Source organism: Thamnophis elegans, chromosome 17 (genome assembly GCF_009769535.1).
Source record: "Thamnophis elegans isolate rThaEle1 chromosome 17, rThaEle1.pri, whole genome shotgun sequence".
NCBI lineage: Eukaryota > Metazoa > Chordata > Lepidosauria > Squamata > Colubridae > Thamnophis > Thamnophis elegans.
Window position 1 is genome coordinate 14,550,225 of NC_045557.1, and position 140,602 is coordinate 14,690,826.

The 140,602-nt window shown below is 50.4% G+C and overlaps 3 protein-coding genes across 6 annotated transcripts; all 3 read left to right on the top strand.

Moving 5' to 3' along the window:
* Positions 1 to 31,504: 31,504 nt before the first annotated feature.
* Positions 31,505 to 100,945, top strand: SEMA4A (semaphorin 4A). Of its 2 annotated transcripts, XM_032234203.1 has the most exons (16): positions 31,505 to 31,596; positions 52,294 to 52,380; positions 70,613 to 70,779; positions 78,456 to 78,613; positions 82,007 to 82,069; positions 84,040 to 84,138; positions 85,352 to 85,463; positions 88,465 to 88,581; positions 89,410 to 89,549; positions 89,959 to 90,128; positions 90,274 to 90,424; positions 90,592 to 90,781; positions 91,595 to 91,710; positions 96,710 to 96,867; positions 97,163 to 97,281; positions 98,041 to 100,945. In XM_032234203.1, the coding sequence occupies exons 3-16, from the start codon at positions 70,683 to 70,685 to the stop codon at positions 98,694 to 98,696; spliced, it is 2,346 nt and encodes a 781-aa protein (XP_032090094.1). In that variant the 5' UTR covers positions 31,505 to 31,596; positions 52,294 to 52,380; positions 70,613 to 70,682; the 3' UTR covers positions 98,697 to 100,945. The 2 variants fall into 2 exon arrangements, with proteins under 2 accessions (XP_032090094.1, XP_032090093.1); XM_032234202.1 differs by lacking the exons at positions 31,505 to 31,596; positions 52,294 to 52,380 and adding an exon at positions 53,651 to 54,034.
* A 3,867-nt stretch (positions 100,946 to 104,812) lies between these two features.
* On the top strand, positions 104,813 to 119,197 carry SLC25A44 (solute carrier family 25 member 44). 3 transcript variants are annotated; one of them, XM_032234206.1, is made up of 5 exons: positions 104,813 to 104,979; positions 110,076 to 110,198; positions 113,074 to 113,717; positions 115,105 to 115,232; positions 116,032 to 119,197. In XM_032234206.1, the coding sequence occupies exons 3-5, from the start codon at positions 113,096 to 113,098 to the stop codon at positions 116,221 to 116,223; spliced, it is 942 nt and encodes a 313-aa protein (XP_032090097.1). In that variant the 5' UTR covers positions 104,813 to 104,979; positions 110,076 to 110,198; positions 113,074 to 113,095; the 3' UTR covers positions 116,224 to 119,197. The 3 variants fall into 3 exon arrangements, with proteins under 3 accessions (XP_032090097.1, XP_032090096.1, XP_032090098.1); XM_032234205.1 differs by lacking the exon at positions 110,076 to 110,198; XM_032234207.1 differs by lacking the exon at positions 110,076 to 110,198 and having other exon boundaries at positions 115,110 to 115,232; positions 116,032 to 116,169.
* A 5,278-nt stretch (positions 119,198 to 124,475) lies between these two features.
* Positions 124,476 to 132,721, top strand: PMF1 (polyamine modulated factor 1). The gene is given in 7 exon segments (XM_032234210.1): positions 124,476 to 124,596; positions 124,598 to 124,638; positions 127,452 to 127,557; positions 130,607 to 130,707; positions 130,964 to 130,974; positions 130,977 to 131,158; positions 132,473 to 132,721. Coding segments are annotated over 7 exon segments (585 nt in total). The 5' UTR covers positions 124,476 to 124,506; the 3' UTR covers positions 132,527 to 132,721.
* The last annotated feature ends 7,881 nt before the right edge of the window (positions 132,722 to 140,602 follow it).

The window sequence follows — 140,602 nt, forward strand, 5'->3', positions numbered from 1 at the left end:
AAACTGCAACTAGGAAGGGGGCAGTATTGGAGGGGATTTCCCCCACTGCTGCAGTTTTTGGAAAGGAGGAGAAGGTGGATGTGGAGAGGGAGGGGCTGGTAAGGCAGCTAAAGTGGGGAGGGGGCTGGCTGACTACCGTGCTTACTGTCTCTGGGGTGCATAGGGCACTGCACACCAAGACAACTACACACAAGAACAGCTTTCCCCCACCTGCCATCACTCTGCTCAACAACGAATTCCCACACCTCCTCCTAAGACTGCATTACTATCTTCTTCTTACTCTTCTCGGTAACTGTCTCTCCCCACTTATGACTATGTTGCTTGTATCTTTACAATTTAGGTGGTTCTGTTTGTTTCTTAGTATGATTTGATTGCTTATTAGTAACTTACGACTATCACCAAGTGTTGTATGCTGATGGATGCCTTTTATTTTACTTCAGGTACACTGTGAGAGGTGATGCACCAAAGACAAATTTCTTGTGTGTCCAATCACACTTGGCCAATAAAGAATTCCCTTCTGCTCTGTCCTATTAACGGAGGACATTTCTTGGGTGAGAAGTGAAGGGAAAGAAAATCCAGTTGCCTCCTGAAAAAGCACCTTCGGGATGAGATCTTCTGCTTGAGCAGAGGGTTGGGCTAGAAGACCTCTAAGGTCCCTTGCAGCTGGCTTGTTCTTATTGTGTCAGCTCAGAAGGGAACTTCCTCCATCGGTCTAAGCCTCACTGGGCTCCAGCATCAGATTAGCTCAGGTCTTCAGTGCAAAACGAGGAGAGCATTAAAAGGGCAGAAAACTCTGTGGCCCCTTCAGCTTTTGCTCGCCTGGCTGCACCCCCAGACCTCCCAACCCACCTTGCCTAGGGGAAGACTCTGGAGGGAGGGAACAGCTGCAGTCCCAGGAGGGACCCTCGGCCTCCCCCTGCCTGAATGCTGGGATTGGGCAGAGGTTTTTCTCTTGAATGGATCCTTTGATGTTTATAAAGGTTGCCCCTCCAACTGAAGCTCTTTCCACACTCCAGGCATTTATGAGGTTATTCTCCTGTGTGGATCCTTTGATGTCTATAAAGGTTGCCCCTCTCACTGAACCTCTTTCCACACTCCAGACATTTATGAGGTTTTTCTCTTGTGTGGATCCTTTGATGTCTATAAAGGTTGCCCCTCTCACTGAACCTCTTTCCACACTCCAGGCATTTATGAGGTTTTTCTCCTGTGTGGATCCTTCGATGTGCATAAAGGATGCCCCTCCGACTGAAGCTCTTTCCACACTCCAGACATTTATGAGGTTTTTCTCCTGTGTGGATCTTTTGATGTGTATAAAGGCTGCTCCTCTCAGTGAAGCTCTTTCCACACTCCAGACATTTATGAGGTTTTTCTCCTGTGTGGATCTTTTGATGTTTATAAAGGTGGCTCCTCTGGCTGAAGCTCTTTCCACACTCCAGACATTTATGAGGTTTTTCTCCTGTGTGGATCCTTTGATGTCTATAAAGGCTGCTCCTCACACTGAAGCCCTTTCCACACTCCAGGCATTGATGAGGTTTTTGTCCTGTGTGGATCCTTTGATGTATAAAAAGGCTGCTCCTCTGACTGAAGCTCTTTCCACACTCCGGGCATTTATGAGGTTTTTCTCCTGTGTGGATCCTTTGATGTGCATAAAGGCTGCTCCTCACACTGAAGCTCTTTCCACACTCCAGGCATTGATGAGGTTTTTCTCCTCTGTGGATCCTTTGATGTATAAAAAGACTGCTACTCTGACTGAAGCTCTTTCCACACTGCAGGCATTGATGAGGTTTTTCTCCTGTGTGGATCCTTTGATGTGCATAAAGGATGCCCCTCCGACTGAAGCTCTTTCCACACTCCAGACATTTATGAGGTTTTTCTCCTGTGTGGATCCTTTGATGTGCATAAAGGATGCTCCTCTGACTGAAGCTCTTTCCACACTCCAGACATTTATGAGGTTTTTCTCCTGTGTGGATCCTTTGATGTCTATAAAGGTTGCTCCTCTCAGTGAAGCTCTTTCCACACTCCAAACAATTATGAGGTTTTTCTCCTGTGTGGATCCTTTGATGTGTATAAAGGTTGCTACTCTCACTGAAGCTCTTTCCACACTCCAGACATTTATGAGGTTTTTCTCCTGTGTGGATCCTTTGATGTCTATAAAGGCTGCTACTCTCAGTGAAGCTCTTTCCACACTCCAAACAATTATGAGGTTTTTCTCCTGTGTGGATCCTTTGATGTCTATAAAGGCTGCTCCTCTCACTGAAGCTCTTTCCACACTCCAAACATTTATGAGGTTCTTCTCCTGTGTGGATCCTTTGATGTGCATAAAGGTTGCTCCTCTTACTGAAGCTCTTTCCACACTCCAAACAATTATGAGGTTTTTCTCCTGTGTGGATCTTTTGATGTGTATAAAGGTTGCTCCTCTCAGTGAAGCTCTTTCCACACTCCAAACAATTATGAGGTTTTTCTCCTGTGTGGATCCTTTGATGTCTATAAAGTTTGCTCCTCTCAGGGAAGCTCTTTCCACACTCCAAACAATTATGAGGTTTTTCTCCTGTGTGGATCCTTTGATGTGCATAAAGGTTGCTCCTCTTACTGAAGCTCTTTCCACACTCCAAACAATTATGAGGTTTTTCTCCTGTGTGGATCTTTTGATGTGTATAAAGGTTGCTCCTCTCAGTGAAGCTCTTTCCACACTCCAAACAATTATGAGGTTTTTCTCCTGTGTGGATCCTTTGATGTGTATAAAGGTTGCTCCTCTTACTGAAGCTCTTTCCACACTCCAAACAATTATGAGGTTTTCTCCTGTGTGGATCTTTTGATGTGTATAAAGGTTGCTCCTCTCAGTGAAGCTCTTTCCACACTCCAAACAATTATGAGGTTTTTCTCCTGTGTGGATCCTTTGATGTGCATAAAGGTTGCTCCTCTTACTGAAGCTCTTTCCACACTCCAAACAATTATGAAGTTTTTCTCCTGTGTGGATCTTTTGATGTCTATAAAGGTGGCTCCTCTGACTGAAGCTCTTTCCACACTCCAGACATTTATGAGGTTTTTCTCCTGAATGGATACTTTCCCGGGCTCCCGCTGGGCTCATCCCTCCTGCAGCTCCGGAGCCCCCCGGCCTTTCCCCGCCGTCTCCCAGGGCTGCTCCGCGGGGCCCGCTGTCTTCCTCCTTTTCTCGGGCGGCGCTTCCTTCCTTCCCTCCCCCGCCGGGCTCCTCCGTCCTCCTGCAGGGGAGAAAGAGAGGCGGGTCACGGCGGCGCCCCCCTCACCGCAGGAGAGGCCCAGGCCGAGGCCTCCCGTCCCGAGGACCCGAAGGAGACCCTCCCAGGCTGCCCCTCCGTCTCAGCAGACTCTACTTACTTCCGGTTTCTCCGCCTCCGAAGGGAACCGCTCCTTCCGTCAGCTCTCTGGTTCTGAAAGTGAAGGCGCTCCGTTTCCCAGCCCCTCCTTCCTGCGAAGCCCCGCCTCCTCCTCTCCAGGCACCGCCTCCTTGTCGTTCCCCCGAAGGAGAGAAAGGGACCCGCCAGAACAGTTCGGTTCTCGGCCTTCCTGATGCCGTTCGACACGGTTCCTCCTGCGGCGGTGACCCCCAAGCGCCAAATTGGGCTCCAGCCTTCCCTTCGCCGCCACGTTCCTTTCTTTTACTTCATTTTCCGCGCCTGGTTTTCCGCCTCAGCAACGGGCCCTCTTGGCCTCGGTAGCTCCGCCCACCGATCTCCGTCGCTGGGAGGGAGGTGCTTTCCCAGCGTCCTCTGCGCTGCGTGCGTCTCTCGCCACTCCGGCCCCTCCTTTCGCCCCGCCCACAGCCAAACACACGGACAGGCGGAGGGAGGGCGGGGCTTCGGAAGGCTTCGGTGGGAGGAGCTGCAGTGGCCCCGCCCCTCCCGCCGCCCGCCGCCCCTTCCCTTCCGGCGGCTCCTTTGGGCGCTGGAGGCTCCTGGCGGGGGCGGCGGAGCTTCGCCCGGAGAGCTGAAGGGGAGGCTCCGAAGGGAAGGCCCGCGTCCTCCCTTCCCCGGCTTCTCCTTCCAGGGAGACGCAGCACGCAGGCTCCGAAGACTTCCAGGCTCCCCCCGTGGGTCTCGGGCGACCCCTGGGAAAAGGCCCTTCCACCCCCAGGAGGAGAACCGCCGGGCCAGGAGCCAAGCAGCCGAAGGGATCCCGGGAAGGGATGGAGCTCAGCCCGAGGGGATCCCGGGAGGCCATTGGGAGACGAGGGAGCCGAGGAGGGACGGGGGAATCCACTGGAAAGCCAGGGATCCCAAGGGGGGGGGAAGAAGAGGGTCCCAGGAGGGGATCCCCCCACCCTTTCCTGCAGGAGGAAAAGGACCCCTCCTCCCTTTAGGGCTGAGCAGGGGGGAGACCAGCCGCGGGGGGAGCTCTGGGCCCCATGGAGAAGGAGCTGGAGAGGCTCATGCAGTTGCTCTGCTTCGGTGGGTCCTCTGGACTGGATCCCCTAGACCGGATCCCCTGTCGTTGAGGAGGCCGTGGCCCTCTGGACACAGGGACCCCCAACCCTGCAGCGGAGGAGACCCCAAGGCCCCCCCACTCCGGACAAAGTCTGGCTACGACCAAACAGGGGCCAGAGAAGGCGGGGTGGGAACCGGGGGCACAAATAAACTCTGTACATGCTCAGGGGCTGCAGTGGCCTGTTTTCCACAAATGACAGTTGGGGATCCTTGGAAAGGTCATCCCACGTCAAGCGTGTCCCGTGAATGGCAGCTGCCACCTGGCCTCTAATTGAAATGGGCCCAATTGGCTGTGGAAGGGACAGGAGACCACAAAGAGATCTCCAGTCTGCCTGGAAGAAGCAAAGGCTAACCGCTTCCACATTTGGGCTTCATAAATCAGAAATGCACTTTCTAAGGTGGGAAACGTGGCCCCACGTGGCTCTGTCTAAAACTGCCCCCTTGGCTGGGGACCTATCAGCAAAGCCCTTTAAAATATCCCAATAATGTTCTGGTTGGTCAGGTGACTGACCCTCTTTATGACCGTCCCTAGCTATGACCTTGATGGCCAGCTCCATTACGATATTCATGTATATAGTTGAATACTTGAATAATAATTCTTCTTTAACATGCAATGAACAAATAAAGTGCAAATGTATAATGTTCCCTGGCCATAATTTCTTGGAAAGCGTAAAGGAGAAATCTGAAAAAGGGGCAAAGCTAAAAGAGGATAGAAAAAAATATTTTGTTTGTGACTTTGTTGACTATGGAAAACTCCAGAGTAAAACTAAGAAATTCAATCATTAAATGATACCTAAAGGAGAGTTTTCTGAAATAAAGGCCTCGGAGTCATTAGATCTGCAAATCAGAGTCTCCCCCCCCCCTCATTTTCACCCAGAAACAACCTGTTCACCAACCCACACAGACACACACACAAACACACACAGACGGGTGCATTTCTCGCCCACTGGAGCAATCTTCAAGGGCAGCCCCAAGGAAAGGGAAGGGCAGACCTCCAGCTTCAACCTGACAGGCTACTGAAACTATTTGGCAGAGATTGTCAGTGGGGTCTCTTGAAAAAAACCACCACAGAATTTTGCATTAAAATAAGCACAGGTTGACAAAAAAATAGTAAAGAAGGGAAGGAAGGAAGAAAGAAGGAAAGAATTCAAAAAGCACATATTGGTTAGTGCTGCCATAACACTGAACAGTTAGTTACGTAAATGGTCGTAAGTTGAGGACTCTGAAAGGTTCTGCTTCGTCCTCAGGGTTTCACACCTGAAGCAGAAGCTCAATCAGAAGAAACTCTTAAACCAGTGAGTTGGAATCAGAATTGTAGGGCTGGAAGGGACCTGGGAGGTCTTCTAGTCCATCCCCCTGCTCAAGCTCCTAGAATCATAGAATTGTAGGGCTAGTCCACTCCCCACCCCGCATCCTGCCCAGGTTCATAGAATTGTAGAGATGGACGGTTCCTCAGGGCTCCTCTAGTCCACCCCATTGACCAAGGCAGGAGTCTTCACCCCCAAAGTTGCTTCTCCAGCTGTGAAAACCTCCAACCTTCTGCTCCTTCCTTGCTTACCAACCTGCCCCGTGTGACGTGTGGGTGGGTGTTGTGCCCCACCCGTGGGCCTCTTTCCTGACCCATTCCACCAACATCATGAATCAACTTTGTCTGGGATGATGGGAGCTGAAATCCAAATATTGGCAGGCAGCTCCACGCCAAATGCCCTATTTATTCACTTCTACAACTCTACACAAGGCTTCCTTTGATCCAGGGAAAGCTACTTCGGGCACCTGAGTTCTCCTTCCTCTGCCCCCAAGGCTAAAAATAGCCAGAGTTACCCTGTGGTAAGATGGGTGGCCTCTACATCTGATGAATAAAAATAAAATAATTCCCGGAGGTTTGTGGTGACAGGACGATTGTCTTCCTTTCTGGAGGAAGCGTCCGATGCTCCGAAGAGATCCGGCCAACGCAGGAGATGGGCACAAACAGGGAACGGAAAAGAGAAGTGAAGCATCAGGAAGTTCCTTAATTCCTTTATTCTGGCATTTCTCAAAACGTTCAGAGGGAATCCTGGGAGTTTTAAACTTTCTGCCCCTTCCTGGAGTTTGGCAGCAGCTCAACAGGTAGCGGCACCTGGATGGAACTGGAGTGGAAGGTTGCCGGTAGCTCAGCCTGGTAGCCGGTGCCCCTTGCGGAGTTGTGGCTAAGGTCCCAATATTCCAGGTTGTTGTGTCCTAACCGAGTGTTTCTCAAGCTTGGCCATGAAGATGGGAGGACTTTAACTCCCAGAATTCCCCCACCCGTTTGAAGGCATACTGACTGGGGAATTCTGGGAGTTGGTCGGACCATCTTCAAGTAGCCCAGCTTGAGGGATAATGGCCTAAAGTGACTAGGACACTATGATTCTTTGAGATGACAAAGAATCCACACTCAATGGCCCCCAACCGTTGGGCTCCCAGCACCTACTTAGCCAAGTCAGGGAAAGACATAGCCACACATACAACAGACACAACTAAATAGCTTTTCCTTTAACCTTCTTCATTTAGATGTCTTTACATTATCCTTTTAAAAAACTTTTTATTCCATGGTAATCCACCTATCATCAATGAGATGGATGCCATTAAAATGTAATTAATATATGAATAAAACAGGTTTAAGGTAAGCTGGGGTGGGGTGAGCTTGTTTGAGGACTTCTAATGTGGTGGAAACACATTTTTGTGGCAGTTTGGGGTTCCTTCAGGAACAGAAGCAAGCCTGATGGACATATGATAGTTGAGGACATGTGATTAAGAAATTACGAGTCGTCAATTAATGAAGATCCTATGACTGATCATTAATTAAAGAAGAAACTACAACTGGCCATTAAGATATTATGAGTGATTATTAGTGAAGTAAATACAACCGGCCATGGATTAATTAATGAAGTAATTATGACTGGTCATAAATTAATGTAGAAACTACGATTGGCTTGGTCATTAATTAATCTATGAAGAAACTACAATTGGTCATTAATTAATAAAAATGACATATTCATTGACCAAGAAAATTCAGGTGTCATTAATTAATGAAGCAATTATGGCTTATTAATTAATGAGTGGTCACTAATTAATGAAGAAACTCTGTGTGCCCATTGAAAAATTACTAGCACTTCACGTGATCTGGATTCTATCGCTCTACTAATGCAGCCTAGAATTGCATCGACTTCTTTGGCTGCTGCCACACCTTTAAGTGATTGCCTACTAGTAATTAATTGCAAGTAGTTGTTATTTAATTATGTTGTTGATGTTGATGTTGATTTTATTTATATGCCGCCCTTTTCCCCCGAAGGGGACTCAGGGCGGCTCACAACTCAACCAGGGAAGGGGGATACAAACAAGAATTTAAAACGACATAAACAACAATACATAATTAAAAACACAACAGTCATACCAATTCGAGACGGGGGCTACAGTTCTTTAACCCCAGGCCTGTTGGAACAGCCAGGTTTTAAGGGCTTTGCGGAAGGCCTGGAGAGTGGTGAGGGTTCGAATCTCCATGGGGAGTTCGTTCCAGAGGGTCGGAGCAGCCACAGAGAAGGCTCTCCTCCGAGTAGTCGCCAGTCGACACTGGCCGGCGGATGGGATTCGGAGGAGGCCTAATCTGTGGGATCTAATCGGTCTAGTGGAGGTAATTGGCAGCAGGCGGTCTCTCAAGTACCCAGGTCCAATACCATGAAGGGCTTTAGGAAAGGTCTCTCCTCATTTTCCTTCACTGGTGCAGGAGGTCCTCTCCAGAAGAAGATAGGGACCAATTGCCCAAGGACCTCATCCCGGCCCAACCCCAGTTCAGATCCCTAAGGGCAACAACTCCACCCTCCAGGCGTACCCCCGCCAGCTGGCCTGCATGGAGCACAGACTGGAGCATTTCCTGAGCGAGGTGAGCAAACGGCAGGGCACCCTGGGGGCCAAGGCAGGGAAGGAGAGGGACTCCCCGAATCTGAGGAAGTGGGGCTCGGACAAGCTGCGCATCACCGTCTATGAAATTGCCGACAGTGAGCAGCGAGATGTGGCGTGAGGCAGAGGATGCAAGAGGAAGCTCAAATAGAGAAGGGGGCACCGGGAAACTTTGAGGTGTGCCCAGTGGGCGGATGGCATCCGGAATGAAGGAATGACTCAGGAGAAGCTGAGTATCATGATTTCTCTTGGCACATTTATTAGGAATAAATTAAGAATCCCATCGAGACGAGTCCAGGTAGACTTCTTCTGTGAAGCGGTCAGGTCATTGGGAAAAGGGGTGCAGTGCCAGGAGTCGGATTAGGGTGGCCTCATGGGTAGCGGTATGTTCAGACATTCTCCTGGATGCCCCTGATCTGTTCCTTCCTTATTTATTTTGATTATTCCGTTGGGGAAAGTCAGCTCCCTGCAGACACCTGGAGCCTCAAATCTCCAACTTGGTGACTTTGAGATGCATGGACTTCAACTCCCAGAATTCCCAGCCAGCATGCCCAGATTAGTTCCATTTGGATTCATGGGTTGTGGGGACTCTACGCTTGTCGGACGATACGGGGCAGCATCAAGTGGGTTTAGCTCCTTCTGCAATCGCCTGGTGAAATGGGTCCCACTTTAGTCACTGACTGGATCACCCAATGGGGGTCGTTGGCACTGTTCTCTCTAAGGTGCGCGCCTGCGTGGCCGCTCACATGGCTGCAATACCACACGCAATAGTTTCTAATTGCCGCGCAGAGACAGGTGGGGCAGGTATCTGGACACGAACTACAGAGCGATCGCAATCAAAACCTCCTCCAGCTAAACCTTTTCTACTGCAGTACATTGCCGCCCGACTTCAGGATTCTCTAATCAGTGTAGGTTGGAAAGAAAAAAGGGAAAGGGATCTTAAAGATTTAAAACACTGGAGCAAATGCTTCAGAGGCAACAACAGTTTTCATGGGGAATTAGAACAGTCAGAGAACCCTGCCTGGAGTTTTGCTCCCACTCCCCCCCAACTTCAGACCTGCTGCGAGGTCGGCTAATTTGCTATTGCCTGTTGCATTTAGCAACAGGGTGTTCCATCACCATCATCGCCTTTAGGTAAAGACTGGATGGCTATTTGTCTGAAATGGTATAGAGTGTCCTGCTGGAGCAGGGGGTTGAGCTAGATGACCACTGAGATCCCTTCCCAACTCTGTATTGCACAGGTACAGTATAGGTGGTACCTCGCTCAATAGTAGTAACTGTGAGAGAGATCTTGGAGTCCTAGTGGAAACCATTTAAATAGGAGCCAGCTGTGTGCAGCAGCTGCCAAAAAAGTCAAGGAGGTTTTGATTGCGATCGCTCTGTAGTTCGTGTCCAGATACCTGCCCCACGTGCCTCTGCGCGGCAATTAGAAACTACTGCGTGCGGTATTGCAGCCATGTGAGCGGCAGCGCAGGCGCGCACCTTAGAGGGAACAGTGGGGGCAACTGATGCTAGTTTGAGTGGCCGTAGCCAGCGCAAACTACCGTCAGTCGCTCCGTGCTCATCAAAACAAGTCTGCGGAGGTCCTTTGCAGGCGGCCAGTTCTAGCCGCTTTAAAGGACTTCCCCACGTTTGCTTTGCTGAACACAGGGCGACTGATGGTAATGAGCGGTGCAGCCGGTGCCTAGGAGGTCCTAGGAGATCGTCTGTGCTATGTAAGCTCCTGCCGCCATCCCCGCGCCTATGCTAACCCTAGATTATCTGGGCCCCCTCAGCTTCCGGACCCTGTGACAGAAATTACTGCGCGACAGTTAGAAACTGCTGCGTGGTGTTTTCTTGCCATGTGCGCGGCTGCGCAGCCGCGCACCTTAGAGGGAACAGTGTTTGGGGGTGTTGGTGGTCCTGGACTTACAACCATTTGTTAGTGACCGTTCAATGCAACCGGAATGGATTTACGATGGTTGCAGCTTCCTGGCATCACCTGATCACCATTTGGGTCCTTCCTGGCTGGCTTCCAACAAGCAGTCAATGGGGGATGCCGAATTCACTTAATGACTTCATGATTCACTTAATGACCATGGCGATTTGCTTAACAAAACTTGCAAAATCAGGCAATGGACCGTAGGGCCGTATGCGGAGGACTGCCTCTGGGGAGCAACCTTACAGGCCCCCTTCCCTCTGGGAGGCCTCCCCTCTTCCCTCCCTGGGGTTGGACATCACAGCCTTGCAAACTAGCAAGCAGGAGGGGGCACTGCCCCCAGATCCCCCTTGCAATCTTTGGGGTCAAGGACGGGGTGTATCTCCAAGGTGGCGCAGTGGTTAAAGAGCCAAGGTGGCGCAGTGGTTAAATGCAGCACTGCAGGCTACTGCTAGATCAGCAGATCAGCGGTTCAAATCTCACCCGCTCAGGGTTGACTCAGCCTTCCATCCTTCCGAGGTGGGTAAAATGAGGACCCAGATTGTTGGGGGCAATATGCTGACTCTCTGTAAACCGCTTAGAGAGGCCTGAAAGGCCTATGAAGCGGTAGATAAGTCTACTGCTAAAAAATAAAAAATAAAAAAAATCTCTGGGGCAGCCCTGCCACAGGAGGAGACCCTGCTTGCCCTCCACCCTTTTGGGTTGGGATGGAAAGGGATTGGGGATCTGGGGCAGGGGTCTGCTCGCCTGCCCCCTCCCCTGTCCAGGCCCCCACCCCTCTCTTGCCTTCCTCCCCCCCAGCTGCCAGCCAAGGAGGCGAAGCTGCGGGACCTGGAGGATTCCCTGGCCTGGGAGCGGGATACCAGCCGCCGTCTCCTGGCGGAGAAGGAGCGGGAGGTGGCCAAGATGGAGGCCCGCATGAAGCAGCAGCTAGATTAGTACCAGGAGCTGCTGGACATCAATGTGGCCCTGGACAGCTGGCTGGGGGATTCTGGGAGTTGAAGTCCACAGGACTTAAAGTCGCCAAGGTTGAGAAACACTGCTCTAAGGGGTTAGGCATAAGTCTTGGATTAGCAAGTCAGTGAAGCATGGAAGGACGAGACTCAAGGCTCAAAACTGAAATCCATACGGGTGGTTCTCAACTTATGACGACCATATGAGCCCCACATTTCTGTTGCTAAGGGAAACATTTTCTTGCCACACTCGTCAAGTGAATCATTGCAATTTTAAGTGAGTAGCGTGGTTGTTAAGTGAGCCTGGCTTCTCCATTGAATTTGCTTGTCGGAAGGTCGCAAAAAGGGATCTCGTGACCCCGGGACGATGCGACGGTCGTAAATATGAACCAGTTACCCAGCATCTGGAGTTTGATCGTGTGACCGTGGGATGCTGCAGTGGTCAGAAGCGGACAAACAGAAATGTCACTAAATGGTCGCTAAATGAACCGTTGTAAGTCCAGGACTCATCCGAGGTTCCAATGGGAGGGGAGAGTCACTGAGCGTTGTGTAAAAGCAATTCGGTTCTTGGCTCTTTTCAACAACTTTGATGACTTCTGACTTTCTTTGGTGCAGTAGATCAGCTTTGCTGGCTGAGGAACTCTGGGAGTTGAAGTCCAGAGGTCTTAAAGTTGCCAAGGTTGGAGGCCACTGCAGAAAGTGACACAAAAAATCCTCCCGAAGGGAAGGAAGGAGAGAAGAAAGGAGGGAAGGAAGGAGGGAAGGAAGGAGGGAAAGAAGGAGGGAAGGAGAGAAGAAAGGAGGGAAGGAAGGAGGGAAGGAAGGAGAGAAGATAGGAGGGAAGGAAGGAGGAAAGGAAGGAGAGAAGGAGAGAAGAAAGGAGGGAAGGAAGGTGAGAAGGAGAGAAGAAAGGAGGGAAGGAAGGAGGAAAGGAAGGAGAGAAGGAGAGAAGGAAGGAGGGAAGGAAGGAGGGAGGGAGAGAAGAAAGGAGGGAAGGAAGGGGGAAGGAAGGAGGGAAAGAAGGAGGGAAGGAAGGAGAGGAGAGAAGAAAGGAGGGAAGGAAGGGGGAAGGAAGGAGGGAAAGAAGGAGGGAAGGAAGGAGGAAAGGAAGGAGAGAAGGAGAGAAGGAAGGAGGGAAAGAGGGAAGGAAGAAGAAGTAGGATTGTTGTAAAATAAGATGGGTGTATGGGATGGTAAGAAAGCAATCTCAATTATATTGTCAATTGTAGGGGAGAAAAATTGTTATAAATACATATTATTAACAACAGTTATGAGATTATATAATTGTGAATGTATATATGAGAAATAAAATTTATTATAAAAAAAAAAACCTCCCGACCTTTTTGCTTTCCATTTGACAACATTTCAAGCTCTTTCTATACTTACAAAATCATCCTAATCATCCAAAATAAAAAAAATATCAGATTCATATTTTCTTCCAGCTTCGAGCAAAAAGCCCAGCAGAGATTTCCAACTCGAAACCAAATTAGAGACATTCTTTAGTCAATTTTGCCATTTTCCACACCACCCACTGGACACACAACTACACAAACGCCCAAGATTGTTTAAAGAGATTGTTTGGACAAACGGGGTAGGATACAAAACGCCACGTGCCAATACAGAAAGCGCAGCATGCACAACGCCCCCCCCCCGCCCCCCCGCCCGTGGGGAGGGAAAGTGGGCGGGGCAAAGGGGGGCTCCATGGAGGGCAAGGAGCGCTGCTGCCCCCCCTCCCCTCCCGCCCGCCTTGCCCCCCATTTCAAGCAGCCTGAATGTTGAGAGGGTCTCCCGGGCATTTCCCACAAGCGGCCACTAGAGGGCAGGCGCTGCCCGTGCTGCCTTCGGAGGGGCGCCGCAAAAGCTGCCTTCAAAGACGGAGGGAAAAGGGGGGGGGGAGTCCGGGAGGCCCCCAAATCTGGAAGCGGCTGCCGGGGGGATCCTGGGAGTTGAAGTCCACCCATCGGGAAGGCTGCCCGCCAGAGCCTCGTCCCACCGGCGCTTCTCTCCCCTCCGGGCACAGGAGCCTCGCAGCCCCCCGGGCTCCGGCCAGGGCGGGGGGCGGCAGTCGGACGCGCCCCTTTGCGAGACCACCAGGCTTCCCCAGCGCTGCCCGAGCCCATCCTTCGCCGGACGCGCCGGGGGCGCAGCGGCGCGCGGGACTGGTGGCCGGACCCTCCAGCCTTTGGGGTGGGGGGGCGGCAGCTGCAGGGCCGGACCAGAGGGTTGTCGCGGGGCGTCCAGCGCTGCTCTCCGCAGGTTGTACAGCGGAGCCCCGAGAAGCCCCTCTGCCCCCACCGGAGCCCCCAGAAGCCCCTCTGCCCCCACCGGAGCCCCGGGAAGCCCCCCTGCCCCCACCGGAGCCCCTGGAAGCCCCTCTGCCCCCACCGGAGCCCCTGGAAGCCCCTCTGCCCCCACCGGAGCCCCCAGAAGCCCCTCTGCCCCCACCGGAGACCCGGGAAGTCCCTCTGCCCCCACCGGAGCCCCGGGGAGCCCCTCTGCCCCCACAGCAGCGCCCCCGGGGACCCAGCGCGGCTTCGCAGGCTGCAAGGGAAGCGGCGCCCCCCGCCCGCCAGGCGTCTTCTCGCCACCCCCTCCCCCCGGCCTGGCCGGAGCTGCTAACCGACCCAACGCCACCCGGAGGCGGCCAGAGCAGCAGGGCTGTCCCGGAGTGTCCCCTGGCCGGAAAGGGGCGGCAGGAGAAAGCGTTGCCGCCGAAGGGCCACTGCAGCCGGCGACGGGGCGCCAAGGAGCGGCCGCCCAGCGGAGCGTCCCCAGGTCAGTGGGGCGGCGGGGAGGCTGGCGGGGGTCGAGGCCCCCGACGGGACGCCGCAGTTGCTCGGGGTGGGAGGTGGGAGGCCCCCCGCCCGCCCCCTGCCCACTTCGGGCCCCGCGTGGAGGAAGGGGCGCCGGGGCTCCTCCTGCCGCCAAGCCCGCCCTAAGCGCCCCACCTGGGCTTCCGCGGCGTCCCTTCCTCACTTCCGAAGGGAGCCGGGCGAGGCGAGGCAGAGGCGCGATGCTCCCGAAAAGGCTGCCCAGCGGGCGAGGTCCGCGCCTAAAAGCCCCGGCAGACCCGGGCTGAGCCTCTCGGGGCAGCGGCGGCTCGGCTTTCCCAGCGGAGAAGCCTCAGTGTAGCTCCGGGACTGCCCAGCAAAGCCCCCCCCCCCCTCCTTGCCCAGAAGGGCAGTTTTGGAGCAGGTTTTCCCAGGAAAACCTCTCAGCCCAGCCTTCCTCGAGTTTGGCGCCTTTCAGATGGGGGGAGCCCCCCTCCCAGAATCTGGGCTGTGAAAAACGCTCCCGAGTCTCCGAACTGAACTTCAAACCGTCACTAAGCGAATGGCTGATAACCCTTATCACTTGATGCATAACTCAAAGTGGGGAAGAGACCCGCTGCTCCTTCCTCCTCCTCCTCCTCCTCTTTTTCCCATCGCAACAGAGGGAGGGAGGGGTCCAAGGTCACCCAGCTGCCTTTCAGGGCTCCCGCAGGACTAGAACTCACCACCTAGGCCTGCCCCTTAACCAGCGCCCGCAGCATCCCTTGGGCTGGGGAGTTCTTGGGGGGGGGGACTTTGTGGATGGTTCTCGGGAGGTTTTCTGACAAGAAGAGGCTGGGATACCCCCCTTCACCCTTCTGGCGGTTGGCATCCTGGCAACGGGCCGCTTGGCCAAGGGTCCTTAATGCATAGGATGCATAGCTATTTACAGTGTTTCTGTATGCTGGTTTGTGTGTTCTCCAACACAACTCTCACAACACTTCTCTGAACGTACTTGCTCTCCCAACGGGGAGCTTACCTAACACTGGCCTTGTACCAAAAGCGCAAGACACCTCGCTGGGGTGATGAATTTCCTTTCCCGTTATCTGCAGGACTAGATCACCCAGGGCATCCGTTTCAGCCTGCAGACTGGACGCTTGTAAAGACGCGGGGACCAACAACCTCCTTGGATCAGCAGTGGAAGGCACCCTTTCAAGGGCTTCAGACCACCCATACAGCCCTAAAAGTGGAAGGCCTGGCGTCTTGGATTGATCACTTCCAGAGTGAAGAATTACCCACAATCTGCCCGTCTGGATTCCTGGACTGCGCAGCCTTTGACTTTCGCAGTAGCAGAACTGGGATGAAGTTATTGTTCTGGAACCAAAAGCCTCCGGAACCATAGTTGTGTGAGAGGAGAACTGCCATCTCCCGTAGGTGTTTTCCCAATTAGAACATTTCCCCAAAAGGTGTTTGTAGCTACCCACGCTAGGAGTTACCCAATTATTACCATTAGCTGATTGGTGTGTCTGTGTGTATGAAGGCTAAGATATTAAGATAAATAAACTTAACAACCTTTGGGATGAGACCACATGATTTTGTTAAGTATCTGTGCTCTTCCCATATAGGTGGGTACCTATGTTATGCCCACTTTACCTGAAAGGAAGACTGGAAACCACAGGAATCTTGAACAACTCAGAAAGTACCTGAACCCCTTTCTTTGCTCCGTGGGCTCTGGTCCCTCAATAATGCTTTGTATCACATACAAGCGGTGGAGGAAATCCTAGCCAAGGCGACTGGGGAGTTTTTTATTGCTGCAGAAAAAGAACAAGAGGCCATTTGGACAATGACAGTTCAGAATAGAATAGCTCTAGATATGATATTGGCATCCTAAGGAGATGGGTGTGCACTACTTGGACAACAATGCTGTTTGCAGATTCTGGAGAAATCCTGGAATTCCACAGCTGAACTACACACATCACAAAGAGAGCTGCCACCCCCCCCTCCTGCAACGTGCTCTACATGGGACAGCCCTTGAAGAGTATTCGGCGACTTCAGCTTGTCCAGAATGCAGCCGCGTGAGCGATTGTGGGTGCACCTCGGTTCACCCACGTAACACCTATCCTCCGCGAGCTGCACTGGCTGCCTATTGGTCTCCGGATACGCTTCAAGGCGCTAGTCGTCACTTATAAAGCCCTTCATGGTATTTGACCTGGGTACTTGAGAGACCGCCTGCTGCCAATTACCTCCACCAGACCGATTAGATCCCACAGACTAGGCCTCCTCCGAATCCCATCCGCCGGCCAGTGTCGACTGGCGACTACACAGAGGAGAGCCTTCTCTGTGGCTGCTCCGACCCTCTGGAACGAGCTCCCCGTGGAGATTCGTACCTTCACCACCCTCCAGGCCTTCCGCATAGCCCTTAAAACCTGGCTGTTCCGACAAGCCTGGGGCTAAAGAATCGCTGCCCCTATCCCGAATGGTATGATTGTTGTACTTTTTAATTATGTGTTGTTTTGTGTTGTCGTCAAACTGTCTGTATCCCCCTTTCCCTTGTTTGAGTTGTGAGCCGCCCTGAGTCCCCTTAGGGAAAAGGGCGGCATACAAATGAAATAAAACTCTATAAACTCTATAAACTCCCCCATGGACGAATGGAAAGAGAAGTGGCATTGACTGACAGGAGGGTTGCCTGATTTCACTGGTTAAGGACCTAATAATGACCCTGGCAGGCAAAGTCATTGTTCTCTTAATCACCTGTTGTGCATTACAATGCCTTCTGCTTTGCCTCCCCACCTGTAAGTAAACTACCAGGTCTCCCAGTACAGGGATATTGCTGTTGGGTGAACCTTGGAAAATGAGATCATTTTCAGATTCAAAGGGGGGGGGGGATATCTCAATGTTGGGGAAAAAAAGAAACAGGAAATCATGCAATGTTGATATTCTCCAAGTTGGATTCTTTCTGGGTCTTCAGCTGCTGGAGCCCTCAACATTTGGAAGATGGGCAAAAGAGGGTCATGTCCTTGGGGATTCAGCATCATGAAGCCACGCAGGATTTTCATATCTTACTCTCCAAACTCAGGCACTAAGTTTGGTGTGGAGCCGAAAAGAACTTGATTGCCTGAATTGGGGAGAGTTTGAGAGAAGCAAAGGGGAGCCCAACTGCCAATGACTCTGGGTGGCTTACAAAAGAGGACAATAAAACGGGGAAGATGGGCAAAACACTGTATGAAAATCCAAGCTCCCAATGGCTCAACGAAGAGCCAACCCAGGGGTGGAGGGCTATGTCGCAGGGCACAGTGGCACAGGCAGCAGCCGCAACAGGAGTCCCCTCCAAAGAGGGAGAGGGTGTAGGAGGAAAAACACACAGAGAGAGACACGGTTTCCAACGGCTCCAAAAGGTTGAAAACTGCAACTAGGAAGGGGGCAGTATTGGAGGGGATTTCCCCCCACTGCTGCAGTTTTTGGAAAGGAGGAGAAGGTGGATGTGGAGAGGGAGGGGCTGGTAAGGCAGCTAAAGTGGGGAGGGGCTGGCTGACTACCGTGCTTACTGTCTCTGGGGTGCATAGGGCACTGCACACCAAGACAACTACACACAAGAACAGCTTTCCCCCACCTGCCATCACTCTGCTCAACAACGAATTCCCACACCTCCTCCTAAGACTGCATTACTATCTTCTTCTTACTCTTCTCGGTAACTGTCTCTCCCCACTGATGACTATGTTGCTTGTATCTTTACAATTTAGGTGGTTCTGTTTGTTTCTTAGTATGATTTGATTGCTTATTAGTAACTTACGACTATCACCAAGTGTTGTATGCTGATGGATGCCTTTTATTTTACTTCAGGTACACTGTGAGAGGTGATGCACCAAAGACAAATTTCTTGTGTGTCCAATCACACTTGGCCAATAAAGAATTCCCTTCTGCTCTGTCCTATTAACGGAGGACATTTCTTGGGTGAGAAGTGAAGGGAAAGAAAATCCAGTTCACTCCTGAAAAAGCACCTTCGGGATGAGATCTTCTGCTTGAGCAGAGGGTTGGGCTAGAAGACCTCTAAGGTCCCTTGCAGCTGGCTTGTTCTTATTGTGTCAGCTCAGAAGGGAACTTCCTCCATCGGTCTAAGCCTCACTGGGCTCCAGCATCAGATTAGCTCAGGTCTTCAGTGCAAAACGAGGAGAGCATTAAAAGGGCAGAAAACTCTGTGGCCCCTTCAGCTTTTGCTCGCCTGGCTGCACCCCCAGACCTCCCAACCCACCTTGACTAGGGGAAGACTCTGGAGGGAGGGAACAGCTGCAGTCCCAGGAGGGACCCTCGGCCTCCCCCTGCCTGAATGCTGGGATTGGGCAGAGGTTTTTCTCTTGAATGGATCCTTTGATGTTTATAAAGGTTGCCCCTCCAACTGAAGCTCTTTCCACACTCCAGGCATTTATGAGGTTATTCTCCTGTGTGGATCCTTTGATGTCTATAAAGGTTGCCCCTCTCACTGAACCTCTTTCCACACTCCAGACATTTATGAGGTTTTTCTCTTGTGTGGATCCTTTGATGTCTATAAAGGTTGCCCCTCTCACTGAACCTCTTTCCACACTCCAGGCATTTATGAGGTTTTTCTCCTGTGTGGATCTTTTGATGTGTATAAAGGCTGCTCCTCTCAGTGAAGCTCTTTCCACACTCCAGACATTTATGAGGTTTTTCTCCTGTGTGGATCTTTTGATGTTTATAAAGGTGGCTCCTCTGGCTGAAGCTCTTTCCACACTCCAGACATTTATGAGGTTTTTCTCCTGTGTGGATCCTTTGATGTCTATAAAGGCTGCTCCTCTGGCTGAAGCCCTTTCCACACTCCAGGCATTGATGAGGTTTTTGTCCTGTGTGGATCCTTTGATGTATAAAAAGGCTGCTCCTCTGACTGAAGCTCTTTCCACACTCCGGGCATTTATGAGGTTTTTCTCCTGTGTGGATCCTTTGATGTGCATAAAGGCTGCTCCTCTGACTGAAGCTCTTTCCACACTCCAGGCATTGATGAGGTTTTTCTCCTCTGTGGATCCTTTGATGTATAAAAAGACTGCTACTCTGACTGAAGCTCTTTCCACACTGCAGGCATTGATGAGGTTTTTCTCCTGTGTGGATCCTTTGATGTGCATAAAGGATGCCCCTCCGACTGAAGCTCTTTCCACACTCCAGACATTTATGAGGTTTTTCTCCTGTGTGGATCCTTTGATGTGCATAAAGGATGCTCCTCTGACTGAAGCTCTTTCCACACTCCAGACATTTATGAGGTTTTTCTCCTGTGTGGATCCTTTGATGTCTATAAAGGTTGCTCCTCTCAGTGAAGCTCTTTCCACACTCCAGACATTTATGAGGTTTTTCTCCTGTGTGGATCCTTTGATGTGTATAAAGGTTGCTACTCTCACTGAAGCTCTTTCCACACTCCAAACATTTATGAGGTTCTTCTCCTGTGTGGATCCTTTGATGTGCATAAAGGTTGCTCCTCTTACTGAAGCTCTTTCCACACTCCAAACAATTATGAGGTTTTTCTCCTGTGTGGATCTTTTGATGTCTATAAAGGTGGCTCCTCTGACTGAAGCTCTTTCCACACTCCAAACATTTATGAGGTTTTTCTCCTGAATGGATACTTTCCCGGGCTCCCGCTGGGCTCATCCCTCCTGCAGCTCCGGAGCCCCCCGGCCTTTCCCCGCCGTCTCTCGGGGCTGCTCCGCGGGGCCCGCTGTCTTCCTCCTTTTCTCGGGCGGCGCTTCCTTCCTTCCCTCCCCCGCCGGGCTCCTCCGTCCTCCTGCAGGGGAGAAAGAGAGGCGGGTCACGGCGGCGTCCCCCTCACCGCAGGAGAGGCCCAGGCCGAGGCCTCCCCTCACGAGGACCCGAAGGAGACCCTCCCAGGCTGCCCCTCCGTCCCAGCAGCCTCTACTTACTTCCGGTTTCTCCGCCTCCGAAGCGAACCGCTCCTTCCGTCAGCTCTCTGGTTCTGAAAGTGAAGGGGCTCCATTTCCCAGCCCCTCCTTCCTGCGAAGCCCCGCCTCCTCCTCCTCTTCAGGCACCGCCTCCTTGTCCTTCCCCCGAAGGAGAGAAAGGGACCCGCTAGAACAGTTCAGTTCTCAGCCTTCCTGACGCCGTTCGACACGGTTCCTCCTGCGGCGGTGACCCCCAAGCGCCAAATTGGGCTGCAGCCTTCCCTTCGCCGCCACGTTCCTTTTTTTCATTTCATTTTCCGCGCATGGTTTTCCGCCTCAGCAACGGTCCCTCTTGGCCTCCGTAGCTCCGCCCACCGATCTCCATCGCTGGGAGGGAGGTGCTTTCCCAGCGTCCTCTGCGCTGCGTGCGTCTCTCGCCACTCCGGCCCCTCCTTTCGCCCCGCCCACAGCCAGCCACACGGACAGGCGGAGGGAGGGCGGGGCTTCGGACGGCTTCGGTGGGAGGAGCCGCAGTGGCCCCGCCCCTCCCGCCGTCCGCGGAGCTCCTTTGGGCCCGGGGAGCTGAAGGGGAGGCTCCGAAGGGAAGGCCCGCGTCCTCCCTTCCCCGGCTTCTCCTGCCAGGGAGACGCAGCACGCAGGCTCCGAAGACTTCCAGGCTCCCCCCGGGGGTCTCGGGCGACCCCTGGGAAAAGGCCCTTCCACCCCCAGGAGGAGAACCGCCGGGCCAGGAGCCAAGCAGCCGAAGGGATCCCGGGAAGGGACGGAGCTCAGCCCGAGGGGATCCTGGGAGGCTATTGGGAGACGAGGGAGCCGAGGTGGGACGGGGGAATCCACTGGAAAGCCAGGGATCCCAAGGGGGGGGGGAAGAAGAGGGTCCCAGGAGGGGATCACCCCCCACCCTTTCCTGCAGGAGGAAAAGGACCCCTCCTCCCTTTGGGGCTGAGCAGGGGGGAGACCAGCCGCGGGGGGAGCTCTGGGCCCCCTGGAGAAGGAGCTGGAGAGGCTCATGCAGTTGCTCTGCTTCGGTGGGTCCTCTGGACTGGATCCCCTAGACCGGATCCCCTGTCGTTGAGGAGGCCGTGGCCCTCTGGACACAGGGACCCCCAACCCTGCAGCGGAGGAGACCCCAAGGCCCCCCCACTCCGGACAAAGTCTGGCTACGACCAAACAGGGGCCAGAGAAGGCGGGGTGGGAACCGGGGGCACAAATAAACTCTGTACATGCTCAGGGGCTGCAGTGGCCTGTTTTCCACAAATGACAGTTGGGGATCCTTGGAAAGGTCATCCCACGTCAAGCGTGTCCCGTGAATGGCAGCTGCCACCTGGCCTCTAATTGAAATGGGCCCAATTGGCTGTGGAAGGGACAGGAGACCACAAAGAGATCTCCAGTCTGCCTGGAAGAAGCAAAGGCGAACCGCTTCTACATTGGGGCTTCATAAATCAGAAATACACTTCCTAAGGTGGGAAACGTGGCCCCACGTGGCTCTGTCTAAAACTGCCCCCTTGGCTGGGGACCTATCAGCAAAGCCCTTTAAAATATCCCAATAATGTTCTGGTTGGTCAGGTGACTGACCCTCTTTATGACCGTCCCTAGCTATGACCTTGATGGCCAGCTCCATTACGATATTCATGTATATAGTTGAATACTTGAATAATAATTCTTCTTTAACATGCAATGAACAAATAAAGTGCAAATGTATAATGTTCCCTGGCCATAATTTCTTGGAAAGCGTAAAGGAGAAATCTGAAAAAGGGGCAAAGCTAAAAGAGGATAGAAAAAAATATTTTGTTTGTGACTTTGTTGACTATGGAAAACTCCAGAGTAAAACTAAGAAATTCAATCATTAAATGATACCTAAAGGAGAGTTTTCTGAAATAAAGGCCTCGGAGTCATTAGATCTGCAAATCAGAGTCTCCCCCCCCCCCTCATTTTCACCCAGAAACAACCTGTTCACCAACCCACACAGACACACACACAAACACACACAGACGGGTGCATTTCTCGCCCACTGGAGCAATCTTCAAGGGCAGCCCCAAGGAAAGGGAAGGGCAGACCTCCAGCTTCAACCTGACAGGCTACTGAAACTATTTGGCAGAGATTGTCAGTGGGGTCTCTTGAAAAAACCACCACAGAATTTTGCATTAAAATAAGCACAGGTTGACAAAAAATAGTAAAGAAGGGAAGGAAGGAAGAAAGAAGGAAAGAATTCAAAAAAGCACAATATTGGTTAGTGCTGCCATAACACTGAACAGTTAGTTACGTAAATGGTCGTAAGTTGAGGACTCTGAAAGGTTCTGCTTCGTCCTCAGGGTTTCACACCTGAAGCAGAAGCTCAATCAGAAGAAACTCTTAAACCAGTGAGTTGGAATCAGAATTGTAGGGCTGGAAGGGACCTGGGAGGTCTTCTAGTGACTAGTCCATCCCCCTGTTCAACCTCCTAGAATCATAGAATTGTAGGGCTAGTCCACTCCCCACCCCGCATCCTGCCCAGGTTCATAGAATTGGAGAGATGGACGGTTCCTCAGAGCTCCTCTAGTCCACCCCATTGACCAAGGCAGGAGTCTTCACCCCCAAAGTTGCTTCTCCAGCTGTGAAAACCTCCAACCTTCTGCTCCTTCCTTGCTTACCAACCTGCCCCGTGTGACGTGTGGGTGGGTGCTGTGCCCCACCCGTGGGCCTCCTTCCTGCCCCATTCCACCAACATCATGAATCAACTTTGTCTGGGATGATGGGAGCTGAAATCCAAATATTGGCAGGCAGCTCCACGCCAAATGTCCCATTTATTCACTTCTACAACTCTACACAAGGCTTCCTTTGATCCAGGGAAAGCTACTTCGGGCACCTGAGTTCTCCTTCCTCTGCCCCCAAGGCTAAAAATAGCCAGAGTTACCCTGTGGAAAGATGGGTGGCCTCTACATCTGATGAATAAAAATAAAATAATTCCCGGAGGTTTGTGGTGACAGGACGATTGTCTTCCTTTTTGGAGGAAGCGTCCGATGCTCCGAAGAGATCCGGCCAACGCAGGAGATGGGCACAAACAGGGAACGGAAAAGAGAAGTGAAGCATCAGGAAGTTCCTTAATTCCTTTATTCTGGCATTTCTCAAAACGTTCAGAGGGAATCCTGGGAGTTTTAAACTTTCTGCCCCTTCCTGGAGTTTGGCAGCAGCTCAACAGGTAGCGGCACCTGGATGGAACTGGAGTGGAAGGTTGCCGGTAGCTCAGCCTGGTAGCTGGTGCCCCTTGCGGAGTTGTGGCTAAGGTCCCAATATTCCAGGTTGTTGTGTCCTAACCGAGTGTTTCTCAAGCTTGGCCATGAAGATGGGAGGACTTTAACTCCCAGAATTCCCCCACCCGTTTGAAGGCATACTGACTGGGGAATTCTGGGAGTTGGTCGGACCATCTTCAAGTAGCCCAGCTTGAGGGATAATGGCCTAAAGTGACTAGGACACTATGATTCTTTGAGATGACAAAGAATCCACACTCAATGGCCCCCAACCGTTGGGCTCCCAGCACCTACTTAGCCAAGTCAGGGAAAGACATAGCCACACATACAACAGACACAACTAAATAGCTTTTCCTTTAACCTTCTTCATTTAGATGTCTTTACATTATCCTTTTAAAAAACTTTTTATTCCGTGGTAATCCACCTATCATCAATGAGATGGATGCCATTAAAATGTAATTAATATATGAATAAAACAGGTTTAAGGTAAGCTGGGGTGGGGTGAGCTTGTTTGAGGACTTCTAATGTGGTGGAAACACATTTTTGTGGCAGTTTGGGGTTCCTTCAGGAACAGAAGCAAGCCTGATGGACATATGATAGTTGAGGACATGTGATTAAGAAATTACGAGTCAATTAATGAAGATCCTATGTCTGATCATTAATTAAAGAAGAAACTACAACTGGCCATTAAGATATTATGAGTGATTATTAGTGAAGTAAATACAACCGGCCATGGATTAATTAATGAAGTAATTATGACTGGTCATAAATTAATGTAGAAACTACGATTGGCTTGGTCATTAATTAATCTATGAAGAAACTACAATTGGTCATTAATTAATAAAAATGACATATTCATTGACCAAGAAAATTCAGGTGTCATTAATTAATGAAGCAATTATGGCTTATTAATTAATGAGTGGTCACTAATTAATGAAGAAACTCTGTGTGCTCATTGAAAGATTACTAGCACTTCACGTGATCTGGATTCTATCGCTCTACTAATGCAGCCTAGAACTGCATTGGCTTCTTTGGCTGCTGCCACACCTTTAAGTGATTGCCTACTAGTAATTAATTGCAAGTAGTTGTTATTTAATTATGTTGTTGATGTTGATGTTGATTTTATTTATATGCCGCCCTTTTCCCCCGAAGGGGACTCAGGGCGGCTCACAACTCAACCAGGGAAGGGGGATACAAACAAGAATTTAAAACGACATAAACAACAATACATAATTAAAAACACAACAGTCATACCAATTCGAGACAGGGGCTACAGTTCTTTAACCCCAGGCCTGTTGGAACAGCCAGGTTTTAAGGGCTTTGCGGAAGGCCTGGAGAGTGGTGAGGGTTCGAATCTCCACGGGGAGTTCGTTCCAGAGGGTCGGAGCAGCCACAGAGAAGGCTCTCTTCCGAGTAGTCGCCAGTCGACACTGGCCGGCGGATGGGATTCGGAGGAGGCCTAATCTGTGGGATCTAATCGGTCTAGTGGAGGTAATTGGCAGCAGGCGGTCTCTCAAGTACCCAGGTCCAATACCATGAAGGGCTTTAGGAAAGGTCTCTCCTCATTTTCCTTCACTGGTGCAGGAGGTCCTCTCCAGAAGAAGATAGGGACCAATTGCCCAAGGACCTCATCCCGGCCCAACCCCAGTTCAGATCCCTAAGGGCAACAACTCCACCCTCCAGGCGTACCCCCGCCAGCTGGCCTGCATGGAGCACGGACTGGAGCATTTCCTGAGCGAGGTGAGCAAACGGCAGGGCACCCTGGGGGCCAAGGCAGGGAAGGAGAGGGACTCCCCGAATCTGAGGAAGTGGGGCTCGGACAAGCTGCGCATCACCGTCTATGAAATTGCCGACAGTGAGCAGCGAGATGTGGCGTGAGGCAGAGGATGCAAGAGGAAGCTCAAATAGAGAAGGGGGCACCGGGAAACTTTGAGGTGTGCCCAGTGGGCGGATGGCATCCGGAATGAAGGAATGACTCAGGAGAAGCTGAGTATCATGATTTCTCTTGGCACATTTATTAGGAATAAATTAAGAATCCCATCGAGACGAGTCCAGGTAGACTTCTTCTGTGAAGCGGTCAGGTCATTGGGAAAAGGGGTGCAGTGCCAGGAGTCGGATTAGGGTGGCCTCATGGGTAGCGGTATGTTCAGACATTCTCCTGGATGCCCCTGATCTGTTCCTTCCTTATTTATTTTGATTATTCCGTTGGGGAAAGTCAGCTCCCTGCAGACACCTGGAGCCTCAAATCTCCAACTTGGTGACTTTGAGATGCATGGACTTCAACTCCCAGAATTCCCAGCCAGCATGCCCAGATTAGTTCCATTTGGATTCATGGGTTGTGGGGACTCTACGCTTGTCGGACGATACGGGGCAGCATCAAGTGGGTTTAGCTCCTTCTGCAATCGCCTGGTGAAATGGGTCCCACTTTAGTCACTGACTGGATCACCCAATGGGGGTCGTTGGCACTGTTCTCTCTAAGGTGCGCGCCTGCGTGGCCGCTCACATGGCTGCAATACCACACGCAATAGTTTCTAATTGCCGCGCAGAGACAGGTGGGGCAGGTATCTGGACACGAACTACAGAGCGATCGCAATCAAAACCTCCTCCAGCTAAACCTTTTCTACTGCAGTACATTGCCGCCCGACTTCAGGATTCTCTAATCAGTGTAGGTTGGAAAGAAAAAAGGGAAAGGGATCTTAAAGATTTAAAACTCTGGAGCAAATGCTTCAGAGGCAACAACAGTTTTCATGGGGAATTAGAACAGTCAGAGAACCCTGCCTGGAGTTTTGCTCCCACTCCCCCCCAACTTCAGACCTGCTGCGAGGTCGGCTAATTTGCTATTGCCTGTTGCATTTAGCAACAGGGTGTTCCATCACCATCATCGCCTTTAGGTAAAGACTGGATGGCTATTTGTCTGAAATGGTATAGAGTGTCCTGCTGGAGCAGGGGGTTGAGCTAGATGACCACTGAGATCCCTTCCCAACTCTGTATTGCACAGGTACAGTATAGGTGGTACCTCGCTCAATAGTAGTAACTGTGAGAGAGATCTTGGAGTCCTAGTGGAAACCATTTAAATAGGAGCCAGCTGTGTGCAGCAGCTGCCAAAAAAGTCAAGGAGGTTTTGATTGCGATCGCTCTGTAGTTCGTGTCCAGATACCTGCCCCATGTGCCTCTGCGCGGCAATTAGAAACTATTGCGCGCGGTATTGCAGCCATGTGAGCGGCAGCGCAGGCGCGCACCTTAGAGGGAACAGTGGGGGCAACTGATGCTAGTTTGAGTGGCCGTAGCCAGCGCAAACTACCGTCAGTCGCTCCGTGCTCATCAAAACAAGTCTGCGGAGGTCCTTTGCAGGCGGCCAGTTCTAGCCGCTTTAAAGGACTTCCCCACGTTTGCTTTGCTGAACACAGGGCGACTGATGGTAATGAGCGGTGCAGCCGGTGCCTAGGAGGTCCTAGGAGATTGTCTGTGCTATGTAAGCTCCTGCCGCCATCCCCGCGCCTATGCTAACCCTAGATTATCTGGGCCCCCTCAGCTTCCGGACCCTGTGACAGAAATTACTGCGCGAGTTAGAAACTGCTGCGTGGTGTTTTCTTGCCATGTGCGCGGCTGCGCAGCCGCGCACCTTAGAGGGAACAGTGTTTGGGGGTGTTGGTGGTCCTGGACTTACAACCATTTGTTAGTGACCGTTCAATGCAACCGGAATGGATTTACGATGGTTGCAGCTTCCTGGCATCACCTGATCACCATTTGGGTCCTTCCTGGCTGGCTTCCAACAAGCAGTCAATGGGGGATGCCGAATTCACTTAATGACTTCATGATTCACTTAATGACCATGGCGATTTGCTTAACAAAACTTGCAAAATCAGGCAATGGACCGTAGGGCCGTATGCGGAGGACTGCCTCTGGGGAGCAACCTTACAGGCCCCCCTCCCTCTGGGAGGCCTCCCCTCTTCCCTCCCTGGGGTTGGACATCACAGCCTTGCAAACTAGCAAGCAGGAGGGGGCACTGCCCCCAGATCCCCCTTGCAATCTTTGGGGTCAAGGACGGGGTGTATCTCCAAGGTGGCGCAGTGGTTAAAGAGCCAAGGTGGCGCAGTGGTTAAATGCAGCACTGCAGGCTACTGCTAGATCAGCAGATCAGCGGTTCAAATCTCACCGGCTCAGGGTTGACTCAGCCTTCCATCCTTCCGAGGTGGGTAAAATGAGGACCCAGATTGTTGGGGGCAATATGCTGACTCTCTGTAAACCGCTTAGAGAGGCCTGAAAGGCCTATGAAGCGGTAGATAAGTCTACTGCTAAAAAATAAAAAATAAAAAAAATCTCTGGGGCAGCCCTGCCACAGGAGGAGACCCTGCTTGCCCTCCACCCTTTTGGGTTGGGATGGAAAGGGATTGGGGATCTGGGGCAGGGGTCTGCTTGCCTGCCCCCTCCCCTGTCCAGGCCCCCACCCCTCTCTTGCCTTCCTCCCCCCCAGCTGCCAGCCAAGGAGGCGAAGCTGCGGGACCTGGAGGATTCCCTGGCCTGGGAGCGGGATACCAGCCACCGTCTCCTGGCGGAGAAGGAGCGGGAGGTGGCCAAGATGGAGGCCCGCATGAAGCAGCAGCTAGATTAGTACCAGGAGCTGCTGGACATCAATGTGGCCCTGGACAGCTGGCTGGGGGATTCTGGGAGTTGAAGTCCACAGGACTTAAAGTCGCCAAGGTTGAGAAACACTGCTCTAAGGGGTTAGGCATAAGTCTTGGATTAGCAAGTCAGTGAAGCATGGAAGGACGAGACTCAAGGCTCAAAACTGAAATCCATACGGGTGGTTCTCAACTTATGACGACCATATGAGCCCCACATTTCTGTTGCTAAGGGAAACATTTTCTTGCCACACTTGTCAAGTGAATCATTGCAATTTTAAGTGAGTAGCGTGGTTGTTAAGTGAGCCTGGCTTCTCCATTGAATTTGCTTGTCGGAAGGTCGCAAAAAGGGATCTCGTGACCCCGGGACGATGCGACGGTCGTAAATATGAACCAGTTACCCAGCATCTGGAGTTTGATCGTGTGACCGTGGGATGCTGCAGTGGTCAGAAGCGGACAAACAGAAATGTCACTAAATGGTCGCTAAATGAACCGTTGTAAGTCCAGGACTCATCCGAGGTTCCAATGGGAGGGGAGAGTCACTGAGCGTTGTGTAAAAGCAATTCGGTTCTTGGCTCTTTTCAACAACTTTGATGACTTCTGACTTTCTTTGGTGCAGTAGATCAGCTTTGCTGGCTGAGGAACTCTGGGAGTTGAAGTCCAGAGGTCTTAAAGTTGCCAAGGTTGGAGACCACTGCAGAAAGTGACACAAAAAATCCTCCCGAAGGGAAGGAAGGAGAGAAGAAAGGAGGGAAGGAAGGAGGGAAGGAAGGAGGGAAAGAAGGAGGGAAGGAGAGAAGAAAGGAGGGAAGGAAGGAGAGAAGATAGGAGGGAAGGAAGGAGGAAAGGAAGGAGAGAAGGAGAGAAGAAAGGAGGGAAGGAAGGTGAGAAGGAGAGAAGAAAGGAGGGAAGGAAGGAGGAAAGGAAGGAGAGAAGGAGAGAAGGAAGGAGGGAAGGAAGGAGGGAGGGAGAGAAGAAAGGAGGGAAGGAAGGGGGAAGGAAGGAGGGAAAGAAGGAGGGAAGGAAGGAGAGGAGAGAAGAAAGGAGGGAAGGAAGGGGGAAGGAAGGAGGGAAGGAGAGAAGGAAGGAGGGAAAGAGGGAAGGAAGAAGAAGTAGGATTGTTGTAAAATAAGATGGGTGTATGGGATGGTAAGAAAGCAATCTCAATTATATTGTCAATTGTAGGGGAGAAAAATTGTTATAAATACATATTATTAACAACAGTTATGAGATTATATAATTGTGAATGTATATATGAGAAATAAAATTTATTATAAAAAAAAAACCTCCCGACCTTTTTGCTTTCCATTTGACAACATTTCAAGCTCTTTCTATACTTACAAAATCATCCTAATCATCCAAAATAAAAAAAATATCAGATTCATATTTTCTTCCAGCTTCGAGCAAAAAGCCCAGCAGAGATTTCCAACTCGAAACCAAATTAGAGACATTCTTTAAGTCAGTTTTGCCATTTTCCACACCACCCACTGGACACACAACTACACAAACGCCCAAGATTGTTAAAGATGATTGTTTGGACAAACGGGGTAGGATACAGAAAGCGCAGCATGAAGAAAGCCCCCCCCCCGCCCCCCGCACGTGGGGAGGGAAAGTGGGCGGGGCAAAGGGTGGGGGGGCTCCATGGAGGGCAAGGAGCGCTGCTGCCCCCCCTCCCCTCCCGCCCGCCTTGCCCCCCATTTCAAGCAGCCTGAATGTTGGGAGGGTCTCCCGGGCATTTCCCACAGGCGGCCACTAGAGGGCAGGCGCTGCCCGGGCTGCCTTCGGAGGGGCGCCGCAAAAGCTGCCTCCAAAGACGGAGGGAAAAGGGGGGGGGAGTCCGGGAGGCCCCCAAATCTGGAAGCGGCTGCCGGGGGAATCCTGGGAGTTGAAGTCCACCCATCGGGAAGGGGGCGAGTGGCTGCCCGCCAGAGCCTCGTCCCACCGGCGCTTCTCTCCCCTCCGGGCACAGGAGCCTCGCAGCCCCCCGGGCTCCGGCCAGGGCGGGGGGCGGCAGTCGGACGCGCCCCTTTGCGAGACCACCAGGCTTCCCCAGCGCTGCCCGAGCCCATCCTTCGCCGGACGCGCCGGGGGCGCAGCGGCGCGCGGGACTGGTGGCCGGACCCTCCAGCCTTTGGGGTGGGGGGGCGGCAGCTGCAGGGCCGGACCAGAGGGTTGTCGCGGGGCGTCCAGCGCTGCTCTCCGCAGGTTGTACAGCGGAGCCCCGAGAAGCCCCTCTGCCCCCACCGGAGCCCCCAGAAGCCCCTCTGCCCCCACCGGAGCCCCCAGAAGCCCCTCTGCCCCCACCGGAGCCCCCAGAAGCCCCTCTGCCCCCACCGGAGCCCCGGGAAGCCCCCCTGCCCCCACCGGAGCCCCCGGAAGCCCCTCTGCCCCCACCGGAGCCCCCAGAAGCCCCTCTGCCCCCACCGGAGCCCCCAGAAGCCCCTCTGCCCCCACCGGAGCCCCGGGAAGCCCCCCTGCCCCCACCGGAGCCCCGGGAAGCCCCTCTGCCCCCACCGGAGCCCCGGGAAGCCCCTCTGCCCCCACCGGAGCCCCGGGAAGCCCCTCTGCCCCCACCGGAGCCCCGGGAAGCCCCTCTGCCCCCACCGGAGCCCCTGGAAGCCCCCCTGCCCCCACCGGAGCCCCGGGAAGCCCCCCTGCCCCCACCGGAGCCCCGGGAAGCCCCCCTGCCCCCACCGGAGCCCCGGGAAGCCCCTCTGCCCCCACCGGAGCCCCGGGAAGCCCCCCTGCCCCCACCGGAGCCCCGGGAAGCCCCCTGCCCCCACCGGAGCCCCGGGAAGCCCCCCTGCCCCCACCGGAGACCCGGGAAGCCCCTCTGCCCCCACCGGAGCCCCGGGAAGCCCCCCTGCCCCCACCGGAGCCCCGGGAAGCCCCCCTGCCCCCACCGGAGCCCCGGGAAGCCCCCCTGCCCCCACCGGAGCCCCCAGAAGCCCCTCTGCCCCCACCGGAGCCCCGGGAAGCCCCTCTGCCCCCACCGGAGCCCCGGGAAGCCCCCCTGCCCCCACCGGAGCCCCTGGAAGCCCCCCTGCCCCCACCGGAGCCCCGGGAAGCCCCCCTGCCCCCACCGGAGCCCCGGGAAGCCCCTCTGCCCCCACCGGAGCCCCGGGAAGCCCCCCTGCCCCCACCGGAGCCCCGGGAAGCCCCCCTGCCCCCACCGGAGCCCCGGGAAGCCCCCCTGCCCCCACCGGAGCCCCGGGAAGCCCCCCTGCCCCCACCGGAGCCCCGGGGAGCCCCTCTGCCCCCACCGGAGCCCCGGGAAGCCCCTCTGTCCCCACCGGAGCCCCGGGAAGTCCCTCTGCCCCCACCGGAGCCCCGGGGAGCCCCTCTGCCCCCACCGGAGCCCCGGGGAGCCCCCCTGCCCCCACCGGAGCCCCGGGAAGCCCCCCTGCCCCCACCGGAGCCCCGGGGAGCCCCTCTGCCCCCACCGGAGCCCCGGGGAGCCCCTCTGCCCCCACCGGAGCCCCGGGGAGCCCCTCTGCCCCCACCGGAGCCCCGGGAAGCCCCCCTGCCCCCACCGGAGCCCCGGGGAGCCCCTCTGCCCCCACAGCAGCGCCCCCGGGGACCCAGCGCGGCTTCGCAGGCTGCAAGGGAAGCGGCGCCCCCCGCCCGCCAGGCGTCTTCTCGCCACCCCCTCCCCCCGGCCTGGCCGGAGCTGCTAACCGACCCAACGCCGCCCGGAGGCGGCCAGAGCAGCAGGGCTGTCCCGGAGTGTCCCCTGGCCGGAAAGGGGCGGCAGGAGAAAGCGTTGCCGCCGAAGGGCAACTGCAGCCGGCCACGGGGCGCCAAGGAGCGGCCGCCCAGCGGAGCGTCCCCAGGTCAGTGGGGCGGCGGGGAGGCTGGCGGGGGTCGAGGCTGCCCTGGGCGCCCCCGACGGGACGCCGCAGTTGCTCGGGGTGGGAGGTGGGAGGCCCCCCGCCCGCCCCCTGCCCACTTCGGGCCCCGCTTGGAGGAAGGGGCGCCGGGGCTCCTCCTGCCGCCAAGCCCGCCCTAAGCGCCCCACCTGGGCTTCCGCGGCGTCCCTTCCTCACTTCCGAAGGGAGCCGGGCGAGGCGAGGCAGAGGCGCGATGCTCCCGAAAAGGCTGCCCAGCGGGCGAGGTCCGCGCCTAAAAGCCCCGGCAGACCCGGCTGAGCCTCTCGGGGCAGCGGCGGCTCGGCTTTCCCAGCGGAGAAGCCTCAGTGTAGCTCCGGGACTGCCCAGCAAACCCCCCCCCCCCCTCCTTGCCCAGAAGGGCAGTTTTGGAGCAGGTTTTCCCAGGAAAACCTCTCAGCCCAGCCTTCCTCGAGTTTGGTGCCTTTCAGATGGGGGGAGCCCCCCTCCCAGAATCTGGGCTGTGAAAAACGCTCCCGAGTCTCCGAACTTCAAACCGTCACTAAGCGGATGGCTGGTGATAAGTCAAGTGATAACCCTTCTTACTTGATGCATAACTTAAAGTGGGGAAGAGACCCTCTGATCCTTCCTCCTCCTCCTCCTCCTCCTCTTTCCCCCATCGCAACAGAGGGAGGGAGGGGTCCAAGGTCACCCAGCTGCCTTTCAGGGCTCCCGCAGGACTAGAACTCACCACCTCAGGGTTTCTAGGCCTGCCCCTTAACCAGCGCCCACAGCATCCCTTGGGCTGGGGAGTTCTTGTGAGGGGGGGGCTTTGTGGATGGTTCTCGGGAGGTTTTCTGACAAGAAGAGGCTGGGATCCCCCCCCCTTCACCCTTCTGGCGGTTGGCACCCTGGCAACCGGCCGCTTGGCCAAGGGTCCTTAATGCATAGGATGTATCCCTACTGGCTGAATCTGCACCCAGGCCCCGGTTCTGAATTCCCAGGTCTTGCTGCCACCAAAGCCGCAGGGGGAGAGTTGCCAAACCCTCCTCTTGCAATACAGAAAGTCTGGACTTACGACCAGTTGCTTAGCAACCACTCAAAGTTTTGACGGACCTCCCCCAGGTGTTTATGACCCGGTTCTGCGGTTCTGACAGCCACCCCGGGGGTCACGTGTCTCAGAGGAGTTGAGCCCCCCCTTTGCCCAGATGCTGACCTGCCCATCGTCTTCGACTGGGGGGGCATTTAATGGTTTGCAGAAATTCTGGGGCCAAAGAGGAATCCACTTGTGAGAAGGAGGAGCGTGTGGGGGAAGTTGTAAAACACGGAGCAGAGACATCTGGCCTGTGGTTCTCGCCTGGCCTGGGTTCTTGGCTGCAGAAGCCGGGTTTTCCCTCCTCCCGTTGCTTCCCCCACAAAGCCCCATCACCACATCTGCCCCCCTCTGCCTCCTCCCTCCTCCTCAACCCCTTTTCCTCAACTAGAGCCTCAGAGCCTGCAGTCCTCCAGAGAAGGAAGGCAGAGAACATGCCCCCCCCCCAGGATTCCTGCACCCCAGGGGGGCCCTGAAGGATTTGGGGAGGGTCACAAGCCTCCCCTTCTTGGGCTTCCCAGGAAATGGCCCTTGGCAAGAAGTGATAGATTTTGCAAGGTTCCCCCCTAAGCTTTGCCTATTAAATTTCAGGGATGAGTAGGAAGCAGCCGCTAAAATGGAAGAAGAAACCTCTAAATAGTTCAGAACTGGGGGGGGGGGGAGGAGAATTCCTGGCATTGCATGTTATCTGCTGATTTCTTTGCTATAATATGCACAATGAATAATCAGAAATGCTGGACTAGAAGAAGTAGAAATTGGAATTAAAGTTGCTGGGAAATGCATCAGCCATCTCGGATGTGAGAACGGTCCTGGAAATGACGGAATCATAGAGTTGGAAGGGACCGTGGAGGTCCTCTAGTCCAGTGTTTTTCAACCTTTTTTGTGCAAAGGCACCCTTTTTTCATGAAAAAAATCACAAGGCACACCACCATTAGAAAATGTTAAAAAAATTTAACTCTGTGCCTATATTGACTATATATAAAGTGTTTTTCCCACGGCACACCTTACACTATGTCACGGCACACTAGTGTGCCACGGCACAGTGGTTGAAAAACACTGCTCTAGTCCAACCCCCTCCTCAAGTAGGAGACTGTTTATCATATATATCAGTCCAGCCTCTTCTTGAAAACCTCCAGTGTTGGAGCACTCACAACCTCTGGAGGCAATTTCTGTTCCTCTGCTTTTCATGGTTCTGTCCGGAAATTTCTCTTTAGTTTTAAGTTGCTTCTCTTTGATTAGCTCCCATCAGTTACTGTTATCCCTCAGATGCATTTAAGGAAACTGGTTGAAGGTGAAAGAAGATGGATGGATGGATGGATGGATGGATGGATGGATGGATGGATGGATGGATGGATGGATAGATAGATAGATAGATAGCTTGATAGATAGATAGATGATAGATAGATGATAGCTAGCTAGATAGATGATAGATAGATAGATAGATAGATAGATAGATAGATAGATGATAGATAGATGATAGCTAGATAGATAGATGATAGATAGATAGATAGATAGATAGATAGATAGATAGATAGACAGATAGACAGATAGAATAGAATAAAATAGAATAGAATTTTATTATTTATATGCCGCCCTTCTCTGGGAGGACTCAGGGCGGCAAACAATTCAAGAGGGGAAAAAGGGGAACATAAAAACGAAATACAAATAATAAAAATAAACAACAGTCGCACAACCATACATGTCGATAGACAGACAGATAGCTAGCTAGCTAGATAGACAGACAGACAGACAGAGGCAGAGCAAGAGGCAATGCCAACTCAGTGCAAATAGAGGGAGAAGTTGAAGGAGTTTCAGCCTAGAGATGGGACCGAAGGGTGGAGGGGCAGAAGCTCTAAACTGACTGGCAGAGCAGAGGCCTCACTCTTCCCTGGAGGTCTTTCTCCTCTAGACCATGTAAGGTCTTCCACTTGCAATCTCTGGCTTGGAAGGTGGGCTGCATGAAAGGCTGAAGGAATTGTGATGCTGAAAGAGAGAGAGAGAGAGAGAATATTTTTGCAGCCTTTTCTTTCCTTGCTCAAGAAGGGGGTGAGAAGGACGCTCCCCTTGTTCTCCTGCCCTCGGGGGTCTGTCCCCAGGAAGGAGAAGCATGAAATAAACAGACCCCGTGGGATTCTTACTTAACCCAAGCAGTTGGTGTGGCTACATTCTCTGTGTGCAGCTCCTTAAAAGCAGAAAGATGTGGCTGGTGGGACAGGTTGCCCAGTGAATGTTTTTGGCCTCACTTGCAGGTGCTCTGCAGGTTGAAGGGATGGCCTCCTTCCAGGGCCTCTTCCTGAGATTGGGGGGAATTGACCTATCATGATTGCATTGAAAGGATTTGGCTGTACTCTTGCCCCCCCCCCCTTGTGCTTGTGGGTATTTTCCTATCTGCCTTGTGAATTCAGGCCCCCCAGTTTACTAATTTGGCTTTCCCCTGGCTACAGCCACGCCCACATTTACATAGATAATTGGGTTAATTCTCCTTGCCCTGAAGGCCTCTGCTTTTCTCTGTTGTTCAGAGTTTTCTAATGAGTCTGCCTTGTGCTGCGGTTGAGGAAGCTTTTTCCTTGTGGAAATTGGGAAACTTTGCAAGATTTCCTTTTCTGTTCTTGATCTGGGCTTTCTTTGCGGTTCTGTTTCTGTGCTCTGTGCAAGGTAGCTTTGCAGAAGGAAAGGGAAGAACATAGTGAAGATGTAAGGATGCGAAAACAGCCGCCAGGAGTTGGGGTGTCTGGAGGAGCCCCCAGGACTGAAGGGGAGGCTGGTTGTGCACAGTGGAGACCCCCCTCACTAGAGGCTTCCACCCATGGAAACATCTCTGAAATTCTCTTCTCCTTGGAAAGCCTCTTGGAAAGTTTCCAAAATTAATTTGGAAAATTGGTTTCAAAAATAGACTGGGCACCTGACGGGTAGGCCTCCTGCCTTGAGCAGAGGGCTGGACTAGAAGACCTCCGAGGTCCCTTCCAGCCTTATTGTGTTCTCAACCAAAGCGTTCACTTTCACCAGACTGAATGAAGGTGGCTAGGAACCAAAAATAGGGATATATTTTTTCTCGTAACAACATAATTCTGTGAAGTAATCGCCAGATAGAGCCAGCCAGCACCCCATCCTGCACTGCCAAGGATCACAGATTGTGATGCCAAAGGGCAGTATTTCTCCAACTTGGCTCCCTTAAGATGGACTTCAACTCCCACAATTCACTAGTCAGCGCTCTCCCCCATTCTCCATGCTTGCTGGGGAATTCTGGGAGTTGAAGTCCATACGACATGAGATTGAGAAACACCGTATGAGGGTTTGTCTAACCATGGTTAATTAAATCGTCATTAGTTGAGAGGAGAGGCTTCCTGACCTCCCTGCTCTGTTTCCTCTCTGATTGGCCAGTCAGGCCACAATAAGTGGGCTACGTCAACCAATCAGAGGCTGTCCTCCGTGGCTGCCTTCATTCTGCACAGGAGGGCCTCTCTTCCTCTTCCTCTCTTTTTCTTGGAGGACTGCAGAGGCAAACAAACGAAAACAAAATGTGGGGTTGCATTTAAAGCCCTCCCCCTTCTCATGACATAGGAACGTCTTGGTTGCCCCGAGTTTCTTGGGGAGGTAATCTTGCTTGGACTCTGAGCCAGCAGAGAGCTTCCTGATGCTCCAGTGGATACTGGGTATTGTAGTCCAAGGGGTCAGTTTGGAGGAAGAGCCTGTCCAGATTCTCACTGCAGTAATCAAAACAGGCAGTTGATCTTCAACGTAAATCCATTCATTTAGCCACTGTTGGTAGTTATGCCGCTGAAATGCGTGGCTTACAACCAGTCCTCGCACTTATGACGGTTTCTGTATTCCCCCCGTGGTCAAAATCTGGGCACTTGGGCAACCAGCAAGATTACTTGTTTATTTGATACGGGAAGCACTTAGGATGGCCGTTTAGGACCTTCCCACTAGCCACGTCAAAGGGGGGGGGAGCTGGATTTGCTCAACGACCATGTGATTCACTTAACAACAGCAGTCATTTGCATCAACTCACTGTGCAACCACCTTGCTCAGCCACAGAGATTTGGGCCCTGATTGTGGTCCTCATCTGAGGGTTTGCGTTCCGCTCTTCTATGAAGAATCAGGGAGCCGTTTTCGCCACAAACATGGCAGGACATGAGCCCCTGGGAGGGAAGCCGAGACCACCTCGAGACAGTTTCCTTTGCCTCCGAAGACCTGAGCTGGTTTTTTCCTGCCCTGCTCATCTCCCTCGCACAGCCCGGACTCTCGGATGGAGGGAGGAGGGTGGCGGCGTCCTCGAGGGGCCTGGAATTCAAGGAACGTTGGTCTGCTTAGCCAGGAAACTAACATGCTTTTATCCGGGATTGAGAGAAGAAACCTGGCCGGATCGTGGCCTGTTTGGTTCTGCAGTGTAGCTGGATGGCTGGTCGGTCCCTGATTTCAGCTACGCTCCTTTTATCCCTACTTGGACGTTACTGATTTTTAAAAGGCCCAAAAAGTGTATTCCTAAGAGACGAAATGGGTAATTGAAAGGATGGTTGTGCACACAGGATTTGGGGGTCCCAGGATGTCTCCTCCAGATGCAAACGGTCTGTTTTGGGGTGGGGTCCCCTCCTTTCTGCCCTGAGCTGCAAATCTTGTCCTTGATTGGTCTTTATTTGATTTGGGGACCCAAAGTGGGCACATTTCCTCCCATATCAAACACAGAAAATCCACCCCCCCCTCACCTGTTCCCGGGGAGCAGGGAAGGAGGTCCTTCCATCATGCCCATCCCAGCACGGTGGGGGCTGGAGTTTCCTCCAAGAGACACTGCCTGGAAGAACATCTGGCAGCCAGCCCATGTGGCCTGAGGCGGGTGAAGAATTAGCGAGGCGTCTGCCGTGTCGGGGACGAGCCCCTCGTACGGAGGAGGAGGAGGAGGAGGAGGAGAGCCCCTCTCTGTCCTTCTGCTGGGTGCCACATCTGGACAGGAGGCAGGTGATGCCCAGCCGCCCGAGGGATGCCTGGGATGATCTGGGAGGCAGAGGCTGGACCACTGCTGGAGGTAAAGCGTCGCCATGGCAACCCCGGGATGTTCCCTCGGCGTAACTAGCAGGCGGTGGGGACAGGGATGGGCTCCTCGGACAACGGAGGGAGTTTCCTTTGCAGGGCTGGCGAGAGCCGGCTGGCTTCCCTCTCGCCGGCTTCCCTCTCGCCCCGGGGAGACAGTTGCCACCCCCGCTGTCTCGTGCCCCCACCCCCCCTACCAGCCTGGATCTGCATCCCTGCCGGCTGCCAGGTACGGCTTCCGTCTCTGCTTTTTTAAATAGTTGCAATGAAGGATGAAAGGAATTCGGCTGGTTGCGTTTCAGCAGCTGCTCTGGAGGCAGAGAGAAATTTATTTTGCTGCTCTTGTTGTTGTTGGAGCTTCAGAAAGGGGTTACAATCGCCCGGTGAGCAGGAATTTAAACGCATGTGTTTCTCTCCCGCATCCGGGAGTTTCCCCAGCCGTTAGTTTGGCTTTTAATTAAGACCCTCGTGTCTTTTTTTGGGGGGGGGGGGAATCCTCCGTGGGGTACCCAGAGCTGAAGCTGGAGCTGAGGGATAAAGGAAGGAGTGAGGAGCCACTGAATTTGGTATAAAAACCCACGGGGTGGGGTGATTGTGTTTGTTTGTTTGTGTGTGTGTGTGTTTGTGAGTGTGTTGCAGGACAGAGACGGTTAATGAAATGCAGTGATGCAACAGGGCGCCTCTCCCTAAATTTGGGGACAGGTAGTTGGTCTTCTGTCTCATCTCAGCAGCCCCCTCCGCTCTGAGAGCTGGGGAGGGGGCGTTGTGGGGAGGGGTATGTTCTGCTCAGCCAGAAGCTTTGTCCAGTTGGGAATGGAGGAGTGGGGGGTGGGGAAGGCAGGCAGGGAAGGGCTACCTTGATGCATTGAGAAGCCACTGTGCTTTAGGTGGGTGAGGGGGTCAAGGAGGCAGGGGAGGGGCTGGCCTAGAGGAGTGGGCAGGGGCCAATGGGATGGGGCCTGGGTCAAGTGGTCAAGATCTTGAGCCCAAGCAGTCAGATGATTAAGGGAGTGAGGAAGGAAAGGGAAATGGAAGGAAGGAAGGAGAAAGAAGAGGAAGAAGGAGAAAGGAAGGAAGGAAGAATGGAAAGGGATGGAGGGAAAAAAGGAAGGAAGGAAGGAGAAAAAAGAGAAAGAAGGAGAAAGGAAGGAAGGAATAATGGAAAGGGATGGAGGGAAAAAAGGAAGGAAGGAAGGAGAAAGAAGAGAAAGAAGGAGAAAGGAAGGAAGGAATAATGGAAAGGGATGGAGGGAAAAAAGGAAGGAAGGAAGGAGAAAGAGAAGGAAGAGACGGAGGAATGAGGAGGAAAGTAGGGAAGGAAGGAAGGAAGGAGGAGAGAGGGAGGAAGAATGGAAAGGAGGGAGGGACAAAGGAAGGAAGGAGGAAGAGAAGGAAGAGACGGAGGAACGAGGAGGAAAGTAGGGAAGGAAGGAAGGAGGAGAGAGGGAGGAAGAATGGAAAGGAGGGAGGGACAAAGGAAGGAAGGAGAAAGAGAAGGAAGAGATGAGGGAATAAGGAGGAAAGGAGGGAGGGAGGGAGAAAAGTGTTGCATCCATCCTTGAGGGAGTTACTGCTGGTCCCCCTTTGGACACCTCGGATTTAGGGGCTGCTCCAGGCATTGAGATGGGAGGGCTGGAGAAATGAGGTCGGTCAGCAGATCCTCCCCCCTCCCCTCCCCTGAGTCCCCTCGCCAAAGGCTTCCTCTGCTGTTGTGTGTGCCAGAAGGGGCAACAGCCTTTGCTCCCCCAATTTCATTGTGCATCTCTGGCTGATTTCTTCTCGATCTCTTGTGCCGCTGGGATCCCCTCCTCCCTTTACTCTCTCTCTACACCAGCGTTTCTCAACCTTGGCGACTTTCAGTCCTGTGGACCTTTCAGTCCTGTGGACCTTTCAGTCCCCAGCCAGGGGAATTCTGGGAGCTGAAGTCCAAAGGACTGAAAGTCGCCAAGGTTGAGAAACACTGCTTCTACACGCTATTGTGTGTCATTTACGTGTGTTACAAACAGCTCGTAAAGTGTGAGAAGGTGTCAAAGACACATGGCTCCCTGGGATTGTAGCTTTTCCCAGCCAGCCATGTCCCAGAGGGGCTGGACTACAGATCCCATCACAGAACGTCAGCAGTGGGGACTCTGCAAAATCTCAACCAGCACTTTGGTGCTTTCACTGCAATGCTCAGATTTTTCAAACCACCTTCTGCAGGTTTGGCTTAAATGCCAGACCTGTTTATTCTTCTTTTATGCAGTTTTTGTCCTTTACTGAATCAGTTTTTCTAGATCGGTCCCTGCTAGTTAAAACTCTGCTGTTCAGTTGCAAACTGGTAAAAGTGGCTTATGACCAGTCCTCAGGGTTACAACCGTTGGCAGCGTCCCCAGTCACGTGATTCAAAATTCACAATATTTATGAGGGTGGCGGCGTCCTCGGGATCACCGCCATCCGTGACCTGCCCACCTGGGAAAGTTGCAATCCGGTATTGCTTAACATCCACACGCTTCGCTTACCAACGGTGGCGGTAACTTGTAAAATCAGGCCTCGACTCACTTAACAACCACCTTTACTTACGAATGGGAATTCTGGCCCCAACTTCATCACCTCTTCAGGATGGCTTCAGCCTGTCTCCTTCAGGGGCCGAGATGGGAGGCGTCAGTGGCCTTGAGGGGAACGGGGGGAGTCTGGTGGGGATGGGTGGGAGACGTATTTGTAGCTGCAGCTGGGAAGAAACGGGGTGGGGGTGGGGGCTCGATAGCAGCAATAGCAGTTAGACTTATATACCGCTTCATAGGGCTTTCAGCCCTCTCTAAGCGGTTTACAGAGTCAGCATATTGCCACCAACAACAATCCGGGTCCTCATTTCACCCACCTCGGAAGGATGAAAGGCTGAGTCAACCTTGAGCCGGTGAGATTTGAACAGCCGAACTGCAATAGCAATAGCAATAGCAGTTAGACTTATATACTGCTTCATAGGGCTTTCAGCCCTCTCTAAGCGGTTTACAGAGTCAGCATATTACCCCCAACAACAATCCGGGTCCTCATTTCACCCACCTCGGAAGGATGGAAGGCTGAGTCAACCTTGAGCCGGTGAGATTTGAACCGCCGAACTGCAGAACTGCAGTCAGCTGAAGTAGCCTGCAGTGCTGCATTTAACCACTGCGCCACCTGGGCTCTGGAGGAAGAGCTCCCAAAAGGCCCAGCTGGATTACCTTTTTTGCGGACCCTGCTATTTTATTTGATGAATGCTTCTTTGAAAGAAATAAAAGTTATTTGGGGGTTGAAACAATAATTAGCAGCCCTAAGAAGAAGGAGTTTTTTTTGGGGGGGGGCTGTATTTTCCAGCCTCCTGGCTGGGGGAATTCTGGGAGTTGAAGTCCCCGGGGCTTAGAGAGGCCAAGGCTGGGGACCTAATTTCTCTGCTCAAAGGGGTTTGGGTTATTTGAGGTCTTACATGACCCGTTAAGACCCTCACTCGGGAAAGGTGTGATGTCTTGGCAGGCGGAGAGGAATGTGAAGGCAACCTTTGTGTTTCACTAACCCTAACAGGCTTGGGGGGGTCTTCATGCCAAGACAATGACTTCCATTAAACCAGGTTTGGGCTCTTAATGGGAAGGTAGGTCCCAGTTGCTAAGCGGGACAGGCGTTAAGTGAGTTTGGCCCCATTTTACAACCTTCCCTGCCACACTTGTTAGGCGAGTCACCACTGCAGTAGTTACGGCAGTAAATACGGTTGGGTTAAGGAAATGTGGGGCCCCCGTTGTCTTTCCTTGTTTGGGAGGTCGCAAAAGGAGATCCCAGGACCTTTGCCACCGTCATAAATACGAGTCCCTTGCAAACATCGGACTCTTGATCACGTGGGGATGCTACGACGGTTGTAAGTGTGGGAGAATCGCTAAATGACCCGCTGTAAACTGAGGCCTGCCTGTTTCGGTAAACCCAGGTTTTGGAGACCAGCATGTTGTGTGAACCCAGGTCCTGTCAGCTAGGTTGCCTGGAGGGCTGGTGTTTGCCAAACCTCTCCCGGATCCTGGATAGTCAGAAGGCCGAAGCTTTGAAGAAGGGATGGTCTCGGTTAGCCAGAGAGGTAACGGGGACTTTAATTCCCTGCGTGGTGGCAGCGTTCCAAGAGGAAACAATGGCTGCCTTTGTTCCGACAGCGTTTCTCAGCCAACGGCAAACAGCGGACTGTGAAATCTGCCTGGGATAACCTAGTTTCCCCGCACCGTTACAAGGAACTTTCTGTCTCTGTTCTGGGGCTCCTCAAAGCTCCCCCCAGCAGGGCATGGTGTTCCCTCTTGGAACAATGCGCTCAGGCAGCCACATCCTTGTCGGACGAAAGGCGGATGGATGCAGGCCAGAGCGGAATTCCTGCTTTCCCTTTCCCCCTTTCCCCTTCTTCCTTTCCCCGCTTGCTTAACCAGTCCTCTAACTTTAATTAGAATCTCTCCTATAACTTTAATTATACATATATATGCAACAAAGGGGAAAAAAAACCACAGAGAAATAGTTTCTGATCTTCCTCACCGCAGCTTTAATTATAGTTATATATTTACCACTTACTCTATGGTTATAACATGCCTCTTTTCCAATTCAGCCTGTCTAGTCATCAGAAACATAAATCATAATTTCATCCCCCCCCCCCCCGTCTCTCGCTAAAAGTCTATAAGGGGTTGCTAGTCAGCAATAAACAAAGATATCAATCTTTCTTTTCTCTGATCAAAGAAGTCAATTTAGCCATCTCGGAGAGTCCCGTACTCTTCATCAGCCATCCCTCCATTGTGGGTGCATCTTTCCATTTTTGTGCAAACAGTAATCTTCCTTACTGTGTACAGCAGTGGTTCCCAAACTTGGCAACTTTAAGACTTGTGGACTTCAACTCCCAGAATTCTCCAGCCAGCTCTGCAGAGTCCACAAGTCCACAAGTCTTAAAGTTGCCAAGTTTGGGAACCACTGGTGTACAGAAACAATCTTCCACATATCTTTTCTAGCTCACTATCCCTAACTCCCAAGAACAACAAGAATCCAGGGATTGTAAGTTTGAATAGAAGACTCTCTCAACTTACGACTATTCTTTAACAGTGGAGTTTACGGTGGTGACCGATCCTCAGAGTTATGACTGTCGCATCCCTTTCTTGCTCACACAGTCTGGGTGCTCGATAGTTAATTTGCCTAAGACTTTGATATTGGAATGCATGCCCCAAATAAGAACAAAATATTGTTTTATAAATGTCTTATGTTTAATGGGTTTTGCACATGAAAATCGGCGTTTGATGGAGAGGAGTGATCTCCCCACAACCGAACAGAACTTCTGAGGAAAATATTAAAATCACCCAAGGCAACTTTTAAAAAAAAGTCTTTGATTTGGTGGGCAATTTAGAACCGTTTGATACATGGAGGCAAAAAAATGGCAATTCAAAGATTCAAAACCTCCTTTTCTGAAAGACACAGAGATCCCTTTCAAAAAGAGACCTGATGTGAATTCAGTAATACAATATTACAATACAATAATAATAATACAATAATAATACAATAATACAATATCAGAGTCGGAAGGGATCTTGGAGGTCTTCTAGTCCAACCCCCTGCCTAGGCAGGAAGCCCATTTCAGACAGATGGCTATCCAGCATCTATTTAAAGACTTCCAGTGTTGGGGCATTCACAACTTCTGGAGGCAACTTCTGTTCCACTGATTCATTGTTCTCACTGTCAGGAAATTCCTCCTCAGTTCTAAGTTGCAGAATTAGTTTCCACCCATTGCTTCTTGTTCTACTCACAGGTGCTTTGAAGAAGAGTTTGACTCCCTCTTCTTTGGGGCAATCCCTAAGATATTGGAAGACTGCTATCATGTCTCCCCTAGTCCTTCTTTTCATTAAACTAGACATACCCAGTTCCTGCAACCGTTCATCATATTTTTAGCCTCCAGCCCCCTAATCAACACAATACAATACAATATAATAGCAGAATTGGAAGGGACCTTGGAGGTCTTCTAGTCCAACCCCCTGCCTAGGCAGAAAACCCTACACCAAATGGCTATCCAACATCTTCTTAAAGACTTCCAGTGTTGGGGCATTCACAACTTCTGGAGGCAACTTCTGTTCCACTGATTAATTGTTCTAGCTGTCAGGAAATTTCTCCTTAGTTGTAAGTTGTTTTTCTCCTTGATTAGTTTCCACCCATTGCTTCTTGTTCTACCCTCAGGTGCCTTGGAGAATAGCTTGACTCCCTCTTCTTTAGGGCAACCCCTGAGATATTGGAAGACTGCTATCATATCTCCCCTTGTCCTTCTTTTCATTAAACTAGACATATCCAGTTCCTGCAACCGTTCTTCATATATTTTAGTCTCCAGTCCCCTAATCATCTTTGTTGCTCTTCTCTGCACTCTTTCTAGAGTCTCCACATCTTTTCTACATCGTGGTGACCAAAACTGAATGCCGTATTCCACGTGTGGCCTTCCCAAGGCCTTATAAAGTGGTATTAACCCTTCACGTGATCTTGATGTTATCCCTCTGTTGATCAGCCTAGAATTGTGTTGGCTTTTTTGGCAGCTGCTGTACACGGCTGGCTCCTATTTAAGTGGTTGTCCACTAGGACTCCAAGATCCCTCTCACGGTTACTGCTATTGAGCAAGGTACCACCTATACTGTACCTGTGCATTCCAAAGACCTTGGCTACTCAGCTCTCTAAGGCAGATACGTTATCCAAGGTGGTTTTGGATCATAGTTCTGTAACTTTGCTTCATAAAGGGAAATATAATTCATTTAGAAAAGTTGCTAGGAAAAGAAGCAAGAGTGGATTGTAAAAGGAAAATAATTTTTTGAAGATAAATAAGGTAAAGGCATTGATTTAAGAATGGTTTGCGATGCAGGTAAAGGTTTTATTAGACATTATTATACAACATAATAGTGAACTTAAAAGGAAGAGTCGAGAAAAGGCACAAGCAATTTTAAGAGAAAAGAATAAAAATTAAAGGGTGTCTCCAGGGAAGATAATGGAAAGAATTAATTATGTAAAGGGAAAAATGTTTGATTTTGTAAATAAACCAGGGAAGTGGCTAGCCTAGAAATTACAAAGAAAGAAAAGAATATTGAAGTTAGGAGAAGGAGATACTATACTAATGGATGATTGTCAGGGGCGAACAATCATTTCCATACGTGCAGAGTTCAAACTAGCTACTTTATTGTTTTATGCCTATTTCACAGGAATCTTCCAGATTGGTGGTTTGCATCTGGGCCAGACTAGATAAGATACTCAGGGTGGAAACTTCTTTCTCTCTTGTGTCTTCGTAAGGATTCCAGGCTAATTCTCCACTTGACTCTTTCCCCTGGCTTAGCCAGTCTCCAACAAAATACAGCCCTAGAAAGAACATTTCATTGATATTCCAATTTGTATACAGGAAATGACCCCCATCTAGTGAAAAACAGATGAATATCTAACAAAACAAAAATTGCTGAGAATTACAGAGACATTGAGACAGTTTGTGTGGAGTAAATTTATAATAAGTTAAGGACTTTTGCAGACGACACTGCTGGGTTTGGAAAATCCTGTGCTGGCTGGGGAATTCTGGGAATTGAAGTTCACACATCTTCAAGTTGCCAAGGCTGGGATATTCTGCTTTAAAGGGACTTGAAAGATTAATGGGCCAAACAGAAGAATAGCAGGTTTCAAGATTAATAATCAGCAGACAAAGGTGTTAACAAAAAATACAAAATTAGAAGACCCAGCAGCATTGATGAAGAACACTGGACTTAATGCTCTGCTTGGTACTTGCTCCTGGAATTATTGTCCTCGGATTTCCCCTGGAATTCTAGCAGCTTTCCCTCTTCCTGCTACAGTTTTCTCTTCCATGCAAAGGAGTGGAAAGCGGCAGCAAAGCACTCTTGCCTTTAAATCTGGAATTCATTTGAGAAACCTTCCAAGCCAGATCAAGACCCTGGAATGTGAAGGGGGAGGGAACAGTTGGGAAATCTGGCTGACCCCCAAGCCACCATCATGTTCATTCCTCCCTCTCTCCCGTCCTCCCTCTAATGTGCACAGCGTGGCTAAGAATTGCAAGTAAACAATACCATAATCTATTAAAAGTGTGTGCACACACCCAGATGGTGTGTATGGCAGGAGAAGGTCCAAGTTGTGCATGGATGGATGTTTCTGAGGATCATGTCTTGTGCCAGCAGGTTGGCAAGAAATGACCTCCTTGCTTCCTGGAACTCTCTGTATTGACCTCCCGACCTTCATTTGCGGTTAATTTCCTATTAGGTCTTTTAATTAGCACTTTGGAGCCTTTTTATGGGAAACAGAAATAGAAGGTGCGGTTAAATTAATGGGTTGCACCTTCCCAGGAATCTCAGGTCTGTAGTTCTTGGGTAGGCAAGAAACTATGATTTACTGCAGAAGCTCCATAGCTGAATCTCTTTCCGCATTCCATGCCAGAATAAAAGAAAGGAAGGGATATAAGTTTTCAGACTGCTCTGGCCCAAACAGGCTGGATGTAATATGGGTGCTCAGTCACTGAAGGTTTTCAAGAAGAGATTGGACGGCCATTTATCTGGGATGGCAAGCCTCCTGCTTGGGCAGAGGGTTGCACTAGAAAAGGGGTCGGCAAGCCATGGCTCTGGAGCCACGTGCGGCTCTTTCAACCCTCTGCTGTGGCTCCCTGTCGCCAGCTGCCTCCACAATTGATAGGGCTTTCAGTTAGGACAGGTAGAAGAAAAAGGACGCCGTGCTAGGAGGAGACTCCGTGGTGGGGGAACCGGATTTCCGGTTGGCTCCAGAATTGAATGGGGTTTCCGGTTAGGACTTTTGTGGCTCTTTGAGTGTTTAAGGTTGCCGACCCCTGGACTAGAAGACCCCCAAGGCCCTTTTTGAACTCTGTTGTTCTGCAATTTCAGAATTGGTGGTGGGGTCCCTGTTGCTCTCTGAGCTTGGTGGCTTTCTTCCAGAAGTTCCATTACCCAAACTGGGTAACATCATCAGGGGCTGGTTCATCATCAGCACTGATGATGTTACCTTGTCAGGCCATAAAACGCCTGCAAGAAAGCCACCAAGCTCGGAGAGCACCAAGGACGCCTCGTTTCAACCCTGAGCTCCAAATTGTCTCCTTTGGGTGTTGCTGAGTTTCCCCTGGTGGATGGAGGAGGCGTGTGGAGTTGCAGGCCCCACATTCCCAAAGAGACCATGCTGCTCCTCTGGGTCTGGGGTGGGTGGGTGGGAGCAGCAAACTCTTTCTGGGCGGGACAAAGCAGTGAAAGGGGCCTCCTAGGCTCCTTGAGGCCAGCGGCTGCTACAGGTTGGGGCAAGGGAGAAAAGGAGGGCCTGGGAGCTCTCGGAGTGGAGAGCCGCCTTCTTCCTCCCTCCCTCCTTTTCTTCCTTTCCAGCCGTTTTTTATTTAATTTACTTATCCGCTGGGCACTAACAAAGGAGTGGCTCGCAGCGCCAGCGGGCTCAGGAATTCCCCATTGTTTGCAAAGGGAGGGGAGCTTAAGGAGCAGGAGAGGCAGAAGGGAGCAGTCGCGGGACAACAAGGATCCCAACTTTGAGAAATCCCAAGACTTCTGCAAGGGGGGCCAAAGCGGAATTGCCACAGTGGGTGGAGGGCGTGAAGTGCCCTGGCTGAGTTTCAGGTTTTTGTTTTTTTAAAAAAATGCTTCTTTTATTTCCCAAAAAATGCCCTGGGTCGTGTTCCCCCCTCCCTCCGGTCTCAGCTTAGTCTGGAAAAGTTGTTTTGTGCCCCCTCCCCCAAAAGACGCGAAGGAGCTGGAAGGGTCAGCAGCCTCACAAGGAAGCCGTCTTACCTTTGGGCCTCCCGGATGGATCATATCCCCGCCAGGGGCAGCATCTCTGGAGATGTGAAGGCTGCCTGCTGTGCGTGATGGGCAAAGGAGTGAGATGTTTGGTGCCATGTAAATTTGGCAGGGAGGTAGCTAGATGAATAAAACAGCCAGGCAGTCAGACAGAAAAGCAGAGAGAGGAGAATATTTGTAGCTCCGGCTTGAAATAAGGGTCCTCCGTGCTCTCTGAGCTTGCAGATGTTTTTTCACGACCCAACTAGGTAACATCATCAGGGCTAGTTGAGGTGCTAGCATGGATGATGTTGCCTAGTTTGGATCATGAAAAGTCTGCAGGAAAACAACCAAGCTCAGAGACCACCAAGGACACAAGGAGAGAGAGAGAGAGAGAGAGAGAGATTCGAGAGAGGAGAGAGAGAGGGGAGGAGAGAGAGAATGCTTGAAGAGAGAGAGAATGATTGACCGAGAGGAGAGCGAGAGAGAGAGGGAGAGATTGAGAGAGAGGAGAGATGAGGAAAGAGGAGATTGGGAGAGAGAGATTGAGCGAGAGAGGAGATTTTTGAGAGAGATGAGAGAGGAGAGGATTCGAGCGAGGAGAGGAAGAGAGAGGATTGGGTGAGAGAGAGCGATTGATGAGAGAGAGAGAGAGATTGAGAGTGAGAGAGAGAGGGAGAGAGATTGAGGAGAGAGGAGGAGAGGAGGAAGAGAGAGGAGATTGAGAGAGAGGCGAGATTTGAGAGAGAGAGAGAGATTTTGAGAGAGAGATATTGAGAGAGAGGAGAGAGATTGAGGGAGAGAGATGAGAGAGAGAGAGAGAAATTGAGAGCGAGATTGCGATGAGAGAAGAGGAGAGAGATTGAGAGAGAGAAAAGAGAGAGAGATTGAGAGAGAGAGAGATTGAGAGAGAGAGATTGAGAGAGAGAGAGAGAGAGATTGAGAGAGAGAGAGAGAGATTGAGAGAGAGAGATTGAGAGAGAGAGAGAGAGAGAGAGATTGAGAGAGAGAGAGAGATTGAGAGAGAGAGAGAGATTGAGAGTGAGAATGAGAGAGAGAGAGAGAGAGAATGAGAGAGAGAGAGAGATTGAGAGAGAGAAAGAGAGAGAGAGAGAGAATGAGAGAGAGAGAGAGGATGGATAAGTAAACACAGCTGGAAGGTGGCTGGATGAGTAAAATGATGGATGGATGGATGGATGGACATGAAAGATGGACAGACAGACAGCCAGATGAGCATGGAAAGGAAAAGAGAAGATGGATGGATAGAAGATGGATGGACAGACAGATGCGGGAAGATCCAGGGGGCGAAATCTGTTTGGAGACTTCAGCCTAGGCTGCCTGGTTCTCAAGCACCAGCCGCTTAGGAACAAAGCCAATTTAAGAATTTTCACCCCTTTTGTGACCGGCCACCTTTTCCGTGGCCCTGGTCAGTGGTTCCCCTGCTTCTTTACCTTCCCTCGAGGGACGCTGAGCCGGTTCCCCAAGAAAGAAGCCATCCTTCCCCCTCGCAGGTCCTCTCCCCGTCGTCGGCTGCAGGAGTCCAGCTGGGTCTCTCATTGAAAGCCGAGCTCCAGGGGAACAATACTGGCTGCCTGGATGGTGTGACTGCTGGAGGCTGGGCTGCTGTTTTGGAACATCTGGAGGAGGTCTGCAGCAGACTCGGGGGGGGGGGAGGAGAGGGGGCTCTGGCCCAGCCGTGTTTCAGGTCTCCTTTCTGCAAGCTCTGCTGGGAAACCGGGGTGCACACGATGATGCACCCTGCTTCTCATACCAGACACCATTGGTGCTCGTGACCTGGCGTGGCATGCTGTGGCCTGTGGGCCATGCTCTGCATGCTCCATGTTTGAAAAGCCACACGTGGGGTGATCTTTACAGTCAAGAAGTACAAGGAAAAGTGGAAGACTCTGTCAATAGGAACCAAACACGTGGCAGGGGTTTGAATGTGTGAAATGCCAAGTTTTAGTCACGGATGGCGTTTCCCTGCATTGGTACTTGAGGACTGGAGACTGATTCCTCCCCTGCGGTAAAGGCATTGCCCTCCAATCCAATTTACGGAAACAGAGAAACAGAATTCTAGGACTGGAAGGGGTCCTAGAGGTCTTCTAGATCAGTGTTTCTCAACCTTGGCAACTTGAAGATGTCCGGACTTCAACTCCCAGAATTCCCCAGCCAGCGAATGCTGGCTGGGGAATTCTGGGAGTTGAAGTCCGGACATCTTCAAGTTGCCAAGGTTGAGAAACACTGTTCTAGATCAACCCCCCCGCCCGAAGCAAAAGATGCTGGACAAATGGCTGTCCATTCTCTCTCCATTGATGGAGCACTCACAACGATGGGAGGCAACCTATTCTATTAATTAACTCTTCTCACTGTTGGGAAATTCCTCCTGAAATTTGAAATTGCTTTGAACTTCAAAATTCTCCTGGAATCTGAGCGCAGTAAAACACATCCTTGTGGGAAGCTCCTTGTTGGCAGAACCAGGAAAACCGGTAATTCGTCCAGGGTTTACTGGCCGGTGGGCCAAGCGAGCCTGTTGACCTCTCCTATTGGAGTTGATCTTCTGGGTAGCAGAGGATGGAGGGCACCCCTAGATCGTGGGGCCCCTGAGGCTTGAGCCAGGGAGAGGGACCATGAAGCGGCCACTTGAAGGACTGGTGAGGTTGGGCTGGGCCCCTCCTGTCCTGGCCAAATCCTGGGTCACCTCTCCCATGAAGGAGGCTGTGTGGGAGAGGAACAGGCTGAACCGGAGGGAAGGAGGAGTCAAGCTAGTCACCAGTCTCGAGTCCCTTCACGCCCACCAGAGATCCAAGTCCGGCCCCCCTTGAGTTCCATTAACTCTTACCTGCCGCCAGTTTGCTTCGACCGTTGGTTGGCTAGGTTCTTGTCGAGAGCTTGAGCTAGGAATCAATATTTATACTCATTTGAACCGCCTGGATCTTCTCATTTCCTGCCCCGGAGAGGCTGCTTTCAATCCCGGGCAGCGCCAGGAGGGTCTTCTCTGAAAACTGGGGCCCCCTCCTTTGCTGCTGCTGATGTCACAGATGAGGGGGCTTGGTCACCTGGGCAGGGCTGGGGGGGCATCCAGGGCGTGGTTCTTGATTGAGGGCAGGGAGAGGAAGGAGGAAGAGAAGGAGGCGGCTGAGTCCTTGGTCCTACCAAGAGTTACTTAGGAGGGGTTCCTTCAGGACAGAAGGAGGGTAGTTTCTGCCTTTGGGGCTGGCCTGACCCCCAACACAGCTCCCTCCAACTGTGGGGGGACAACAACGACACTGCATGTCTGCAGCCTACTTTGGGAAGACCCTCCGGCTCTTTGGGGCCTGGGGCTTTGGAGAGAGTGACCTCTGCATCTGCCTGGTTGGTGGGCTTGAAAGAACTTAAGGTCGATTGTGGGATCTGGGTAGCCCCTACCTCTGAGGACCAGGGGAAAGAGGAAACGGACTGGTGGCCTGGGGAGGGGTCTCCCTGCAGGGGGAAGGGGCTCCTGTCTCCCTGCCACTTTCTCTCACACCGTCCCATGGGTCCCAGGGTCTTCCCCACCAGGCGAGGGACAAGGGAAATGGTTCTACCACAAATGCGCGAACGCCAAAAGCGCACCTGACTAAACCACGGTAACAAAACCACGCCGACAAAACCGCGCCGACGAATGAGCACTGAAGCGCGCCGACAACAGCGCGCCGACAACAGCGCGCCGACAGAAGCGCGCTGTAACCCTAACCCTAAACCTAACCCTAAACCTTACCTTAACTTAAATCGCGCTTCTATCGGCGCGCTTTTGTCAGCGCGCTGTTGTCGGTGCGCTTTTGACATCGTGGTTTTAGCGCCACGGTTTTGTCGAAGCACTTTTGTCGTTCGCGCATTTGTCGGGTCACGAAGGGAAACCTCTGGGCGCAAAGGGCCTCTCAAGGAGCAGGCAGTTATTCCTTTTATTTCTCTCGTTTTTATTGAATTTATTTGCCGTCCATCCCATTTCAAAGCGTTACTTCCTGTTAGAGTTGGTCCTTGATTTATGACCACGAGGGGGTCCAGAATTTTCGTTGCTGAGCAAAGCAGAGTGAATTTCACGACCTTTTTTTGCAAAGCCCTTCCCCACCCTTGGCGTTACTTCTGGGGAGCCCCCTGGGAGGTTGGAGGGCGGGGATCACGTGACCCCAGGAGACCCCAGGAGACTACAACTGTCCTAAACACCTGCCCAGATTCTGATCACGTGACCACGGGGGTGGGGGGCGCAGATGCTACAATGGTTGTAACCGGGGGGGACCTATCATAAACTTGAGAGACCGCCTGCTGCCAATGACCTCCCACAGACCCATTAGATCTCACAGGGTTGGCCTCCTCCGGGTGCCATCTACCAGCCAATGCCACCTGGCTTTTACCCGGGGGAGGGCCTTCTCTGTGGCAGCTCCGGCCCTCTGGAACGAACTCCCCGCAGGGATTCGGACCCTCACCTCTCTCCAGGCCTTCCGAAAAGCCGTCAAAACCTGGCTGTGCCGGCAGGCCTGGGGGTGATGAGTTCCCTCCCCTCTCGACATGTATGGTTGTGTGACTGTTGTCTACTTTTATTATTTGTATTTTGTCTTTTTATGTTCCCCTTTTTTCCCCCCTTGAATTGTTCGCTGCCCTGAGTCCTCCCGGAGAAGGGCGGCATACAAATAATAAAATAACAATAACAATAACAATAAAACCACTTTTCCCAGTGCAGTGGTAACTCAATGAACGGTTGAAAATCGGGGACTGTAATTCTCTTTTCCTGAACCTGAGGGACTGAGACCGAAGCGAAACCATGAAAGCGGAGACTAAAAGAAGCCTCTTTCTCTCGCGCAGATCCCACGGAGGCGTCTTGAGAGCTCCCTTGCCTGGCCTTGTCCTGGTCCCACTGGGTCTTTAACCTGGATGAACTGGCCTTAAGAGGTAAATAAAATGTGGGGGGGAGGAGAAGAGGGGCTGATGTGGCTTTGTGGGGTGGGGTGGGGGGTCCTCGTCTTCACATTTGGCTGCAAAAGAACCTTGAGCGACTTTAAGCCTGGCGGACTTCAACTCCCAGAATGGGAGCTTGGCTGGCTGGGGAATTCTGGGAGTTGAAGTCAACCAGGCTTAAAGTCGCCAAGGTTTGGAGACGCCTGAACTAAAGGATAAAGCCCACTTTCATTTTCTTTTCTGGGGTGGTGGTGGAGAGGCAACGACATAGCAAGTCATTCTCGACTCGCGACCACAATCGAGCCCAACATTTCTGTTGCTAAGCGAGACAGTCGTTGAGCGAGTTTCCCCACGTTTCGCAACCTTCCTTGCCAAGAGTTGCCGAGGGGGAATCGCCGCAGTTGTGACGTTAGCAGCCTGGTTGTTAAGTGAATCCGGCTTCCCCGTCGACTTGGCTCATGAGAACGTCCCAAAATGGGATTCCCATGAACCCCGGGACGCTGCGACCGTCATAATTATGAATTAGTTTGCCGAAGGTCTGAATTTTGATCCCGCGACCACTGGAAGGTTGCAACCGTTGTAAGTGTGAAAATGGTCACAAGTCCCGTTTTTCAGTGCTGTTGTAACTTCGGTCACCTGGGTACTTGAGAGACCACCTGCTGCCAATCACCTCCACCAGACCGATTAGATCCCACAGACTAGGCCTCATCTGAATTCCATCCGCCGGCCAGTGTCGACTGGTGACTACCCGGAGGAGAGCCTTCTCTGTGGCTGCTCCGACCCTCTGGAACGAACTCCCCGTGGAGATTCGAACTCTCACCACCATACAGGCCTTCCGCAAAGCCCTTAAAACCTGGCTGTTCCAACAGGCCTGGGGCTAAAGAGCTGTTGCCCCCGTCTCGAATGGTATGACTGTTGTGTGTTTTTAAATTATGTATTGTTATGTTTCGTTTTTTAATTTTTTGTCTGTACCCCTCTTCCCTGATTTGAATTGTGAGCCGCCCTGAGTCCCCTTCGGGGGAAAAGGGCAGCATATAAATATAATCAAATCAAATCAAATTAAATAAATGACTTTAAATTGGAGTCCACCTATATATAATAATAGATCCATGCATGTATGTAAAAAAAAAAAGAGCATTGTATAGTTCTTAAAGTTTTCCCTGACGAAGCGGATGTGAAACACGATGCCTGTATGAGCCAGGATTACTCAGCCCTGCTAGGATGAGCTTCCTGGGCTGGATCTCTTATCGTCCCTCTTGCTCCGTCCACCCAGACCTTAAGCAGGGAGCTCCGGTCTCCCTGGCAGAGCCCAGGGCATCCCGAGGGGACCCAGGAGGCCCAGGTGGGCTCCTTCTCCCCAGAGGCTCTAGGGGAGGGGCTGCCTGGCCCTCCCTCCCCACTCAAGACAGCCTGGATGTGTCTCTACTCGCTGCCTGCCTCACTTCACCCGGGCAAGAGCGGCAGGGAGGCTGGGTGGAATTTCAGGTTTGCTACGCAGCAAGTGGCAGCCTGCTCTCTCTGGCAGGGGCCCGGAGCCCAAGGAGCTGCTCTGCGGTGGGCTACAGGGCTGGGGGGGGGACTCAGCTCCCACCCTCCCCACCAGGAGCCCCCCCTGCTCACTCAGAAAGATGCCCCCATTGCCAGAAAGGTAAGGCTTCCGCCTGCGGGCAGCTGGGGGAGGATTGGTGGGTGTTGATCTTTTGAAGGGGGGCTTCAAGCAAGGAAAGGAAAAGAGACCCCTGGGATCTGATCCCCGGCTCGGGGGGGGGGAGTCTGTGTCCTTCCTCCCCCTCTCTCGCTTTTCTGAGTCTTTCAACCTCACTGGATCATTCTTTCGCACGGGAGTTGTGTGTATTTTTGTACCCACCACTTTACGTAACTTTGTCTTAACCTGCGTAGGTTTTGCAGAGCGCGTCTCCCGGCGGAGAGCCCTTTGACGTGTTTTTGAGTCCAATGTCTCTCTTGACATTTATTATTTATTATGGCGAAATGCACGAGGACAACTAGAGAACTTCCCTGGCGGTGAGGGAGGTTGAGGGGGGTGGCCGGAGGGCCCCCTTTAATTAGAGGCAGGACTGGTTGGCTGATGGTTTGATGGAGCCCCTCCTTGCGGGCAATGGAGAAAAGGGTCTTATGTGACTGGAAGAAAATAATAGATTATTGGGAAAATGAAAATAATGTTGTAACCGTGGAGTGTTTATTTTATATTTACACTTATAAGTGCCATAAAAGTTGCTTCTTTTTCTATTCTTTTTTCTTTGATTTCTGCACAATTTTCTTTCTTTCCTTCCTTCCTTCCTTCCTTCCTTCCTTCCTTCCTTCCTCCCTCCCTCCCTCCCTCCCTTCTTTTTTCTTTCCTTTCTTTTCTTTTGTCTTTTGTCTTTTTCCTTTTTCTCCTCCTTTTTCTCTTCTTTTCTTTCTCAGTTCTAAACGGTAGAATTTCGATATAGTACAGTCTCTATTGTCATTGTACAAAATAAATACAACGCAATGGATCATGTCGTCACAGAGAGGCTGTGATGATGGTAAGGGCAAGGACAGATCATCAGCCACTTCTTTCAGCGCTTTGAAAGTAACTTTGAACCGTGAGTAAATGAATAGTCATAAGCCTAATTCCTTTGTTTCGCCCCTCCCTCCAACCTACTGAGATTGTTTTCAATTTTACTTTTGTCTTCCAGTTGACTAACTCCCTCCTTTTAGTCACCTGCAAACTTGGCAAAGCACTTCCTTACCTCTTCGCCCAATCCCTTGATAAAAATATTGCTGCGTTAGGGGGGGTCTGACTCAGTGCCTGATGTGGCACCATTGATTGTCTCCCTCTGAGCACAATTTTTAAGGCAGCTGTGGATTTACCTGATGATTGATTCAGCCCACACTTAAATAGCTTATTACTCAGAATGTCATGGGATATTTTTTTGATATCATTTCCCTAGCAAAACAGAAAGCTCTGCTATCAGTAAAGGAAATTGCCCAACGAAAAGCGAAATCAGGTTAAGTTGGCAAGACTTCTTCAAAACTTCACGCTGACCTCTGATCATGACTGCGTTGCTATCAAGTTATGAATGTTCTAAAATTTTATCAGGCATCCGGGAAAGACCCGAGAGGTTTGCAAATATTTGTCTGAAACGGCCTAGGGTTTCCTGCTTGAGCAGGGGGTTGGACTAGAAGACCTCTGAGGTCCCTTGAAACTCTCTTATTCTATTCTGCTCTTCAGGGATCTGAGGAGGTCTGGGAGCCCCACTCAGAGGGCTCCTCCACCCAACCCCACTGAAGTGGATCTTGACATGGCTGCCCATGCGAGATTCTTGTACCGTATCTTGGTGAGGGATTGATTGAGAGAATGCGGGAAGACTGGAGAAACGGCTGAATGGGACCAGGGCAATTGAAGAAGAAGGGGAAAGCACGAAACCCACTCCTCCCCCACGTAGGCATCCACCGGACCTCCGCCTCCCTGGGTGGGATGGGAGTCCCCACCTCAGCTAATTGAAGGCGAAAGCAGGTAGACCATCCCATCTCCATTTCGGAGGCTAAAAAAAGTCAACATCAAGCCACTCCCCAAACTATAAATAATCGCCCACCCCCTGAAGACAGTCAGTCTCTGGGTGTGAAGTCTTCTTGAGTGGGGAGGGTACAACAGAAAGAGGGGGGGGGGCGTCTGCTTTCTCCTCTGGGAATATAGGAGTGGACCAGGGTGATCTTCGGGTCCACACGATGGAGTCTTCTTGACCTCGAGATTTAAATTCATTTCTTGGCCGTGTTGCTCTTGGTCTAAACTTCTGTTGGGTCCTTCTTCTTCTTCTGACTTTCCACCATCTCCCGGTGGAATTACGTTTGTTGGAGAGGCTGAAGAGTGGAGCACCTCTGTCTCCGCTCTTAGTTCTCTTTCTTTGTTCCCCATCAGCATTCCGCCTTCTTCTCTGACCAGCCAGAAATGCCGATCCTCTTCCCTTTGAGCAGAGATTGAGAGGAGCTCCTCCTGGTAGTATCCCTGGGTGGCCTCTTCCCTTCTGCAGCTCCATCCGACCTTGGCCCGTCTCCCGGCCTCTGTTTTTCCTCACTTGTCTGCTGTTCCCTTTTTAGCAAGTCCTTCTTTGTCAACTCCCCTTGCTCTTGGATTCCTTTCCCTTCCCCTGCCGCCTCATTGTTGCTTCTCCGGGTTGATTAAACCTGTTTGTTGAAAGTCCACGCTAGGCAAGGAACTCCAGTTTCTCTTAAAATCAAGACCTGCTGCATGCCAACACCTTCTTACTCCTCTCACCTCTTCCTGTTCATGAGCCTCAGGAATCTGAGTAATTAAAGTCACTGTGGCTTCAAGCTTCATTGGAAGGTTTGCAAGAAGACCGTAGGAAGGCATCAACCAGGTCTTCTCCACGGCCGGGCGGGTGAGGAGAGACACTGTGATGTCCCTCCATTTATTTTAATCCAGAATGCTGTCCATCACACGGCCAAATGCCTTCATTTTGGATTTGATGCCAGATATTTGAACTCCTGCCTTTCTGGTGGCCTCCAAGATTCTTTCTAGCTCCCTTAATCCTCTTGCATCTGCTCCATTTGAGCAACCGGGTCCCTCAGTTGTTATATTCCCATCCTGGGAGACCTCCTTTTTGCCTTTGAAGCCCTCCCTGCCTTTTTCTGCTAAGGGTGGAGCTCCCCTGGTTTATTTCCACAGAGTGAGCATGGCTTCGTAGACAATGATGTCAGTAACACGATTTAAATGTCCAGCTCTGAGTGTAACATTTTATTCTGTCTCTCACATCCCAAAATGATTGATAATTCAGATTTTTGTGACTATTCCCAAAACTTTTAGGGGTGTTACTTCTCCTCCTTGGAGGCCAAAGCACCCAGATCCCATTGGGTCTCCTTCGCCAGATCCCCGTGGCTGAGAACAGCAGAATTTCAAGCGAATTAATCAGAGCAGCTGACTTAATTCATATTGTATAAACCTGGCTGGCTCCTTTCACCCTTAACATGAGGTCTGTGGTGGGCTACATAGTGGTCAAAGGCAGCCCTCTGCCCCCCCCCCCACAGCTAACCTTAGAACATCACCTGTCGGCTGTGACCAGGGGGGCATTTGCCCAGGTTCGCCTGGTGCACCAGTTGCGCCCCTACCTGAACCAGGAGGCACTCGCGACAGTCACTCCCGCCCTCGTGACCTCAAGACTGGACTACTGCAATGCGCTCTACATGGGGCAGCCTTTGAAGAGTATTCGGAGACTACAACTCGTCCAGAATGCAGCCGCGCGAGCGATTGTGGGTGCACCTCGGTACACCCACGTTACACCTATCCTCCGCGAGCTGCACTGGCTACCGATCGGTCTCCGGATACGCTTCAAAGTGCTAGTTGTAAGTTATAAAGCCCTTCATGGTATTGGACCTGGGTGCTTGAGAGACCGCCTGCTGCCAATTACCTCCCATAGACCCGTTAGATCGCACAGGGTCGGCCTCCTCCGGGTTCCGTCCACCAGCCAATGCCACCTGGCTACCACCCGGGGGAGGGCCTTCTCTGTAGCAGCTTCGGTCCTTTGGAATGAACTCCCCGCGGAGATTCGGACCCTCACCTCTCTCCAGGCCTTCCGGAAAGCCATCAAAACCTGGCTGTGCCGGCAGGCCTGGGGTTGATGAGTTCCCCTCCCGTCTCGACTGGTATGGCTGTGTGACTCTTGTGTATTTTAATTGCGTGTATTGTGTTTGTATCCCCTTTTCCCCTTTTGAGTTGTTCGCCACCCTGAGTCCCTCCCGGAGAAGGGCGGCATACAAATAAACTAAATCTTAAATCTTAAATCTTAAAGTATTGGGGCCAGCGAGGTGCCCGTTAAGTGAGCTGCTCTCAATTTCATGACTTTTTTGCAACCGTCATGAAGCAAATCACTATGGTTGCTAAGTGAATCACAGAGTTGCTAAGCAAATCCAGCTTCCCCCATTAACTTGGCTTACCAGGAGCTGCCCCTGGTGTGTGTGTGTGTGTGTGTGTGTGTATGTATGTCACAATGGTCAGCTATATGATCCAGGACGCTGCGACTGTCATAAACGCACGCTATCGTTCCCCAGCGCACGGATCACGAAGGATGTGGCGATGGTCCTGCCCCTGAGGAGCCATAAGTCTCCTTTTTTTCAGCATCATTACAACTTCAAAGAGTTGCCGAAAGAATGGTCGCAAGTCGAGGACTGCTTGCGTCGATAATAGATCATTCAAGGGAGATCTCTTGGTGATGGAGATTCAATCGTTAAAGCTTTGTGCTCAGTTTCCTTGGCTTCTGGCCTTTCCTTGTTCGGTTCCACCACAAAACCGCGGTAGACTAAAGCACGTGTGACTAAAGCGCGGTGACAAAACCGCACCGTCAAAACCGCGCAACAACAGTGCGCTGACAACAGCACGCCGACAGAAGCGCGCTGTAACATAACCCTAAAAATAACCCTAAACCTAACCCTAACCCTAACGCTAAACCTACCCTAAACCTAACCCTAAACCTAACCCTAAACCTAACCCTAAACCTTACCTTAAGTTAAATCGCGCTTCTGTCGGCGCGCTGTTGTCGGCGCGCTGTTATCAGCGCGCTTTTGACATCGCGGTTTTAGTGCCGCGGTGTTGTCGGCGCGCTTTTGACGTTCGCGACATGACGTTCATGTCGTGCCATGCCTTGTTCCTTCCTGCACAGAGCAATGGGCCACTTGGGGCCCCGAGATAAGCCGAGAAGTTGCTCAGAGAGATGGGCTTTGTTGTGATTCCTGCAAAAACAGTTGCAGTCAGGCTGATTCCCCCCCCCCCAATTTTCTGAAGAATGCAATTAAAGAACCTGGAACTTTTAACAGATCCCAGAGGAATCCAGGTGCGATCTTCTGCATCGGGGATCTGTTTCTTCCACTTCTCTTCCTAACCATCTACAAGCCACAAACCAGGTTTGCAGCCTCCCCCCCACCCCCCCACCGGCCTTCCTACGCGCGTTTTCTCAGAATCTGCCATTGCGGTCCATCTGTGTGTGGTTTGCTGAACAGATGGTGGGAAAATATGGGGAAATTGGCTTCCACCCGTCTCCATGCTTAGCTCTCACCGTGTGGATGCCCAGAGATGCCAAATCAGACGCAAACATTTGCCTGCGGTGCTGTCTGTTCTAGGAAAGGATTTCGTGCCTGGGGTTTCCCCCCACTTTAAATGAAGATTTGGGGTACCTTAAAAAAAAAACCTCAGTTTTGTCCCTGTTCAATGTCTTTAAACAGACATCCCAATGCCTTTAAAGCAATGTTTCTCAATTTCAGCCATTTGCAGATGGGTGGACTTCAACTCCCAGAATTCCCCCCTGGGGAATTCTGGGAGTTGAAGTCCACCCATCTGCAAATGGCTGAAATTGAGAAACAATGCTCTAAAGATCACAGGTGCCAACTGCCATAAGCCCCAGCCATCATGGAAGTCTGGCTCAGGCGTCGCGGGAGTTGCAGTACCAAACTCCAGAAAACACCTGGTTTTTCCCAACCAGAAATGGCTTCGAGAAGCTTTTCACTTCTGCTTCCTCCTCTTCTGTCTTCTGCCTTGGCCTCTTCTGGATCTGCTGCTGGGGTGAACTTTGAGCTGCAATAAAGTGGAGATCACAAGATGAATTTCTGAGCGGGCGGAAGCAGCCTGACTTCCATGCTCTCTCTGCCAAAAACTCTCTTTTCTTTCCTAATGAGGAGGATTCGGAGCAGGGTTGCAGGCCCAGGAAACAAGCTTGAGGAAGGAATCAGCCAGGGAGGGGCTGGGGAGAGTCCTTCTGGCTCATGGATAGGTACGCGCGTCCCTGCGACGGAGGCCAAAACGATTTCTTTCTCAGTCAACCCATCCCCGATTCGGTTCCACCACAAAACCGCGCTCAACTAAACCGCGCCCGACTAAACCGTGTCGCTGACGTCATCAACAGGGTGACAACAGCGCAGAGACAGAAGCACGCTGTAAACCCTAAACCTAAAATTAACCCCTAAACCTAACCCCCCTAAACATAATCCTAACCCTAACCCTAACCCTAACCCTAACCCCTAACCCTAACCCTAACCCTAACCCTAACCCTAACCCTTAACCTAACCCTAAACCTAACCCTAAACCTAACCCTTAACCTAACCCTTAACCTAACCCTTAACCTAACCCTAAACCTAACCCTAAACCTAACCCTAAACCTAACCCTTAACCTAACCCTAAACCTAACCCTTAACCTAACCCTAAACCTAACCCTAAACCTAACCCTTAACCTAACCCTAAACCTAACCCTAAACCTAACCCTTAACCTAACCCTAAACCTAACCCTAACCCTAACCCTAACCCTAACCCTTAACCTAACCCTAAACCTAACCCTAAACCTAACCCTAAACCTAACCCTTAACCTAACCCTAAACCTAACCCTAAACCTAACCCTTAACCTAACCCTAAACCTAACCCTTAACCTAACCCTTAACCTAACCCTAAACCTAACCCTTAACCTAACCCTAAACCTAACCCTAACCCTAACCCTAAACCTAACCCTTAACCTAACCCTAAACCTAACCCTTAACCTAACCCTAAACCTAACCCTAACCCTAACCCTAACCCTTAACCTAACCCTAAACCTAACCCTAAACCTAACCCTTAACCTAACCCTAAACCTAACCCTTAACCTAACCCTAAACCTAACCCTAAACCTAACCCTTAACCTAACCCTTAACCTAACCCTAAACCTAACCCTTAACCTAACCCTAACCCTAACCCTTACCTTAAGTTGAATCGGCTTGCTTTCAAAGCGCTATTTAAAGCGCCCTTCTTTCTCCGCGCTGGCTGTTGTCGCCTGTTGATGACGTCAGCGATGCAGTTTAATCGGGCGCGGTTTAGTCGAGCGCGGTTTTGATGGGTCACACCCCAATTCGCTGGGTTGGAAGTCAGCAGTGCAGCCCAAAGCAAGGTCTCTAGGCAAGACAGTCTTTGTGCCGGTGGAGGGGAGAGAAGGACCCCCCCCCAGGAATCAGCAGACGGGCCCCAGATGGGTCATGGGTATCAATGCAGGGCTAGGAAGTGGGCGTTTGAATAGAGAATGTGGAATAGCGGAGTTGGAAGGGGCCTCGGAGGTCTTCTAGTCCAGCCCCCTGCTCAAGCAGGAGACTCTGTACCGGGGGGGGGGGGAATCAAACCCGATTTCATTGAGGGCCGCACCAGGGTTATGTTTGACCTCAGCGCTCTGGGGTGGGCATGGCCATGTGGGCGTGGCCAGCTCGATGTCACTCATGGGGGGCGCCTATGGTGGCTCGAGCGCTCGGCCAGCCAAAAGGGGCTCTTCAGCTCTGTTTTAGGCTGTGATGGCCTCCTGGAAGCCTCTGCCAGCAAAAACAGAGCTGCGGAGAGCCGTGTGTGGCCTCTGTTTTCTCTGGCAGAAGCACTGCAGGCCAGTCCTTCGCTGTTTCCAGGCTGTCCCCGCAGGGCCTTGAGTTTGACACCTCTGCTCCATCCCATTCCAGAGAAGTGGCTGTCCACTCTCCCTTTGAAAGGCTCCAATGATGGAACACCCACAGCTTCGAGAGCAGTGTTTCTCAAACCTTGGCGGCTTTAAGTCCTGTGGACTTCAACTCCCAGAATTCCGTGCTGATGCCTGTGAGCACTTGAGTGCCAGTCCAGGGTGCCAGCCTAGCCGTGGCTCCTCCTGCTTTCTTGCTTCTCTTCCAAAACAGTGTTTCTCAACCTTGGCGACTTTAAGTCCTGTGGACTTCAACTCCCAGAATCCCGTGCTGATGCCTGTGAGCACTTGAGTGCCAGTCCAGGGTGCCAGCCTAGCCGTGGCTCCTCCTGCTTTCTTGCTTCTCTTCCAAAACAGTGTTTCTCAACCTTGGCGACTTTAAGTCCTGTGGACTTCAACTCCCAGAATCCCCCAGCCAGCTGCGCTGGCTGGGGGATTCTGGGAGTTGAAGTCCACAGGACTTAAAGCCGCCAAGGTTGAGAAACAGTGTTCTAGGGGGAAGCTGTTTCTGTTAATAAGTGGTTCTCACTACCAGTCTCCTTAATTCCAGTTTGCTTCTCTCCTTGATAAGTTTCCATTCCGTCCTCCTCTTCCTGCTTTCTGGTGCTTTGGAGAATAGGTTGACGGTCCCCTCTTCCTTGTGGCAGCCTCTTAGACATTGGAAGACCGATATCACGTCACCCCTGGTCCTTCTCCTTGCTAGGCTAGATATATCCAGTTCCCACCACCGTTCATTGTATGCTTTAGCCACCCGGCCCTTTTTGTTTGAAATGGATTTGGCACCTGAAGCTCTCCGAGGATCAGTCGAGACCGGTGCTCCTCAACTTTGGCTGATTTAAAACGCAGGAACTTCAACTCCCAGATTTCCCCAGCCATTTTGAACGGTCATCATACAAAAGAGGAAGGGGAAGGAGAGAAGGGAAAGGAGAGGAGGAAGGAAGGAGAGAAGAAAGGAGGGAAGGAAGGAGGGGAGGAAGGAGAGAAGGAGAGAAGAAAGGAGGGAAAGGAAGGAGGAAGGAGGGAGGGAAGCAAGGAGGGAAGGAAGGAGAGAAGAAAGGAGGGAAGGAAGGAGGGAATGAAGGAGAGAAGAAAGGAGGGAAGGAAGGAGGGAATGAAGGAGAGAAGAAAGGGGGGAAGGAAGGAGGGAAGGAAGGAGAGAAGGAGAGAAGAAAGGAGGGAGGGAAGGGGGAAGGAGGGAGGGAAGGAAGGAGGGAAGGAAGGAGAGACGAAAGGAGGGAAGGAAGGAGGGAAGGAAGGAGAGAAGAAAGGGGGGAATGAAGGAGAGAAGAAAGGGGGGAAGGAAGGAGGGAAGGAAGGAGGGAAGGAGAGAAGGAGAGAAGAAAGGAGGGAGGGAAGGGGGAAGGAGGGAGGGAAGGAAGGAGGGAAGGAAGGAGAGAAGAAAGGAGGGAAGGAAGGAGGGAAGGAAGGAAGAAGAAATAGGATTGTTGTAAAATAAGATGGGTGTATGGGATGGTAAGAAAGCAATTTCAATTATATTGTCAATTGTAGGGGAGAAAAATTGTTATAAATACATATTATTAACAACAGTTATGAGATTATATAATTGTGAATGTATATATGAGAAATAAAAATTTATAACAAAATCAAGGCCCACCTGTCACTAAATTCACTAAATACAGAATAGCAATAGCACTTAGACTTATATACCACTTTAACGTGCTTTATGGGCCTCTCTGAGCGGTTTACAGAGTCAGCACGTTGACCCCAAAAAATCCGGGTCCTCGGAAAGCTGAGTCAACCTTGAACCGGTCAGGATCGAACTGCCAAAATGCTGTCAGTCGGCAGTCAGCAGAAGTAGCCTGCAGTTCTGCATTCCAACCACCGGGCCACCTTGAATATTTGCTTGATTGGAGAGCCCCGTCTGCAGATTCAGAAGCCATGGGATTTTCTGCTCTGGGACTTTCGAATTGTCTTCCAACTTGACAGTTGATAACAGTGGCGGCTGGACGCTCGTTGTGAATCGCTTGGCACGTGTGGGCAAACTTTGGCAAGAGAAAGCAACGCCGTGAGGGTCCTTGCAAACATTTGTGCCTCTTTGGAAATCAGCCCGAGCAATTAGAGCCCGCCTCGGTGGTCTGTAGGGGGTTCGCTGCCAGCTGCCAGCTTTTCAGCGGGGTTTCTGGGGTCGTTTCCACGCCTGCTGACGTGTCAGCCAGGCCAGGAAGTGGAGATGACCACCTAATCGCCCGTCATGGGCTCCGTGGTGTCAGCAGCAACGAAGCAGGGAGGGAACGGACGCCTGGCTTGGCCTGTGGTACAGCAAAGTGCTAGAAAAGAGGGCGATGTGTGATGCTTAGCGAAACCTGTCAGTTTTTGGAGTTTGCGATGTGGTGTGTCTTTCTTGTTCTGCGGTAGAGGAAAAAAGGGGGCCGTTGCAAGAATGAAAGCAAGCGGGGAACAAAGCGGAAACAAGAGAGTGCCAACCGAAGTACTTGTGAGGCTCAAAATGAGGGTGTTTTTATGCCCATAAATTTCAGATCGGCAGCCAGATGGAAATCAAGCTGTGTGGACCGACTGATGACACGCAGTTGGCTTTATAAAAGAGCAATCAATAGCAATTGTGGCAGTGTTGGTCCATGCGGGGAGGAGATCCAAAATTAAATCATTCCTTCAGAGCAGTGGTTCCCAAACTTGGCAACTTTAAGACTTGTGGACTTCAACTCCCAGAATTCTCCAGCCAGCTCTGCAGAGCTGGCTGGAGAATTCTGGGAGTTGAAGTCCACAAGTCTTAAAGTTGCCAAGTTTGAGAACCACTGCTTTAGAGCAAGGTGGAGAACTATGACAAGTTTACCAACTTGACACAATCCTTTCTATAACAGCAATCCATATTAATCAGCAAAACCCAAAGTCAAGAGTTTTCTTGGTTTTTTTTCTCTCTCAAGCACAAAGTCCAGAAATGGTTTCCAAGGAAAAACAGAAGGGAGTCTATTCCTTTCTCTAACTGAAACAGTCAATGTGGCCCTTTTTGCTGCCTCCATCCCTTTTCCCATCCGTTCTTCCGTCCTGGGGATTGACGTGTCTTTCCATTCCTGCCCATGCTGAGAGAGATCTATGGCATACGTCATATACTGGATATGAGCCAGTATGAGCCAAGGTGGCGCAGTGGTTAAAGTGCAGCACTGCAGGCCACTTCAGCTGACTGCTATCTGCATTTCGGCGGTTCAAATCTCAGGGTTGACTCAGCCTTCCATCCTTCCGAGGTGGGTGAAATGAGGACCCAGACTGTGGGGGCGATATACTGACTCTGTAAACCGCTTAGAGAGGGCTGAAAGCCCTAGGAAGTGGTATATAGGTCTAACTGCTATTGCTATTGCTATATCTACTCTTCAACCCACCGTGTATCGCTGGTGGCACCATCCACCCATCTCGCTCCATCTTAGCAAGGAGGAGGCTCAGTCGACCTTATTGAATGCCTTTCTGAAGTCCAAGCTGACAATCTTCACCCCATCTTGCAAATCTAATCATTGTCAAAGGAAGCAACGAGATTAATGTGGCACGTGTTATTTTTAACAACCCCATGCCGGCTCTTCGAAGTGCTTCCAGGCCGACCGATTGAGCATCTCCCCCCCCCCCCCGGATTTCCCCTGGCACTTGTGCCAGTCTGGAGTTTCCTGGGTTCCCTTTAGAAAGATAGGAAGGAAGCTGTTTGTCTTGTCTTCTGTGGCTTCTGTTTGTCTTGTCTTCTGTGGCTTCCATTGAACTGAACTGAGTCCCCAAAATTACAGCTGGTGGCTCCCAGGACTCTTTAGCTCTGTGTGTGATGTGATCTTTTTTGGCCAGGCTTTGAATGAAGGCAGTGCAGCCAGCCAGATGCCACCATTTTGCCCTCTTCTGCCGCTAGTAGGCTGGTGTTTCCTTGACTTTCCTTTTGCTCAGCACATACTGTCCCCAGGAAAGCTTCTCTGTTGTGTTTGTTGCGAGCCACAACTCAAGTTAAGCCTTGGCTTTCCTGGCCCCATCCTGGAGCATTTCCAGATATCTGTTAGTGCTCCCCCCATTTAAGCAACTTCTGCTTTCTGTTTCTCAGTTTATCAGGAAGCTCTTTATACAACCGACTCCTAGTTTCATGTTAGCTTCTCATTGCCAAACTGGTTTCTTTCCCGAATTGTTGCAGAAAATGACAGGCTTTAGACTTCTCAGGATACAGGAAAAGTTTATTCGGCAGCCAAGTTCAGAAAGCTAGCGAAATGGCTAACATTGCATATTCTGAACAACCTTCATTATCGAAGCACGCGTTCTTACACATTCTCAAAGGCAACGTAACATGGAAACACTTAACTCATTTCTTAGTGGCTACCTTGAGGAGAAAGCCTTATAAGTAGATGGGGGTCTTGCCAAGGTGGCACAGTGGTTAAATGCAGCACTGCAGGCTACTTCAGCTGACTGCAGTTCTGCAGTTCGGCGGTTCAAATCTCACCGGCTCAGGGTTGACTCAGCCTTCCATCCTTCCGAGGTGGGTAAAATGAGGACCCGGATTGTTGTTGGGGGCGATATGCTGACTCTCTAAACCGCTTAGAGAGGGCTGAAAGCCCTATGAAGCGGTATATAAGTCTAACTGCTACTGCTATTGCTATTGCTTCTCCTTTTGTTACAGGTATGGACGACGTGTCATTAACGAACTTTATCTGAACCTTGTGTTTTTGGACTTTTGACATAGGGATGTTGGCTGGAACATCTTGTGGTTACAGGCTGATGTCATTTCCCTGTCCCTTTAAGCAGGCTTCTAACTGTCCCTTTTATGCCACGTCTTCATTCTGATATTTTAATTCATATTTTATTCTACTTTAGAACAGTTGTGACGGTTTCATTCAGAGCTTCCGCTTGGTCAGGTGATCTGTGGTGGACATTCAAAACAGTGTCGTTATTGGGTTTCCCCCGTCTTAATTTCCACAGTTTTGATGTTCGTGAACCATTTTCCACATAGAATCCTAGGGGTTGGACCGGACCTTGGAGGTCTTCTAGTCCAACCCCCTCTGCTCAAGGCAAAGGATCTTGTTATGCAGTGACAGACTGCATCCTTCGAGTATTTTACTCCAGTGGTGAGTTCCATCTGATCAGGCTTCAGTAATGCCAACCACGTCGGGTTTGCTGGGCTATAGCGAGATTTCAAGATAGCGGATCCTCATCTGTGGTTTCGTTTTGTCTTTTTAGGTCTGGTGGGGCTCCTGCTGTGTTCTTGAACACCTCTTCCTCTCCACAACTTCCTTGTTAGGTGTGGGGCTTTGTTTCTTTCTAAGCATTTGCAAACTGTGGTCAATCAATTAGCAGGCGGACATGCAGAATCTCGCAGACTGCAAGACTTTCCGTGTTCTGTAAATCCATTTGTGAAATTACTCCTAAGTTGGGTGTAGTGTGTTTATTTATGTTTATGTTGAATGTTTATTTTATTTATATGCCACCCTTTTCCCCCGAAGGGGACTCAGGGCGGCTCACAACTCAACCAAGGGAGAGGGATACAGACAAAAATTAAAACGACACGCAACAATACATAATTAAAAACACACAAGAGTCATACCATTCGAGAAGGGGGTACAAGCTTTTTAGCCCCAGGCCTGTCGGAATAGCCAGGTTTTAAGGGCTTTGCGGAAGGTCTGGAGGGTGGTGAGGGTTCGAATCTCCACGGGGAGCTCATTCCAGAGGGTCGGAGCGGCCACAGAGAAGGCTCTCCTCCGGGTAGTCGCCAGTCGACACTGGCCGGCGGATGGAATTCGGAGGAGACCTAATCTGTGGGATCTAATCGGTCTAGAGGAGGTAATTGGTGTGGTAATTGGTGTGGTGTGTGTGTCGGTGGCAGATGTCAAAGGAGGACCATGGGTCAGACTCTCCCAAGGGATACTGACGTGAGGGCTGCACTGGGGGGGGGGACACGACACTTTGGAGTGCGTGTAAAGAGGAGATGGCTCAAGTCAACTCAACCAGCATTTCTCAACCATGGCAATTTTAAGATATGAGGACTTCAACTCCCAGAATTCCCCAGCCAGCATGAATCTAGATGTGTAATGGGGAATTCTGGGAGTTGAAGTCCTCATCTCTTAAAATCTCTGAGTTTGAGAAACATTGGACTAGACCCAAAGATCCCTGGAGTTTCTTGGAAAACGTTTTGCTTCTCATCCAAAAAGCTTCTTACTTTCTGGATATGAAGCGAAAAGTCGTCCAAGAAAAACCAGGAACTCCAGCTGCCTCTTGGGAAAGCATTTTTGAGACCTGGATGATGACTGAGAACCTGCATAGACATTGGACTAGGCCAGGGGGTCCCAACCTTTTCTCCGCCGCGGAGGCCCCCTTTCAATACCATTTATGGCCGCAGAGATCAAGGCCACGGACCCGCCGGACGTAACGCAACCTTTCAATCTTAACATTTTTTTCAAGACTTCGCGGATCCCCTGTGACATCGCAGCCCCCCTCCCCCTCCCCAGGGCTCCATGGGCCACAGGTTGAGAACCGCTGGGCTAGACAACGGGGCAGGTGGTTGAAAACCAGTTGCAACGACCTAGGATCGTAGGAAGCTCTTCTGAATGAAGGCAGACCCCCCATTTACTCCCCCTCAATTGGCAGCTCTCCATAGATCCAGCCAGGATCCCTTGAAGAGTCAGAAGGGAGTAGAGAGGTCATCTAGCCCAAGGAACTATACCAGGGGTGTCAAACGTGCACCCCACAGGCCGGAGGCCTCACACGCTGACCACGGCCACTCCTGGTTTAGTGAAGGGGGGGGTGAAAGTTGTGATAGGTCACGTGACTGTTGCACATCATTGTGCATTTGACACCCTTGTGGGCAACTGTGGCCCCTTCACGACCTGTGGACTTCAGAGTTGAATTCCACAGGTGGTAAAGGGGGCGTGGTACCCTCCCCCCTGCCCTATGCAGGTCAAGGTCTTAAGAGCCAAGGTGGCGCAGTGGTTAAGTTGTAGTATCCCCACGGTCACGTGATCAAGAATCAGATGTTTGCAAGTGACTCATATTTACGACAGTCGCAAAGGTCCTGGGATCTCCTTTTGCGACCTCCTGAACAAGGAAAGACAACGGGGGCCCCACATTTCCTTAACCCAACCGTATTTACTGCCTTAACTACTGCAGTGGTGACTCGCCTAACAAGTGTGGCAGGAAAGGTTGCAAAACGGGGCCAAACTCACTTAACGCCTGTCCCGCTTAGCAACTGGGACCTACCTTCCCATTAAGAGCCCAAACCTGGTTTAAAGGAAGTCATTGTCTTGGCATGAAGACCCCCCCAAGCCTGTTAGGGTTAGTGAAACACAAAGGTTGCCTTCACATTCCTCTCCACCTGCCAAGACATCACACTTTTCGCCAGTGAGGGTCTTAACGGGTCATGTAAGACCTCAAATAACCCAAACCCCTTTGAGCAGAGCAATGGGTTCCTCAACCTTGGCCTCTTTAAGCCCCGGGGACTTCAACTCCCAGAATTCCCCCAGCCAGCATGCTGGGAAATACACCCCCCCCTTAAACCTCCCTTCTACTTACGGCTGCTAATTATTGTTTCAACTCCCAAATAACTTTTATTTCTTTCAAAGAAGCATTCATCAAATAAAATAGCAGGGTCTGCAAAAAAGGTAATCCAGCTGGGCCTTTTGGGAGCTCTTCCTCCAGAGCTGAAGTGGTGCAGTGGTTAAATGCAGCACTGCAGGCTACTTCAGCTGACTGCAGTTCTGCAGTTCGGCGGTTCAAATCTCACCGGCTCAGGGTTGACTCAGCCTTCCATCCTTCCGAGGTGGGTAAAATGAGGATCCAGACTGTGGGGGCAATATGCTGACTCTGTAAACCGCTTAGAGAGGGCTGAAAGCCCTATGAAGCGGGATATAAGTCTAACTATTGCTATTGTTGCAGGGAGCAACAACAACTTTCCAACATGCGCACACTGTGAATTTCCCCACTCATCTTCTGCATTCTCCCTCCTTCCAACCTGACACAAAGCAGGCATAACGTGGAATTGTTGGAATTGGCGATTGCAATTCGCTTTTACTTCCCATCTCCTAATTTCCTCCCCGCCTTCTACCCCACAGAGGCGTCCAAGGGTTGGTGGGCAGGAAGAACCGAGCTCCTTTTTATTTTATTTAATTATTCCCCCCCCCCCCCAAAAAAAAAGCACTTTGCAATCTTCACCTCGTTTCGCGCTGTTGCTTCAACAAGACCTCGCCTCTTTTTTCTTTTTCTGGTGTAAAACACACACAAAAAAACCCAGTCGGTGGCGATAAGCTTTGTTGCAAGGCTGTTCTGAGGCTTTGAGAAGGAGAGACAGGTGTCACCAGCAACTTGGCCCCCCCAAAAAACGGTGGAGCTGAATATCGTTGAAATAACAACGCAGTGGTTCTTGTACAGATGTTTTCCATCTGGCGAGGCAGAGAAGGGTTTGCAAAGCCCCGTGGACTCTGCAGGGGTAGCCCCCTCCCTGAATGCCCCCGAGGAAGAGCTCGCAAGCCCCTGGGCCCGTCTCAGAGCCCTCCCACCGCCGAGAAAGGGGCCCTCACCACTTACGGGCTGGTTTCAGAGGGTGGAGACGCCTTCCGGCGGGTGTTGTCCCGTGCCATCTTCTCCCGCTCAAGCCTCTGCCCTCAACTTGAACCCACATCTTCCCCTTCCTCATTTCTCCAAAGAATCTCACAAGAAGGACCAGCCCAACAGCTCAAGCGGATTGTCTCAGCCACTTCTGCTCCAGGCAGGAGGGAGGGGAGGTCCTGGATTGCCAAAGTGGGCAACTTCTAACATCCGTTCCCTCCTCCTCTTCCTCCTTCTCTGTTTCTTAACAGTTGCCGAGTCAGGACTGGCCCCTTTCCGTCTCCTTCAGCCTTCTTGGTGACCGCCATCTGCTAACCAACCATGAAACCTGGCCGGCTGCCCTGCCTCCTGGGATGCTTTCTGATGGCTGCAGCCGCCGTGGGCAGCAAGGTGGTGCCCAGAATGACCTTTCAGAGAGGTAAGGAGCTGCAGCGCAGGATGGTGCCCGGGGAAGTCATCCTTTGGAGGGCCAGGAAGGGGGATGGGGAGGGGGCAGGCAGGCAGAAACGGGTGTTGAGGACGGCTCTTCCCACCCTTCGGTTGCACCTTCGCAATTCAAAGTACGTTATGCCGCAACTCATTAAAGGCGACAAAGCCGTTTGCCCAACAAGTGCGGGGCAGTGGTGACACGGTTAGTTTATTTGTTATTGATTTAATTTATAACCTATTTCACTATCAAGGGACTCTGGGTGATTTTCACGAAAGCAAAAAAAGGAAAGCATTTTAAACATTTATTAAAACGAACAGAGATTGCACAAGATATACTTAATTGTAACAATTAAAGAAGGACCAGAATTGGGACCCGGGATTGCCGTTGCTGAGGAAGGCAGTTGCAGAGAGTTTGCCATGGCTATTAGGCAAACCACTGCAGTTATTAAGTGAATCACGGGGCCATTAAATGAATCCAGATTCCCCCAGTGACTTTGCTTCTTGGAATTCGAGAGGGATGGTCTCAAATGAAGATCACACGACCCCGGGTATGCTGTTTGTCAAGTGCCCAACTTTTGATCATGTTACTGTAGGACAGGGGCCCCCAACCCGGAGCCATAGCCCTCACACGGGCCTTCAGCCTTTCGCAACTGGGCCACGGAAGAGGCGGGCAAGCGTCTGTATGGGGGCACGCATCCCCACTCGCACAAGTAGCATGCAGGCATGTGTGTGTGTGTGTGCGCTCCATTTGTGCAAAGCCTCTCCCCCTCTACCACCCCAACCCTCCCCCCCAATCTGCAAAACTTTGCTGTAGAATAGGCTGCAATGGTCATAAATGCGAGGATTGGTCCTAAATCTCTTTTTCCCTAGTTATCATAACTTTTGAAGAGCCACTAAATGAATGGTTATAAGTCAAGGATGTAAATTCTACTCAGCTAGGGAAAAGGAGGGGAAGAGAGGCCGGGGGCTTCTGTGTCTCAGACCCTCTCCAGCCCCCCCTGGGATGGGCTCTGCGAGGAGGGAGCTCTTCCCAAGAGCCTGTGGCTGGGCAGGGTCTCCCCTTCTTAAATCATTTCCCTTTGAATTGGCTTCCGCTGTTTTATTCACTTTTCATTGCCACTGTCATATTTTATCCCTGTAGTGTTAGCTAAGGCAGTGTTTCTCAACCGTGGCAACTTGAAGATGTCCGGACTTCAACTCCCAGAATTCCCCAGCCAGCATTCGCTGGCTGGGGAATTCTGGGAGTTGAAGTCCGGACATCTTCAAGTTACTAAGGTTGAGAAACACTGAGCTAAGGGTTTTTTTTAAATTGATGTTTATCCACCTCTTTATTGGTGTGGATGTTTGTTGTTGTTGTTTTTTAATGAGAATTTTGAAAAAAAACTTTTACAAATATTTACTTCCCTCCCCCCCCAACCTCCCCCCCCCTGACTTCCCAGAACCAATACAGGGTATAAATCTTTAACAAAAACATTCTAAAATAAGCTTTAAAAAAAGTTAATATCATCTTTCATTTGAGCTTTAACTCCTCCTTGCTAGGCTAGCTCTAAACAAATTATATCATTCCTTGTTTCTTTACTCATAAGCTATCTGGAATTTCTTAGTCCCGTATTTATTTTGAGTATAGTCAATCCATCTTCTCCACTCCAGTTTATATTTCTCGTTTGAGTGGTCCTTGAGATATGCAGATATTTTAGCCATCTCTGCTAAGTTTGTGACTTTTAATGTCCATTCTTGAATAGTAGGCAAATCTTCCTTCTTCCAGTATTGCACCACCAAGAGTAGAAGCGAAATGTTTTCGGGGGGGGGGGGGGACCAAGGAAGTCCAGACACCCCCCTTCCCTGTTGCACCCAGCCCTCTGCCCTGTTTTCCCACTGAACGGCCTCCTGCAGCACTTCACCAGTCAAAACAGCCCCCCACCTCTCACCCCACACCTTGTTTCCGCCCTCCATGGCCTCCTGCATCACTGCCGGCCGAAAACGGGTCAGAAACAGGTCCTCGCAGGTTGTCCGTGGGGATGGTTTTGGGGGCAGCTGAGTGGTGCTGGGGGCCAGGGAGGCCAAAAATGGGGGCCAGGGGGCGCACGCAGCTCGTCTTAGCTGGTAAAGGCACCAAGGGCTGGTCCTTTGATATTTCCAGGCCAGCCCCACGGTCTCGATTTAAGCGCCCCGTGGGCCTGCGAGCCTTGAGTTTGACACCCCTGCTCTAAAGCAGTGGTTCCCAAACTTGGCAACTTTAAGACTTGTGGACTTCAACTCCCAGAATTCTCCAGCCAGCAGAGCTGGCTGGAGAATTCTGGGAGTTGAAGTCCACAAGTCTTAAAGTTGCCAAGTTTGGGAACCACTGCTCTAAAGGATGTCTACCTCCCCTAGGGCCCGTAATGGTGGGCAGAGGTGGCGTAGAAGCCCTCATCCCTTTGCCCTCCTCCAGCCCATGAGGGAGGACCTTTCCTTCGTGCCCGAAGAGAAGTGCCCTCCGTCGGCTGAAAACTTTCTTGGCACGCATCCCTCTCCTGGCCCCCTCCTCCCCAGTCCATGCAGCCCCTCCAAGAGAATGCAGAAAGGCCCGTGCAGGGGGAGGCCCTGAGTCGCCCCTCTTTGCCACCCACTGACTGGCATCACCGCTGCTGATACTCAAAATCCGGGCAATGTTGGCAGAAATGATCCCTCGTGAGACGTTTTACACCGCCTCGCCCGCTGATGGTCGGCCGCCCAGCCCTGCTTTGCCCCCCCCAGATGGATTCCTTCTGTCAAAATGGAAGTGAATTAATCCAGAGCTTTCGAACGCAGCTCCTGTGGGGGCCAGCCCCAAGATTGGCCCTGCTATCTTTGGCACCTCCCCGGGCAGGTGGGGGTTAAGAGAGAAGGGGCACCCTGAGGGTAGAACAAAAAGCAATGGGTGGAAACTAATCAAGGAGAGAAGCAACTTAAAACTAAGGAGGAATTTCCTGACAGTGAGAACAATTAATCAGTGGAACAGAAGTTGCCTCCAGAAGTTGTGAATGCCCCAACACTGGAAGTCTTTAAGTAGATGCTGGATAGCCATCTGTCTGAAACGGGTTTCCTGCCTAGGCAGGGGGTTGGACTAGAAGACCTCCAAGGTCCCTAATTCCTGGCATCTTCCCTGGAGCTTGCCAAGGGCGGGCAGGCGATCGAAAAGGCTGGCATCGAGGCTGGCCTGGGAGGCTTAATCGGGCTTCACTTCCTTCCTGGGCTGGAGCAGTGCCGGGGGGGGGGGGCTATTCCCCTCCTTTGCCTCTCCTTGGCTTCCTGCCCTTCAAGGCTTGATGGAGGCAGGGCTCCTTCTGCCCTCCTCCCTCCGAGCAAGCTCTCCTTCGCTCCTCTCCTCCGTTCTGCTGCCCAGGGAATAAAAGAGCAATGCTAATCCATGGGGAAAAAAATTCTCTGCCTCCCTTCTGAAGCGCAGGCAGCCCTCCTCAAGATGCGGAAGGGAAGTCCAACATTTGTCTTTAAAAAATAGCATTTATTGAATTTTCCAACATTGAAAAGGCAAAACACCAATGTACACTTATAACAGCTTTTCCATACCAGTATCCATATCTTTCGTAACAATCTTTATTTACAAAAAATTCTATCTCTATATCACTATCCTAAGCTATGTGCTTATTTAAATACACTCTACATCACTCTAAATACACTCTACGTTCACTTTTCATTGCCACTGTCATATTTTATCCCTGTAGTGTTGTGACTTTGATTAGCTAAGGCAGTGTTTCTCAACCTTGGCAACTTGAAGATGTCCAGACTTCAACTCCCAGAAATCCCCAGCCAGCGAATGCTGGCTGGGGAATTCTGGGAGTTAAAGTCCGGACATCTTCAAGTTCCCAAGGTTGAGAAACATTCCTCTCCATATTATACTTTTACTGTCTGTACCTTTAAGTTTTACGCTTACTCTCAAGCCAGGAATACCATCCATTCCAAATTTGATAGCACTCGGTTTCTGCCCTCTCCTTCATTCCCATAGACAGCCTATCCAAAATTTGCCCAAAATTTGCATTGCTATAAGTGAGACGTTCGTAAAAGTGAGTGTTGCCCCATTTTACAACCTTTCTTGCCACAGTTGTTAAGTGAATCACCGCAGTTGTTGTGAGGAACACGGCTCTTCAGTGAATCTGGCTTCCCCATTGACGTTGCTTGTCAGAAGGTGGAAAATGTGCCCCCCCCCGGGACGTCATAAAGACGAGTCAGACGCTAAGCGCCTGAATTCTGACCACGTGACCATGGGGTGTGAAAAGCGGCCATAAGTCACTCTTTTCAGGGCTGTTATAACTTTGAACGGTCACTAAATGAACTGTTGTATGTCGGGCACTGCAGCCTTTCTTGTGGCAGTCATTAAGTGAATGTGACATTCAAAGTAATAATGAAGTGGTCCGTTCAGCTGAGTCTGGCTCTGCGCGATTCTCTGGGCCAGGCCTCCCCAGTCCTTCTCTGCTCTGGCCAGGGTTAGCTTTGAGGGCGTCCAGCCACCATGTTCATCGGCCGCCTGGCTTCCTTTCACCGCTAACCATAGTCATAATTTCTTTCTCCAGTGAATAGACCTTTAATACCATCAAACACCAACATTTATAATACAATAGCAGAGTTGGAAGGGACCTTGGAGGTCTTCTAGTCCAACCCCCTGCCTAGGCAGGAAACCCGTTTCAGACAGATGGCTATCCAGCATCTTCTTAAAGACTTCCAGTGTTGGAGCATTCACAACTTCTGGAGGCAACTTCTGTTCCACTGATTGATTGTTCTAACAGTCAGGAAATTTATCCTCAGTTCTAAGTTGCTTCTCTCCTTGATTAGTTTCCACCCTTCTTCCACCCTTCCACCCATTGCTTCTTGTTCTACCCTCAGGTGCCTTGGAGAATAGCTTGACTCCCCCTTCTTTGTGGCAACCCCTGAGATATTGGAAGACTGCTATCATGTCTCCCCTGGTCCTTCTTTCTATTAAACTAGACATACCCAGTTCCTGCAACCGTTCTTCATACCTTTTAGCCTCCAGTCCCCTAACCATTTGTCTAGAAGAGTATAGGGTCTCTTGCTTGAGCAGGGGGTCAGGCTAGAAGACCTCCAAGATGCCTTCCAACTCTATATTTGATATTCTATATCTATCTATCCCAGGTCCTTGGGAAAGACTGGATGGTGGGTAAAAATACCAACTCCAGTTGGAACATCTGGCTGATGCTATGATGAATCATAATCCTGGGGGTCTTCGCTGACCCCGGAGCCTGATTTATTTTGTTTCCTGGTGGAACAAAAAATGGGTTTTTGAGCCACATAGGGGTTTTTGCAAGATTTGTTTATTGAGTTGATCAATCGCGTTTAATTGTTAGATTTATTTGCCACCCATCTTGCCGGTGGCAGAGCCGGCTGGGCAATTCTGAGAGTTGAAGTCCTAAAGTTCCCAAGATTGGACCTCGCTGGTCAAGAGACTCCTTCACACAGCAGGTTGAAGTGTCTGGGACGAAGTCCGTCTCCTGGTCATCAGCGCCGGCTGGGGAATTCTGGGAATTTTAGCCATCTCAAAGAGGCTGGGCTTGACCTTACGAGAGGAACTCAGGAAATATCCCTCTTGGTCATTCTGGTTGGGGGGCTTCTTTGGAGCAAGTGCTTGGTTGTGTCTTACACCCCCACCCACCCACCCCCACACATGCACACCCTGTTTTAGCCTTTCCTTGGGGGGGGGGGTTTCCTTCATTCCTCTCTTTTGGCGGCTGGCAGCTTTCTAAGCCTGGGATTCCACTTTTGCACCTCCCGTCTGCCACCCACTCATGACCGGATGAGATTCCTGATGCTTTTCTCCGAAAGCTGCTGGAAAACTTGGCAGCTGCCAATTACCTCCACCAGACCGATTAGATCCCACAGACTAGGCCTCCTCCGAATTCCATCCGCCGGCCAGTGTCGACTGGTGACTACCCGGAGGAGAGCCTTCTCTGTGGCTGCTCCGACCCTCTGGAATGAACTCCCCGTGGAGATTCGCACCCTCACCACCCTCCAGGCCTTCCGCATAGCCTTTAAAACCTGGCTGTTCCGACAGGCCTGGGGCTAAAGAACCGTGCCCCTATCTCGAATGGTATGATTGTTGCGCTTTTAAATTATGTATTGTTTTGTGTTGTTTGTCAAATTGTTTGTATCCCCCCTTCCCTTGTTTTGAGCTGTGAGCCGCCCTGAGTCCCCCTCGGGGGAAAAGGGCGGCATACAAATGAAATAAACAGTTAAACAATTAAACAGCTGTTTCACATCTGGCTGAGCAAGACACCCGGGCCGTACGAAGGGGGGACACCCCAAAATGGGGGAACCAGGAGCCCCAGATTTCGCAAGAGAAGAAATAGGCGCACAGCTCTTGTTCAGGTTGAGCAAAGCAGGCTGCCTCCTGGGGGGGGGAGGGTTGATGGCCCCCGCATTTGCAATGCCTCTGCTCCAAGGATGCCTTCCACCACACTGTAAAAAAGAGGTTGAGACTCTGGAAAGAGTGCAGAGAAGAGCAAGAAAGAGGATCGGGGGACTGGAGACTAAAACATAGGAAGAACGGTTGCAGGAACTGGGTGTGTCCAGTTGAATGAAAAGAAGGACCAGAGGAGAAATGACCTCTTCTAATATTTGAAGGGCTGCCCCAGAGAGGAGGAAGGGGGTCAAGCTATTTTCCAAAGCCCCTGAAGGCCAGATGAGGAAGGATGGATGGAAACTGACCAAGGAGAGATTCAACCTGGAAATAAGGAGGAATTTCCTAACAGTGAGAACAATGGACCCAATAGAACAGAAGTTGCCTTCAGAAGTTGTGGGAGCTTCATCCCTGGAGGCTTCCAAGAAGAGACTGGGCTGCCCTCTTTCAGAAATGGTGAAGGATCTCCTGCTCAGAAATGGGGTTGGACTAGATGACCTCCAAGGTCCCTTCCAACTGTGGTGTACTATATTCGATGGAGCAGAAGTTGCCTTCAGAGGTTGTGGGAGCTTCATACCTAGAGGCTTTCAAGAAGAGACTGGATTGCCATTTGTCAGAAATGGTGTCGGATCTCCTGCTTGGGTGGGGGGTTGGACTAGATCAGTGGTCCCCAACCTTTTTATCGCCGCGGACCAGTCAGCCTTTGATAATTTTACGGTGGCCCGCTGAGCGCGCGCAGGGGTGAGGGGGCGTTGTTCGCGACGACACATTGATTGTTTATATATCAGATTGTTTTGATTAAACAACTTTTATTTTATTGTATTTAAACATGCCTTACAAAATAAAATACAATTACATAAATATAAAGTGCAAGGCTACGCTACTAGCACTGTCTACGCTAGCCCTACGTAGCTGCGCAGGCGCTCTTAGGTTTTTTTCAGGAATCAGCCAGCGCTGAAGCGCTGAAAAGGAATGAGAAGGGCGGCGCTGGACACAGGGGGGCGGTGGGCCGCTGGTGACGTCAGAGTGCCACCAGCGGTCCAGTAACATCCCTTGTGCCAGTTAGCCCTAATTTGCATACAGAAAGAAACTATGGCCCCCGGCCGCTGCAGCGATCATGGCCCCCGCCCGCTGCGCGGCCCGGTGCCAGGTACTCCACGGCCCGGCACCGGTCCGCGGACCGGGGGTTGGGGATCACTGGACTAGATGACCTCCAAGGTCCCTTCTGTCCCTACAAACTCTGGTAATCTGTGTGTATGTATTCCTTCCTCCTCCAGGAGACCCCGGCCGAGAGATCAGCGCCTTCAGCCAGGAGGGAATCCTCAACTATGACACTTTCCTCTTGAGTGCCGACGGCGAGACTCTCTACGTCGGAGGGAGGGATGCCATCCTCGCCCTCAATATCACCAGCTCCCCCATCAGTCTGAAGGGGAAGGTGAGTGGAGGCAAGGGAGAGGGGGGATTTGGGGAGGGGGAGACCAGGAGGGCATGCAAAGTGTGGGGGGAGACTCCCTCTTCTGCTCGGAGTCCGTTTCCTCTTTGCAAGAGGGGAGAGAGGAGAGGAGATTCTGACCTAGTGGTTAAGTCACCAGACTTGATGCCGGGAGATTGGGAGTTCTAGTCCCATCTTAGTCCTGCTGGGTGACCCCACTGGGCCAGTCACTAGGAGATGGTGAGTTCTAGTCCTGCCTTACGGATGAGAGACGGTTGGATGACCTTGAGTTAGCCCCCCCCCTCAGCCCAGCCCACCTCACAGGGAGAAAATTGGAGGGAAGAGTATTAGATATGTTTGCCACTGTGACTGGTTTATAAAAACAGTAAAGGCGGGGTCCAAATAAACAATAAACATTCCTTTTTTCCTCCTTAATTACACCCCGGGAAGGCCACGGGTTCGAAGGCCAAATGGAAGCCTTCCAGGAGCTGCTGTTCTCACATCTGGATGGAGGAAGACAGTCCTCAACAGTCCTATTCATTATTCATTAATGCAGTGGTTCCCAAACTTGGCAACTTTAAGACTTGTGGACTTCAACTCCCAGAATTCTCCAGCCAGCAGCTGGCTGGAGAATTCTGGGAGTTGAAGTCCACAAGTCTTAAAGTTGCCAAGTTTGGGAACCACTGCATTAATTAAATGTATTGGCCACCACCCCTCTTGCCATGGGATGACTCCGGGCAGTGTTAAAATGCTTCGCCAAGTGGCAGATCCAGTGAGCCAGGAAAGGCCGGGGTTTCCCTGAGTCTCCCTCCTCCTCCAGGAGCCTTCACCCCAACGCTTCTGGGCTGGAAAAACCCACCTCTGGCTTTTCTCTCATTCTTTCAGAAACGGAAATGTGTCTTCTGCTTCCTTGGGGTTTTTCTCTGCCTCAAAGAGGAGCGGCTGAGGCTGGCTGACATCCTGTTGTGGAAAGTGGCTAAAAGGGCTGCCAAATATAACTTGGTAGAGAAAATTTACGTGCCCAGGAGATGCTTCAAAACGCGTGGCCTTCAACTCCCAGAATAGCTGGCTGGGGAATTCTGGGAAGTGAAGTCCAGCTGCCTTAGTGTTGCAGAGGCTGAGAAACAGGGGTGAATCAACGGGCTTCCTTTCTAAAAAAACAAAACAAGAAAGCTTTTAACAGAATAAAAGAATAACAGAGTTGGAAGGGACCTTGGAGGTCATCTAGTCCAACCCCCTGCTCAAGCAGGAGACTCTATACCCGTGATGGCGAACCTGTGACATGCCTGCCACAGGTGGCACACAGAGCCATATCTGAGATGTTTCAGCTCCAGGGCGCATCTGCGGGCCGGCCAGCTGATTTTCGCCCTCGATTTTCACCCTTGATTTTCTGCTGTTTTTCGCCCTCCCGAAGCTTCCCCTAAGCCTCCGGAGGGAGGAAAACTGCCCGAAAAACCATTCCCGAACTTCCGGTTTGCATGTTGGAATGTTTTTCGCCCTCCCCAGACTCCTAGAAAGACCCTGGAACCTGGGGAGGGTGAAAAACGGACCTATCAAGCCAGTGATGGGTTTCAGAAATTTTTGGAACCTACTCTGTGGGTGTGGCCTTCTTTGTGGGAGTGGCTTGCCGGCCATGTGTTTTCTTTCTCCCCCCCCCGTCTCTCTTTCCTTCCTTTTGTCTCTCTGTCCCTTTTTTCTTTTTTCTTTCATCTCTCACTCTTTTTCTTTCCTCTTCCTTCCTTCCTTCCTTCCTTCCTTCCTTCCTTTCTCTTTCTCTCTCTCTCTGTGTCAGTCTGCCTGCCTGCCTGCCTGCCTGCGTGTGTGTGTGTGTGTGTGTGTGTGTGTGGCAGTGGTGGGTTTCAAAAAAAATTTTGGAACCTCTTCTGTAGGTGTGGCCTGCTTTTCGGGTCCACCGGTGGAACCTCTTCGAACCGGTTCGGTAGATTTGACGAACTGGTTCTACCGAATAGGTGCAAACGGGTAGGAACCCACCTCTGTATCAGGCCCACCGGAAGTCAGAAAATGGTCCGTTTCCAGCCTCTGGAGGGTCTCCGGGGGGGGGGGGGGCAGGGGAGGCGGTTTTCTCCCTCCCCAGGCTCCAAGAAAGCCATGCGTGCATGTGCTGGGCAGTGGGGGGGGGCATGGAATGGAGGTGGGCATTAAATTATGGAGGTGGGCCCGTGAGTGCGCACCACCCCCGTGTTTTTGGCACTGAAAAAGATTCGCCATCACTGGTCTCCACCATTCCGGACAATTGGATGTCCAATCTCTTCTTGAAAACCTCCGAATCTTTTGGGGAGATCGGGTATGAGGGAGCTGGGCGGACTCCCCATTCTGCATTTCTTTTCCGGACAGTTTTTCTCTGGAAAACCGCCCCATTTTTCCTGCAGCAGGTTGAAGGGAAAGGAAGATCTCTGCTGTCTTCCACGTCGTGTCCCCAAAGCATCCTCCCTGAAGAAAAGGGGGCATGGGATGCATTCCGGACCCTCCCTACACTTCCCGGAGACTTAAAAGGACTAGAAGAAGACTTTTCCCTTCTTTTCAAGCAGCGGGTTAGACTGGAAGACCTCCAAGGTCCCTTCCCGCTCTGCTGCCCCATTAAAGGCTTTCAAGCCTTGCAAGATTCTGCCAGTGTCACCTGAAATGAAGCTGGAGCTATTGTCCATTATTGTTCCCCCAAGCTCCCCAAGTCTGCCCTTCACCCCCTCTTATCCAGCACCCTCCGAGACCAAGCTCTTGTCTTTATTTATTTAGCGCACGGGGCAGATCAGACGCGGGGTTGCAAGATAGATTCCCATTTCGGCTGGATCGGGGCTGTGAAACTGAGTTTCTTCAAGGGCTGGATCAGAATCGGCGTTCTCCTCTGCGGTCTGGTGTCGGGGTTGGAGACAGGATGGACTCCTCCTGCACCCCTCTGCCGGCCAAACACGGGTCACATGGAAGCCCCCTCCCCCCGGCCCATTTTCAGCCTCCAACAGCACTCTGCGGGCCTTGAGTTGGAGACCCCTGGCCGAGATTAAAACAAAACACGTAATAAAATACGAATGTTAAAAGCTACGTTCCGATACCAAACGCCTGGGCCATCTAACCATGGAAGTGCAGCCTTCTTTATACAGCTACTGTCAAAGGCAGTGTTTCTCAGCCTTGGTGACTTTAAGTCCTGTGGACTTCAACTCCCAGAATCCCCCAGCCAGCTGTGCTGGCTGGGGGATTCTGGGAGTTTAAGTCCACAGGACTTAAAGTCTCCAAGGTTGAGAAACACTGGACTCTAAGCCCTCAACTCTCTCATAATGATGTTGCTTGCTGATGAGGAAGTCGAAGGCTGCCAGATTTTACATTCTGCTTCCTTCCCCTTTTCTCACGTTCTGCTTCTTCACCTCTTCCTCCCTTCCCCAGATCCCCTGGAGCCCCAGCCCGAGCAAAAGGAGGGAGTGCGTCTTCAAGAAGAAAAGCAACGAGGTGAGGAGAGGCGCGCCTCCACCTGGCTCCTGAAATAAAAACCCATGTCAACTCTCTGTGTTGACCCTCCATGCCGAGCATTCGGAGGAGCCATATCTCAGGTTACAGCAGCTGGGTTGAGATGAATGAGACTATTGGGTAATGTGATTTATGGCACAGACTGAAGGGAGGAGAGGAAAGTTCAGAAGCAGATAAAGAAAGCAAAAACAGATGGCTCTCTGTAAAGTACCCTAATTATGCCTGCTTCATCGGAGGAGCCGAGGTGGCGCAGTGGTTAGGGTGCAGTACTGCAGGCCACTTCAGCTGACTGTTATCTGCAGTTCGGCTGTTCAAATCTCACTGGCTCAGTTGACTCAGCCTTCCATCCTTCCGAGGTGGGTGAAATGAGGACCCAGACTGTGGGGGCGATATGCTGACTCTGTAAACCGCTTAGAGAGGGCTGAAAGCCCTATGAAGCGGTATATAAGTCTAACTGCTATTACTATTGCTATTCATAATAAGCGACCCAACGTTGTAATACAAAAAGCAGTGATTTATTAACAGCTTCATGAGGCATTTTTTTATTAGGCAGTTCTTATTCAGAGCCATCTTTTTTTGCTTTCTTTATCCGCTTCTGAACTTTGCCCATGTTCCTTTCCTCCCTTCAGTCTGTGTCATAAATCACATTACCCAATAGTCTCATTCATCTCAACCCAGCTACTCTGACAGCCCGTTTATTTGGGTTCCTCTGGGAGATTGACTTGTACACTTTTAAGCACCGGTAGACCTCAAGTTACGACCCTGCCCATGTATACCCCTCCCTCCCTCCCCCCTCCCCCCCAACCCCCCTCCTCCTCCCCCCCCCGACTTCCCAGAATCCGTACACGGTATGGATTTTTAACAAACATAGTCTAAAATCTATTGAGAAAAAAGAAATAAAGAAATTAATGACATCTCTACATTGATCTTAGCTTCTTCTTGCTGAGCTAACTTTAAACAATTTAAATCATTTCTGATCTTAAGCATAGGCTAACTGGAATTTCTTGGTCCCGTATTTATTTTGTATATAATCAATCCATTTCTGCGGTTCTTAAGTAACATGGTTGTTAAGTGAATCTCCCTGGTCTTTGCCTGTCAGAAAGTCTCAAAAAGTGACCCCGGGACACTGCAACCGTCATAACTATGAGTCAATAGCCAAGTGTCCGAATTTTGATCCCATGACCAAGGGGATGCGAAAATGGTTTTATTGTCACAAACGGTCCTGTCTCTTTTAAGTGTTGTTGCAATTTCAAACAGTCCCTAAAAGAATGGTTGTAACTTGGGGATTACCTTTATTTTACGACCTTTTTACAGCAGTCGTTAAGCGAATGTGACATCTGTAGGTTCAAAATATGGTTGTGTAAATGAACTTGTTGCTTTCGATTGTTGGCTGTGCCTGCAAGTGCCAATCTGCAGCTAAAGGGTGATAAAACGGGGCCATAAGATGGATGGAGGGATTGGGGGGGCGGGCGGCCATCAGAATTTGAGATCTGGGTAGTAAATCCCCTTTTTAAGGTGGGTTGTAACTTTGAACAATGGCTGAGCAACCAGCTGCAAATTGAGGACTGGTTGTTGACTGGTTTGCAAACCTCCCCCCTCCTCAATGAAGCCCTTAACGTAGCACCCCACCCCTCCCCTGAATTGCTGTCTTAGGAAATTGGGGGGGGGGTTTCAGGGCCACCCAGAGATGCTTAGAAAGAGGCTTTGCGGCTGCAGACAGCCAAGAAAACGGTTCAACCAATAAAGGGAAGATAAATTCAGGAAATGGTCAAACTGAGAAGTAAAATGCCAGATCTGATTCCCCCCCCAAATTTCCACCCTCCGGAGCTCAGTTCTGCTTCTTAAGCAACGTTTCTTGTCTCTGTGTGTGTGTGTGTGTGGGTGGGTGGGTGCTGAGCAAAATTGAACTGGGAAGTGACACCCACCCACCCCTCCCTCTTCTCCTTCCCCAGACGGAATGCTTCAACTTCATCCGGATCCTGGTTCAGCTGAACGAGACCCACCTCTACACCTGTGGCACCTGTGCCTTCAGCCCCACCTGTGCCTTCATCGTGAGTCTCCGGGGAGCAGCCGAATGGCTCTTGCAGAGGGGGGGGGTCCCCTTATACTCACAAAGCCCTTTACTACTCTCATTATCCTCCCCTCCTATAAATACATAGCGGCTCCTGAGTGGAAGGCCGGGGGGGGGCTGTTTCCGAGGAGCAGGCTCCTCTCTCTTACCCCCAATGGGAGACCCCTGAAGTGCAAAACAAAGGGGGGGGGGAATCAGGTGATGGTTCTGTTGCTTGGCCTCGCATTCCTTCCGGTATTACTAATTATGAGCAGAAATTCGTTGCATTCCTTGGCAGAGAGCGAGCCTTGAACACAGGGTTAGATCCGTGCCAGGAATGCGCACTTCTGCAGCATGCTTCTGGCCTTTTATTTATTTCCCTTTATTAGATTTTGATCCTGCCTTTATTATTTTGTAAATTACTCGAGGCAGCAAGCATAGCTCATATTCCTTCCTCCTCCTCCTGTTTCCCCCCACCACAAACACCCTGCGAGGTGGATAGGACTGTGCGAGAGACTAGCCCCAAATCACCCAGCTTTCATGTCTAAAGCGGGACTAGAACTCGCCGGTGCCTGGTTTCTGGGCCAGCGTCTTCGCCTCTAGAGTCAAGTGGCATGCCAAGGGGTTTCGTGGCAGGATGGAGGCGTGGGAGAGCCCAGTTCAATTGACGCCCATGGATTCCACAGCTTCCTTTGTCTCCCCCTCGGGGTGGCAATGGGGTAGCAGCCTCTGGAGGCCCAGTGGAAGGAGTTTGGGGTTGTTGGGGAGCTCCGGTTTTGCACCCGGGGCCGAGCAATTCTCCGCAGAGACTTCCCTGCTCTTCCCTCCCTCTCAGCCTCGGTCCCCGGATTCATCATTTCAGTCAATTGGGGGGGGGATGTCCTTAGAGCAGATCGCCATCAGATCCAGGGGCTTGAAGGGATCCCTGAAGCAATCAGGAGATCCGAGTTTCAAGAGGGTCCCAGGGTGTGATTTCGAGGGCCTCCCCTCCTTCGCCCCCCCCTCCCCTCATCTTTAGGCTGTCTTGCAAGTTAATTCTGAAAAAAGAAAATATAACAAATTAAAATACAGGCACTCCTGTATTATAACTTGGAACGGTCGCTCAATGGGGGCTCTCTCTGTAAGCGTGGGGTGAGGAGGGGGCCTGTGGGAGGCAGGGAGGGTCCTTTGGGGGAGATCTCCCTTCATCTCCTCCTCCTTTCTTTTCTTGCCAGGACGTGGAGAATTTCACTCTGGTGACCGATGCCAAGGGGGAACCCCTCCTGCAGGAAGGCAAGGGGCTCTGCCCCTTCGACCCCCGGCACCAGAACACGGCCCTCATTGTGGGTGAGCAGAGCTGGGCACCGGGGGGGGGGGAAGGGAGGGTGGGCGTGCCCTGGGGGGGATCGTCACTTTACAGAAAAGAGGTTGAGACTTTGGAAAAAGTTCAGAGAAGAGCAACTAAGAGGATCAAAGGCCTGGAGATTAAACCATAAACCGGCTGCAGGATTTTGGTCTGGCTGGTTTAAAGAAAAGAAGGATTAGGGGGGACACGATAGCAGCCTTCCAGTATTTGAGGGGCTGCCACCAAGAAGAAGGGGTCAAATTATTCTCCAAAGCCCCAGAGGGCAGTTCGAGAAACAATGGATGGAAACTCATCAAGGAGGGAAGCGACCGGGAATTAAGGAGAAACTTCCTAACAGTGAGGACAATTAACCAGTGGAACAGCTTGCCACCAGAAATGATACCATCAAGATCACGTGAGGTCCTAATACCACTCTATAAAGCCTTAGTAAGGCCACACCTGGAATCCTGCACCAGTTTCAGTCACCGCGCGACAAAAAAGAGGTTGAGACTTTGGAAAAAGTTCAGAGAAGAGCAACTAAGACATTTTAAGTGTATAAACATTTTAAGTGTATAAACAATTCAGTGTCTAGGACAGTGTTTCTCAACCTTGTCAACTTGAAGATGTCTGGACTACATTTTAAGTGTATAAACAATTCAGTGTCTAGGACAGTGTTTCTCAACCTTGTCAACTTGAAGATGTCTGGACTACATTTTAAGTGTATAAACAATTCAGTGTCTAGGACAGTGTTTCTCAACCTTGTCAACTTGAAGATGTCCGGACTACAACTCCCAGAATTCCCCAGCCAGCATTCGCTGGCTGGGGAATTCTGGAAGTTGAAGTCCGGACATCTTCAAGTTGCCAAGGTTGAGAAACACTGAACTAAGAGGATCAAAGGCCTGGAGATTAAACCATATGAAGAACGGAGGCAGGATTTCAATTTGGGCCAGTTTAGAGAAAAGAAGGACTAAGGGGGGGACATGATAGCAGTCTCCCAGTACTTGAGGGGCGGCCACGAAGAAGAAGGGGTCAACTTATTCTCCAAAGCACCAGAAGGCAGGACAAGGAACAATGGATGGAAACTAATCAAGGAGAGAAGCAGGAGAAGGAATTAAGGAGAAACTTCCTAACAGTGAGGAGAAGTAACCAGAAGTGGTGGGTGCTCCATCACTGGAGGTTTTTAAGAAGAGCCCAGCCCTAGACAGCCACTTGTCTGAAATGGTAGAGGGTCTCCTGCTTGAGCAGGGGGCTGGACTAGAAGGCCTCCAAGGTCCCTTCCAGCTCTGTTCTGATTCCCACTACTTACACCTAGAAAAGAGATCAGATTAGGCTGGTTTTTAAGAAGGGTGCATCCTTTCAAACAGCATCCCTTGCCACCCCCCCTTGCCCCGCATCGGTCCTTCACGCCTCAGATCCCAGGGCTGCAGTGCTGGGGAATCTGGGTTGTGTAGTCCAGCCCAGTAGAATGGGGAGGCTCTCATTTCATTTTTTTTAAAAAAAAAATTTCTATTTTTACATTTTTCTTTTAACATATGTAAACATTTAATAAACAGTGTAGCCTCTGTGTCATTTTACATATACATAATAATAGTGATGGTAATATCTTTTGCTTGTGTATAATTGTATTCTTCCAATTTCCAATTTCTATTTTTATTACCCAGCCTTTGGTAAATTACCTTTAATTTAAATTGCCTATACATTTCCGCACAGTCTCAATATTTTTTCGATTATATTTTCGTCTGAGTTTCCTCATTTTTCCAATATTGAGCAAATACAGTTCTCGCTGGCCGTCAAAACATGCATTATTAAAATGTATGTGTTAAATTCCCTTTATTACATTTTTTTCTGGCAAAATACTTTGCAAAAAATATTTCTGGCTTTAAATCTATATGTTTCTTTATCATTTTCTCTAGCGGCAGTGTTTCTCAACCTTGGCAACTTGAAGATGTCCGGACTTCAACTCCCAGAATTGAGAAACACTGCTCTAGCCATATATGTATTTTTGTCCAATTTTGGGGGACTTTGGCCAAATCAACCACATGATAGTATGAGCCAGGTATCTGGCTGTCATTCCAGCCTTGTCTTCGCCTGGCCTCTTCTGTGGTTGAGCATTGCCTTGCAAGGTTCTCTTTTGGGGGAGGGGGGAGCCCCAATCTCAGGTTTCTGGACCAGACAGAACCCCTATTATAAGCCTCAGCAGTTATTATTTTGACTTCATTTCTTACGACAATACAATAATACAATACAATACAATAGCAGAGTTGGAAGGGACCTTGGAGGTCTTCTAGTCCAACCCCCTGCCTGGGCAGGAAACCTCATACCGTTTCAGACAAATGGCTATCCAGCATCTTCTTAAAGACTTCCAGTGTTGGGGCGTTTACAACTTCTGGAGGCAACTTCTGTTCCACTGATTAATTGTTCTCACTGTCAGGAAATTCGTCCTTAGTTTTAAGTTGCTTCTCTCCTTGATTAGTTTCCATCCATTGCTTCTTGTCCTGCCCTTGGAGAATAGCTTGACTTCCTCTTCTTTGGGGCAGCCCCTGAGATATTGGAAGACTGCTATCCTGTCTCCCCTAGTCCTTCTTTTCATTAAACTAGACATATCCAGTTCCTGCAACTGTTCATCATATGTTTTAGCTTAATCCCTTGTTGGAAGAGTTTCTTCTATCAGTTCCTTTTGTTTTTTCTTACAGTTATTTATAATTCTTTATTGTCCGTTTAATAGGCTTCTACGTACTCTTTCGCTCAGTCACCTAGCAATGGGTTTCATTTGCAAGTTTTTGCCATTATTTTATTTATTCATTTACTAAATTTATATGCCCCGCCGCCTCTGAGCGGCCCTGGGGAGTTTATCCTTTGCAAAACAGGCTTCTGTTCTCGAAAGACTTTTGCCCTGCTTCCATTCAGAGGGACGTTTTGCAGTGATGAAAAGCAGGCGAGAGGTTTGCAGGGACCCCCAACTCATGTTCTGCTTCCCCCCACCCCTTCCCTCCCTCCCCCCAGGTGGAGAGCTGTATACAGGCACCATGAATAACTTCCAGGGGAACGAGCCGGTCATCTCTCGAACTTTGGGCAGCCGGACCATTTTGAAGACGGACAGCTTTCTTTCCTGGCTGCATGGTGAGGGCAGCGGGGGGGGGGGGGAGGGATGGGGGGATGGGCAGAGGGGGAAGGGTCTTAGCCCCTCCCATGCTTGCCTCCATCCTTTGGAGACTGGCTGTTGTCTTGGCAACCAAGGCCTGGTGGGTACAAGGAGAAATCCATCTCCTAAGCAACGGATGCTCCTGTTGGGGGCCCAAGGACCCCTCTTTGTGTGTGTGTGTGTGTGTGTAGATTCTCAATCATCCAAGTCATGGTTGTCCCAAAGCTGCTTTTTCCAAAAGGCAACTGGACTTTCTTGGTTTTTCATTTTCCTTGGAAAGATTTCACCTCTTATCTGAGAAGCTTCTTCAGTTTTGAAGAATTGGAAAAAAAATTAAAAAAGGAAAACCAAGAAAATCCAGTTGCCTTTTGGAAAAAGCACCTTTGTGTGTGTGTGTGTGAGAGAGAGAGAGAGAGAGAGGGAGGGAGGGAGGGAGGGAGAGAGAAACCTGGGGAGGGGGATTAAACCCCACCCAGGGAGAGGAGAGAGAGGTGCACTTTATTCTCCAGGGTTTCTCCCATGTGAGCGTAGACAAAATAATAATCAGGTCCCTGTTGTGTCCATCTCATCCGTACCCTCTGCACACAGAGAAGTGGGGTGGTTGTTTATTGGGGGGGGGGGCTTCAGTTGAAAGGCAAGGCTGGAGAAAAATGAGGATAATGCTATTTTTGATCTTTGTGGAAGTGGGACAGTTTGAATCACTGAATGAATATTTCATTAACGGGGAGGACGGGGTAGGGAAGGAAGGGAGGGAGGGAGGGAGAGAGAGAGGATGGAGGATACTTGACTCCCTGTTTCTGGCATAGACGATGCTGCCTTCGTGGCCTCCTTCAACGTCCCGGGGCCTCCGGGTGAGGAGAAGATCTATTTCTTCTTTGAAGAGACGGCAAAGGAGTTTGATTTCATGGAGAAGCTGACCGTCTCCCGGGTCGCCCGAGTCTGCAAGGTGAGGGGCTCGCCCTGTCCCCCGTTGGAGCCCAGGCTCAGCTGGATGTCTCTGCCGAGGAGGCTGAGGCTGAAGGTTTGAGAGGCACCATCTGGGGAAGCAAAAGCACCTTTAGGTCAAACACGGCAGCCGGGGGGAGTTCTGGTAGTTGAAGTCTTCCCGTTTTTCACCTGGCCAAGGCTGAGGAAGAGCGTCCATCCTGCGGACTTCGCCCCGGCCTTAAAACCATCGTCTCTTCGGCTCAAACGCCTCTTCCGTTGGCCGAAGATGGCGGCCTCTGGAAAGGGCTAAGAGGAGACCAGGGCTCCCACCAGACCTGGAGCCCCAAACCGCCCATTTTCTTATTCCTGCCGTGGAGCATGGGCCCCATTCCTGAGTGGGTCTTTCCCGCCCGCCTCTCTCTCCGCAGAACGACGTCGGGGGCGACAAGGTCCTGCAGAAGAAATGGACCACCTTCCTCAAAGCTCAGCTCTCTTGCAGCCAGGCGGGGTTCTTTCCACACACCGTCCTCAAGCACGTCTTCGCTCTCCCGCAGCCGAGGGGCGGCTTCCTCTTTTATGGGATCTTCGCTTCTCAGTGGTAAAAGGGGGGGGGCGCTTTTCACAGAGTGCGGGGGAGGATAAAGCAGGGGCCGGTGGGGTCTTCAACCGGGGCAACTTTATGAGGAGTTCCAGGAGCCGTCAATTGCTTGGAGAAGTGCATCTGACGTGTCCATTCCCCGCAGGCAGAACGGGAACTCCGGCAGCTCAGCTGTCTGTGCCTTCAGCCTGGACGCCATCCAGAAGGCCTTCGACGGGAAGTACAAGGAGCTGAACAAGGACTGCTCCCGGTGGACGACCTACAGTGGCCCCGCCATGGACCCCCGGCCTGGCAGCGTGAGTGCCCCCCCTCCCCCCTCGGCAACGCTGCTGGCAAAGGCAGGCGCAGCAAAGGTTGGGAGCAACATTTTGGACCGTCCCTGCCGGGGAGGAACGGGGCGGATGGGATGACCCGGTCCAAAATGGAGGTCTGGGTCTCAGCTCCTGATGATCTTTCCCTTCAGTGCTTGGTGGGCCCCTCTTCCGACAAGGCCCTGACCTTCATGAAGGACCATTTCCTGATGGACGAGAAGGTGGCTCCCGTCCACGACCAGCCTCTGCTGGTGAAGGAGGACGTGAAGTACACCCGCATCGCAGTGCACCAAGCGCAGAAGCCCTGCGGGGCTGCCTGCACCGTCCTGTTCCTGGGCACAGGTAGGGCTCCCTCCCTCCACCCAGAATAACCGAGTTGGAGGGGACCTTGGAGGTCTTCTAGTCCGTCCCCCTGCTCAAGCAGGAGACCCTACTCAATCTGAGACAAAATGGCCGCCCAGTGATGGAGCAGAGAGAGCCATTCCCCCGCTTCATTCTTCTCACCGCTAGGAAGTTTTCTCCTCAGTTGCTAAGTTGCTTCTCTCCTTCACCAATTCCCACCCTGCCCTTCTGATGCTTCGGGGAGTAGGTTGATTTCCCCCGGCCTTCTTTGTGGCGGCCCCTCCAAATATTGGAAGACTGCTGTCAGGTCCAACCCTGGTCCAATGCTGAAGTGCGGTTTGAGTCTTGCCCCCGGGGGGGACAAGAGCTCAGAGTTGGGGTTTCTTGCACCTTTAAAAAAAATCAGCTGAAAATTAAAAAGAAGAAAAAGAAGAAGCAGAATTGTAAAAGCAGGGCGGGGCAGGGAGCTAAAGTGAGAAACAGATATCTCTGCCGTGGGTAGGGGGGGGGGTTGGACTAGGTTGTCAAGTGGGCCAAAACTCGCGCAACAGCACTTATTTATCAACGGAAATTTTGGGCTCAATTGGGGTCGTAAGTCGAGGACCAGCTGAATTATTCTCCAACTATTGCTTGGCAAACTGTCGTTGGGAAATACTATTTAGTCAACCGTGGGTTGTTTTGGGAAGTTCATCTCTCCCTCCGGTGCTGCCTTTCCTTTCAAAACCTGACCCCCAATCATTGGGTTGGGGGGAGGCTGAGTAGGAGCCCCCCTCCTCTGACGGGCGGCCCCCAACCTCTGCTTGTCCCCTGCAGACAGAGGCTCCCTGCACAAGGCGGTGGTGGTCGGCCACAGAGCCCACATCATTGAGGAGATCCAGCTGTTCGAGAAGCCAGAAGCTGTCCAGAACCTGCTGCTGGTTCCCGAGAAGGTGAGCCTCGGGTGGGCGCTCATCATCAGCTGGGGAGGGTGCTGTGTTAATTGGGGGGGAGGGAGCTCTGCTGGGACCCCCTTTTCTGCCCCAACTCTCCCTCCAAAGCAGAGGAGGTTTTTTTTTTTAGAACCTATTCTGTAGGTGTGGCCTGTTTTGTGGGAGTGGCTTGGTGGTCATGTGACTGGGTGGGAGTGGCTTGGCAGTCATGTGACTGAGTTGGAGTGGCTTGGCAGTCGTGTGACCGGGTGGGAGTGGCTTGGTGATCATGTGACTGGGTGGGAGTGGCTTGGTGATCATGTGACTGGGTGGGAGTGGCTTGGCAGTGATGTGACCGGGTGGGAGTGGCTTGGTGATCATGTGACCGGGTGGGAGTAGCTTGGCAGTCATGTGACTGAGTGGGAGTGGCTTGGCAGTCATGTGACCGGGTAGGAGTGGCTTGGCAGTTATGTGACCAGGTGGGAGTGGCTTGGTGATCATGTGACCGGGTGGGAGTAGCTTGGCAGTCATGTGACTGAGTGGGAGTGGCTTGGCAGTCATGTGACTGAGTGGGAGTGGCTTGGCAGTCATGTGACTGGGTGGGAGTGGCCAAGTCGATGTCACTGAATTCTTTGCCCCAAATAATGACCTACAAAAAGAAGATATAAAAAAATGAAATTTATTATTTTGTGCACTTACTACTTAAATAAGAATAAAATAAGTACACAAAACAATAAAACAGCCACTTACACAGGAAATATGGCTGTCCTTGTTGGTCTTCAACATTACTGGCCACCTTACATACACACTTCCAGCCCCTCTGCCTCTTCCCCAACATCCCCCCCCCCCCCGGCCACCCCCCAGTTCTTTCTTCTTCTGGTTCTTCTTCTGAGAACTTTTCGGCAGCGTGGTGCGGATGGGCGGGGCGAGTGAAAGACTGAACATTGGGAGGGAAAGTTCCGGTACGGGGCCTCCTGACCAACGGGTACGGGAAGACACGCTAAATTTCACTATCCGGTACAGCCGTACCGGTCCGTACCAGTCGAAACCCACCCCTGCTCCAAGGGCTTTTGGTCAGAAAAAATGGGAGAAGAGCAGCTGGCTGGTGTGCAACCTTAAACCAGCATCGGAGATAAATGGCGGCTGACTGTGGTTGTGGGAACGTCCTGCAAACCCAACATCATACTGCGACAGAATTCAAAAGGTTTCCTGGATCCCTGCATGAAGTGCATCATCGGGAGGGCCGTGCGGTCCAGTGGCCACATGATCTGGGCATCTGGCCCCAGGTTCAGTCCCTTCAGTAGCTGCTCCGGTGGAACTCAAGTCTATCCATGCTTTTATTCATTTTACTCGCGCTGTGGGTTTTTAAAACAATTCACTGCTCAGATGTTTTATATTTGGATAGACGTTTGATGTGCTGTTTTTGTGAAATCTTTATGGAGGAAATCTGTATTCTGTTATGCTGTATGAAATATATATATATAGAGAGAGATCATGTGAGATGGGCACACACACACACACACACTTATTACATGATCGAATTTGGGGCTTGTAATCACAGCTGTTTGCAGCATCCTGCAATCATGGGAACTGGATTGTTTTTGGGGTTTTTTTGCTGGAAACCAGATTTAATTTTTGATTTCTGGCAAAACAGCCAACGCCCATTATGAACAAGGAGTTCTCTTAATAACCCTGCAGTGTTTGCAAACCCATCGCAGAAAAAGGTTATAAAATCTGGAGCTGCCACATGATGGTCGAGGGGTATTTCCTCTCGAATGCCACATCTGGAATAGCGTAACCTGCCTTCGGAGAATTTAGTTCAGGAATCGCGGCCGGGCACCCAGCATGGTCCAGAGGGGAGACGGAATATTTTGGAATGCTCTGCAATGTGAGGATGGAGGCTCAGTCATCCAGGCCAAAGGCGTCCGAAGGCCGATTCAGGGCAACTGGACCAAACTTTTCTCAAACGGAGGCATTTCGTTGCTCATCCAAGTAAACCTCATCAGTCGGAGCAAAATTAGAGTCTTGGAAAGGGTGGGTTTGAAGCTTCATGGGTTTCTCCCCAAAATGGGTGGGAAATCACCCAGGCCAAAGGTGTCAAATTGTGCTCTGATGAGAGATGGATGGGCTTGGAGGAGTGTAACGTTCCCGTGGTTCGCCCATGAGGCCAATGTTGAGAAAAGACAAGACACAACCTTTCTCGGGATGGAGCGACCCAGATTGGGGGTCTGAGAGCCCCTTTTATTGAGATAGGACAAAGGCAGGAGGAGCAATAGCATGTGGTTAAAAACAGCCTGTAAAAGTACAATTTCTAATCTACTGCTCAGGGAAGTTCTGTCTATATATGGTCAAATCCTGGGCGTCATTGGTAGGGCACATCTCAGGATGTTATGTTATGAACTATCAGGATGTTATGGAGTTTTAGGAGTTTGTTTTCTCCTGTGTGGTTCAGCGTGGCTCTGCATGCCCCGTTATGAACTGGGCCATGGGTGACACACACCTACACAAGGAACTATATTACAACAGAGGAGGTTGGTGCCACGGTGGCACGGATCGAGCGAGTGTGAGACCCCTTTCTCTGCAAGTCTCCTCTAAATGTGTCTCTGATCTCTCTGATTTCATCTCCTTTCGTTCCTGTTGCTCCTCACGCTTCCCCAGAGGAACTTGGGGGCGGGCTTTTCCTCCTCGGCCACAAGCGGGAAATTTTAAAAAACAATTCCGATTGCCCCATCAGCGTTTGGAGATCTGCGCCCCGATTCCTTCCCCTCCCTTCTCCTGGGAGACCCCGGCTTCCTCGGCTCGCTCTGAGCTCCCTCGCTCCCCCCCACCCCCCCGGCATTGCTTGTGGGGATTGTTTCTTCGGCTTTTGTGGGGAACCTGCAGAAGTCTTCCCCCCCCCTCCCGCCGTCCCAAAGTTTCAGCCACAGGAGGGCTGGCCTGGCTTGGAGGTTTCCTGGGAGCCCCTCCACTCACAGCTCAGACAGAGACAGGCAGGGGGGCGGCCCACACAGGCAGCCTCTTAGCCTTTGTTGACGTGAAGCTCCTAGGCGGCGAAGCAGCCTGGAAACGAAGCCCCCGACTCAGAACAAAATGGTTGTTTTTTCCCCAAAAGGAGACCGTTAAAAATAGCCGGTGTTTTTGTGTCCATTCTCATTTGTTTTGTTTTTCGTTTACTACTACTACTACTACTACTACTACTACTACTACTACTACTACTACTACTACTTCTTCTTCTTCTTCTTCTTCTTCTTCTTCTTCTTCTTCTTCTTCTTCTTCTTCTTCTTCTTCTTCTTCTTCTTCTTCTTCTTCTTCTTCTTCTTCTTCTTCTTCTTCTTCCTTTATTTCTTCTATCCAAGAAGCCTTCAGAATGAGTTTTGCATAGTGTAGCTCAGTGGTCTCCAACCTTGGCAACTTTTAAGACTTGTGGACTTCAACTCCCAGAGTTCCTCAGCCAGCAAAGTCTTAAAGCTTTGCTGGCTGAGGAACTCTGGGAGTTGAAGTCCACAGGTCTTAAAGCTTTGCTGGCTGAGGAACTCTGGGAGTTGAAGTCCACAAGTCTTAAAGCTTTGCTGGCTGAGGAACTCTGGGAGTTGAAGTCCACAAGTCTTAAAGCTTTGCTGGCTGAGGAACTCTGGGAGTTGAAGTCCACAAGTCTTAAAGCTTTGCTGGCTGAGGAACTCTGGGAGTTGAAGTCCACAGGTCTTAAAGTTGCCAAGGTTGGAGACCACTGGTGTAGGCGACCCTCAACCTAACAACAGTTTGTTTCATGATGGTTTGAAGTTCTGAAAGAAGCCACCTACAGCTGTTTTTCACACCTTTGCACCAACCCCTCGGTCACATGGCCAAATTTCAGGCGTTTGGCAACTGGTTCACATTTATGACGGTTCCAGAGTCCCCTTTTGCGCTTCTTCTGACAAGCCAGGTCAATGGGGGAAGAACCCCTTAACAACCGTGTTACTAACCGAACAATTGCAGCGATTCACTTAACCACAAAGCAAGGTGGCAAGGAAGGTCGTAAAATGGGGCAAACCCACTTAACAACTGCCTTACTTAGCAGCAGAAATTTTGGACTCAATTGTGTTCGTAAGTCAAGGACTTACCTGCATGAAAGCTCATTTATTTATTTTTTCCCAATTTTTTATTTTATCAATTTCATATATACATTCACAATTATATGGTCTCATAACTGTTATTAATAATATGTATAACAATTTTTTTCCCTACAGTTGACAATATACTTGAAAATTGCTTTCTTACCATCCCATAGATCCATCTTATCTTACAACAGTCCTACTTCTTCTTCCCTCCCTCCCTCTTTCCTTCCCTCGTTTCTTCTCTCCTACTCTCCTTCCTTCCCTCCTTCCTTCCCTCCCTCCTTCCCCTTCCCTCCCTCCTTCTCTCCTTCTCTCCTTCCCTCCTTCCTTCCCTCCTTCCTTCCTTCCCTCCCTCCTTTCTTCTCTCCTTCCTTTCCCCCTTCCTTTCCTCCTTCCTTCCCCCCTTCCTTCTCTCCTACATTCCCTCCTTCCTTCCCTCCTTTCTTCTCTCCTTCTTCCTTCCCTCCTTCCTTCCCTCCTTTCTTCTCTCCTTCTCTCCTTCCTTCCCTCCTTCCTTCCCTCCTTCCTTCCCTCCTTGCTTCCCTCCCTCCTTCCTTCCCCCTTTCTTCTCTTTCTTCTCTCCTTCCTTCCTTCCTCCTCTCCTTTCCCTTCTCTCCTTCCCCTTCCTCCCCTTTACCCTTCCCCTCTTCTTCCCATTCCTCCCCTCTTTCCTACTCTTACATTCCCTCCCATTCTTCCTCTGCCTATGAAAGCTCATTTAAATGGACCTGGATTCATGGGATAAAACGGTGGCTTATTTTCCCTCTTCTGTAAACCTCCAAGCCGAATAATTACAACGAAGGACACAGAAAGAAATGAATTTTAAATTACCGATTGCCTAAACTAAGGAACATTCCGGGTTTTTTTAATTTGCCAGAATGGTTTTTTTCCTGAAAAATGCCAAGCGCTTCTCCCTTCTTTCCTAGGGCGTCCTGTACGTGGGCTATTCCGAAGGGATTTTGGAGGTCCTGGTGGCCAACTGCAGTGTCTATGCCACCTGTGCCAGCTGCCTGTTGGCACGCGATCCGTACTGCGCCTGGGACGGGCGATTGTGCCGAGCGGTTTGGGAGGACACCAGAAATAGGTGAGCAAGGGGTTGGAGGGAAGCGCCACCTACGAGAGAGCAGAAGAGAAGAGTGTGTGTGTATGAGCCAGTGAGATTTGAATCGCTGAACTGCAGATAACAGTCAGCTGAAGTGGCCTGCAGTACTGCACCCTAACCACTGTGCCACCACGGCTCTTATAAGTAAGCTACAGGGCAGGGAGTCCATTGAGAGGCTCATTGTGTGTTGCTTGCTCACAATTTGCAGTCGTGCGGAGGAGGCCTTGCTGTGACTCAGCGGTTCCCTCCCTCCCTCCCTTCCCTTCTTCCCTTCTAGGACTGACTGGTTGCAGGACGTCGAGCAGGGGAAGGCCGAGGCCACCTGCCAGCGCCAGAGCGGGAAGGGGCGAGCCATGCCAAAGTCGAGGAACGATTCTGATGGAGTCCCGCTGAAAGGTAGAGCGGCAGCAGCGGAGCAGCCGAGGAATGGCGCTTAGCTCAGGCCGGTCCAATCAGCCTCGCGCACCAAGGCTGCCCCAGCGGGTGCCACAAGGTCCTGGCACGCCTGCCCCTGGGCAGAGGAGGAGGGAGGCTGGGCCGGGGAGGAGGGTTTGCCCCGAGGTCAAAGTTTTTGCCTTTGTTCTCTTTTACTCTCAAAAAGGAAGACCTTGTCTGGCTATCTTTGTGCAAGTTCCCTTTGCACCTGGCTTTAAGGCCAAGGGGCGCGGTGCATGGGTGGGTTTCAGGCGGTTCGCGGCGGTCCCCGTGAACCGGTTGGTCGGGGAACCCGGAAGTAAGTAACTTCCGGGAACGCCGAAGGGTCCTCCCGCCCGCCCGCGTTTCTTACCCGGTTTTGACGAGTTCTGCGTTTCCACGCATGTGCAGGACGCATACAGTGCCTGCATGATCCTCCAGGAGCAGCTGGAGCATCGCACAGACGCTAGTACGCATGTGTGCACTGCGCGCATGCACGAGGACGCTGCCGGCCCCGTTCCAAACTCACCCCTGGTGCAGCGGCAGGGAAGGGACAGGGGCCCCGTCTGCCCCTTTGGCAGAACCTGTGACCTGAGGGCCAATCTCTCCAGCCGTAGAGCCACAGGGAGCTTTTTTTAAAGTTGTAAGCTTCCGCACCACTCACCGAAAGGCCTCCACGGAGCGGGTTTCCTCCGTCGGGGAGCAGAACTACACCCTCACTCTTGCTTTCCTCCCTTGCAGTGCTGAGCGGCCCCTTCAACTCCATGGTGCGGCTGTCCTGCCCGCCAGTCTCTGCCCTGGCCAACTACTCCTGGACCTACCCGGAAGGCAGCCTACCGTCCCAGGAGGGGCTGACCGTCCGAGACCACACTGGCCTGCTTGTCTTCGTGCACAGCCGCACGCTGGGCGAGTACGCCTGCTGGGCCAGCGAGAACGGCTACCGCCATCGTGTGGCCTGGTACGACGTGCGCAGCGACCTGCCCATGGGCGGCGCCAGCAGCGCCAACGGCAGCCCGGAGCACCAGGCGGTGCCCGTGGGGGAATGGCGCTCTTACTGGGTCCAGTTTGTGACTGTGACGGTCCTGCTCTCCATGACCTTGGCAGTGGCCATGGCGCTGGGCTTCTTCTCCTACCACGACAAGCTGAAGGCCAAAACCAAGGTGCAGGGTTGCAGTGTTCCCGAGCCCAGCAGGACTCCCGTGCAGGAGAAGGCCCCCCTCAACGGCAGCCAGAGCCCCCCCGGAGACAGGAACTACCAGTCGCAGGAGGCCACCGACGGGACCAAATCCTGCTGCGTCCAGGTGGAAGGTGGGAGCCGAGCCATGGATACGGACAACAACCGCCTGAACTGCCCCTTGATGAACGGGGAGGAGGCCCGCGCCGTGGAAGCCATTTAACTCGGTTTCCACCGGAGAATTTTGGGGACTCTCGGATGAGCACAAAACGCCTGGCACGATTTGTAGCGTGGCTCCCAAACACGGCTGGGTCACCTCTGGGGTCCGTTTTTAAACGTCGTTCGTTCTCGGTTGTGTTTTTGTACGATGCCGCACCAGCTGCAGAACTGATGCCGGGGAATCCGGATGGTTCTTCCTTCCCCACCTCCTTCGTTTCCGTCTTCCCCTGCGGAGCAGCCGCACCTCCACCTGCTTCCTCACAGCCCAATCGGCAAAGATTTGCAGGCAAAGCGAAGGTGGCCCTCGGAGCCTTCTCGCTTGGGGAGCTCCGAGGGGACGAGGGAGGGGAGGCCTGGGCGTCTTCTGAGGAGGAGAATTGGCCGCGCAGGTGGGTGACTGACCCTCTGCCCATCTCCAGAAATTGGGCTGCATTTGTTTTACTGGAGCAACGTTGCTCAGATTTGTCGACTGGGAGGTGGGTGGATTTCAACTGCCAGAATTCCCCAGCCAGTCGAAGTCCACCCACCTTCTGGTGGCTGAGGTTGAGAAACGCTGCTTTGGGGTCCAGGGATTGTGAGAACCACTCGGAGTCCCCCTTGGTAAGAGAACTTTTGCCACAGGGTCTCCGCCCGTCTGCTTCCATTTTTTGTCCTCCTCCGTCTCTCTCTGCCACGTTCTGCCTTTTGTTCATGGTTTTGGGGCCAAAGAAGCAGCTATGCAAGTGGATCTCCCCCCCCACTGTTCACCCCCCCTCCCTCCAGCTTCCCTTGCCCTAGAAGTGCCGTGTGCCCCCCCCCGGCCTCTCACGCTGCATTCAGACATGACCTTGGCAGCCGCCAAGATCAGAGCCTTGACGCTTCCCAGATGAAAGCTGGTTTTCCCGAAGGCGGGCGGCTCTGCTGTGTTTTTCTCTCCCTCTGCAACTCCCCCAGCCCACCGCCCTCTCCCCCACATCTGTTTATCATTTTAAGAATTCAGTTTTTAAAAGGTTTCCTTGGCACAAGGTTCGGCTCCCCTCCAGCCTCTCAATGGCGGTCTCCTGCCCCCTTTCAGTCTGTGCTTTGCCCAGGGTTTTCGGGGAGGGGGCACCAGGGGTGGGCTTGGGCTTGATTTTTGAACTTTTCGACAGGCAGCCACACTCCCTGTTTCTCCTCCCTTTCCTTTCATTGTCCGGCTTCTCCAAAATATCTGCTGGGCTGGTGGAGGAGACGGCACAGCTGCGTGCGACATTTTTGAGGGCATCACTCTGGGAGCTGGGATTTTATCTGTGCCTAGATCAGTGTTTTTTCAACCTCTGCGACTTCGTAAGATGGGAGGACTTCAACTCCCAGATTTCCCTAGCCAGCTAGCTGGGGAATTCTGGGAGTTGAAGTCTACCCATTTTAAAGCCAGAGGTCTTAGTTTCTATTTCTAATGGTTGCAGCTGCTGCCCTCTGGTGAATATAATGCGAAGTGCACCTGAGCAGGTATTTGGTCCCTGCCGGGCACTGGAGAATTTTACTGCTTGGTCCCCACCGAGGGCACGCAGAATGTATTAATTTCTAATGTTGATAACCCACACCACTTCTTGTTGGTTTCACTTAAGTGTTAGTTGAGTGGAAGACTCTTGGGAGCATCTTCAAGGTTGCAGAATGAGTGGGAGGGAGAGAAGGGGCCTGGGGAAGACCCCCCTCACTCCCGAAAGCTATTTCAGACAATATTCTGCCAAAAAACCTGGGTCTGCCCTTCAGTGCCATGCAAGGATTATTGCAAAAAAAAAAAACCAGTTTGTATCTCGTCTGTTTAAAGAGCTACCCTTAAAAATGTGAGGTGTGAAGAGGACCTGGGTTGCAAAAGCAAAAAAAAAACAGGTAGATCAGCTACCCCGGATCCTTATTAAAACACTTGGTGTATGCATGTGTGTGTATGTGTGTGTGTGTGTGTTTCTCCTGTCTCGGTGTGCAAGAGAGTGGTGTGTTTAATTGTGGTATTGGAGCAGCATGCCTCTTCTGAAGAACAAAGTCGGTACTCCGTTCCAGTTTCAAGAAATTATCCGTCTTATCATCTCGCCTGTTTGCCACCCATTTTGAGAAGGAGAAAGAATAAATAGAAGGGACTTTTAAAAAGGGGTCAGATTGTTCAGAGGAGGGAAGGGATCTAGGGTGGGGGGTGCGAAGAGCTTCCCCCCAAGGAAGGGCAACATGGGAACAGCTGCAAAAACGAGAAGGGAGTCACCTGGTGGCAGAGAGAGAGTCTGAATCTCAACTGGATGTCGATGTAAAACTAAAAAAAATATATTTAAAACTAGAAGAAGGTGGCCGGTTCTTCTCCCGCCTCTCAAATGTTTGGGTGCAAGAACTTGGAAGATCTCGCTGGCCCTTTGTGAGCTGGAGAGGAAAAAGGATTTTTTGCAAGGAGCTGAAAATAGTTTGCTTGGATATTTGAAGTCTAAACACCTCCGTGACTCTCTTGGCCAGAGAAGGAAGGAAGAGCAGTTGTGCCGTGGGAGGCCTCCTTGGTCAAAGGGTCTGCAGGGTTTTTTAAAAGTGCCCATTTTTCAGCTCAATTCCATGGAAAGAAGGGCACATTCATTCACGACTGGCTGTTTGTTGCAATGTTGTTCCTAACCTTGTTTTTCTTTTTTCTTTTCCTAAAAGAAAAAAAAAAGATGTAAATCATTGTGTTTATACAAACTATTTTTATTAAAAAGTGTTGTGCGGTTGTTCAATGGCCACTTGTGGCTACTTTGGGGCTCAGCTGGCACAAAATTCTCTCCGCAAGGCAAGGAGAAGAGATGTGAGTTGGGGAGAAAATTCACCAACATTTCTCATTTATCTATTCATTTGCTGTGCTCACTTCACTGTTACAGCGACTGGGCAGTTTACAGCAAACTGGAACCCAGTGGGCGGAGCTTCTGCAAATAAGGGAGGGGCATTTTACAGGCTTTAGGTACCAACATTCTCTCTGTGTGGTCTCCTTTTCTTTCTTGCCCAAACAGCAGAAAACGATATTGGTTTCTTAGAAGGATGCTGGTTATCCAGTCCTTTTCCCACTTACAGGCAGTAAATGGACTTGCAACCACGATGGGGCTCGAAACTTGTGTTGCTAAGTGAGACAGTTGTTAAGGGAATTTTGCCCCATTTTACGGCCTTTCTTGCCACCGTTAAGTGAATCACTGCACTTGTTAAGTTACTAGTGTGGTTGTTAAATGAACCCAGCTTCCCCACTGACATTGTTTGTTAGAAGGTCGCAAAAGGGGATCACATCACCCCAGGGCACTGAAACGGTCATAAATACGAGCCAGTTGCCCAAGGTGTGTTGAGTTTTGATCGTGTGACTGTGGGGATGCCACAACAGCCATCAATGGGAAAAAACGGCCATCACTCACTTTTTCCAGTAACTTCAAGGATTATTATTAAACGAATGGTCATGTCGAGGACTACCTGCCCTCCTACCACACTTTTTGCTGAACTGAAAACGACTCCTCTCCTGTTTCCCCCTCAACCCTTTAAGCTGCTGAGCTGAAAAAAGGCTGGCTGAGGCACCCTGGATTTGGTCAGCCACCTTCCTGTGATATTGGGGGAGGATTTAATTGGGGCTGGATTATTCCATGGGTGCCCCTTGACTGGGCTACCAGTGGGTGCTCTGTGTGTGTGTCTGTGTGTGTCCCCCCAGTGCCTCTGCAGCAGTCATGTTTCTCCAGGGCCAAGAGCAAGGTAACCTGGCCCGGTTGAACTGTATATCATATCAGAATAGAGCAGGAAGGGGCCTTGGGGGGTTTTCTAGTCGAGCCCCCGGTTCCACCACAAATGCACGAATGACAAAAGCGCGCCTGACTAAACCACGGTGACAAAACCGCGGTGACAAAACCGCGCCGACGAATGAGCGCTGAAGCGCGCCGACAACAGCGCGCCGACAGAAGCGTGCTGTAACCTTAACCCTAAACCAAACCCTAAACCAAACCCTAAACCTAACCCTAAACCTTACCTTAACTTAAATCGCGATTCTGTCGGCGCGCTTTTGTCGGCACGCTGTTGTCGGCGCGCTTTTGACATCGCGGTTTTAGCGCCGCGGTTTTGTCGGCACGCTTTTGTCGGGTCACGGACCCCCCTGCTCAAGCAGGAGACCAATACCATGTCAGGAAGTTTCTCCTCATTTCCAGGTTGATTCTCTCTCTCTCTCGGGATTAGTTTCCATCCATTGTTTCTTGTCTTGCTTTCCGGGGCTTTGGAGATTAGCTTGACCCCTTCCTCTTCTTTGGAGCAGCCCCTCAAGTATAAGGTGACCAGACGTCCCGCTTCTTAATAATTTGTCCCGCGGCGTTTTTAAAAAGTTCCGATTTTTGTAGAAAGGGTGCCCCGCCCCTTTTTTGGCTCCACCACGTGGCTTCCTCTTGCAAACATTTTCACTCATTTTTCCAGGTCTATCTTGTCTATAGACTAGTGGCTGTGCACCGGGAGGGCCGAGATGGCGCAGTGGTTAGGGTGCAGTACTGCAGGCCACTTCAGCTGACTGTTATCTGCAGTTCAGCAGTTCAGCGGTTCAAATCTCACTGGCTCAAGGTTGACTCAGCCTTCCATCCTTCCGAGGTGGGTAAAATGAGGACCCAGATTGTTGTTGGGGGCAATATGCTGACTCTGTAAACCGTTTAGAGAGGGCTGAAAGCCCTATGAAGCGGTATATAAGTCTAACTGCTATTGCTATTGCTAGCCTGCGGGGCTGAGCACTAGCAGGAGTCACGGGGAGGGCTGGCCGAGCGGCCTCGCACGCAGCTTGCCTTGCCGCCCGATGGAGGCTGCCCGACTGCTTTCCCTCCACCCTCACCTTTTCCCTCCCCTTCCTCCTCCTCCTCGCTGCGATCTGGATGCCCGACGCGCCTTCCTTTCCTCCGTGTTCAGCCCTTTTGCGCGGAGCCGCAAGATTACGAGCAATGCGGGGTTGCTACGCTAACTGGAAAGCTGCTATCATGTTGTTGCAGAAAATTAAGGGACTCAGACTTCGGGGTCAAAAGAAGCAGCTTTATTTTGGTACCAAGGTTCAGAGCAAGACAGCCAAAGCAGACATCTATACATCTGAACAACCTCCTTACGGAGAAGCAAGTTCTTATTATGTTCCTCAAAAGCAGCCAAGCACGGAAATGTACTACGTCTGCGTTAATCGGTCCTATAATCCAGTGTTTTTCAACCTTTTTTGTGCAAAGGCACACTTTTTTCATGAAAAAAATCACGAGGCACAACACCATTAGAAAATGTTTAAAAAATTTAACTCTGTGCCTATATTGACTATATATAAAGTAATTTTCCCACGGCACACCTTACACTATGTCACGGCACACTAGTGTGCCGCGGCACAGTGGTTGAAAAACACTGCTATAATCTATAAACTATTGTTACTATGCAAGAAGCAGATAAACATCTTGCTTCCTTCTGATAGTTGACTTGCAAAGAAGCGTTTCCATTGAAGTCTTGGTGGTTGACTGAACTTTTAACTCAACATGCGGCAGGGGTGAATTTGAGGCTTGACGCTTAAATCTTCCTGTTCGTCTACAAGACTTAAAAATCATTCCTCCTCTCTCTCTCTTGCTTCATTTCATGTCTCGTCTCACTCTGTTTCACTTTATGCCCTGCCTCAAGGTCATCCTTAATTCTTCTTCTCTTTAGAATGGCCAGGCCCAAATCCTGCAGCCATAAGGTTTAGCCTCCAAGGGCTTTGATCCCCTTAATTGCTCTTCTCTGCACTTTTTCCAAAGCTTCAGCCTCGGTTTCGTAGTCTGGTGGCCGACGGAGGTTGGGGGGCTCCCAGGTGGGCCTTTATGAAGCTGGGTCTAGAGCAGTGTTAATGTTTCTGAACCTTGGTGACTTTTAAGTCCTGTGGACTTCAACTCCCAGAATTCAACTCTCAGAAACACTGGTGTAGAGAATTAAAACCAGATGAAAGTATGAAATTTAAAGCAGAGCCGACGTTTCCCTCCCATGTGGCTGTCGGGGCTGATGGGAGCGGTAGTCCAGCAAGGAGGGGGAGCAAGAACCTCCCTCATTTCCCCCCCCCTTCCCCTCCCGCGGGGCCTGGAGCGCCCGCCCCACCGCCTTCAGTGACGCCGTCCGCGCGCCGGAAGTGCCGCTCTCTCCTTCCGCCGGCCATCTTTCTCCAGGGCAGCCGAGCAGGAAGCCGGGCGGGAGCGCGGTTGCCCCGATCTAGAGTGGCGGCGGCGAGGAGGAGGAAGAAGAGGAAGGTGGCGGCGGCGGCTATCAGGGTTGATGAGCCGGAGCGCTGGCCGGCCCGGAAAGAGAACGCAGCCTCCGGGCAGGTGAGTCGGGGGACGGAGGCGAGGGCGGAGGGGGGAGTCCCGAGACCCTCGACACGGATGGCGACACGTGTCTCCGCCGTCACGTGGGGAGCCCCGCACGGTCGGTTGGAGCGGCGCTTCCTCCTGCGGACCAGCCCCGTCGAGGCCGCGGCGTCTCCGGGCCCAGGAGTGGCTGTTGGCTACTTGCTGGGCGGCTTCCCCTCCGGTGCTTCGGCTGGAGGCCGAGGGAACCGGGCCTCCCTTCCCAGAAACCCCCCCCCCTTCGTTTCCTGCCTTTATTCCGCCTCTGAATAGCTCGGATTCACTTCAAATATTCAGCCAACCCGATGGAGGCGGTTTTTTTCCACGTCCAGCCACAATGAGACCGTCGCTGAATGAGACCGTCGTTAAGTGAACTTTGACCCCCCCTCTCTCTCTCTCGCCACAGTTGTTAAGTGAATCTCTGTGGCCGTTAATAACGCGAACGCCGGCCTCCCGGCTTTGACTTTGCTTGCCAGGGGGTCGCAGGACTCTGTGACCGTCGTAAGTACGAGTCGATCGCAGGACTCTGTGACCGTCGTAAGTACGAGTCGGCTGCCCATGGGATCACGTGGCAGTGAGATCGACGGGCATAAGGGTGAAATATGGCCCCAAAGCCTCCCTTTTTTCCCCCAAGGCTGTTGTCACTTTGAACAGTCACTAAATGGACGGTTGTAAATCGAGTAGGAGATATCGCTCACGAATGCAACGCCGCCCCCCCCCCCCCAATGTCCCACAGAAAAGAATATAATGATTTAAAATCTGATACTTATATAAACCAATAAGTAATGGGGGAAATAGAAGGCAGAAAGATTTCTCTGCCAATCCTAGGCTGGAGGGTGCGATGGGAGGCATATTAATCTAATTTAATAATAATAAATGGGGAAAGGAGAGTCAAAAGGACCAAAAAGGGACTCTAAACCAGAAGTCTTCAAAGTTGGCAACTTTAAGACTTGTGGACTTCAACTCCCAGAATTCTCCAGCCAGCTCTGCTCTGCCAGCTCTGCTGGCTGGAGAATTCTGGGAGTTGAAGTCCACAAGTCTTAAAGTTGCCAAGTTTGGGGATTCCTGCTCTAAACAGTGTATGTGCGTATACTGTTGATTTGTTTGTTTATTTGTGGGTTCATAAACCCCAGAACTTAGGTTGATGCTAATCCAGGAGTACCCAACCTTGGTGACTTGTCAGCTGAGTGGGAAATTCTGGGAGTTGAAGTCCACAAGTCTTAAAGTTGCCGCAGTTGGACCCCCCTGGGCTAGGCATTATACAAAAGCAAAAAGGATAATAATAATAACAACGACAACAACAACACGGCTGCGGATGAAGCACGTCACAGGGATCGCCATTGTCATCGGGGCACTTGGCACCCTGTCCAAGAATTTTACAAGATTCATCCACAAATGGCAGCTTCCTGCAATATAACCCCAGCGGAACTGCAAAAAAACTGCGCTACTCGGAACATCTTATATTTTAAGAAGTTCCTCGGTTGATACCTAGGACGCTGGTAGCAAACCGTATCGGCCATTAGCACCAGTCACTGGTATCTATGATGCGTTTTTGAACATGTTCAGTTGGCTGAGTTTCGTGGTTAATGAATAATGAATAAAGTATATACTAATAATATACAGGCAGAGAAACACTTTCAATAAGAAAGTGTAAATATTTATTTATTTATTTATTTATTTATTTGACTTATATACCGCTTCATAGGGCTTTCAGCCCTCTCTAAGCAGTTTACAATTTTTTTAGCAAATTGAGTCAGCAACTTGCCCCCACAGTCCGGATCCTCATTTCACGCACCTCGGAAGGATGGAAGGCTGAGTCGACCTTGAGCCGGTGAGATTTGAACCGCTGAACTGCAGATCACAGTCAGTTAAAGTGGCCTGCAGTACTGCACCCTAATCACTGTGCCACCTCGGCTCTTCATAAATAAATAATGCAGCACTTGGATCCCAAAGAGGAAAACCTGACTTTCACAGCCTCAAGATGTGGGGGAACTCCTATTGCCAGGGGAAACAAGCTGTTCCAGTGGAGAGGACAGGACACCGCCCCCCCCCCCCCTCCTGCCACCCCTGTGAATGCTCACTTTTGGCCCTTTCTCTTCCCTCTTTGTTCGTTTGTTTATTCAATTTCTATAGCCGCCATCTCAGTGATTGATTCTGGGCAGCTCCGGGTTGTCCTCGTAAGACCTCTTAGTATGGTGAAGAACCATCGCTTGAGTTCATCAGGCCTGAATGATTCATCCACCTGAGTCGCCTCATCCTCCTTGTGGACGCTGGTGGGGCCAGTCATCCCCACCACCATGAGGAAAAGATCAATTCCCAGGGAGGGACTGGTGGAAATGCCCCTGTGACACGTTTCCTCTGACCCAGGGTGTAAACCCGTGGATCGGGTTCAAGACACCCACCCCTCTAGGGGTTTGTCCCTTTTGTTCTTACAAATGCACCCAGCCACTTGCAGAAGTGTTGACTTCCAACTAAAGAGCCACTTTCTTGCATGGTAGTCTGTCTGTCTCTATTTATGCCTGTCTGTCTATCCATCCATCTAATCTAATTATCTATCTATCCATCCATCCATCCATCCATCCATCCATCCATCCATCCATCCATCTATCTGTCTATTTATCTATATCATCTTACTCTCTATCTGTTATCCTCTATGTGCCTGCCTGCCCACCCACCCACGTACACACACATATACATACACACGTACACACATGTACGTACACACACACACACACATATATATGCATATATATATATATATACATATATATATAGAGAGAGGAGGGCGATGCCGTTGTCCTGTTCTGTGTCTCGGTTCTTGGGAGGAGTCTCCCTTTGGATTAGGTTGGTAATTGTTTTTCTTTGGACTCCGTTGGAGATTAATACGTTTGTGAGAGTGTGTAATTCAGTTTCAAGGTGGTCTTTGTCAGCTAGGCATTTGGTTCTGGAGATGAGGGTCTTGGCTACAGAGTTGATCTGTGCAGGGGGGTGATGGGATTGTGCGTTTAAGTAGCGGTTGTGTGTGTTTTTTTCCGGTAGATGGTGTGTCCTAGGGAGCCATTGGTTATTTTGTAGATTAGGACGTCCAGAAAGGGAAGTTGGTTGTTTGCTTCTATTTCCATGGTGAATTGTATTTTGGGGTCTAGGCTGTTGAGATGTGTGAGGAAGTTGTCCAGTTTTTCTTTCCCGTGTGGCCAAATCACAAAAGTGTTATCAACATATCTAAGCCAGGGTTTGGGTTTGTGTTCAGATTTATCTAAAGCGTTAGTTTCAAAATGTTCTAAAGAAGCAAAACCTACAACTCGGCAACCTACTTGTTAGCTTCGATGTCATAGAGCCGAGGTGCCGCAGTGGTTAAATGCAGCACTGCAGGCTACTTCAGCTGACCGCAGTTCTGCAGTTCGGCTGTTCAAATCTCACCGGCTCAGGGTTGACTCAGCTTTCCATCCTTCCGAGGTGGGTAAAATGAGGACCTGGATTGTTGTTGGGGGCGATATGCTGACTCTGTAAACCGCTTAGAGAGGGCTGAAAGCCCTATGAAGCGGTATATAAGTCTAATTGCTATTGCTATATCCCTCTTCACCCAAGTGCCTATAAAAGAAGCCTTGACAGCTATCCATAACAAACACAACCCCCTTAAACACATCCTGGACCTGACCAACCACCGCCTAACCAACACATACTTCATCCATAATGGACAAAGATGTAAACAGATAGAAGGAGCACCCATGGGATCACCCCTCTCACCTGTCATCGCAGACTTATACATTTCAGTCCAATCTAATCTCTAATCTATCAAATCTACCTAATCTTTCTATCTAATCCATCCTAAATCTAATCTATCTGATAGCACCTGACAAACACATCAACAGTATATGCACATACACTGTATTTAGAGCAGGAATCCCAAAACTTGGCAACTTTAAAACTTAATGGTGGGACTTCCAGAATTCTGAATCTGGGAATCTGTGGCACCACAAGCAGGCCTGGATGGCGGGATGTAGCCTGGGTTCCTTGGGGGGGGGAGGGAAAGGGGGGGGACTGCACCCCAGAGGGCAAAGATGCAGCGGAGCTTAGAATGCCTGGTGGGCAGGAAGAGGGTTACAATGGCTCTTCCATTGATTCCCAGAGTGCATTCAGGGCAGGAGGGTCTCCAACTCCCAGAATTCCCCAGACCCCTGACCTAGAGCAGGGGTGTCAAACGGATGCGTCATGGGCAGGCAACATCCACCCAGCTCCGCAAAGGGGGAAAAACATGGCGGTGTGTCACATGACCCAAATGCTTGCTTTAGTTTTGCAAGTCTACAGGGCGAGGAGCGATAAAAGGAAACTCCTCCTGCAAATAACTCAGCCAATGTAATGGAAGGCAGAAAGATTTCTCTGCTAATCCTAGGCAGGAGGGTTGGTGGAGGGTGTGATTGGAGCCATATTAATCTAATTTAATAATAATAAACTGGGGAGAGGAGAGTCAAAAGGGCAAAAAAGAGACTCTTAAACCAGAAGTCTTCAAAGTTGCCAACTTTGGGGATTCCTGTTCTAAACAGTGTATGTGCATATACTGTTGATTTGTTTGTTTATTTGTGGGTTCATAAACCCCAGAATTTAGGTTGATGCTAATCCAGGAGTGCCCAACCTTGGTGACTTGTGAGCTGAGTGGGGAATTCTGGGAGTTGAAGTCCACAAGTCTTAAAAGTTGCCGCAGTTGGACCCTCTGGGCTAGGCATTATAAAAAAGCAAAAAAGGATAATAATAATAATAACTCAGGGCTGCCAGTGTATCCAACATACCTTCCTCCTCCTGTCTTCTCCACGACAACAACCCTGTGAGGTGGGTTGGGCTGAGGAGGGGAGACTGGCCCGAACTCTCCCAGCTCGATTTCATGGCTAAGGCGGGACTAGAATTCACCCCCTCCCGCTTTCTAGCCAGGTGCCTGAACTGTTGTAAGTCTGGTGTGTTTAGTAATCCTGTACCAGCAGCTAGGAAGGGTTAGGCTATGAAGCAGGATGAGACTTTGAGGAGCGTCTTCCCTGCTCCTCTTTAACACTTGAAATACAATCTACACTCTTCTTTTGAAGGAAGGCGATGCCTTGAAGGGAAAGGATCTACAAGGTTGACGAGGAATCGGAAGCCAGCATGAGGGAGATCAATTGGATCCACCAGAAATCCCCAGATCTTCTCCCACCGCATGTTCACTGAAGGTGAGCCTCGGTTTAAGGAAGGGCTCAATCGGAGATTGTTGGCTTCAGGGGTTCTGTTCATTCCTGCCTCTTGAACCGATCGGTAGTTTTTCAGGCCTCTTTGCCTTCCGCCGAGTGTCGAAGGCATCTTCTGGGATGGGCCACGGAGCTGCTGCCTGCGTCTCAACCGTGGCACCTTTCAGATCGGTGGGCTTCAGCTCCCAGAATTCCCCAGCCAGCAAGCACATTCGTGCTCACGTGATTTCCCTCTTTGTGGCAGAGTTGCCAGTCCCAAATGTGGTCATTCAAGGTACTAATTATGACCTTTAAAGCGCTCCGTGGCTTAGGCCCAGGGTACCTGCGAGACCACCTACTGCCACCAGTAGCCTCCCACCGTCCAGTGTGATCCCACAGAGTTGGCCTCCTCAGGGTGCTGTCGGCCAGACACTGTCGGCTAGTGACCCCCCCAGGGGGAGAGCCTTCTCTGTGGGAGCACCTTCCCTCTGGAATGAGCTGTCCCTGGAGCTTCGTATAATCCCGGACCTCCGGTCCTTCTGACACGCCCTAAAAAGTTGGCTTTTCCAGCAAGCCAGCCTGGCCTGAACAAAACAAATTATTGATCACTGTTAATTTTAATTAATTTAATTTTAATTTAATTGTCAATTTTAATTGGGTTTGGGATATCCTATTTAATTTCTTTTTAACTTTTTTTTTTTAATTTTTTAATTTTTTTTTACTTTAAAACAAATACAACATCCTTCTTTACATGCTATAGAAAGTGTATCAGTTGGTTACAAATAGACTTTTACGCATCTCTTCCACATCTTTTTAACTTTTGAATTATGTGTTTCTTTCAATGTTGTACGGCCTCCCTGAGTCCTTGGGAGAAGGGCGGCATATAAATCGAATAAACCTAAACCTTATTAAGCAAGGGGCTATCTCTAATTGAGACGACCCCTCCTCTGATAGAGGAGAAGGTTTGGGTTGAGGGTTGAGAGGCTCTTGGGAGCCGGATCGTTTTGCACCCATGAGGTTACCTCGTTTGGGTAATGAAACGTCAATCCAGGAAACAACCACGTTCAGAGCCCCCCAAGAGAGCCCCCCCTTCTTCTCTGAGAGCCTGAGAATCCGGGGTCTCTGTGGATTTGTGGCCTCTTAGCCTCTGCTTGAGCAGTCTGGGAGACCCTCATGGAGTTCCTTAGGAGGAGTTTCCTTTCTTGTTCCTCACCTGTAGACTTGCAAAACTAAAGCAAGCATTTGTGTCATGTGACATACCGCCATGTTTTTCCCCTTTGCGCCATGTTTTTCCCCTTAGCATCAACCTAAGTTCTGGGGTTTATGAACCCATAAATAAACAAACAAATCAACAGTATACGCACATACACTGTTTAGAGCAGGAGTCCCCAAACTTGGCAACTTTAAGACTTGCGGACTTCAACTCCCAGAATTCTCCAGCCAGCAGAGCTGGCTGGAGAATTCTGGGAGTTAAAGTCCGCAAGTCTTAAAGTTGCCAACTTTGAAGACTTCTGGTTTAGAGTCCCTTTTTGGCCCTTTTGACTCTCCCTTTCCCCATTTATTATTATTAAATTAGATTAATATGCCCCCCATCGCACCCTCCACCAACCCTCCTGCCTAGGATTGGCAGAGAAATCTTTCTGCCTTCTATTACATTGGCTGAGTTATTTGCAGAAGGAGTTTCCTTTATCTTTCCTCGCCCTGTAGACTTGCAAAACTAAAGCAAGCATTTGCGTCATGTGACACACCGCCATGTTTTTCCCCTTTGCGGGAGCTGGGTGGACCTTGCCTGCCCATGACGCATCCGTTTGACACCCCTGCTCTAGGTCAGGGGTCTGGGGAATTCTGGGAGTTGGAGACCCTCCTGCCCTGAATGCACTCTGGGAATCACTAGGGAAGAGCCATCGTAACCCTCTTCCTGCCCATCAGGCTTTCTAAGCTCCGCTGCCTCTTTGCCCTCTGGGGTGCAGTCCCCCCCCTTCCCCTCCCCCCCAAGGAACCCAGGCTACATCCCGCCATCCAGGCCTGCTTGTGGTGCCACAGATTCCCAGATTCAGAATTCTGGAATTCCCACCATCTCTCAAGTAGCCCAACCAGACGCAGGTTGGAGGGTCTGAGAGGCCTTTGGACAGACCCCAGGCAAGTTGAGAAGCTCATGGTAAGGGCTTCTCTCCTAACTTAAGAAAGCAAAGACTCTCGAAAGGGATGATTTCAAAAAGAACCCTTAATTAAGAAGAATGGAAGCCATTAGCGGCAAAGCAGCATCTGAATCCCTTTAGGCAATGCAAGTAGAATTAAAGTAATAGTGACCCCTCCTCTTTGTTAGAATGTAGATTCTAGCTAATACACAAGTGTGAAGATGTTTCCTTTATCAACTGTCCTGAGAGCCACATAAACATACATTCCCATGGCTACCTTGCGTTAGACATTAAAGTAAAACATCCCACACGGCCATCATAAACATTCCCCAAAAGGTGATGGGGTCTCAGTCTTTCCGGTGCGAGGAAAGCTGTTGCAAAATATCAGTTGTCACGGGCACTGCCAATAAATTGACTCCGATGCCCCCCTCCTCCCAATTAGCAATAGCAATAGCAGTTAGACTTATATACCGCTTCATAGGGCTTTCAGCCCTCTCTAAGCGGTTTACAGAGTCAGCATATTGCCCCCAACAACAATCCGGGTCCTCATTTTACCCACCTTGGAAGAATGGAAGGCTGAGTCAACCCTGAGCCGGTGAGATTTGAACAGCCGAACTGCAGTCAGCTGAAGTAGCCTGCAGTGCTGCATTTAACCACTGCGCCACCTCGGCTCTCAATTGAATGGCAGTATCGCATTTAGGGATCTGACACTCACACACACACGACCCCTTGCTCTTCCCCAGGGCGCTCCCCCTCCCCCCAGCCATGGAGGACAAGCGCAACATCCAGATCATCGAGTGGGAAGACCTGGACAAGAAGAAGTTCTACGTCTTCGGGGTGTGTATGACGATGATGATCCGCATCAGCGTCTACCCGTTCACCCTCATACGGACGCGGCTGCAGGTCCAGCTGGGGAAGAGCCTCTACAACGGGACCTTCGACGCCTTCGTCAAGATCCTGCGGGCCGAAGGGGCGGCCGGGCTCTACCGCGGCTTCCTGGTCAACACCTTCACCCTCATCTCCGGCCAGTGCTATGTGACCACCTATGAGCTGACCCGCAAGTACGTCTCCCAGTACAGCAGCAGCAACACCATCAAGTCCCTGGTGGCCGGCGGCTCGGCCTCCCTGGTGGCCCAGAGCATCACGGTGCCCATTGACGTGGTCTCCCAGCACCTGATGATGCAGCGAATGGACAACAGCATGGGCCGCTTCCGCGTGCAGGCCCACCAGGGCAGCCGGTTCCCCGTGTTCGGCCAGACCCGGGACATCATCGCCCAGATCTTCAAGGCCGACGGGCTGAGGGGCTTCTACAGGGGCTACGTGGCCTCCCTCCTGACCTACATTCCCAACAGCGCCGCCTGGTGGCCCTTCTACCACTTCTATGCAGGTAGGTGGTTTTTCTGCAGGCGTTTCACGACCCAGACTACCGTATTTCTCAGAGTATAAGACGCTCCGTAGTATAAGACACACCTAGCTTTTGAGGAGGAAAACAAGGGGGAAATATCTGCCTCCCAGTAATTTGCTTCCTTGCAACAAACAGTACAGACAATATACAGTGTAGTGTTACATTTCAGACTCCACTTGTATAAGACGCTGTTAAAATCGATGTGGCTTTCTCTGCTATTTAAAACAAGATACAATAACGCTGGGCCTCTCTTCAGATCAAGCATTTATTTAGCAATAGCAGTAGCAGTTAGACTTATATACCGCTTCATAGGGCTTTCAGCCCTCTCTAAGCGGTTTACAGAGTCAGCATATTGCCCCCAACAACAATCCGGGTCCTCATTTCACCCACCTCGGAAGGATGGAAGGCTGAGTCAACCTTGAGCTGGTGAGATTTGAACAGCCGTACTGCAGAACTGCAGTCAGCTGAAGTAGCCTGCAGTGCTGCATTTAACCACTGCGCCACCTTTCAAAAAGCATCTTCATTTTGTTAAGCTGTTTAGAACAATAGTAAAGCAGTCTTTAAAAAAATGAGTCTAACATTTTGAACATTCTAGAGGCCTTTATAGTTGTTGACTTAGCTCCTTGCAGCAAACAGCCTGATTAGCACAAGAAAAAAACAAATCTGCCTCCCAGCAATTTGCCAGGTGGAGCAAACAGCCAGTTTCACTTTCACTTTCTCCCAATCATCAGCTGTTTCAGGCTGCAGGGATTCCTATAGCCTATTGCAGCCTCGTCAAGCCCCATTTCCCCCAGTTTTCTGCAAGGAGGTAGATTGCTGGGAGGCAGAGGCCAAAGGGTGGGGGCAGGTGGGTGGGTGGGGCTACATTCGGTGTATAAGACGCACCCAAATGTTCATCCTCTTTTAGTGGGGGGAAAAGTGCGTCTTATACTCCGAAAAACAGAGTAGGTAACCTCATCAGTGCTAGAAGGGAGCAGGGTTTGGGTTGTGACTGTGAGGTGCTCTCTGAGCTTGGTTGTTTTCTTGCAGACATTTTATGACCCAAACTAGGTAACCTCATCAGTGCTAGAAGGAGGCAGGGTTTGCAGGGAGGAGGAAGAGGTGAGAGAGAGGCCTCCTGCCCAAGGATTACTCAGATCAATCACTGTCCAGGGTAGAAAATACGGGCAGTTCAAATGAACACGAAGGATTTATTGCAAGCTCAAGTAATGTTCTGCACCCTCACCATACCTGGGAGGGAGGTCCCAATTTTCTCAGGTGCCCAGAGCCTTTTAACGCTGGAGGCCCAGCAGCTCCCTGGGTGGATACGTCCAGCGTGGCTCCTCAGCAGCTGTTCAGCCCCTGACCTGGTTTCCCTGCCTGTTTGCAGAACAGCTCTCCAGCATGAGCCCCAAGGACTGCCCCCACCTGCTCCTCCAAGCCATCTCCGGCCCCATGGCGGCTGCCACCGCTTCCACCCTCACCAACCCCATGGACGTCATCCGGGCGCGTGTGCAGGTAAGTGCCTCTTTCGCCTGAGCCCGCTCCTCACCCGCGAGGAGAGCCGGCAGCTACTCGGGCTCTGTGGGGAGGCCTGGAGACTGTCCCGCCCCAATGATTGGGGGGCGGTGATCCCTCTTGAGTGGCTTCCGACCTCCACAGGCCTTTGCGTGCCTCCCTTCCCCCTCCACGCAGGTCCTGGCTTGGCCTTCCCCTCCCCCGGCCTCCTATGGCCTGCGGGCAAAGGGGGGTTTTGGCCTTGGGGGCCGGAAGCCACTAAGACATTTGGCAGGTGGGGTGGGGGTGGGTGGGTGGGGGCTCCCTGTTAATCACGCTCCTTTCTCCAACCTGCTTCTTGTTGGACTACCTGGAGATGGTGAACTTCCAGAACTCTTGACTCTGGGATTCCACCCATCTTCCAAGCGAGAAGCACCGTCCCAGAGGGGGTCCCCAGCTTACGTTCCCAATTGACCCCCCCTCCCAAATTTCCGTTGCTGAGCAAGACCGTTGCTAAGTGAGTTTGTCCCCATTTTACCACCTTTCTTGCCAACAGTTGTTAAGTTAGTCGCAGGGTTGTTATCCCGGCTTCTCCGCTGATTGCTGGAAAGGGAGTCAGGGGATCCCGTGACTCCCCCGGGACACTGCGACGGTCATAAATAGGAGCCGGTTGCCCCAGTTTTGATCACGTGACCAAGGGGATGCTGAAGCGGCCCTGGGTGGGTTTTTTTCGGTTGTGTTTCCGACTTTGGACGGTTGTCGGTCAAAGATTGTCTCTTGCTGAGGCTCAGAAGTGGGTCCTGTTCCTTCCTCCCTCCAGGTGGGGGGCAAGAACTCCATCATCCTGACCTTCAAGCAGCTGATGGCTGAGGAGGGTCCCTGGGGGCTCACCAAGGGCCTTTCCGCTCGCATCATCTCGGCCACCCCCTCTACCATCGTCATCGTGGTGGGCTACGAGACCCTGAAGAAGCTGAGCCTGCGGCCGGAGCTGGTCGACTCCCGGCACTGGTAGGGCGCCTGGGCGAGAGAGGCTTCGGTTTCGGAGACCCCCCCCCTGGACGGTTGGGAAGAATCGCCGGAAAGCAGGACACGACTGGCCGATCCCTGCCACCGACTTTGCCCCCAAACCCCCAGGGTCAGCCCGGGACCTCCGCGCGTCCTGAAAAATGGCGTAAGACTTCCTGGCTACTAAACTTGGCACCGCTTAGTGTCCCTTTTTATTTTTATTTTTTAAGGATGTCGGTTGAAGCGAAGCCGGTTTTTTTTCTTCTCCAGGGGGATTTGGATTTTTATTTTTTTTGTATTTTGCCAGAATTCCTGCATTATTGGGAGACTCACTTTCCCCTCACTTTCCCTGCTGCTTGGAAAGGATCATCCGGGTGCAGCCACACAATAAACACACACACACACAGAGACCCTGTGTTGGAAAGCAGTCCAGAAAATCCTTCGCCTTCTGATGCTTCTGAAAAGGTGTTTTTTTTTTTTTTAACCGAATATTTGGAGAGGAGGGGATGCACCAACCCCCCCAACCCCCGGAGTTATTTTTATAGTCTTTCTTCCAGAACTCAATGTGATGTGTACATAGAGATTTTCCTCCTCTTATTTTGTATAAACTTGGAAGCTGTCTTTCTGATCTTCCCTCTCCGAAGTGTAGGATTTTTGTTTATATGTTTCTAATTGTGTCAATGGTGATTGAAGGGAAGCGCCCTTCTTGTCTGTACAGTCCTGGTGCCCAACTGCGTGCGTGTGTGTGTGTGTGTGTGTGAGAGAGAGAGAGAACCTGGGGAGGGGGATTAAACCCCACCCAGGGAGAGGGAGAGAGAGGTGCACTTATTCTCCAGGGTTTCTCCCATGTGAGCGTAGACAAAATAATAATCAGATCCCTGTTGTGTCCATCACATCCGTACCCTCTGCACACAGAGAAGTGGGATGGTTGTTTATTTGGGGGAGGCTTCAGTTGAAAGGCAAGGCTGGAGAAAAAAGAGGATAATGCTATTTTTGATCTTTGTGGAAGTGGGACTGAATCACTGAATGAATATTTCATTAACGGGGAGGACGGGGTAGGGAAGGAAGGAAGGAAGGGATCGGATTTTCTTGGGAGGAGAAGGCTAATTCTGAACGCAGAGCATTGGACTAAGCCAGCTGGGCTCCGAAATCCAGCCTAAAACCGGTGCAGACCAAGGAGAAAGGAGGGGTCCCACCTCCCAGGCCCCAGCAGCGTTGATGGACTCCGTCCTGCCGCCTGGCCACCATTTTTCCACTGCTGATTTGCTGGTGCTGGTTTGGGGGGGATTCTTCCCCCGAGCTGCTCTTTGCCCCAAATGCGGCTGCAGAGACCTTATAAGGCAGAGGGAGAAGCTGCAGTTCCTAGGCTGCAAGTAAACTCGCCTGCTTTAAAAAGTAAGTATTTGGTGGTGGTGGTGGTGGTGGGGTTTGGAGCAATGCTAGTGTGAGGTGTTATTCTCTGCACTTACTTTTCTCCAAGCTAGCAGCTTCTTAACATCAAACAGGGTTTATAGCTGGCCTAATCATGGGCTGCATAGGGACCTCTAAACACTTAAACACAGGGGGCCTTAAGCTGCCTGGGGAATGCTGGGAGTTGAAGTCTGCGTATTTTAAAGTTGCCCAGTCCTTGAACGGTCCTTCTAGGTGAATGGTTTACAGACCCAGCAATTTAAGATTTGCGGACTTCAACTCCCAGAATTCCTCAGCTCTTCTAGGCAGGAACCCCTGTCCTTAGGTAGACAAAACGTATGTCGGGGAGCAGAGGGCCAGCACGCCAAAGCTACCTGCCAGCCACTCCACCAGACTTTCTTCTATGGAAACCACCCCCTCCCCAAATTCAAGCACGTTGGCCTCTCTTTCCCCTTAAAGCAGAGTTTCTCCACCTCCTTGAGACGGGTGGGCTTCAACCCCCCAGCTGGCTGAGGAATTCTGGGAGTCGAAGTCCACCCATTTCAAAGTGGCTGAGGGTGAGAAACACTGGGAAAGGGTGATGGGAAGGAGAGCCTGTTGGCAATTCCTGTAGGGCTGGGGATTTGTTGGGGGGGTGTGGTGGTTCCTCTTAAGTGTACATCTCATGGTCCCCAAACCAGCCCTCGGCAGAAGCTACCCTGGGCCTGCACAATTTTTAGTCCTTCCTAGCTTGGCCCAGCTTAGTTTCTTTCGGAGGTCCTAAGATTTCTCGCTCTTCGTTTATTTTCTCCAGAGGTGCCACATCAGCAGCTTGAATGGGTGCTTCAAGCTCAGCCTGGACGAAGGTATCCGGGGGTTGCTGATGGCCTTTGGTGGAAGTGGGCAGAAGAGACCCCCTCCCAATCCACAGAGGACCTCGCAACTCTATCGCAGTGGTTCCCAAACTTGGCAACTTTAAGACTTGTGGAGCAGAGCTGGCTGGAGAATTCTGGGAGTTAAAGTCCACAAGTCTTAAAGTTGCCCAGTTTGGGAACCACTGCTCTATCCCAAAAGCAGTTGTGCCATAGCCAAGAAATAGGGTAAATTTGGTTGAACATAAAGTGAAACACTCTCCCTCTGCCCCCCCCCCCAAAACCCCAACCTCCTTTGAGCTGCTGAAAAATAATCTGTAAATCTGATCCAGGCTGTCCCCCCTCCCACCTCCCCTGTTTTCCTGATAATACCAAGATTGTGAGGATGGGCTACCTCTAAGTGTTGATGTACAAGGCTCTCTGCCAAATGAAACGGCTCGTGAGAAGAGGGGCTGGAGGTCAGTTGCCCGCCCCCTCTCCCCCCCCTCCCCTTGCAGCCGAATCGTGAAAAATGCTTTACCCGATGTGCTTTTTCCTGGTGAGCTTACTGGACATTTAGCGCTATTCCAAGCATAACTACTGAACTGAGATTCCATTCCATTTCTTTAGCCAGGGCAATTATTTCTCGGGCATGTCAAGTTTCCCGCTGGGTGGATCTCCCATCCCAGACATAGATAGGGGAGAAAGCACAGCTGGCTGGGGATTCTGGGAATCGAAGGTAACCTCGCCAAGCTTGAGAAACACTGTTTTGGATATCTTTCTTTGATGTAACGGTACTATGAATTAATATGTTTCTGATTCGAATTGTCTGTAGGGAGCAGTGCTGTGAACTTCTCAGGAAGCCGAAGGGCTCGTGCAAACGTGGCGACTTTAAAAACTTGCGGCCTTCAACTTCCAGAATTCCCCATCTGGCTACGGTGGCTGGGCAATTCTGGGAGTCCACAAGTCTTAAAGTTGCCATGTTTGGAGACTCCTGACCTAAAACAATGCCACATAGACTTTTTACGCGAGTGGGGAGGAATAAGGCTGAAAGGAAACCACATAGAGCAACCTAAAATGGTTCCACCACAAATGCTGCGAACGACAAAAGCGCGCCTGACTAAACCGCGGTGGACAAAACCGCGCCGACAAAACCGTGCGACAAATGAGCACCGACAGCGCGCCGACAGAAGCGCGCTGTAACCTAACCCTAAACCGTACCTTAACTTAAATCACGCTTCTGTCGGCGTGCTGTTGTCGGCTGCGCTTTTGACATCACAGTTTTAGCGCCGCGGTTTTGTCGGCGCGCTTTTGACGTTCGCGCTTTTGTCGGGTCACAACCTAAAATAAGGTTTATTTTATTGTCCAGCTAACACTTAATTCTGATGGTCTCTATTATTGGTGCCTGCCTTTTCAATATGGAGTTTGAATGTATTTGGTACAGTACATTAAAGCTGGTTTCAATTTTGCACTGTAAAAAAGTCTTTAAAAGTATAATTAAAAGTTTTTTTTTATTATTTATTTGGTGGAGGGGTTTCGTTTGTGCGGTTAAGGCGAAGAGTAGGCATTGTCCTAGGATGCCCTCAGGATTTCCCCACCCAGAGACCATCAGAGACGGTGAGACACACAGACGCCATTCACAAAATGGTAGTGAGGGGAACCATCATTCAGGAGAATGAATGGACACTGAGATTAAGAAAAGAAAAGCATTGTCTCACTATTTGTAACGTGGCTGGAAAGAAACCAGAGCAGGTGATTCCAAAACTACAGACACAAATAATTTAAATTAAACTAGGCTTTGTTGCACACATGGCCTTCATCCCTTTTGTCTAAAGGAGGAAATCCTTTTTGGTTATCAAAAAGGAAGTTTGTGGAATTTATTATCTGATGGATTTGTAAGTCACCTATGTGAGTTGGGCAGCTATATAAATTTGTTTAATGAATAAAATAAAATGCTCAGGTGTGACACATAGATGAATCTCAACCCGCGTATACTGAAGAGAATTCCTGAATAGAATTTAGCAGTTTATCATATTGTGTGGCCCAACACACCCTGTTTCTCCCTCACAGTCACTATTTACAAAAACCAATGATCCTTCTTGCAATTCTGGGTGGTCATATTAGCAATTTCTCTTCCCGGTGATGGACTTCACATTGATTCCAAGGTATTGTGGGTTAGACAACATCACCACCAGGATGGATTCGTAACTGGCTGACCAACCGCACTCAACGTGTAGTCCTCAATGGAACTGCATCTTCATGGAGGGAAGTATGCAGTGGAGTACCCCAAGGCTCTGTTTTAGGCCCGGACTCTCCAACTCTTCATCAATGATTTGGATGAGGGAATAAATGGGGAACACATCAAATTGCAGATGACACCAAGCTGGCAGGAATAGCCATCACTCCAGAAGACAGGCTGAAGATACAGAAGGATCTTGACAAACTTGAATATTGGGCACTATCTAATAACTGAAATTCAATAGTATAAAGAATAAGGTTACATCAGTGTTTTCAACCACTGTGCCGTGGCACACTAGTGGCCGTGACATAGGGTAAGGTGTGCCGTGGGAGAATTACTTATATATAGTCAATATAGGCACAGAGTTAAATTTTTTTAACATTTTCTAATGGTGGTGTGCCTTGTGATTTTTTCATGAAAAAAAGTGGCCTTTGCACAAAAAGGTTGAAAAACACTGTTCTACATTTAGGCAAGAAAAATGAAATGTGCAGGTACAGTATAGGTGGTACCTTGCTCAATAGTAGTAACTGTGAGAGGGATCTTGGAGTCCTAGTGGAGAACCATTTCAATAGGAGCCAGCCGTGGGCAGCAGCTGCCAAAAAAGCCAACACAGTTCTAGGCTGCATCATCAGAGGGATAGAATCAAGATCACCTGAAGGGTTAATACCACTTTATAAGGCCTTGGAAGGCCACACCTGGATACGGCATCCAGTTTTGGTCGCCACGATGTAGAAAAGATGTGGAGACACTAGAAAGAGTGCAGAGAAGAGCAACAAAGATGATTAGGGGTCTGGGGTTAAAACATGACGGTTGCAGGAACTGTGTATGTCTAGTTTAAATGAAAAGAAGGAGTAGGGAAGACAGGATAGCAGCATTCCAATATCTCAGGGGTTGCCACAAAGAAGAGGGAGTCAAACTATTTTCCAAGGCATCTAAAGGCAGAACAACGGGTGGAAACTAATCAAGGAGAGAAGCAACTTAGAAGTGTGAAATTTCCTGACAGAAAAAATTATCAGTGGAACAGAAGTTGCCTCCAGAGGTTGTGAATGCCCCAACACTGGAAGTCTTAAGAAGAGGTTGGATAGCCATTTGTGTGAAACAGTATAGGGTTTCCTTCCTAGGCAGGGGGTTGGACTAGAAGACCTCCAAGGTCTCTCCCAACTCTGCTATTGTATTGTATTATATTGTATAAACAATACCGATGTGCTGGTTCAAATTATGACCATTAAATCCATTCATTTTAAGCCATTTTCTTACAACTCTTGTTTTGGGCCCAATAGAACCTCTGAAATGATGGTTGAGCTATTGGCAAGCCAATGCAAATTAAGCCTGGCACCTCGCTTCTTCCATTACCATATCATCATCCTGTCATAAGCAATGGTTGTGCTGCTGGGAGTGATTAAGGTAACCTTTATTGTTTTGAGTTTTACTGTGAGGACACTGGTACACATTAAAATGAAATTCTGTTGCCTGACCTCAAAGAAAGTATGTATAACACTGTCCATTCTGAATCCGTTGCGGAAAGAAGAAACTTGAGAGTCCACAAGGTTGATATTAAACTGAGTCTAGATGTTCTGAGATCAGTCCGGCCTCCCAGAAGGTAACAAGGAAAACAGGTCATAAAGAGGATGGGTGGCATCCTGGGCAATACTGTGGCCCTCTGCTCAAGTGTCACTTATATGCCAAGGTGGCGCAGTGGTTAAATGCAGCACTGCAGGCTACTGCTAGATCAGCAGGTCAGCGGTTCAAATCTCACCGGCTCAGGTTGACTCAGCCTTCCATCCTTCCGAGGTGGGTAAAATGAGGACCCAGATTGTTGGGGGCAATATGCGTGACTCTCTGTAAACCGCTTAGAGAGGCCCTGAAAGGCCTATGAAGCGGTATATAAGTCTACTGCTATTGCTATATATGCCATGTCCCGAAGAGAAGGAAGTGAACTCCCAATGATCTTTTTTGCCACCCTTTGCTACTCTGCCCAGCCCTTCTTGTCCAAAGCAGTAATGCTTCCATCCAGACCGTATATGTGGGGGGTAAATAGATACTTCGGTATTTATTTATTTTGTCATGTTTAGGTAGTGTATATTGGAGGTAGTGATCCTTTGAGAGCTTGTAGGCAATGAAATGTCATTTCATGTATGTCAATTAGCATACATCCAAAGTGACAAAGTTGTTGCAAGTAATGCCATACAACAGGATGCTCTTTAGAAAGTGGTGTAAGGGCCGGAGAAGGCAGATTTGTATTTGTATTTGTATTTTATTATTGTATGCCGCCCTTCTCCGGGAGGACTCAGGGCGGCGAACAATTCAGGGGGAAAAAGGGGAACATAAAAGACAAAAATACAAATAATAAAGTAGACAACAGTCGCACACCATACATGTCGAGAGGGGAGGGAACTCAATATACAATATACTCAATATACTTTTCTCATGTAGAATAGAATAACAAGAGTTGGAAGGGACCTTGGAGGTCTTCAGTCCAACCCCTGCTTAGGCAGGAAACCCTACACCACTTCAGACAAATGGTTATCTAATCTCTTCTTAAAAATGTCCAGTGTTGGAGCATTTACAACTTCTGGAGGCAAGTTTTTCCACTGGTCAATTGTTCTATGTGACCCAGGAAATGCAGGGTGCTGCTGTGCTCGCGTCATCACTTGTACGTTCCCGTGGTTCGTCCATGAGGCCATGTTGAGAAAAGACAGGACACGAACTTTCTCGAGATGGAGCGACGACCCAGATTGGGGGTCTGGGAGCCCCTTTTATTGAGATAGGACAAAGGCAGGAGGAGCAATAGCATGTGAGTAAAAACAGCCTGTGAAAGTACAATTTCTAATCTACTGCTCAGTCTATATATGGTCAAATCCTGGACGTCAATTGGTAGGGCACATCTCAGAATGGTATGTTATGCACTATCAGATGTTATGCGTTTTAGGAGTGTGTTTTCTCCTGGGTGGTTCAGCATGACTCTGCATGCCCTGGTATGAACTGGGCCATGGGGGGACACACACCTACACAAGGAACTATATACAACAATCACTGTCTCCAATGTTGAGTTATCCAGAACATCTGGAGAACAAAATGTTCTCCTAGCCCAGCAGCAACTCTTTCCACACATGAGGCAGTCTGACCATGTCGTTGTAGCTGATGAAGGAATGTTTTGATTTTGCAAAGAATGTTTTAGGGTAATTCCTATTCCAGAGCAGATATTCTGGAAAACGTTTTGATAATGTATCTTGAAATACGGTTGTATCCCCGTACAAAAAGAAACGAAGTTGAATTGAATACTTTATTTTGCCAAAAGGGATGATGAGACACACAAGGAATTTGTCTCTGGTACAGAATCACTCAAATATACATGCAAAGCAAGAGAAAGAATAAAGTCTATGAAAAGGGGAAGTAAAGAAGATAATACAATAATCAGTAATAATGCCACAACCTCTGCTCATGCAACCCTCTTGTTAATAAAAGAAAATGAGAATTGCTCATGCAACCCTCTTGTTAATAAAAGAAATGAGAATTCCTGAGTGCCGCAGCGCACTGCATTAACTGGTGAACATGTGGGCAAGGATGGTATGATGGCTTGCAAAGTATCCTGGTTTGCATTAGCGCTTCCCACGATGGCCGCTTGAAGACTTCAACTCCCACAATTCCTCAGCGGTCCTTTCCGCTTTTCTCGAGGGGCGGCGCCTTCCGGGCCACGTGATCGCCGCACGCGGCCGAGCCGGGGCGGCGGAGACCAATAAGAGTCCGCGTGGCCGCAACTGGGGCGGGGCGTGCCTCCAGTTTGGATCCGTTGCGTTTTGGCGGGAAGAAGATGGCGGCGCCGGAGCCGGAGAAGGAGGAAGAATGCGGCGCTCCCGCCGCGGGCCCTCAGGGTAAAATCGGCCGCGAGCAGATCCTGGACAACGTTGATCAATCAGTTCCTGGAGGCGTTGGACGCCGGCGGGTGAGAGCGGGCGAGACGGACGGGGGATGATGGGCTTGGGACTGCGGTGGGGGACTGGAGGGCCTGTGGACTGCAACTCCCAGAATTCCTGAGGCAGCAAAGCTGCCTCAGGAATTCTGGGAGTTGTAGTCCACGGGCCCTCGAGTTGCCATAGTTACCCACCCCTGCTCTAAAGGAATGACGTAACTATGTGGGATTATTTAATAGTTTAAATAATAACTTTGTGGGGTTATGAAGCTGCGTGGACTTCAACCCCCAGAATCTCCCCTTCAGCTCAGTCCAGTCAGGGCTCCCCAAGGGGATCCCTATCGACTCCCAAGCGTCAGTGGGAGCATCCAGGGGGCCAGTCAACCTCTGGGTGGGTAGCTGGGTTGGGGGGTGGTGCCAATAAATGAGGGGGGAACAAATGGGATTTGTAGAAAGGTATACCTTGAAAAGAAAAACTACCCATGTTGAAAATAATCTTTTTTTCCCCTTTGGGGATATAATTATGGATGCCACTGGTAATAATGGGGTTTGCTAAAAGGCGGAAATACGCCACGGTAAATAGAGAAGGAAGGGAGATAAAGAGAGAGTGGAAAAAGAGAGAGAGAGGAGGAAGAGGGAAGCAGAAGGGAGGAAAAGAGAAGGGAGAGGGAAGGTGTGGAAAGAGAGGAGAAGGAGAGAGAACAAGGGGAAGTAGAGAAGAGAGAGGGGCAGAGGAAGAAAGGAGGTAGGGGAGGAGGAGAGAGGGAGAGATAGGAGAGAGGAAGCAGAAGGGAGGAAAAGAGAAGGAGAGAGGGAAGGTGTGGAAAGAGAGGAGAGGGAGAGAGAGCAAGGGGAAGTAGATAAGAGAGAGGGGGGAACAGAGGGAAGAAAGGAGGTAGGGAGGAGGAGAGGGAGAGGAGATAGGAGAGAGGGAAGCAGAAGGGAGGAAAAGAAGGAGAGAGGGAAGGTGTGGAAAGAGGAGAAGGAGAGAGAGCAAGGGGAAGTAGAGAAGAGATAGAGGGGGCAGAGGAAGAAAGGAGGTAGGGAGGAGGAGAGAGAGAGGAGAACAGGAGAGAGGGAAGCAGAAGGGAGGAAAAGAGAAGGAGAGAGGGAAGGTATGGAAAGAGAGGAGAGGAGAAGGAGAGAGAGCAAGGGGAAGTAGAAAAGAGATAGAGGGGGCAGAGGGAAGAAAGGAGGTAGAGAGGAGGAGAGAGGGAGAGAGGAGAACAGGAGAGAGGGAAGCAGAAGGAAGGAAAGAGAAGGAGAGAGGGAAGGTGTGGAAAGAGAGGAGAGGAGAAGGAGAGAGAGCAAGGGGAAGTAGAGAAGAGAGAGGGGAGGCAGAGGGAAGAAAGAGGTAGGGAGGAGGAGAGAGAGGAGAACAGGAGAGAGGGAAGCAGAAGGGAGGAAAAGAGAAAGAGAGGGAAGGTGTGGAAAGAGAGGAGAGAAGAGGGAGAGAGAGCAAGGGGAAGTAGAGAAGAGAGAGAGGGCAGAGGGAAGAAAGGAGGGAGGGAGGGAGAGAGGGAGAGGAGAACAGGAGAGAGGGAAGCAGAAGGGAGGAAAAGAGGAAAGAGGGGAGAGGAGAGGGAGAGACCAAGGGAAGTAGAGAAGAGAGAGAGGGCAGAGGAAGAAAGGAGGTAGGGAGGAGGAGAGAGGGAGAGAAGAGTGGAAAACGAAATAGACTATAATATGGTGTATGGAAAGCAGAAGAGCAAATAAAAATTGAAGAGGCTTAATGGCAAGAGGAATGGATATATTACTGAATATTCAAAACATGTTTGTTAAGATGTAATGACATACTTTGGATTATTGTTGTATTGTTGTAATATATATACATATATTATATGTATGTTAAGAAATAAAACTTTTGGCAAAGGAAAAACGAGGGAGGGTCAATTGGCATCACCTTTTGGGGTCTGCTCCTCAGGGGTTCAGGGTTGGGTGATTGGCAGCCAGCAAAAGCTGTCTGGAGATGGTGAAGTTGAGTTAATATTACTGGAGTTTGAGTTTATTAATAAACATTATTAGAGTGTGAGTCTCTAGAGGTTCTCGGTCATCATCTAGGTCCTGGTCGTCCCAAAGGTGCTTTTTCAGGAGGCAATTGGAGTTTCTGGTTTTTTTCTGGATGAGAAGCAAAATGTCTTCAAAGAAAAAAACAGAAAGTCCAGTTGCTTCCTGAAAAAGCACCAGGACAACCAGGACCTGGATGATGAGGGAGAAGCTCTACAGACTTTCAGCTATACAATTTGAGACGAACCCCCTTTGAATGGGGTGGGAGTAGGAATGGATTTCCAGAGGGAAAAATTGCAGACTACAGGAACCATTTGCACCACTCAGGTGACCCTCCTGAGGACACAGATAAAACCTCCAAGTGGCCTCAACGACCCTCTAAAAGGATGCAAACGACCAACTGTCTTTAAGGAGTGTAAAAGCACCTTTGGGATATTAGAATGAATTTTATTATTATTAGGGTTGGTTGTACAGTCCACCAGATGTTTAGAACGGATTTGACCTGGATTTGGCGGTGAGCTGAAGAATTTGCCGATCTTTGGCTCGTCTGCTCCATGTATCAGATGGTTATCAGCAGCTCACAAAAAACCTGTATCTTTAACTCAGGTGTGTCATTTGGAAAAGGTGCCACCAGAGTAGATATTGGTGAGTCTCAAACAGTTTTTTCTTCAGGAGGTTTTCAACTATGAGTTGGCTCAGCATCCGAGAAAGATAGAGGGGATGTTGGCCACCAGGTAAACTTCATCCAGCAAATGAGGTTTAGCATTACAGGAGTCCTTCCGAAAAAGAATATTTTGTGTTTCATAACCTGATTGGCAGCTTCCCTTTTTTGTCTCTAGATGTCGCCTTTTCTCCAAGTGCTACATTAACCTCTACAAAGCCCATCCTGAATTCACAAAATGTATTTATAATCAGTTCATATCCCATCTGCAAACTTCTGTACGGGTAAGTGTCAGAACATGGACAGTTTCCTTCTTTTTTCCAAAGCACCCGGCAGTTGTTAGTTAGAAGCAAAGATTCCCAATTTGAAAAAAATGATTAGGGGACTAAAGACTAAAACATACAAAGAACGGTTGCAGGAATTGGGCGTCTAGTTTGATGAATAGAAGGACCCGGGTGACATAATAGCACTGTTCCAATATCTCAGGAGCTGCCACAAAGAAGGGTGGCTGCGTGTCAGCCTATTCTCCAAAGCTGAAGGTAAGGCAAGAAGCATTGAGTGAGAGCTTATCAAAGAGAGAAGCAGCCTAGTATTAAGGAGAAAATTTCCTGACAGACTATTAACCAGTGGAACGACTTGCTTCCAGAAGTTGTGGGTGCTGTAATACTGGAGGTCTTCAAGAAGACATTGGTCAGCCACTTGTCTGAAATGGTGTTCGGTTTTCTGCTTGACAGAGAATGAGGTGGCTGGAGGGAGTCACCGAAGCCAGTCGGCGTGAGCTTAAATGGACTCAGAGGATGGTGAGGACAGGAAGGTCTGGAGAACATTGTCCAGGGGTTGCGATAGGTTGGACATGACTTTCATTATTCTGGGTGATATACTCCCTGTTCCCAAGCAACTGGCAATAAACACAGCATTATAAAAATGGGAAGAAGTAATCTAATTGAATTGCTGATAAATAAGAGATTTATCTAAAACATTTCAAACCTCCAGTGAAGAGGAACATGTCCCTTCATGTTCCTCTTAATATCTAACCTCAACCTTTACCAACAATTTCAACCTATCATTTCTTCTGTTGCCCTCCAAGACAATCAAGGAGAGGTCAATTCCTTCCTCCATTACAGACAGATGTATTTTAGAATGGGAGATTCTGATTTTTTTGTTTATATTTTAGGAAGTGTTTTATTAAAAACAATTTTTTACAAACAGGCTAGTTTGGAAAGCTATTTTAGTTACCCATTTAAATCATGGCATTCTTAGGTATAGAATTTACCAGGATTAATTTAGGGTTTCCATCTTTATCAGCAGTAAGATGTATTTGGGTCCTATTAAGTGAGATATTTAATTTGATGAATACTTAAATCTAGAATAACACTACTCTTAAAATTGATGGTAAAACTTTTTTCTGGAAAGAATGGGTGCAAAAGGATGTAATTATACTTCCTCCATTGTTGCTTAATTATAACTTTGAAAGTTCTCAGCAAGTACAGCCCGCTTTAAACCATCAATTCAGTTAAAACCTGCTTTGACAATTTAATACGGAGCCAATGCTTTAGCACCTTCTAAAGTACCTGATTATTAATGCAGAACACTTCAATTTTAGAATCTAAACTTACTTGCACATTTTATAAAAAGTTAAAGGAAGTGTTCAAAACATCAAAAACAAATTTACAAGAATTTTGGAATCAAGAACTGGAATTTTCAGTCCTTTCTTACCAACAGACTCAAGTCTTGAAGAATATTAAGTTTGGATCCTGTGATTTAAAGTTGAAATTAATCTTCCAAAAGTTTTGTTTTTCATATTTATAGGATACCATCCAGAAAACGTTGGAAAGGATGGGTTGATAATCATTTGTGTTGGCATTGGAAGAAAATTGAGGGAACTTCAACTCATTGTCAGTGTTCCTTTTGGAGCAATGTTATATCATATTCTAACAGAATTATTGGGAAAACTTTGGTTTTTAAAGACATGTGTATTGTATTAAATTATCTATCAGCTATTTGAAACCAAGATCTGAAGAAATAGATTTTTATACCCTAGGAATACCACAAATTATTTGAGAAAATTGCATATTCTGTCAATCAGAAAATCAACATACTCTCTCCCTTTGGAAAAAAATATTGGACAGTTTGGGGAATATTGAAAGCTTATTTTTCTGAGGTTAAGGAGCTGGACGCTTCTTCAACTTTGCTCTGCCTGCCCTTGTCTTTGAGAAATAGTACCCCCCCCCCTTTAGTAGCATTTCCTAAATGGCTCAGAACTGAGTTACTCAGAAAAACATTTGAGTTTTGATCCCTTTATTCACGTATTTATTGGTTTTATTTTTTATACTTTTGTGTTTATGCTTATTACTGTATTTTTCAGAGTATAAGACTCACCCCCCCCAAAAAAAAAGAGGGTGAAAATCTGGGTGCGTCTTATATACTGAATACATAATTTTGGCCTTCCAAAACCCCACCCTGCCATCCTGTTTTTGCAAAACAGGTCACGTAGAGGCTTTGGGAGGCTTGTAGAGTGCTCCTGGGGGCTGGAAGCGGGGGGGGGGGGCAAAAATAAGTGAAAAATGGGCTGTTTTTTTGTTTGTTTTTGCCTCCCCCAGCCCCCAGGAGCATTCTGCAAGCCTCCCAAAGCCTCTACATGATCTCTTTTTTTGCAAAACACGGGGCGTGCAGAGGGGTTGGGAAGCCCTGCAGAGTGCAAAACCTTTTTTTTAAAAAAAAAAATACCTCTTCAAAATCTTGGTGCATCTTATAGTCTGAAAAATACAGTATATTTGTTCCGTGCGTGCCTTCTTTCTACTTAGTACTATTTTTGTCTGTGGATTTTGTGTACTGGATGGCCTCAGGAGCCCCCAGGAGCCGTTTGATTGCAGTGTAGAAATGCTTTCATTTGAAGCAGGTTGTTTCTCCTGGGAAAACGGTCTGTGTGCTTTCAGTTCCAACCCAGCAGCTTTCTCCCCGTGGCCCATTTCCCTGATGTGATCCATGCTTCACGACTTGGCAGACTTTAACTCCTAGAATTTACCCCACCCCTGCATTATATAACTGTACTCTGATTTTAAATTTTGATTTATTTATTTACTCGTATGCTGCCTTTCCTATGTTTACAAACAACTCTTTCCTCCTCTGTTTCTCACCACAACCCTCTGCTGGGCCGAAGGAGAGGGACTGGCCCAACGGCCCCAGCTGGCTTTCTTGCCTAAGGCAGAGCTAGAACTCCCGCTCTCCCACTTTCTATCCTGGTGCCATTCTCTGGCTGTTACTGTTAACCTTTTGCAAGCCAACCCAGGCGGTCGTTCTGCCCCAGCCACTAGCTTGCCTCTGTCTCCGCAGGAAGAGACCCAGGCCCTCAAGGAGGAAGGGAACCTGCCGTTGCTCCTGGAGTCCCTGGATAAGCTCGAGAAAGAAGCGAAGGACAAGGAAGGCCCTGCCTGGTGAGGCTCCTCTACGTGCAGCTGCATTCTCGGGATTCAGCCCAACGGCTCTGCAGCCTGCAGTTCTTGCTGCCCTTTGTTTCTGAGGTTGGAGCAGTTGATGGTATCCCTCTGAAGGCAGCTACGTTGCTTGTTAACGGCAGAGGTGTGGCTCCCCTGCCAAAATGCCGGGTGGGAACTTTTATGGCGCCCTCTCCTGCCAGGAGAGCTGATGCCTCTGGGTGGCTGCTGATGTGCGCCTTCTCTCTGAATCCAGGCGCCCAAGTGGCATCCCGAGGAAGACGTCCGCGGGGTGGTCGTGCCCTACCTTCTAAAGCAGCGCAAATTCCTCCAAAAGTCCCTGAAGGAAAAGCAGGAGACCAACTCACACCTGGCTGCAGCTGTGGTGGCTGGTCGGCAGCGGATTGCAGAGCTGGAGGAGCAGATCCGTCGGCAGAAGGAAGAGTGGCAGGTGGGTGCTGCCTTGACGAGCAGTCAGGACCAGGAAATTCCTGGGGATCTGAACGTCTTTTTATAGTGGGGGACCAAAACTGGATGCAGGACTCCAGGTGTGGCCTTACTAAGGCTTTACAGGGTGGTATTAGGACCTGCCTTGATCTTGATTGTATCCCTCTGTTAATGCAACCTAGGATTGCATTGGCTTTTTGGCTACTGGCTCCTATTTAGCTGGTTGCCCACTAAGACTCCAAAATGCCTCTCCCAGTCACTGCTATTAAGCCTGGGTTCACTCAGTCTATATGCGTACTCTTGGTTTTCCCTGCCTAAGTGTGAGACTATACTACATTGAATTACATTTTCTTAGAGAGGGCCCAGTGTTCAAGTCCATCAAGATCTATTTGGATCTTGAGCCTATCTTCTAGGGCAGGGATGGTGAACCTTTTTTGCTCGTGTGCCATAAGAGGGGGAGCGCAGGGGGGGGTGTCTTGTGTGGGCGTGCTGCACCCATAATGCAATGCGTGACCCCCCCTAGTGTGCCTGCGCGCACTACAGGCACCCCCCCCCCATTTTTTGCATGCTTTTTCACCCTCCCCAGGCTCCAGAGGCTTTATAGGAGCCTGGGGAAGGCGAAAAACCGCCTCCCCTTTCCCCCCCTCCCCTGGAAGCCCTCCGGGAGGCTTCAGGGACCTTCAGGAGGCTTCCCTGAAGCCTCCGGAGCAGTCAAAAGGACCCTCCGAGCAAACAGGGTCAGTTCCTGAACTTCTGATTTGCCCATAGGGCCATTTTTTTGCGCTCTGGAGGCTTCAGGGAAGCTCATGAAGCCTCTGGAGGGCCTCCAGGGGGGGGGCTCTTTTCGCCCTCCCCAGGCTCCTATAAAGCCTCTGGAGCCCCGGGGAGGGCAAAAATGGCTTTTAAAAAGGCTGAGAAAACACCTCGCGTGCCCTGACAAATGGCTCTGCGTGCCACTGTTTGAGGGTGTTAGCTATTCCTACCAGTTTACAAATTAGATAATTCCACCTTCTATTCCATCATCTAAGTCGTTTATGAAATAATGAAGAGTCCTGGGCTTCTAAGATGGAACCTTGTGGTACCCCACTGCTTCCTTCCCTCCATGTGGACGTAGACCTCAAGGAGTACGGTTTGTCAGCCAGTTACGAATCCATCTGATGGTGATGCTGCCAAGGAGTAGGTTGTGGTCTACTTTGTCGAATGCCTTGCTGAATGCCTTGTCTATTATGTCCACAGTATTTCTGTATGAGAGAGACTGTTCCCCTCTTACTCAGAGGCTGTTCTGCCAACGGACTGACCTCTTCTCCTCTCCTTTTAGGGAGTTGCTATCGAAGGCCGGAAGATGATGGAGACCTTTGATGATCTCTCCTGAGTAGGCCTGGCTGCTTTTGGGGGCGAGGATGTGAGAAAGACCTCCGAGGGCCACGCATTGACCCCGAGGATTTCTGCCAGATTTCCAGAGCAGCCAATCTGTGGGAAAAGGCTGCTCCCTCTCGGCTTGACTATGGGGTGGGAGGCTGGGAGTGGGGTTGCATGTGACTGTGTGCTTATTTTGATTAAAACATTGCAGCTCATGCTTTTGCGTTTCTTTCACTCAGAATATTAATTCTGCAAGCTCTCTTGTTTGACAGTACTGCCGTAGCCAAATGATGCAGTCGGAAGATGACTGCTTCTTTCGGATATACATTTTGAGATTCAATCTAGATTCATGCTTGCTGGGGAATTCTGGGAGTTGAAATCCGGACCTCTTGAAGTTGTCAGTTGTTGAAAAAAATACTGGACAAGAAGGTCTCCTTTCATTCTTCAGCATCTTTTCGGATATCTGAAGAGCTTCCTCTCACCCTCAGCTGTCTTCCTCCCAAGGTTCAACCAGCTTTTTCAATGCCTTGATGAGACTCGGGGTCGTCTTTCTCCACCTTTTTCCAAACTCTTCCTGTGTCTCTGAAAACGGAGGCCTGGCTTTCCCTGACACTTTTTGGGTCTGGGAGGCATGGAGAAGAGAGTAGAGTAGAGTAGAGTAGGAAGGGACCTTGGAGGTCTTCTCGTCCAGGGGTCTCCAACCGTGTCACTTTAAGCCTGGCGGACTTTAACTCCCAGAATTCCCCAGCCAGCTTTGCTGGCTGGGGAATTCTGGGAGTTGAAGTCCACCAGGCTTAAAGTTGACACGGTTGGAGACCCCTGTTCTAGTCCATCCCCCTACTCAAGCAGGAGAACCTATACTATTTCAGATAAGTGGCTGCCTAGGTTTTTCTTTTAAAAAGCCTGTTTCTTCCGCAGAGTTCTTCATGCAGCTCTTCAGGGTGGGTTTCTTTATTCTCTTATCAAATTTATCTGCTGTCTGGCTCACACTTCAGGCGACTTCAGTGGCTTGTATACCAATGGCAGAGGAGCCCCTCCCAGAGACAAAGCTCCCAGGAGCTTCTGGATCTGGGTCCTAAATGTGTCCCCCGTTTTGCTTTGATGTGTGCAGACCTCTTGGACCCCAACTAGGCCCCTCGTAGAAAGCAAGGTGTCAGCGTTCCAAATATCACCCAGGAATTAATCAGAGTCCAAGGCAGAACTTTCCTCAAACTTACAATTTATGAGAGAGACGTGTTGGCACATCTGTGGAAACCGAATCTGAAAGTTTCCGGGGTTTCCCACCCAGTTGAAAGTTGATGATGTTGTCCCTCCTCCACACACCCACAAGTCCAACACATGGTCCAATCTTCTTCAGCCGCGCTGGCAGTTCCACCCATCCACTTCCGATCAGGTGCAGAGACAAAGGATGGCCTTGGGCTTCTAGAAAGGAATGTTTTATTTTGACAACAACGTCCTACTCCTTACTATTCCCCCTCCCAATTCCCCACTAATGAAACAGCATAGTAAAATAAGAGAGAGAGTGGCGGGCCAAAGATCCTAAAAGGAATATGACTGGAGACTGGAGCTCTGCTGCCTACCAAACACCTCCTTTTTTTAAAATTTAATTTTATTTTTTTGTTAACATATTTTAACTTCTTTTATAAACAAAGTATTGTCCTGGTCCCCCACACCCCTTTACATCTTCTATTTATGCCTAGTACATTTTACACCGTATCTCCATTTTTACATTTCAGTCATCTTATTTCATTCCGTATTCTTCCACTTAATTCTAATTTCTTCTTAATATATTGACAATATATTAATTGTCTCTCCAAATTAATCAAATTTAACATATCCTTTCCATCTTATGAGTCTATTTTACTGTTAATAACATACATCCTCAGATTTAATTTATATAGTAAACATTCCGTTTAGTTAGTTATCCACAAGTAATAGTTTTAATCTATTTCCCCTCGCATTGTATTGCATATATACCATTGGCTATATTTACTAGATTTTATTCTACTCTTACTAGTAAATCCTTTCTTTCTTCCTCCTTTCAACCATTTTCCTCTTAGTCTCTCAGGAACTTCTCTCATATTCTCTTCTCCACCCATTTACCTAGGGTTTTTTCCCCCCTTTTTCTTGAAATTCCTATATTTTTTCTTTCCAATCTTTGTTCTCCTTTTAATTCTGTTCAAACATCTGCTTTTGATAAAGAGAAGCCGGTTTGCGAGGGAGGCTGACCCAGCTCAGACGCTGTAAACAAAGCCTTGAGGCCGTGGTGAATGTAAGACGAGATGCCAAGGCAGAATGGCTGGGCGGCCCACGCCGGGCTTCCTGGGGCCGTTGGGAGATGCCAAAAAAGACTTTGCTGCCTCCATCTTTCTGGCTGAGCTTCTGCCGGTTGGTGAGAAAAGGGAGTTGGCGCTGCTTCCCCCGAAGGAAGAGCTTCCCCAGCATCGATCATTATCTTTATATAATTATACATCCTTATGCGCCCCCAATTTGTGATTCTGTCTTTAAAATAGTTTCCCATTGTAGATATATTCCATGTTCCATCTCCATTTTTCCATATCTTGGATTGGATTACCCTTAAATTGTCTATAAATGACAAACCTCGCTGTTGATATTACAACTCTCTTAATCTATTATTTTAAGAGATTTCTCTGTTTTCAAGCTCTCCTAGTCCAAATCTGAACTCTGGAACTCTGGAACTGGCAGATGAGATCTCAGAACCACTGAACTATATCTTTCAGAGATCCTGGAGCACGGGGGAACTACCAGAGGACTGGAAAAGAGCTGATGTGGTTCCCATCTTCAAAAAAGGGGAAAAAAGTAGATCCAGGAAACTACAGACCTATCAGCCTGACCTCAATACCAGGAAAGATTCTGGAAAAGATAATCAAGCAACGAATTAGCGAACACCCAGAAGCAAACAAAGTAATAGCCAAAAGCCAACATGGGTTTGTCAAAAACAGATCATGCCAGACTAATCTTATTGCATTCTTTGACAAAGTGACAAAATTAGTGGACCAGAGGAATGCCGTCGATATAGTTTACTTGGACTTCAGTAAGGCATTTGATAAGGTAGACCATAACCTACTACTAGATAAAGTAGAAGAATGTGGGTTAGACAGCATCACCACCAGATGGATTTGTAAGTGGCTGACCAACTGGACTCAACGTGTAGTCCTCAATGGAACTGCATCTACATAGAGGGAGGTATGCAGTGGGAGACCCCAAGGCTCTGTTTTAGGCCCAGTACTCTTCAACATCTTCATCAATGATCTGGATGAGGGAATAAATGGGGAACTCATCAAATTTGCAGATGATACCTTGACAAACTTGAACATTGGGCACTATCTAATAAAATGAAATTCAACGGTGAAAAGAGTAAGGTTCTAAATTTAGGCAAGAAAAAACCAAATACACAGGTACAGTATAGGTGGTACCTTGCTCAATAATAGTAACTCTGAGAGGGATCTTGGACTCCTAGTGGAGAACCATCTAAATAGGAGCCAGCCGTGGGCAGCAGCTGCCAAAAAAGCCAACACAGTTCTAGGCTGCATCAACAGAGGGAGAGAATCAAGATCACGTGAAGGGTTAAGACCACTTTACAAAGCCTTGGGAAGGTCACACTTGAAATACTGCATTCAGTTTTGATCGCCATGATGTAGTAAAGATGTGGAGATTCTAGAAAGAGTGCAGAGAAGAGCAACAAAGAGGATTAGGGGACTGGAGAGTAAAACACAGGAAGAACGGTTGCAGGAACTGGGAATGTCTAGTTGAATGAAAAGAAGGACTAGGGGAGACAGGATAGCAGCCTTCCAATATCTCAGGGGCTGCCCCAAAGAAGAGGGAGTCAAACTATTCTCCAAGGCACCCGAGGGCAGAACAAGAAGCAATGGGTGGAAACTAATCAAGGAGAGAAGCAACTTGGAACCGAGGAAAAATTCCCTGACAGTGAGAACAATTAATCAGTGGAACAGAAGTTGCCTCCAGAAGTTGTGAATGCCCCAACACTGGAAGTCTTTAAGAAGATGTTGGATAGCCATTTGTCTGAAACTGTATAGGGTTTCCTGCCTAGGCAGGGGGTTGGACTAGAAGACCTCCAAGGTCCCTTCCAACTCTGCTATTGTATTGTAATTCCCTTTCCTCCAGTTTCCTCATGAACCTATATTTTGCTGTCATCCCCACATTTGAGAACTATCAAATCAATAATGTCCTTACAATAGGCTGGATTCACACACCTGCTAAGCCCTCAAAAAAGTAGACTGCTGTTAATGCAACCAAGATCTGCACGTAGCAGCTAAATGTTGAGTGAACTTGGATCCCCAAAGTCCAGGAGATGCAGCTCTATAAAATGTGCAAAGGATTGTCTCCTTCCTTGGGAAATCTCCAGGGCTATAAGTTGCAGCCACCTGTATTTTGTTTAAATACAATGAATAACCACCAGATGGTAAACCTGTACCAGAGGGGAGCAGTCTGTCTCTTCTTGCCCTGAAGGCAGAAGAAAAAGAAAGTGAAGGGGAATAGTAATAAGGATACAAACTTGGTTTTAGTAGAAATATTTGTTCTCGATAGAGGTGGAGATGGCACCCATACATGGGTTGGCATCAGGGGTGGGTTTCTCGCCCCGTTCCAACGGTTCAGTTGGAACGGGGCCGCCGGCGTCCCTCGTGCACGTGTGCAGCGTGCGTGCACGCGCACGGCGCACACATGCGTACTAGCGTCTGCGATGCTCCAGCTGCTCCTGGAGGATCGCGCAGGCACTGTATGTATTCTGCGCATGCGTGGAAGCGCAGAACTCGTCAAAACGGGTAAGGAGTGCGCGCGGGCACGCGGGTGGGCCCTTTACCGTTAAGTAACTTCCGGGTTCGCCGACCAACCGGTTCGCAGGGACCACCGCGAACTGGTTGAAACCCATCCCTGGTTGGCATTGTCCTCCTTCTGATTGGACTGAGTCTGATAAAGTTAGTTAAGACACGCCCCTTGTTGCTAGCCTTACCCAGCTTTTCGACTCAGTCCACTTCATGGACGGTGGTGTCATCGTGTATCTCCTGAGCACTTTGCTGATTTAATGATTGTATTGAATGAAGTATTAATTGATACTGAGGGGGGACTGGGATAGTATTCTCAGCTGTCAACTTGGGCTGGAGGGCTTAGGCCCATAGCTCGCCCTGTGGGCCATCTGCCTCCCAGGCCCCTGACTAGGTGGGAGAGAGCGTAGCGCTTTTCAAAGGTGAAAAACTGGACCTTGAATCCCCACTTATCTCGGACGGCAAGGAAAGATCGCAGTGCTATTGCGGATCCCTTCAAAACGGAGAGGCAGGAGGTGAGGCCCTGAATCGGCCCAGTGCCTCCTGTGGCGTATTCTACATCACTGCCAGCCCACCGGTGGCCTATTCTACATCACTGCCAGCCCCACCCTCCCTAAACCTAACCCCTCTAAACCTAATCTAAACCTAACCCTAACCCTAAACCTAACCCTTAACCTAACCCTTAACCTAACCCTTAACCTAACCCTTAATCTAACCCTAACCCTTAACCTAACCCTTAATCTAACCCTAACCCTTAACCTAACCGTAAACCTAACCCTAAACCTAATCCTTACCTTAACTTTTTTTTTTTTTTTGTTGATTTATAGGCCGCCCTTTTCCCTGAGGGGACTCAGGGCGGCTTACAACTTATATAGGAAGGGGAAACATACAAAGACATATAGGACAATACATAATTAAAAGAGTAAAGCAACATTCATTCAGCATTCAGGCGGGGATGGAATATAATCTTTAACCCCAGGCCTGACGGGATAGCCAGGTCTTGAGGGCTGTGCGGAAGGTCTGGAGGGTGGTGAGGGTACGAATCTCCACGGGGAGATCGTTCCAAAGGGTCGGAGCTACTACTGAAAAGGCTCTCCTCCGCGTAGTTGCCAGTCGACACTGACTGGCAGATGGAACTCGGAGGAGGCCCAATCTATGCGATCTAATGGGTCGTGAGGAGGTAATTGGCAGGAGGCGGTCTCTCAAGTACCCAGATCCACTACCATGAAGGGCTTTGTAGGTGGTAAGTAGCACCTTGAAGCGCACCCGGAGATCAACAGGTAGCCAGCGCAGCTCGCGGAGGATGGGTGTTATGTGGGCGAACCGAGGTGTACCCACAATCACTCGCGCGGCCGCATTCTGGACTAGCTGAAGTCGCCGGATGCTCTTCAAGGGCAGCCCCATGTAGAGCACATTGCAGTATTCCAGCCTAGAGGTCACAAGGGCTCGAGTGACTGTTGTGAGAGCCTCCCGGTTCAGGTAGGGTTGCAACTGGCGCACCAGGCGAACCTGGGCAAATGCCCCCCTGGTCACAGCCGACAGGTGGTAATCAAAAGTCAGCTGTGGATCCAGAAGGACGCCCAAGTTGCGAACCCTGTCTGAGGGGTATAAAATTTGACCCCCCAGCCTGAGTGATGGAACACTGGCCAAATTATTGGGAGGAAAACACAACAGCCACTCGATCTTTTCCAGGTTGAGTACAAGCTTGTTAGCCCTCATCCAATCTCTAACGGCTTCCAGACCCCGGTTCATCATGTCCACCGCTTCATTGAGTTGGCATGGGGCGGACAGATACAACTGCGTATCGTCCGCGTATTGATGATATCTTATCCCATGCCTCTGAATGATCTCGCCCAGCGGTTTCATGTAGATGTTAAATAGTAGGGGGGACAGGACCGACCCCTGCGGCACCCCATATGTTAGGGGCCTAGGGGTCGATCTCTGCCCCCCGACCAACACCGACTGCGACCTGTCCGAGAGGTAGGAGGAGAACCACTGCAAAACAGTGCCACCCACTCCCACCTCCCGCAGTCGTCGCAGAAGGATACCATGGTCGATGGTATCGAAAGCCGCCGAGAGGTCAAGGAGAACTAAGATGGAGGCGTGGCCTCCATCCCTGGCTCTCCAGAGATCATCGGTCAATGCGACCAACTTGAATCGGCTTGCTTTCAAAGCGCTATTTAAAGTGCCCTTCTTTCTCTGCGCTCGCTGTTGTCGCCCTGTTGATGACGTCAGCGACGCGCTTTAATCGGGCGCGCTTTAGTCGAGCGCGTTTTTGTCGTGCCACGCTGTTGGGGACAACTGACCATCATGTCTTTAACCTTTGATCAAAGATTAAATGCTGATTGCTATTCACGCCTCCCTTTAAGTCTCATTGTGACGTGGATGTGTTCTCAAACTTCTATGGGTCTCAACGTAAGCTCAAACCTTACAGAAGGACTATAAGAGCGAAGCAACCTAGGAGAAACTTTCCGACAGGGAGGACAGTGGAAGGGCTCCATCATTGGTGGCTTTCAAGAAGAAACTGGACAGCCATTTTATCTGGGATGATATAGGGCAGTGATGACGGACCTTTTCCTTATGGCGTGCCCACACCAATTCAATCACACACACACACACACCGCGCATGCCTGCACGACCTTCCCCTTAGGCTCCGGAGGCTTTCCTGAAGCCCGGGGAGGGTGAAAAACGGCCTCCCCCTGCCATCCAGAAGGCCAAAAAATCAGCTGGCCGAAGAGACGACTGGCGTGCCAGCAAATATGGCTGTGCACGCCACCTGTGGCACAGGTTCGCCCTCATGGGTATAGGGCTTCCTGCCTGAGTAGGGGGCTGGACTAGAGCAGTGGTCTCCAACCTTGGCCACTTTTAAGACTTGTGGACTTCAACTCCCAGAGTTCCTCAGCCAGCTTTGCTGGCTGAGGAACTCTGGAGTTGAAGTCCACAAGTCTTAAAAGTGGCCAAGGTTGGAGACCACTGATGTAGGTGACCCTCAACCTTGTGGACTTCAACTCCCAAAGCTGGCTGAGGAACTCTGGGAGTTGAAGTCCACAAGTCTTAAAAGTGGCCAAGGTTGGAGACCACTGATGTAGGTGACCCTCAACCTTGTGGACTTCAACTCCCAAAGCTGGCTGAGGAACTCTGGGAGTTGAAGTCCACAAGTCTTAAAAGTTGCCACGGTTGGAGACCACTGATGTAGGTGACCCTCAGCCTTGTGGACTTCAACTCCCAAAGCTGGCTGAGGAATTCGGAGCTGAAGTCCACAAGTCTTAAAAGTTGCCAAGGTT

Excerpts from the sequence above, each read along its gene's own strand:
- SLC25A44 (XM_032234205.1), top strand. The coding sequence starts at position 104,930 with ATGAGCCGGAGCGCTGGCCGGCCCGGAAAGAGAACGCAGCCTCCGGGC. Across the intron at positions 113,718-115,104 it reads CTTCTACCACTTCTATGCAG|AACAGCTCTCCAGCATGAGC; the intron begins GTAGGTGGTTTT and ends GCCTGTTTGCAG. Across the intron at positions 115,233-116,031 it reads TCATCCGGGCGCGTGTGCAG|GTGGGGGGCAAGAACTCCAT; the intron begins GTAAGTGCCTCT and ends TCCTCCCTCCAG.
- SEMA4A (XM_032234203.1), top strand. The coding sequence starts at position 70,683 with ATGAAACCTGGCCGGCTGCCCTGCCTCCTGGGATGCTTTCTGATGGCT. Across the intron at positions 70,780-78,455 it reads CAGAATGACCTTTCAGAGAG|GAGACCCCGGCCGAGAGATC; the intron begins GTAAGGAGCTGC and ends TTCCTCCTCCAG. Across the intron at positions 85,464-88,464 it reads GAACACGGCCCTCATTGTGG|GTGGAGAGCTGTATACAGGC; the intron begins GTGAGCAGAGCT and ends CCCTCCCCCCAG.